Consider the following 129,424-nt stretch of genomic DNA (forward strand, 5'->3'; position numbering starts at 1 on the left):
CATAACTTTTTTTTCTCTAGGCAACCAGCGTCCTCAGACGCACATGCTCATCATCTATGCCGATATTGCATGGACTCTACCGGGCATCAACGTGAACTAAGAGGGAATCTTTTCTTTGGATTTCATGTTTTATTTGAGAACTGTTCAAGCTTTGGTTTAAAACCACCACAAAATGTACCTCATTTATTTAGGAACTGGTTGCAAGGGGATATACCAAATAACATGTTTTCAAGTCTGTGTGCGAGTGTTGTAAATTGGCCTATATGGCTAAGTAGGACCAATGGTATTGTTTTTTATAAGAAAATAATACACTCTTAAATAGCTACATATTGGGCTCTCTTTTGGTCTTAATTATAGAAGGAAAGTGTTTAGTGACAATGGAGTGTGCTTGCGGTTTATTGGAAACACCTGTAATCAAGTTCTTTGGCCAACGTGGGTGAATGTTTTCTTATAGATTTGGTGTTTGAGCCTTGTTTGGTAGGACTCATCCGGAGGGGTCGGAGCCATTTTCAAGGATCCACTCTGTATCCTTATTTTTCACTAAAAACAGTTTTAAATGGCTCCTCCTAGCTACTAAACTGTTTGGTAAGGTTCCTCAGACGGAGCCAGAGGCGGAGCCGAGGAAGAAGCCTATCATGGTGCCTTAGTTTGTCGTTTGAGTTGTCTCTCTTTTGTTTTCAAATTAAAGTTATATATATATTATCTTATGCAACCTGTCTTCATGTGAGCAACCAAACACCAAACTCCTATATGCATTGGGCCTGGCTAGTGGGAGCCAGTCTCCTCCCATACGAGCCAAACTAAATTCATAAGCGAACCAAACAAGCCCTAAATCTCTTCTCCACGTGGTTTTCATGCAATTTCCTCTAGTTTTCGAGTTTTAAGAAGCTATAACGACCGATGGAGAAAGGTAAAAGTATAGCTCTATTTTTATTGTTGCTTATTTATTAGCATAAATCATAGGTTTATCTGCTGATTTTTAAGAAGGTTTTGGATACGCTCTAGCTTGAAGAAGCAAATTAATATCTTCACCCAGAAAATTGAAGTGTATAAGCAAGGATAGACACGGATGGCTTCGTTGGCGGGACACACAGCACCGCCAACTTGCGGCTCCGTCCGGCTCCACGCCAAAAAAAAGCAGGGGCCCATGCAACTTGCATTGGGCCTCGATTTCTCAAGTGGACAAGTTCATTCATATCTACGGCGTCCCGAAGCGTACGCACGCTGGGTCGGTCGGCCGCCGCATTTCTCTGTCCCTTTTTTGTTTCTTCTTTGGCCCGCCTGTGGTCGTTTAACCTTGCTGGCTCTTTCCCTATGCTGTTCGATCGGCCACACATTTTTGTCCTCGGTAGCTTTTCTGATCTCCGTGTGACATGGGCAGCGCATATCTAATCTAATCTAATCTATTCGGGCGAGCGAGGATTTCCGTGGCAGTCGGCTGCGCCACGCACGTGTGGTGGGCGTGCATGGTCGCGCGCCTCGGCGGCTGGATGCGCACTACACCACCACAAGAGGACGTGGCCCGGCCCCGTGGGTGGACAAGTTATATAGCGGCGGTAGGGATATGGGAAATTGGGAAGGGCTCGTGATCAAGATCTGCTCCTTCGAGCGTTAGCGAGACTTCCACACGCAGGCTGCTACACCCTACAGGTCTACAGCATATATCTACTACATCTGGCGGTAGCTATATATGTATGTCCACTACACCTTTTGTTCAACGAAGTCGATCGGAAGTCCGGGTTCAAGGCCAGGGGGTCGCTGCTGTCGTACTGTGCGTGAGATTCAGCTTTGTTTGTCGCGGTGGCTGCTAGCTAGCAAAGCATGCGTGAACGGGAACCCAACCGGGTGGGGCGGCGGCCGACATATGCATGCTCTGGTCCGTCCGCCGACGAGCGCGCGGGCGAATGAATCCGTAGGTGCTTTGCTTGTTCCCGCGGTAGCGCCGCAGTCTCGCACGGTGGTTTTCGCCGACTCGCCGTCAACTGGCAGTTTGATTATATGTCAAAAGAAGAAAAAAAAAAGGCCTTTTGATGGCTAAAAAAGTACTGAGCGATTTTCTTGAAGTGCAATGGAATGAAGTACCGGAACGTCGACTAACCTCAAGTGACTGCTTATCTAGCTGTGATGCTGCTAGCGCTTCATGATGGAAGTACCGTCCCACCATCACATGCACGCAAACTCATTACGCCTGTACCCCTGAGCCACCTGCAACTGCAATCGACTACGTGCGCGCTCATTACTTGCGAAACTAATCATGCATGCGCCACCGTAAGTACTATACTCATCTCCGATCCGTACGTACGTACTACATGAACGATGGGCCCATCCAAGGCTGCGTAACGAGCTGAGCTGGCTCAGCTTTTTATCTTAACGAGCTAAAAACCTAATTCGGCTCGGCTTGGCTCGACTCATTATGAGCTTAAGCTGACTCGTTAAACTCATGAGTCCGGTATAAAAATACACAAAATATATTATTTGTATTTATCTAAAGTTTAAAAACCATAATAACATTTCAGATTCTTCGTCACTTAGGCCTTATTATTTACTTCTCCAAATATTTTGCAAATCCACATGGGCCTTGTTTACTTTCCCAAATATTTTGCAAAATATTTCAGATTCTTCGTCACATTGAATCTTGTGATACATGTATGGAGCATTAAGTATAAATAAAAAAGATAATTAATTACACAGTTTGTATGTAATTTGTGAGATGAATCTTTTGAGCCTAGTTAGTTTATGATTGGACAATATCTGTCAAATACAAACAAAAATGCTATTGTTTACATTTTACAAATTGTTTGCAAGTAAACAAGGCCTTGGATTATCTACGCCATTTGGTGGCTATTCTTGGAGCGGTTTTGTCCATGAGAATTATTACTAGTATTGTTCAATTCAAATTGCATATATTTTGGTGAAACCGGATAAGAATTACATCTCATTCGCACTGTGACATTTAGAAGCTAAAAAAGTCTTATCCCTGCTCCGTTATCTCTGCTCCATGTTAGGATCATTCTAGAATCATTTCTTAACTCGTCCCCCCCCCCTCCCCCAAACTACAGTTACTCTATTAGAAAAGTAGATTCATGGGAAGATTTACCAAACATGCCGTCAAAAAGAAATGGTGCTATACACATACACTGAGGTCTTATTTCACTACATTCTAACTCACCCCAATTCACATGTATTAAAATACAAAACTAGCTATTTTTTATTGCAATATATTTTAATACATGTGGAATGTGATCTATTCGATTCTTATATATTCTTCTATTTTCTTCCGTCACAAACCACATTCATCATCTAATTTGTCCCGATTTTCGTTTTTTTTAATGAAATCATTTACTATATCTAAACTTGTATGTACACCGACACAATTCAAGATTACACTAGTACAGGGAAGGGCTTTAGCCCCGGGCCGTAAGCGCCTTTAGTCCCGGCTACGGAACCGGGGCTAAGGTTTCGGGACTAAATGTCCCACCTTTAGTCCCGGTTCCGTGGACCGGGACTAAAAGTCCACCTTTAGTCCCGGTTGGTAACAGAAACCGGGACTAAAAGGTGCGCCAGGGTGTGCCACCTGGCCTCCACTTTTAGTCCCGGTTGTTGCTACCAACCGGGACTAAAGATTTTTTCTTTTTTCTTTTTTCTTTTTCTTTTCATTTGGTTTTCCATTTAGGGTTTACAATTATGTTATTGTTATTTTCGAATGCGTATTGTTTGCTGGTAGTTTATGGAACGCGCACCTATATAATTTATATAATTTAAAGGATTACATATAAATATACTATAAAACACTATATATATATAAATAATTATATCTATAGGTCCATAATAAAATATTTACACATATGCTTCACGGACAAAGTATTTACAACACAATTTTTCTCCACCACTCAAGCATCGTACAAATGATCATCGTTATTTGGTTTCATCTGCTCCTGAGGGTTGAAATAGCACTCGCCGCCGGAATCCAGGACTTGGTCATTAAGAAATCCTGCGATTGTCTCCTGAATTCCTTTTAGGCGCACTGCATCCAACACCTGCTCCTTCAGCCACATCTCCTTTAATAGACATTAAAGAAAAAAGTTAGAGGTATGAATAGGATTTATTAAATAGCAACAAATAAATGAAATATACGTATTATATATACATGTTACATACTTTTAGGTGCTCAAGATTAGTTCTTTTGGCATACACCGTCATAAACTCGCACACATAGTAGCCACACAAATTGTTGTCCGGTGTCTGCCGTAGAACCCACTGAAGTAAGATGGGCTTTGAAAGTGCTGCATTCAATTCTGGACGGTGTTTCTGCACGAACCCAGCCCAAACCCTAGCAATAAAACGATCATTATTAATTATCCATTACCAAGTTAAAAGAGCAGAATTTAATATATAGAGATCGGAGTTACCCTTGGATAATATCTATCATTTCTTGGTAATCATCCTGTGGTTTTCTCAATGAGTCATAGATTACCAATTGACATTGCGAGAGATCAATGACAATTAGTATCCAATGAAAGCTGCATTTGTGTGCATATATGTAGGCAAAATTAGTATATATCTTCATATTGTTTTGATTAATTAGTTAAATAGAATGTACACACGATAACGACACTTACTTAAAGTTGTAGGGAAAGAGTATATATCTTTTATCTTTTTGGTTGATCAAGAACCTCCGTAGATTTCTCTCTGTTTGAGTTCTCCATAAAACATACGGGGTCTTGTGGTCTTTGAATACAACATTTGGATCCATAAATCCAATCTCCTTGTCATTTCTAACTCTGAGGTCCCTCATCATGTTTCTGCATATGTATAGCGGGTTTCTGTAATTAGTTATATATATACATGATAAGTTACACAGACATTATTGAAAGGAAGAATCACTTACAGACAGAAGCAACTCATTAGAGATTTGTCAAGAGCGTCCATGTGGCATAGTTGGTGTAGCTCATTAAATTGAACATAAACAATATCATCACCACGGAAGTAATGATAGTTTCTAATTCGGACACAAATATAGTCATCTGCTTTTCTGACACACGCTTCCATGTACCATTTGTTTAGCATGTACATTTGCGTTCCAAGCTTGCTGAGGGCCGCAGGGTTGTATAAACTCTTGCCATATGTATATTCCTTCTGCCAATGATCAATTTGTGGAGCACTTTCAATTGGTGCCCCCGCTATCATTTGGGCTAAGCTAAGACCAGTTTCCGCAAAAAAATTTTCAAGCTCTTCAAATTTTAAATCTGCCGGTATCTGCTGGTCTAGCACGTCAATGTTTGAACCATATTCATTTCCAATGACTAGCGGGGGCACTGATTGCTTTGACTGTTCCCCGAGCTGTGCTACACCCTTGCGTGCTCTTTTCTCTTTCTTCTTCTCTTCTTCTATGGATTTTCTTAAAGTGCGATCATAGTCTGATAAAGATGATGATTCTTTCTGAGCTTCATGCCTCTTTTTTTGTTCAGCCTCAACCCTTTGTCGTAGATCTTCTGGCCGTAGTAAGAGGTACGGCTTCTCAGGGTTTCGCTAGGCTTCTCTTTCAGTCTTAAGTTTCTTGAAGAAACTATCCACATCTGATTTAACTGAAGCATTTATTTCTGCATCAGTCATCTGATCATAGGACAACTTCTTAGGAATGATAGCTTGTTTCTTTTCGGAGGCTTTCTTCTTTCGTGCTGGAGCCACGTGTGGAGGCGATGGGGCGGCCGGTGGCGGTGTTGGAGCCCGAGGAGGCGGCGTTGGAGCCCTAGGTGGCGTTGGAGCTCTAGGTGGCGGTGTTGGAGCCTGAGGTGGCGGTGTTGGAGCCCGAGGTGGCGGTGTTGGAGCCCTAGGTGGTGGCGTTGGAGACCGAGGCGATGCAGCCGTGTCTTGCACTCCCTCGTCATCACCCGCAGCACTATGACATGTCGGTGACCACCTGTGAAAATAAAAGGTATATGAGTAAACCGCTAACTAAGAGAATGCAAAATAAATTTAGTGAACAAATGTATAGTCAATTTTCATCCGCACCTAGGATTAGATTCATGACGAGGAGGTGGTGGTAGACTACTAGGTGATGCCCCAGAAATAATGATGTAGCGCTTGCGCCAACAAATAAAAGTCTTCTCCTAGAGTCTTCTCTCCATCACCTCCTTCTATCTCAAGCTGCACATTACTGAAGCCTTTGACAACTCTATCCACCGAGACACTAGCATATCCAGGTGGACTTATCGCCCCATGGATTCTTGGTGTCCTTGTAGGGTCGACAGGAGTTACAAATGCGACAGCAACCATGACTGTGGCAGTCCCCTGTGGAATGTGCAGCTCACATGTTGTCAGAGGCTCAGTGATGTCATCCACCGGAAAGTGCAGCCCCACGTCGTCTTGAATAGTTGGCATCTCTGTGGAAGCGCAACTACTTTTCAACTGACGGGGGGGCTAATGTTGACTCTAGGCTGTGATGCAGTTTGCCCTTGTATAGAACTTACTGCAATCTGCACTTGTCTTTTGATCTCCTCGTTCATTCTCTCTTCAAGCGCTTTCTCTCGCGCTATCGCTTCACGAGCCGCTTCGCGTGACTCAATCACCATTGCCTCCAACCTATGCAACCGCTCTGCTTCCTCTTCCTTCTTTCGTTGGCGGCTTCTATAAGTCGGTCTATCTTTAGGGAAGCCATGCTCCCATGATATCTCCCCATAGCATCTGGTTCGCCCACCGTGTTCAGCAGTCTCCAGGGCGTATGTCAGCTCATCCTTTTCTCTATTTGGCTGCCAGGTGCCGCTTTCAACTAATCCTCTAGCATAGGCCATTCTCTGTCCTACTCTCTCGAGCTTTTCGCCGTACACTATCTTTCCGGTCTCTAGGTCTATGGTTTCCCCATGACCAAAGAACCAATACATGGCGCGCTCGGGCCAGTGCATTGATTCTGGTTCGATCCCTCTCCCAAGAATCTCCTGTTCCAGCTTTTGCCACTTAGGAATAGCAGTCCTGTAGCCACCTGAACCCAAGTGATGGTGGTATTGCTTTTGTTTAGCATTTTCTTGATTCTTGATCATCCGTGCCTGACCCTCTTTTGAGTTCTTAAACTCTACGAACTCATCCCAAAAAGGCCTCAACTTGACGTAGGCCTTGTTGGTGAAATCTGGTGTCCGGCCTTGTGCAACAAAAGTCTTGTATAATGTCTTCTTCCAAGCCTGAAATTGTTTGGCCATCTTCTGCATAGCCCAGATTTTAACCTTCTCCTTCAAAGCTTCATCCTGTGTATCGAGCGTGAAATGTTGAAGGATATCTTGCCAAATCAATTCCTTGTCACGATCTGAAACAAAACTAATATTAGGGTTATCTTTCCGTTGCCTCTATTCACGAGCACTAACCGGGAGCCTGTCCCTTACAAGGTAGCCACAGTGCGCAACAAATTTTTTAGAATTAGCTCCAAGTACTTGTCCTGTACCCTCATCGAATTCCGACAGAATGTACCGACCCTCCAACGGCTTCTTCGGGCCGCGCACTTTTCTACTCTTCTCAGAAGTTGTCGCCGATTTAGAGGGCTACACAAACAAGTATAAATATATTAGTATAAATGTCATTTATTTTAATTTCATATATATACATATATACTAGATAGTAGATAGACCTGATCAGGATTGTCTCCCACAAGTTCTTCATAATCGACAAAGTACTGACTCCCATCATCTTCGCCTTGGGGATCTGGATTGGCACCGCTGTTGATTAGGTCCATCATTGCATCATCCATGTTGTCATTCAAATTGGCCATTTCTACAAATTTAATCAAGTGTTAAAACTTAGACAATATTCGATACAACAACTAAGAAAAATTATATCATATAAATTATATAATACAAAAGATAAATTATAAAATACAAATTATACATCTCATCTCAATATCTATCCCTACTAACTAATTACAACATAGGATAAATTATATCATATAAATTATATAATACAAAAGATAAATTATAAAATACAAATTATACATCTCATCTCAATATCTATCCCTACTAACTAATTACAACACATGATAAATTATATCATATAAATTATATAATACAAAAGATAAACTATAAAATAAAAATTATACATCTCATCTCAATATCTATCCCCACAAACTAATTACAACACATAATAAATTATATCATATAAATTATATAATACAAAAGATAAACTATAAAATAAAAATTATACATCTCATCTCAATATCTATCCCCACAAACTAATTACAACACATGATAAATTATATCATATAAATTATATAATACAAAACATAAATTATAAAATAGAAATTATACATCTCATCTCAATATCTATCCCCACAAACTAATTACAACACATGATAAATTATATCATATAAATTATATAATACAAAAGATAAATTATAAAATAGAAATTATACATCTCATCTCAATATCTATCCCCACAAACTAATTACAACACATGATAAATTATATCATATAAATTATATAATACAAAAGATAAATTATAAAATAGAAATTATACATCTCATCTCAATATCTATCCCCACAAACTAATTACAACACATGATAAATTATATCATATAAATTATATAATACAAAAGATAAATTATAAAATAGAAATTATACATCTCATCTCAATATCTATCCCCACAAACTAATTACAACACATGATAAATTATATCATATAAATTATATAATACAAAAGATAAATTATAAAATAGAAATTATACATCTCATCTCAATATCTATCCCTACTAACTAATTACAACATAGGATAAATTATATCATATAAATTATATAATACAAAAGATAAATTATAAAATAGAAATTATACATCTCATCTCAATATCTATCCCTACTAACTAATTACAACACTGGATATTCAAGTTCAACTATACACAACAAGGTTTTTAATTGTCTCAAGTAAATTTATAGTATAAAAATATATAAATAATTAATCTAATAATATTTATATCTTTTATAGAAATGTCATAAAAATTTTGAATTGTTTGATTTTTAAAAAGTGTACGTTTCGTGAGCGCATGTGTTTCGTCGATCGGCTTACAACAAGTGTAGATGTAGGAGTACGTTTTGGCGAGAGGTACGTATTTCTCGTGGGTCTGCGTTTGGGAACCGATTCATAGTTTTGCACAGTTTAGTCGGAATTGACGAGACGAATCTTTTGAGCCTAGTTAGTCCATGATTGAACAATATTTGTCAAATACAAACGAAATTGCTACAGTGCTCATTTTGCCAAAAATTTTGGAACTAAACAAGGCCTAAAATCATCTCATTCATACAACATATCACATCTCATTCATACAACAAATCAACAATTCATACAACACATCATCAATAATCATTTTTTTCTCTGTGTACGTGCTCACCCTCGACGACGGCGGCGCGAGCGTTCTCTGGCCGGGGAGGAGAGCGACGGCCGGGGGCGCTCTGACGAGGGCGAGGAGGCGGCCGTGGGGGCGCTCTGACGAGGGCGAGGAGGTGGCCGCGGGGGCGATGAGGGCGAGGAGGCGGCGCCGGAGAAGCTCGACGGCCGCACGGCGGCGCGACGACGAGGTACGGCTCGGGGATGACAAGGAGGCGGCGCGACGATGTCCGGAGGCGAGGAAGAGCTCGGCGCGGCGGCGCTCCGTACGGTCCTCGGCGACGATGTCCGGAGGCGAGGACGAGGGCGCGACGGTGGGGAGCGGCGCGCGGCGGCGGAGGAAAATTAGGGCAACGTGAACTGGTGGATCGAGAGGAGGAAGACGACGGTTCGGTTAAATACCCAGAGGGACCTTTAGTCCCTGTTCTAGCCAGGAACCGGGACTGAATGTATTTTTCAGTTTCTTATTTATTTATGCATACAATAATTAGATTAATGTTGTTAACTGCATAGTAAATAGAATAATAGGTATTAATTTGTTAAAAAATAATAGTTCCATTTTTTTGTCTAATTGGTTACATAATAAATTTGGAAACATAAAATCTTTTCATCACTTATATTAACAAACTTAAATATGAAAAATAATTAGTATTTTGTTAATGCGAAAATGTATTATTTAATTTTAATATCTTAAAGCAGATGTTTTTGATAGAAAAATTTGTTTGTGCAATATTTAAACGTAAATTTTGTTTATTTATCATCATTTATCTCCAAAATCATGATATACGTGATATTCACCATTACATCGAATTATTTTTTTAAATTTTTTCTCTATTTCTTATTTATTTATGCTTACAACAATATTCACCATTACATCAGATTATCTCTAACAACTTTGTATTCAAATTTTTTTCATTTCAAGTCATCAAATGGGTCATTTGACCAAGTTTGACCAAAGTCAAAGCATTGGTTTTTAGAAACACACACTTTGACCGAACCCTATATGGTCCCAAATGGAAAAGTAATGAATACAAAGTTTGTTGCACTCATCAAGTTCTACATTTTGTCTAATGGTCAACTTTTCTTTTGGAAAAGTTTGAACCACTCAATTTTGAATTTTGATAGAATTCATAGCCACGCATGGGTTTTCGGAACCCTAGATGGTCTCGAACGGAAAAGTCATGAATACCAATATTGTTCCACTCATCAAAATCTACATTTAATATATAGACCATTTTTGCATTTGACAAAGTGTTGCGAAGGTGTAGTTCAAAATCCACAATTGACACATGTAGTTTCATATAGTTTGTGTGAGATTCAAGAATTGGTGGGTATTGTGAACTTAAACTTTCTCAAATAGAAAAGTTGTCTATATAAAAAGTTTAGATCTTGATGATATCTAACAAATTGGTATTCAAAATGTTTTCATTTTAAGTAATTTAGTTTGTCATTTGACCAAGTTTGACCAATACCCGTCTTGGATTTTGAACAAATGTGCTTAGGATTGGCTCAAATTTATCCAAATGGAAAAATGGACAATATATCAAATGTAGATCTTGATGATCTCTAACAACTTTGTATTCAAATTTTTTTCATTTCAAGTCATCAAATGGGTCATTTGACCAAGTTTGACCAAAGTCAAAGCATTGGTTTTTAGAAACACACACTTTGACCGAACCCTATATGGTCTCAAATGGAAAAGTAATGAATACAAAGTTTGTTGCACTCATCAAGTTATACATTTTGTCTAATGGTCAACTTTTCTTTTGGAAAAGTTTGAACCACTCAATTTTGAATTTTGAATTTCGGAACCCTAGATGGTCTCGAACGGAAAAGTCATGAATATTTTTGACTATTTTTGCATTTGAAAAATAATTGACACATCTCTTATAATAGCAAACTTAAATGTCATTTCATTATTTGAAATGATATAAAATAAGAAAAACTAATATAAACATCTTAAGTTACAATTGTCACATACACATACTATATTGCAATCTATTTATTAGGCGGGCACAATAGTGATCTTCTTTTTGACGTATGTTCCTGGGTCATGATCTTGACGTAACCATGGAGTGTCCTCAGCATTTATCAGTATGCTCGGATCTTTGGTCACATTGAAAGGCGTGATTCGGTCATCCCTTTCATAATCTTCTGAAATATCTGACTTGACCTCAATTCCCACAATGTTTCTTTTCCCTCAGAGAACTATATGGCGTTTTGGCTCGTTTGTTGATTTGTTGTCATTTTTCCCTCTCTTCTATTTTGTAGACATGTCTTTCACATAGAACACCTGATTCACATCAGCAGCAAGGACGAATGGTTCATCTTTGTAACCAACATTGTTGAGGTCCACTGTTGTCATTCCATAGTCTTTGTCAACTGTCACCCCGCCTCCGGTAACCTTCACCCATTGGCACCAGAACAAAGGGATTTTAAAATTAGGTGCGTAGTCTAGTTCCCAAATCTCCTCTATACGACCATAATATGTTTGTCTGTTTCCATTCGGGTCTATGGCGTCTACGCGAACTCCACTATTTTGGTTCGTGCTTCTTTTATCTTGGCCTAGAGTGTAAAATGTATTTCCATTTATCTCGTACCCTTTGTACGTGAGGATGTGCCATGATGGTTGCCTAGCCAACAAATACAGTTGCTCATCAATCTGGTCATTACCCTGACATTCTTTTCGTAACCAATCACTGAAAGTGTCTATGTGCTCACGCATAAGCCAACCTTCATTCTTCTCTGGGAATTGCGATCGTAGGAAGTCCTTGTGTTTCGTGACATACGGCTCCACCACGGATGAGTTTTGAAGAACTGTGTAGTGTGCTTTGTTGAAAGAATCGTCCCCCGTACCGATGTATGTTTTCTTTCCTAGTGTTCCCTTTCCACTCAGTCTGCCCTCGTGGCGCGATTCAGGAACACCAATTGGGTCAAGTTCAGGAATGAATTCAACACAGAACTCAATGACCTCCTCTGTCCCATAGCCCTCGGCGATGCTTCCTTCTGGCCGAGCACGTTGGTGAACATATTTCTTCAGAACTCCCATAAACCTCTCAAAGGGAAACATATTATGTAGGAACACAGGACCCAGAATATTGATCTCCTTGACCAGATGAACTAGGAGGTGTGTCATGATATCAAAGAAGGATGGTGGGAACACTAACTCAAAGCTGACAAGACATTGAACCACATCATTCTATAGAGCAGCTAGTTCTAGTGGATTGATTGCCTTCTGAGAAATTGCATTGAGGAATGCACATAACTTTACGGTGGCCAGACGTACATGTGGAGGTAGAATTCCTCTTAATGCAACTGGAAGCAATTGCGTCATAAGCACATGGCAGTCATGCGACTTTAAGTTTAGAAATTTCTTCTCAGGCACATTAATTATACCTTTTATATTAGAGGAGAATCCAGAAGGGACCTTGATGCTGCTTAAGCATTCAAACATGATTTCTTTCTCTTCATTGCTAAGAGTGTAGCTAGCAGGTCTTAAATATTGGCGTCCATCATCTGTCTTCTCTGGATGCAGGTTGTCTCGTTCTTCCATGCGTTGCAAGTCTTGTCGTGCTTCAAGTGAATCCTTAGGCTTACCATATATACCCATGAATCCTAGAAGGTTCACACAAAGATTCTTTGTTAGGTGCATGACGTCGATCGCATACCGGACCTCTAGGACTTGCCAATAGGGTAGCTCCCAAAATATTGACTTCTTCTTCCACATGGGTGCATGACCCGCTGCATCTTTTGGAACTGGTTGGCTGCCTTGTCCCTTACCAAAAACTACTTTCACATCCTTAACCATCTCAAATACATCTTCTCCAGTTCTATTGCGAGGCTTGCATCGGTGGTTTGCTTTACCTTTAAAATGCTTTCCTTTCTTTCTAACTGGGTGATTCATAGAAAGAAATCGACGATACCCAAGGTACACGACCTTTCTGCATTTTTTCAAATATATACTATCAAGGTCATCAAAACAATGTGTGCATGCATTATATCCCTTGTTTGTCTGCCCTGAAAGATTACTTAGAGCAGGTCAATCATTGATTGTCACAAACAACAGTGCTCGTAGGTCGAAGTGTTCCTGTTTGTACTCATCCCACACACGAACACCTGTTTCACTCCATAAAAGAAGGAGTTCTTCAATTAATGGCCTTAGATAGACATCAATGTCATTGCCCGGTTGCTTCGGGCCTTGGATGAGCACCGGCATCATAATGAACTTTCGCTTCATGCATAACCATGGAGGAAGGTTGTAGATACATAGTGTAACAGGCCTAGTGCTATGACTACTGCTTTGCTCACCAAAAGGATTCATACCGTCCGTACTTAAAGCGAACCTTAAGTTTCTTGCGTCTTTTGCAAACTCTGGAAATTCCCTGTCTATTGCTCTCCACTGGGACCCATCAGCAGGGTGTCTCAACATGTTGTCTACTTTACGGTCTTCTTTGTGCCACCGTAATAATTTTGCATGGTCCTTATTTCTAAAAAGACGTTTTAGACGTGGTATTATAGGAGCATACCACATAACCTTTGCAGGGATTTTTTTTCTGGGACGTTCTTCCCCCTCAACATCGCCAGGGTCATCTCACCTGATCTTATACCGTGATGCTTTACATACGGGGCATTCATCTAAATTCTCGCAGTCCTTGCCACGGTATAGGATGCAGTCGTTAGGACATGCATGTATCTTCTTGATTTCTAATCCCAAAGGACAGACGATCTGTTTTGCTTCGTACGTAGTAGTGGGCGGTTCATTAGGCTTTGGCAGCATTTTTTTTGGATCTTCAGTAATTGCCCAAATGCCTTATCGGATACACCATTCTGTGCCTTCCATTTTAACAGTTCTAGTGTTGTACCCAGTTTTTTTTCCCATCCTGGGCAGATGGGTATAATAATTTCTTGTGATCTTCTAACATGTGGTCAAACTTTGTCTTCTCTTTTTCACTTTCGCAATCTTTTTGTGCCTCACGAATGACATCACCAAGAGCATCATCTTCAACAGGTGCGCCTTCTGCATCTGCCTCATCTTCAGCTTCTCCCATTACTGTATCACCGAAGTCACCGTATTGAGCAATAATGTCGTCAGGCTCCAACTGTTCTTCTTCACCTTCTTCCATCATTATCCCGTTTTCTCCATGCTAGGTCCAACAAATATAGTTTGACATAAAACCCGACTTCAACAAATGTGAGTGAATATTTCTAGAGCTAGAATATTCCTTCAAATTCTGACACAAGGCACATGGGCAACATATGAATCCATCCCGCTTGTTTTCCTCGGCCACTCTTAAGAAATAATGCACACCATCAATGAATTCTTTGGAACGGCGATCGGCATTGTACATCCAATGACGTGTCATTGTCTGCATTGCAATGTAAAATATTATAAGTTTCTAATTTTTTATAAAGAAATTAAAGTAACAAATAACCTAAAATTCTCTATTTCTGGTTTTTCTAAACCAACAAAATTAAAAAGACATAAAAGTTCTCTATTTTCTAACTAATCATGAAATGTGGCATGCATACTAGTTATAATTAACTAATTAACCATGTCATAAAGTGCAAATTAAAGTATTATAAGTTTCTAATTTTTAATAGAGAAATTAAAGTAACAAAAAACCTAAAATTCTCTATTTCTAATTTTTCTAAACAAGCTAAATTAAAAAAGCACAAAAATTCTCTATTTTCCTAAATAATCATGAAATGTGGTATGTATACTAGTTATAATTAAATAACTAAATCGGTCAAAAATTGCAAATTAAAGTACTATATGTTTTTATTTTTAATAGAGAAATTAAAGTAACAAAAAACCTAAAATTCTATATTTCTATTTTTTCTAAACAAGCTAAATTAAAAAAGCACAAAAATTCTCTATTTTCTTAAATAATCATGAAATGTGGTATGTATACTAATTATAATTAACTAACTAAATCGGTCAAAAATTGCAAATTAAAGTATTATATGATTTTATTTTTTCTAAACTAATTAAAATAAAAAACATATTACCACTATTTCTCTAAAAAAAACGCGTCGCTTTTGAAATGGCGATGAAGCTAATAACCTTTTAAAAAACCATAAAATAAAAAATAATATACATAACACTAGGAAATGACATACGCCGCTTCTAAATGTTGAGAAGATGAAGCTAGTGACCTCTTAACAAGTCGATGACGGTGTAGAAACGATGAAATGAATCAATAGCCGGAGATGAGAGCAAGCTAGAACAAGCAACTCCAAATGAAGAACACAGCAAAAGAGTGAAGATCGATGGGCTCGGCCACGGGAAGAAGAGTTCAAATATGGGGACGGACATTTAATCCCGGTTCCTTTTAAAAACCGGGACTAAATTCCAACACTAGTCTCGGCCGGTGGGACGGACCGGGACAAAAGCTTTTAATCCCGGTTGGTAACACCAACCGGGACTAAAGGCTTGGCTTTTGTCCCGGTTGGTGAGACCAACCGGGACTAAAAGTCCCCTCTGCCGATGTCTGACATAATAGCCGTTGGGCAGGGGACTTTTAGTCCCGGTTGTTCTCACCAACCGGGACTAAATATGTTTTTGTCCCGGACTCTATTTTGGCCGAGATTATTGTTCATTTTGGGCAAGTGACCAAAGGCCTGTTCTGTAGTAGTGTTAGTAGTACTAGTTACACAGTTTGCATGTAATTCACGAGATGAATCTTTTAAACCTAGTTAGTTTTATTAAAAAATATTCATCAAATATAAACAAAAAATGATATAATATTTATTTTGTAAAAAATTTTGGAACAAGGCCACACTTCAATCTATCGCAACCAAAAGCGCGTGCACAAGTGCACGCAATATGTACTGTCGGCGCCATTAACATTTATGATTTATACTAGTACTACTATCTGATACTACTACTGTAGTACTCCAGTAGTTTTCTTAAAAAATAAAAAAAATCAAGATTCCTGTTATATATATATGTATGAAGTATTAAATGTAGATAAAATAAAAACTAATTACATAGTTATCTGTAAACAGTGAAACAAATCTTTTAAACCTATTTAGTCAATTGGACATTAATTGCTAAATACACAAAAGTGCTACAGCATCCAACATTTTTTTATCCACCCAACTAAACAAGGCCTAATTAAGGATAAGAAACAATCGTTTGTTATTATCCTTTCTGAACACCGTGTCGAACAAGTATTAAAGCAGATAGATCTAGTAAGCAATTGCTCCTTTCTGAGCCACACCTTTCGAATCGAAGTCAATAAAATGCCAAACTTGTACGTACGCATGTCAATATAGGCATTGGCCAACTATCCGTCCCCATTCAAAATATGTACCGTACCAATTTGGCCTCTGGCCGGCAACTTTGCGTCCTATACTATACCAAAATATATATAGCACGAACTATGCAGGGAGTGTTCCGAGAAATTTAAATATAGACAAGAATATAAAAAGGTGTCGCTGCATGTAGCTAGACTATGTTGCTACTCCCTCTATCTCAAATTATAAACTATTCTAACTTTCTAAGAGAGTTCAAATATCTCAAGTTCGACTAAAATTATAGAAAAAATTATAAAAATTTATGATATCAAATAGTTATAATATGAAAATAGAATTAATTGAATAATCTAATGTCACATTTGGTATCATAAATGTTATTATTTTATTATATAAATTTAATCAAATTAAGATTATTTGACTCTCCAAAAAAATTAAAATGACTTATAATTTGGGACAAAGAGAGTACTATTCGTTTTGAAATTTATTTCGAATCCAAAGAGTTGAGGTTGAGTGCACGATTTTCTTAAATTGTCGAGCAATTTAACTAATGTTGATCGATATAAGTAACTTTCGAATTCGAGGAAATGTTTTGATTGATTTAAGTAGTGTGTTTATGGTCAGAAACTATGATGGGCCATGATGAAGTCTATGGGAAAGGTCAAAATTAATAGTTGTACTGTGTTAATTAAGCACCATTTGATGATATTATTTGGGGCCATGATGATTTGTTTCAGTAAGATCTAACCATCACAAGAGATCTAACCAGTGGAGCTAAGCATACCCTTATTTAACTAGCTCGCGACAATTTCAAAGTGTGAAAATGTTTAATAAATAAACATCGTTATTTACCAAAATTACAGTCGATCCAATAATCACAAGCCGTGGGGATAGCACCTCAGAACAACCATAGGATTATAGGTATCATACAGGTACATATAATAACGCTGTTTTTCTGCATGATTTGTGGAACCTTTTATTTTTCCGACGCAAAACAATAACGTGTTGATCCTGAACCTCTTTCTCAGTGAAGATAAAAAGCACTTGGCAAAGGCCAGCAAGTGATATATAGGATAGGAACTTGCACGCTGCTTTAGGCCTTGTTTATATCCAAAATTTTTTGGATTTTTGACACTGTAGCATTTTGTTTTTATTTGACAAACATTGTCTAATCATGGAGTAACTAGACTTAAAAGATTTGTCTCACAATTTACAGACAAACTGTGCAATTAGTTTTTGTTTTCATCTATATTTAATGCTCTATGCATGTGCCGGAAGATTCGATGTGACGGAGAATCTTAAAAAGTTTTTAGTTTTTGGTGGGAACTAAACAAGGCCTTAATTTGAAAAACGTTGTTTGCTTCCATTCCTAACTGTTCCTTTTTTTTGGAGTAAATAAATGAAAAGCTTCTACCGATGAAAAATTGAATAGCGATAGCAGGTGCCTGTGGCTCGGCATCATTTCATCAACGACAACATGCCGCAACTTGCCTATCACTAGCACAGTGCACAGGGACGGGACGGATGGCTCGGAGAAGAAACAAGAAACACGGCCAGGACAGGAAGGAGAGCCACACACAATTACACATGCATGCACGCACTCCACGGCAAAAGCAGCGCTTTGGTGTGCGCGAGTGCAACTGCAACTTGGGCTGCTGCCGTTTCTATTTTAGCATCACCGTATATTCCAAAGCGTACGTCGCTTCGCTTATAGTACCTTTTCCGCTTTCGTCGTCGTCTTTGTCGCGCCCACGCACCGCCCCCGGTCGCCGTCTCTGATCCCAGTGTTCCGTAGTGTTCTTGCAATGGCAAATGGAGGGCGCGGTTGTTGGTGGCCGATGGGAGCGCCACTGCACCTCACTCCTTTCCGTATCCTCCTCTGTAGTCTATATTAGGGCGTCCCCAACACTAATAAAACAGATAGTCTAGAAGAGGTTAATTTTATTGGTTGATTAGAAGGAAGATCGAGGACAGTGCTAGCGAAGAACAAGAGCTAGAGTTACATGCTTACTGAAAAAATTTCTATTAGTGGCCGCTCAGCTCTGTACTTCCATGGCATTTTTTTAATTTTTTTTTCTAAAGCTTAAGTCGCCAGCGATTTCTTTTCTTTTGTTGAGGACGCCCTTACGTACACTATGTGTGGATTGCGGGTGCAGACGTGCCTCTTCGGTTCAATCACTCGATCCAACCATAACTAACCCACACTAGTGCCGAAGTGTCATTGGGCCTCACGAGTCTATTTCTTTCTACTCGCAATAAAATTGAACGGGAGTATCATTTCAACGTTCCATTTACATTGTTACAAATGCTTTATTCTAGTGTCCTACAGTCCTAGGAGTCGTAATAATCCTAATCTGAGAGAACTTACTTTTATCAAAATCATAAGAGTACTCACAAAGTAACATTCGCACAGTACACATCTCGCTTTTCAGTGAGCCAGTGAATTTTTAGTTTGACTACTAGATTTGTACATCAAATCTGTTTATACTACAAAAACATATTACATGATTGATCTAATAGCCGTCCCGTCTATGACCCACAAACGAGCCCATTAAAGTACTAAGCCCAACCAAAACGCAAGCCTTGCAAAGCCCAGGTAGTACCTCAAGTCCAGAGCGTGAGAAAGATTTCAGCCCACCAAGGCACCAACCACCACAGCCCAGTAACCCGTCTTGCCTGGCCGTTCCAAAACCAGCTAGCCCATTTTTTCTTCACTAAAAAAAAAGGCTACCCCATTTTCTCGGCCTGCCTCGCGCAACCCGTCCCAGCACACCGCCGTCGTCCTCGCTCAGCTCGTCCGTCCTCGTGAGCTCCGCCTGCCCTCCCTACTGGACAGCCACAGCCATCTTCCTCCCCCACCTGCACACAGTTACAAAGCTTGGCACTCGCATGCTCTTCGCCCCCTCGCGCCTACCGCCTCGCAGCCTCCGCCTCGCTCCGGGCTCCCCAATGGCCTCCACGCTCGCCATCCTCAGGCCCTCCGCGCCGGCCCCGCTCGCGGGCCGCCGGGCGCGGGCTGCCGCGCCGGCGACCGCGAGGGTGGCGCTGTCGTCCAGATCTAGGTATTCGTCGGCCAGGGTGTCGCTCGGCTCCGAGGTTGCAGTGGGCGCCGACGCGCTCTTCGCCGACTATAAGCCCACCACCGCTTTCCTCTTCCCCGGCCAGGTACGGTGAGGGTGAGGCCCTCTTTTTTGCAAGTTGCGGGCCGTGTGCACGCGCGTGTGGATTATCCACATGAGTAAATTCTGTGAATGGTCATCACTATACGATGGTTTATGCAAGTAGAATAGAATGTCTTAACTTCGGAATTGAAGCCGGGCAATGAATGGTCACCTTTTTGCTCGTTTCAGTAAACGTACATCAAAATTTGGCCACAGAAGTTTCTGTTGATTTATAATTTCGTGCTTTAGTGCTGGTGTAATTGCATCTACATGCCTATCTCCTATTCTCCTGTCCATTTATTGCAGGATGCTTTGATTTCAGGGTGCCCAAACCGTTGGAATGGGGGCAGAAGCTCAGAGTGTTCCAGCAGCTACCAAATTGTTCAACCAGGCAAATGAAATCCTTGGGTATCTCCAAACCTCTAATAGTGTCTGCGCGTTTTCTCACATATTTATAGTCCACGGATGCTCAGTCGTTCACATTCCAAGGAAAATAATTGTAGTGCACATGCTAACTCTTTCCTTTTTACTGGTTAATATAGATATGACTTGCTGGATCTTTGCACCAATGGGCCAAAAGAAAAGCTGGATTCAACAGTGATCAGTCAGGTATGTGGATTTCAGGGTCCCAAGTAATTTGCACCAGTGCTGCCATGCATGGTTGATTCATTTTCTTTTCCATACAACTTATTTGCTCCTGCTAAATGTGTCCCACCAAAATAAGTTTCCTGACCCATATGGTGTAGTTCGTAGTTTATATGCTTGGCTTGGAAATCCCATATTCTAATGTGCAGTTCTTGAGCTGTGCCCTCCTCTGGTTTGGTTACCAATACAAGTACTTGCATTTTGAAGCTTGCAATTGTGATCAGGATCCCCAGAATTTAATTTGTTAGTTTTGTTCAAAATAAGATATATTGCATATTTGTATGTATCAGAAAGGCTGTAAGGGCATGTACAATGCAAGATGCTTAGACATATGTGCTTAAGGAGAAAGAATGTTGTCATACTCCTGAGCATCTGCTTGTTCCTACAATGCAAATAAATGCTTAGGTAGGTTTAACCTCCTTGTTAACACACATTAAGCATTGGTGCTAACTTAAGCATCTTATCCACACCTTTGAAGCATTGGGTGCTATGATTGCTGAAGAAAAAGTTTTTTTTTTGTTAAGCATCTCCTCTAATCATCTCTTCCATTGTAGCTCTAAGACTGCAAAGGATTATTCCTTTGAATTGCAGTATTTTTGTAGTCTTGTCAATTAAGTGCTATGTTCTGCCTGCTGAATAAGTTCTTTTTGCAGCCGGCTATATATGTTACCAGCCTTGCAGCAGTAGAGGTACTACGTGCACGCGATGGAGGCCAAGATGTGATTAACTCTGTAGATGTTACATGTGGTCTCAGTTTGGGAGAATATACCGCTCTTGCATTTGCTGGTGCTTTTAGGTATTCCTTTCTTCTATCCAGAAGCACCTGTTAGTTCTGTCAAACCATGTCCATCATGGAATGAACAAAGCGTACATGATAGGCTTGCTTTTGCAGCTGCAACTTAGATTTGATAGTTTATCAACTATGCACACTAACACATCCTATATAACCATGCAGCTTTGAGGACGGACTGAAGCTTGTGAAGCTAAGAGGAGAAGCTATGCAGGTTTGTCTACAGAAATACTAAGAGATAATTTGTTTGATTTTGTAGATTGAATTCTACTATTCGTTATCTATGGTGGATGTAGTGATGCTAATAGATTGTTTGATTTTGTTGATTGATTTCGAATGTTCATTATGTGTGTAGGATGCTTCAGATGCTGCCAATAGTGCAATGGTTAGTGTGATTGGTCTGGATTCAGAAAAGGTGCAAGAACTATGTGATGCTGCTAATGAGGAAGTAGATGACAGTGAAAGAGTTCAGATAGCAAACTTTCTGTGCCCTGTAAGTGTTTTATCTGATGCTGTCAGTAACATCGTATGCTGGCTCTTGATTGATATGAAACGAAGTACATAAAAATAATTGCAGGGGAATTATGCAGTTTCTGGTGGTGTAAAAGGTATTGAAGTAGTTGAAGCCAAAGCAAAGTCCTTCAAGGCCAGAATGACGGTTAGTGTTCCAAAAATGTTTTGCTTGAATCATATTTATGGAAATATTATCTATAATTTTATATGGTTAAACATATTACAGTTTTCAGTTATTCTGTCTCCCATTGTACTTTTTGTTTCAATCTTAGTATGTTACCAAAGGAACTTACATGCTTAACCATTCTATTTCCAGGTTCGCCTAGCTGTTGCTGGTGCTTTCCATACTAGCTTCATGCAACCAGCTGTTTCAAGATTGGAATCTGCGTTGGCTGCCACTGAGATAAGAACACCTAGAATCCCAGTCATCTCCAATGTTGATGCGCAGCCCCACTCAGATCCTGACACCATCAAGCAGATTTTAGCGCGGCAGGTGAGTTCTATACCAAACTTAAACTCTTACTGCAGGCTACTAGGCTTGCCACTTTCTAGGGTGAAGTGTTTTTTGACGGTTGCATGGCTCTGACCTACCTGCACAACAGGTAACCTCTCCGGTGCAGTGGGAAACCACTGTTAAGACTCTTATGGGCAAGGGGCTTGAGAAAAGTTATGAACTCGGACCAGGAAAGGTAAGGGATTAGTTTCCTGTGTTGTGATTTATTTATTGTTTAGTAATGTTTCTCGATTTAAGCAGTGAGGTAAATTTCCAAGTTATAGTATAGCAGTTTGAAGGATTCTTAATAACCAAACTCACTAGTTAGTAATGCTCTTGCATTATCCTTTTTTTTTGGCATCCAGGTTATAGCAGGTATTCTCAAGAGAATCAACAAAGGCGCTAGCATTGAGAACATCGGGGCTTGAAGTTCAGGGATCTGAAGAACTCTTGATGGAACTAAGCTACACAACAGAGGATTAGCCCCCCATCAGGGGTGAATATGAACCTACAGCCACTATTGTGGAACGAAGTTTCCACTCATAGAGTTAGCGATTTTTTGTTACTTTTTTTTAACCCTTCGTGGTTGAATTTTGATCTTGATGTAAAATTGACAACTGGTCTGGTCTAATGATTATATGAACAGTGTAGTTTTCATAATATTTGAATAACAAGCACATGCGTTTGGTGAAGTTGTGTCCAGATTCAATGTCGTTGCCATCCCCTAATCCATCACCGCTTCTATTCTCTCTTCTTTCCCAGGGCAGACCGGATTGGCGGGATTGGTGGTTAGCACGAGCATCTCCAAGAGGCTTTTTAAACCTCACCTTCTAAATCATTATTTAGAGTCATTTGCATAAAAATTGTTTCTTGTATCATTTCACTCTCTAACAGTTCTTTTATATCTTATTCGTGCTCTAGAGAGCTATTCTCGTTCTATTTAGAGAAGCTGTTAGAGGATAGTTTTTCACTAAAATCTCTATTCTTAGCATTTAGGAAATTCTAGCAATGGTCTCAGAAATAGCAATTCTAGCGGTGATCTCAAAAATAGCCTCTAAATCAGTGCTCATTCCAGATTCTCTCTTTTCTCATTATCTATGTGCATTCTATCTATTTCATTCGACACAAATTCCCCAATAATGTTACTATTTATTTAAATAACTACTACTCAAATGTACAAATTCAAGTTTCAATTTAAATTTAAAATAGATCACATAGGAATGAATCACTTCCGTTCTCCATTGCTATCACCACTGCTAGCCTCGCTACCTTCACCAATTGCACCACTTTGATCCACCGAAATTGTTGAATGACGCCATCGCGGCTGTGTCGGCATAGATCACAAGCAATAAATCACGGTGGAGCGGGCACAACCGTGCTGGGGGGGGGGGGGCGGAGGTCCGGCTGCGTGGCGGCGATGGTGGTTCAGTCTGGCCAGGGGCTGCACGCGGCGCTGTCACCTAGGCGCGAGGAGGTGTGGGCACCGAGAGGAGCTCACCGGTCCCGTCGCCGGTGAGAGAGAGCACGCGGATGGGAAGACAGGACAGGAGCACGGAGGGGAGGAGTCGTCGGAACCTGTGTTAGAGACACACAAAAAAATCGTGTGTTCACGAGTGCTAAAACACCCGTGTGGTGTTTAGCATTTCCGAAATGTAATTGCAAGTTGAGCCCTTGCATCCATATATGCTTCCATATCCAGTCCCAGGGTGTTGATGTCAGATAATATGATCCTTTGTTGTTGCTCCTACATCAACCCCCGCTCCTCAATGTCTGCCTTGTTTCTGCCTCCATCTTGCGCTCCTCCAGTGAGACCTTGAGCTCTTGTATCATCTTGCTCTCCTCCCATCTCTTCCTTTATTTTCTCTCTCTCTCTCTCTCCAAAAATGAGGGTTTTGATGGGCCTCTTTGTACGGTCCGTCATCCACTCCGCTCTTCATGTTCACCAATAATGAACAAAAGCAAATGATGTCCAGTAGACATTAAGTCTAATTAATATGGCTTCTATGGCTCTAGCAACCACAAAAAAAAGTCAATTCAAAATATCATTAAGCTCTCTACATAGGTGAAATAATTTTTACCCTGCCTTAAAATGATGTCCAGTAGACATCCGAGGGTAGAACCTTCCATTCTTACGCGGCTAGTTGATTGATCGTGAGATCATCCTTCGATGAAAAGAAGGAATCACATCTGAATCCAGTCCATTCCTAATTACCACCAAGGCATGCTCAATGGAGTCTGCACTGGTCACCCTCAAAACGTCCAGTTTCCATGAAAATTGGCATGACTCCATTGCGTTCCTACTTGCGATTGATAGGTTCAATGGTAATGATCTCCCATGGTTCACAGTTGGATGTCTTCTTTCTTAGAAGTAGCTCCCTGATCTTTTCATCCCTTTATAGACCCGTTGCAACATTACTTTGAGTGGCAAAAGTTTCTAGTAAAGTCAATGTCGGTATCCATAGACATCATCCCAGAAAAATCTCCAGTGGCCATTCACAATTTGGTGACAACCAATTAAATAGTAACTCGCAACATGTTAACGGGGCAAAGGTTTAATTTAAATGCTCAAAACTTAACATTGTTCACGTCCACGGCAAATTCCAGAGTACCGAATTCCTAGGCAACTTTGGCATCAAAACTATGGTTTTTGAAGTACATAGGGAGCAAACTAGTTGAGACCCCAACAAAACATCCAGATTCAACGAAATGAAATGGAGATATCCAGGGCATCATCTTTATGCATTTTCGGTCATAGGGTACTCAAAGACCACTTCTTTCCCACACAGCCTGCGGTACACTGCAGTGTAGGTCTCCAGCTTGTATTCGGTGTTGTTCCTTTCCTTTGGGTCCAAGAAGATCTGAATGGCATCACAAGAAAAGGTTCAGTACTTGCTGCAAGATGTTAGCCAAACCAAAACAAATGTATCCAAAACGATTCTTGATAACAAGCCAATGCAATTTTTAAATGTATTTGAACAAGCGAATACGATTGCCCATAGAGATGCCAGTGACACCCTTTAGTTACTCAAATAGGACATGTAGATTATCTGAAGAATGCAAGATGGAAGCATCTACCTTGATGATCTTGGCACCATCCAGACGGTATCTGACACGCTTCCCCACAATCTCAGCTGGGTAGACAACATCCTCCAAGATGCCATCATGAACAGCAGTCAGAGTCCTGGTGCGAGGGCGCTGAACAGCTGAACCCTTCTTGGGTGGCCTCACGATCCTCCTTGTGGCAACAATTACCACATCCTGTGACATGTAAAATACACGATCAAGTATTCTGGCAGAATTGACTGTAATATTGTACTCGAAACAATACTGTTTAGCCAAAAGTTTCTAAACATCTTCTATGGTACAAGAATCACCATAATAAAAAAAAATACTCATAACAAGGTGCATATTATGACAAAAAAATATATCTATATCACACAAAGACCGAGCAAACACTCAAGCACTAACAAAACAAAACATAGAGGCAATATGCGCAGTAGACAAGTCTAACATGTAATAAAACTACAGATTGGCAACGAGGGTCAGAATAATTCTAATTCTAACCTTGTATTGTAATGAGCCAAAGGAATGGACTACATATATAACAACAACAGTATTGATAATCAACAGTGACCACAGCTGAGTTGTTCGTGACAACTAATTTGATGAATTACAATTGGATGGTAACTTTGGTGCTACTACATCCCCTAATCCTGATAATCAACATGAGTTGCACACATGTATGAATCCCACGTCATCTAAATTAATTACCGCATCCATGCTTATGCAGGCTACAATTAGCAAATATACCAAACATAGCAGTAGAAACGAAACAAGAAATTCACCTTGCCGCTGAATTTCTTCTCCAGCTCCCTGACGAGCCTGACATGGATCTTCCTGAAGGCCTTGCGCAGGCGGTATGGGACGTGGATCACAACAGCCTTCCTGCTCCCGGCAACATCCATCTGGCTGTAAAATCAAAACAAGTATCGTCACCAAATGTGACAACTAAGCACAGGCTACTACATCTCAACAGGCAAATACAAGATAGGAAGAAACGGTAAGCTTACATAGCATTGTTGATGTACAGGTCCTTGAGGTCGCTCTTGAGCTCCTGGTTGCCGTTCTCCAGGTCGAAGAACGCCTGCAGGTACAGTAAAAACCAGCAGAAAACACATCACAACCGCGAAACATAGGGCACCCACACACAGAGCACCAGTTCGAAGAAAAGGAAACGCAACAGTGGGAGGAGAGAGGAGGAGGATTGGTGCTCTGCTTACCTGCGCGACGGAGTCCTCGAACTCGGAGGGCTCAAGGCCCTTCTCCTTCTGGATCTTCTTCCTCGCGGTGTACATCTTGCCCTTCCCTTCGCCGCCGCCGGACCCTGCGGCCAAGGAGGAGATTCGAGAAGCAGCAGAGCACGGATCAGCCACCAGCGCAAGGGGAGATGATAATCAGAGAACGCGGCGCCAGATCGATGGCGGACTCGGGAGGCGGCGGAGATGGGATACCTGAGCGGAGATGGGGTGAGGAAGCGAAGTGGAGGCGCCGGCGCTAGGGTTCGGAGGAGTCGCGTGTGGATGCGCGGGTGGGAGCTCTTATAGCCTTCGTTAAAACCCTAGCCCCGTGGAGTGGGCCGACCAGGCTTGGGTGGATGCCAGAGCGTGAGACGGGCCTAGTATTTGCTAAGCCTTTTTTTTTTGTGGCCCGACTTGAGAGCTGTGTTAGATTTGTGCAACTTAGGCCCATATCAGTGCGGCCCAACTGTATCACGGACAGGCCTTTCGTCTGACTGGCATCATGGGCCACTCCGAAGGTTTCTGGAAGTCAAGAGGCGGCGAGACGTGTCGCGTACGTCACTGCCGGATTTTCGATACGCGCCTTGTTCAGTTTTATAACTATAAAAAGTTTATCATCACACTGTAAAAGAGCGAGTTTTTTTAGGAGATCTCCCAACATAACAACCGTTCGATCTGGACTTCGTGCTATACAAGCCCTCCGTCATACGTGATCTTACATCTTACATGTATATAAGATGTAAACGTGTATAACTCAATCTCACATCATATACGTACAGTTCTAAACGGACTCTATGATCTTGCAAAATTTGAATACGTACAGTTCTAAACGGACTCTATGATCTTGCAAAATTTGAATATGAATCCTAATGTGACACAGCTCTTTATAACAAATATAAAACAAAACGAGGAGAGGCAACCAACGAGACAAAACAAAAAAACAAGCACGTATTCGTTTAGGGTCTACATGACCAGGTCGATTCTTCGACTCCAATATAAAATACATCAACAAAAAAACATATCATCAGGGGAAGCATATCTTCTAGGAGGGAACTGCCAAAACAATGGAAGAAAAAGAAACTTCTACGATGCTAAGTGAATTTTGAAAAGATAAACTCTTCAATTTTCAATGTATTGTAATATGCTATACATAAGTTATTACTCATGAAAAATATTATTCTTATTACAGGAATACATATTTTCTTACATGAATACCTATTTTCCTTTCATATTTTATTTTGCTTGGAAGTAAAATCTGACTCTTAGACTTCTTATTGCGTGCAAACAAATAGAGGAAAGAAAAAACAAAATAAAGAGAAAAGAAGAAAAAATATCAGGATGGATATAGTACCATGACTCAATGAACGAAAAACCAAATTGAAAAAATAGAATAGGTATTTTGTGTTCACATCCCTAGAAAATAAAATTGAATTGTCCGACATAAAATAAAGAAAGATGTTAGGCTCACTCTAAGATGAAAAGGTTTTTAAAATGTTAAACTAGAAATATACCTTTATTAAATATTGACAATACAATTAATATTTTCACTGCATTTAAAATAGATTCTAAAGACACGTGCGTGTCGCACGTACATATTTGCTAGTCTTATAAATTACAGATAAATTTTATAATTAATTAATTTTATCTATATTTAATATCTATATATATCGCAAGATTTAATATGATAAAAAAATTTAATTTTTTTTTGGTTTTTAGGAGAAGCTAAACAAGGCCACGATATGTCGTCGAGTTGCACCTTACACGCATGTCCATCGTGTCAGCTGCTGCCGAATTTTCCATACGCGCAACGCAACCGTGCCGTGCCGACGACCAACGAAACCATGCGAGGAGGAAAGAGCCGTCGCTTTCGCTCGGCAGTGGAAGACACTTCTTCCTCGCCGCTTCTGCCTTTTGATCCGGTCGCATCCAACGCGCGCGACCTGGTGAACCAGGACGCACCCTCTCCACCGTCCCACGATTCCTTTCTTCTCCGTCTCCGCGTAGCAATCAGAGAAAGAGATCGATCGGCCGCAGGAGGGAGCAGCGACAGCAGCAGAGAGATCGCCGGCCGAGAGAGGAAGGAAACAAGAGATGGACGAGATCATGAACAAGGTGGGCGCTTACTGGCTGGGGCAGAGGGCCAACAAGGAGATCTCCTCGGCCGGCGACGACCTTGAAGTCCGTGAGACAAAACCATCCCATCCCTGCTCGCTCTGTCTTGCAGCTCATGTTCCCTTAAATTTCTGTTCCGAAAGTTACAACAGTCATGGATGAATCATGCAATTAGTGATTTTTTTTCAATAAAAGTTAGTGATACAGCATCCATGAATGAACAACACAACCATGCTTTCCATTATCCGTTTATTTATATCAGCATAATTGGCATCATGGATTCATGGTTCTCTTAATTCAAGCTGAGTTTTTACTGTCAGAGATTTTCAGAGGGGAAAACAAAAAAGGAAAGGTCTTGTCTCTTGTTCCCTGATTTGCTGATCGCGCCGCTGATGTTCCTGCCTACTGCAGTCGCTGTCGACCAGCGTCGGGGACGGGGCGAAATGGCTGGTGAACAAGCTGAAAGGCAAGATGCAGAAGCCGCTGGCGGAGCTGCTCAAGGAGCACGGCCTCCCCGTGGGCCTGTTCCCGCGGGAGGCGACCAACTACGAGTTGTCGCCGGAGACGCGGCGCCTGACGGTGTACATCCCGTCCCCGTGCGAGGTCGGGTACCGCGACGGCTCCGAGCTGCGGTTCGACGCCACGGTGTCCGGCACGCTGGGCGAGGGCCGCCTCACGGAGGTGGAGGGGATCAAGACCAAGGTGCTCGTCTGGGCCAGGGTCACCGCCGTCAAGGCCGACGCCGCCAAGGTCCACTTCACCGCCGGGATCAAGAGGTCGCGCAGCAGGGAAGCCTACGAGGTCGTCAGGGGCGGCATCACCGTCGACGAGTTCTAGCTTTTATTTTGCCATCGCGGCTCGGATCGGATGGATATGGATGGACGAGCTTCATCTTTGCTTGCTGCACGCTGAGATGGTTGCTTGCAGGAATAAATTCTACATTCATTAGCTAGCTGAGAGATTTGCGTGCCCTGTAATCGTGTGTTTTGTGCTTCGCTGTGAGTATTTAATTTAACACCTGGAAGGATTCAGAACGTGTTCCCATTACATATAGTATCATGCATATGTCTCGTGTCTGTCAGATTTTGAGTACAAAATGGCCCAAGCAGAGCTCAAGACAGGTCAAACGATCTGCCAGATTTTGAACTGACGAGTGTCTAGCTGTTGATCGGAACAATACAACGAGTAACAAGTTCACTAAGATGCTGTTGCTCTAGACGCGGTGGACTGAAGGAGATGCTGACAGTTGTGGCTAAGAGGTAAAAAACACACACACACACACACATTTCTTTTGTAACAAAAGGAAAAATGCACCAGCCGGGAATCGAACCCGGGTCTGTACCGTGGCAGGGTACTATTCTACCACTAGACCACTGGTGCTGCTGTGCTACTTGGTGAAATTAGAAACTAAAATCGATTGCATCTAATATAGCAAACATACCCAAACCCGATCCTGTGGCGCCACAGCAGCGAATTTCTTAGATCCTTAGGGATTCTAAGAATCCGGATAAAAAGTTTTCGATTCTAGTAGATTTTAGCGCAGACACAAAATCCAATAAAAATACATTGGATTTTGTTTTTAATCCAGATTCTTAAAATCCTAAACGATCCAAACGGTACCTTAAGCTCGAGATAAACCATTAGTTATTGTTCATTCCTCCAGCCAATAAACATAAACATTTAACGTATTACCAACCATGTTCAACGAAACCAAAGCCTTTGCATTATAAAAAAATCTGGGCCCATACAACAATGCAGATAAGCTTGCTGACACTGAGCAATTCTGATCAAGACATGGAAAAAGAAGTATTCTCTCCTATTATTTCCTCAACCCGAGGCTGGAAAAAATAGTACACCAAATTATCTGGAAAGAAAACATGGTACTGACAGCTCTTCGTTAGACAGATATTGATGTGCCACGTCTCAATTCCCCGTGATAGCTCTTGGGCACAACATCACAACAAATGCATCCTGGAGCTACGTCTTTCTGTCAGCTGAGCAAGTATGCTTCTTCTTCTGTGTAGAAGTACATTGACTTCAGGAAAAGTACATGGGGCTTAGAGAAATGCCCAGACTATTTCCGCCTTTCTTCATTGAACCTTTCGAAAAATGACTTCGAGGCCTCGTATGTGGACCAACATATCGCAGCTGCAGGTGCATGGAACAGCATTCTTGGCTTCCATCCCCTCATGAGCCCGGAATACCCATCTCGCTTTATGATTGTTCTGAACACATCACCTATTGAGCTGCTTGAAAAGCGCTCACAGCCACACACACCCTGGATCACCAAAATGAGTGTTACTATCTTGATGAAACTGAAAGCAGGTTGATTGAATTCACATTCACAAATATAAAAAAATAAAACCTTATAGAAACCATCCACAGTAAAACAGAATATACTCCCCTCCTTCCCAAAATAATAACTTGTATAGGTTTAAATTTGTCTTAAAAAATAGCATTCTACAAAAGCATGGGACACTACCTCCTAATGTGGAAGCTAATCACGGGTGCATGCAAACTATAACTACCAAATCCAAAGAGATATCCTCCGGGAAAGGAAAGGAAATGAGGGTAAATATGTTTGCCAACATTTTTAATCTGTGAGAAAATTATTTTGGCATGCCAGCTGCGCCTTTCCTATTGATTTGCACCCAACCCAAACCAAGAAAGATTTATGATTCACTTAATGGTGCATTTGCACTTGATAACTTCCGTTAGAATATGAAACACTATAATTTCAGTATACAATTGAAGAATTAAATGAAAAACAGTTAAAACAATATTCAAGCAAGGTCACACTTCTCAGGTTGTTTTCATGTTCCTTTCATGTGTATCCATTTGTTTCTCTTTTCTTATATCATGTTTAAGCTGGCAGAATCAATGTAGATCATGGAAGCTAGCAAAAGATAAAGACAAACAGAAGGAGAACATGTGGTATTTAACAAAAATGTTCAACTTAAACATAGCCAGACAATCATAATCATAACATTTAAAGTTCTTCAAACACACACCGCAAATGATATGACAACCAAACAAAGGAGTAGACTAGACAGAGAACATGCAATCAGTGGAGACTGCAATCTAAAATTCTAATTTGACATCACGTTAAGTATAAACTCTATATGTGATGTTATTCAAACATATTTGAAGGCCCAAAGTTTGAACTACAAAGTTGCTGATGTGTGTGGTTAATGATTTCTAGGAATTTACACTTTGATTTTCAGCACAAATTTGCAGGTCAGCTCTAGGTTAGAAAAGGCGCTAGGCGGTGACCCATCGCCTGCCTAGGCGTTTTTCTAGGCGGTGGCTAATACATGCATAAATACTTAAAAGAAAAGGAAAAAAAAAAGGAGATCAGTGGCCATGGAATAGGGAGAAAGAGGAGAAGCCGAGAAGGCCCATTTAATGGCCCAACTCTCCCACATTACAGCCTCTCCAGCATCTCTCTCGCCTGCATCTGTCTGCGCCAGCCGCCGCCAGTTCCTCTCCCTCTCCTGCATCTCTCTCTCACCTGCATCTCTGTCTGCGCCCGCCGCCGCCAGTTCCTCTCCCTCTCCCGCAACTCTCTCTCAGTCCGTGCCTGTCGCCACAGGTTCGTTGCCCTCTCCCGCATCTCTGTCTGCGCCCACCGCCGCCGGTTCCTCTCCCTCTCCCGCATCTCTCTCTCTCTCTCTCAGTCCGCGCCCGCATACACCCACGCCCACTGTCCGACTCCGCCCGAGGCTGCTCCTCCCCCACCAGCCCGACGTCCCTTCCTCCTCCACCGCCTAGGTACCACCTGCCCCCCTAGGCAAGGAGGTACCCTTCCGCTCAGCGTGGAGGCGTGCCTAGGCGAGCACGGAACAGCGCCTTGTTGAACACTAGGTCAGCTATTGGCATGTGCTATATCATCTCTATAGCGTCAAACAATTATACCTATTGCTTTGACATTGATTTCTCTTAATTCTTATATCCAAAATTGACACAAGATGAATCTAGTCCTTATATGGACATGTGGCTCGGACTCCATTTGGAACACAAGATTTTTCCCGGAATACTACGTTTTTCTTGTGAAATTCCTGGATTCCAAACAGGCCCTCAGAATTACATCTCACTCTTCAGTGGCGGCAACACTAAAAATGTTTTGTTACTATGTCACTAGGCTTCCACAGTGGTGCCACTGGGCATCCTTAGATTGGTGATCACCACTAACAGATCAAAGGAACACAAAAGGCTACTAGCTTCATTGCACAATTGTTTCCAATAATCTTGGAGATGAATAGGATAACTAGATCCTATAAGAGATCCCTCCTTTTTGGTGGGTAAGCCATCAGAAATCAATCAAATCAGCTCTAATATTGTTGCAGAGCATTAAAAATCAGAGCTTTGATCACATTGCAAATCAAGTGCACTAGATCTTCACCTGACACTGTAGCTGCGTCTTGACAACATCGAAGGGCGTGGTGACCGCCGCGGCAAGTGCCCCTGCTGCGGCCCCAGCGGTGGCGTGTACGGCGAGGGACTCCTCATCGGCGGCCATGTCCCCGAGCATCCGCTTGGCCGCCTCGTAGGTTGCAAAGTGGACAGCGGTGTAGGGTGCGTTCATGACCACGGTTGTCCGGTAGGAAACGAAGAAGGCGCCAGGCCCCTCGTCGCGCAGCACGGTGCGGATGCAGTGCCCTACGCCCGTGTAAGGGCTGCTGGTGAGCTGCAGCCGCTGCTTGACGGTGTCCATAGGCGTGAAGACCGCATCGCTGGCCACGGTCGCGACGACCCCGGAGGCGGCGTGCGCGGCAGGGTTGTTGGGGCCGAGGCGGTCGGTGAGGGCCGACTTGGCGAACTCGTAGACGGAGAAGTAGACGGCGTGGGCGGGGCCCGCACCGAGCGCCATGGCGGGGAGTCCCCGGTAGAGGGAGAGGGCGCCGCCCTCGCTGGCCACGGCGTTGCGCAGGACCGCCCTCAGAGACAGCGCCGGTCGGCAGGGCGGCATGCTGGCCTGCATGTGGGTCTTGAGGGTGTCGACGGGGAACATCGCCGTGTGCTCGACGACGCCGGCGACGGAGCCGGCGAGCATGTACTGCCAGAAGCGGAGGCCATCGTGGGTGGCGTCGGGGACGGCGGGGGTGCTAAGCACCGGATTGGGAGGGTGGCCCTGTGGGGTCGTCGGGTCCTCAGCTGCGGCGGGCAGGAGGCGGTCGGGGGTGCGGAAATCCGCAGCCATGGAAGGCGGCTGCGGCAGGGCTAGGGTTTTGAGCGGGGAGCACGGGGCGAGGCGATTTGAGGGGAGCAAGGAGCGCACGAGGAGAAGGAGGAGGAGAAGGAAATAAAGAGGAGAGATTTGAGGGGAAGGAGGATGTCGCCATTCAGGAGGAGGGGACGGCGAGGAAGAGGAGGTGGTGGTCAAATCGATCTCGCTGCATCCTTCCCGTTCCGGCCTCCTTTCGCAGTCTCTTCCCCCGGTTTTTCTCGTTTCGAGCAATCTGGTCATTCCGGCCTCCGAGCAGCTACGTCCCGGCCATAGTCTTCTATATTTTTAATTTGATTTGCTATGTTTTAGGCCGTTCGTTTGTTTTATAAACTGTATTTTTTCGTCTAGCTAATGGTGTTTCTCTCCTATGATAAATCAGCAAGCAGTATTTTCAGTCATAACTTTTTAGACCAACGAACAAGCTTTAAGTTGACTGAGACTCTAAATTATTTGAAAATTTTATTTTACTAATTATTATTATCAAAAACTCTGTTACGCATTTGTCGTGCTACGTCGTCACGTGTGACGCCTCTTCTCGACCGGCTCTCTCATTTTCTCCATCTCCGACAGACTTAGGAAGGGACATGAAGGAGGCAAGCGGGCTTGACGATGGAGATGAGAGGCGGAGCATATGACGAAGGAGACGACCAAACAAGGTTAGGGCAAGGGGACCATTGCTATGTCGACGTTGGGGAGGGGAAGAAGGAATGTGCTGAGGGTGCGCTAGGTTTCACCAGGTAAGACATTACCACGACACGAAGGGATTACATGTTCTCTAAATATACAACTTATAGCGTGATATCGAGCTCCGATAAAACCCTGCTGCATCACAGTAGGGTCACGTCTAAATGCGCAACGTCCTATTATTATTTGGTTTAATAAGCAGGACGAAGTTGGATTTTGTTTCTGTTGCAGAGATCAGGTCGTGGTCTAGTCCTGTTTTTGTAATGGCGACTAATTTGTCCATTTTATATTGGGCGCTTTGACCTGGCTAACCAAGTTTTTTATTTGGAAAGGAGAAGCCCATTTGTGAGTGCCATTCGTACGTGTGTGATGTGGCTTTGCCTTTGGAAGAAAGGGCGAGGAGAAAGGCAAGTCCAACACGAGGATCGCAGGTCAACATACAACAGCACCGAATTTGCAGGGATCCACAGTTCCACACGCCATCGACTTCACGAACGGAGACCATATGATCTGATATACTGTACAGGTTAGTGACGCAGTGGGTTGTTAACATGCTAATGCTGCATTGATATGTGAGACATATCGGATGTTCCTCCAGGAACGAGGGAGGGTAAAAATATGCTACCATACAGCCAACACAACACGGTGGCTATTTGGGAAAAAGGAAGGAAAAAAAAGGAGGGCAGTGGCGGCCTAGTCGGTAGTAGTTGGTAGACGCAACAGCCGCTCTCCAAAAGCGGGCAGAATATTCAACCTGGCAAAGAGATCTTTCCCTTCCCCTTTGCTGTGGAATCTGCGACATGGCATCGTATTATGCCCCGACAGACTCTAGCATATGATGAGTTGCGATTGCAACTCCACATCAACACTCAGAATCAAATTCAATTACATGATGCAAGCCACTGGTCACAGTGTAATTCACAATTGATCTTCCAAGAGTAAAACAAGTGACCATCATAAAGTCACAACCATTTAAAAGGAATCTGTCAATTTCAAGCAAGTTCTCAATTCCACAACACCATCATATTGGAATGGTTCCACCCCAGCATCCAAAGCAGCACGTAGCAAAATTGCGCAACAGCAGCTCTATTTCAGTTAAGTGAAGCTGTCTTCTAATGTGAGATTCACATTCTGAAAATGGCTGATGCACAAAGATCGTAATAGAGAGGAATTGCAGAAAAAGGAGCTCCATGTTTTGAAAAATAGGCAACGGAAACATAAATATAAACACTTTGCAAGATTCCTTCTTTTGCCATAGCTCATGAAAAACAGTTACATTACTTTCCAAGCTAAAAGAATGGCAAGAAATGGAGCAAACTACCAGCATTCCGAATGATAATTTGTTCCTCTATTCACAATAAAGTCACATCACATTGCTTTCATTATGTTCTCACAAGAGTGATTCATCTGCCTTCCATTGAACAGATTTCTAGCCTTCCAATTCCAAAGGACAACAGAGAATCAGCTATTGGAGGTCTAAGTCTTATCTTCTCTTGCCCACACCCAGAGCACAAGCATCAAGTCGCAAAAAAAACTATCAGCATATCGTAGCCCTACAAGTTCATTCGACAGAGAGATTGTATGATTCAGATTGTAAGATCATCTTTGTGCAGAAGAGTTCGCAAGCAGCAAGATAAGTTAAATTCATAACAAAGCATGTGAAACCAGTCTGTTTCATGGTTCCAAATCCAACCAATCATTTGCATAATAACATGTTTATCTAGATAAACATACTATCAACCCTCTAAACAGTGTAGATTTGTGATACAGCATTTGCAAAAATTAGCAGAACGGATGAAGGTGAGGATTTTGAAAGTGAACATCAACCTCATGGCACATTTCATGGTGATTATGGTACATGTTCAAAATTATAAAAATTTCACCAGAACTCTTGTTGCATTGCATGGCATTCAAAAACTCCATCCATAGCACGATATAAGTCCCACTTTCATACCTAGTAAGCAAAATGTTGAGTAATAATGTAATATATTACAGAATTGTAACTATTTACATAGATCAGTAGATTATGGAAAGCAGGATTATATTTATTATTCTGCTTCCGAGGTGGACTAATGTTTTAAAATGTTGGGATTAGTTTTATAAGGAAATGCAGTTCTGAAAAGGAGACAAGAATTAAATAGCTCACCACATTTGATTGACTATTACTCGCATGGTGAGATAATATTATTTATGTACATAAATCATACCTAGGTTTTATTTCAGACTTCAGACTGATGCACACGTTATGTAAGTTTGAGACAAAATGATTCCATACTTGAAAACAATGAATTGTGTCATGACATCTCTATAATAATAGTGCAATGGTGCCATTTGGACTGAAATAATTGTTGACCAGCAACTATTTTGGCTACCCCCAAAAAAAGTAAGAGAAAGAAAAGAAACCTAATTACAGGTAATATATGAACCTGTTGATTGTAACTGCAATCACTTGTCCCAGTGAAAGTTCAACCAGATACAGCCCAAAACTAACACAAAGGATAAGATACATGTCTCATTGGCAGTACCTGTACTTTGGCAAGAACAAAGATTCATCCTGCTGTCAAGTCCATACCATACATGTGCTTAACTGTATGACTGCCAATAAAATTTCTTGAATGCCCACCTTCTCAATGGTATACAGAGGCGTATGTGCCTTGACCATCTCTATTATAACTTACGTGACTTCTTGTTGCAGGAACAAAGATAGTCTGGACAGATGGATGAGCAAGTTATAAGGTTACATTTGATGAATGATGACACTCAGAACATGCTAAGCAAGTAAAGAAACTCTAGAAATTTTCATCAGACACCTGTAAATTGCAAAACTACCTTTTCCATTTCAGAAGGAAAAACAACAGCATGTTTCTTATTACGACTGGCCAACTGCAGGTAACTAAATACTCTGCACTTCTGCAGTACTGAAGACCTTGGTATATTACTGCTAGAATTGAAACTTGTTTACAAGTATAAATTACTACTCATTGCACCCATCATGTAAAGTTTAACACCATATCACTTGGGCTGGTTGTACTAGTAATTGATAAATGCACAGAGCAAATATAACATGTAAATAAAAAGGGACGGATGCAACGAAATCACTCACATACACCAGGTTGCTAGTAGAGAATAGGAATCATTTAAAAGTGAATACATATCTCTTAAAGTTACCTTAATGCGTTGGGGCAAACCAATCCAAAATTCCAGGTTTGGAATGGCCTACAATATAAGAAAAGAGTCAGACAAGTGGTTCAAAAGAATCATGAAGTGTGATGGATGGAGTGGGTTCCTAAGTTAACTGCTCGCAGAAATATGAGCACAATTGAAGGCTGATCTAATCATAATTTCAAGGGAATGTTCATTGTTTACAAGGGGAGCTATGATTCACTTGTAGCTTTTATTAAAAAAAATATTTGATTTATTGATAAATTTACATTCTTTCTTCGTAGTTTGCTTTACCGCGGTTGTTTAATTAAATGCATTTCTTTCACAATCCAATTAGAAATAGGGAAACCCAATCAAACAAACCAATTTCCACCAAATCAAAGTAGAATGGTCAAAACAGTTATTTCATAGCCAGGTGGACCTTGTTGTCCACAAGCAAACAACATTTTCACTGCAGATTGATTTTGGTAAAACTTGAGTACAGTTCAACATTTTGAGGAGCAAGTTGTCTCTAAATACTGGGCTCAGCCACAGTCCAAATTTATTTTGAAATCCTGCCTTGAAGAGTTAGGCCAACTCAAGACTAATACAAATTTTAACAAACTATTAGTATAAGTTTTATTGAGCCCATTCCTCTGGGAACATTAATGAAAAGTTATGTAGCACAAAGTTAGGACCAAATGGTTCAGGAAACAAAAAATATTTAGAATAACCATCAATGCGCACACGCATGCAGATGTATGCGTGAAGTGGTAGTTGGGTTAATGAGATTTTCCATGTAACTCTAGTGATTGAAGCTATGGATCGGAGCTTATTGATGAGAAACCCTGAGAGTACAACTAGCCTTACCAAGCAAATAATATCATACTCCATATAATTTGACATAAAACGAATGAGGCATATAAATGGAGGACTCTTGAGAGACAAGCTCTACCTCTACAGAATGAATGCCAAGGAAATAGTATCTGTAAACTGCTCCAATCAAAATGTACCCTCCAAGAAGGCACAGAATTCTGCAGAAAAATTATATATTAATCAAGCTGAGAACTGCTAAAAAGAAAAAAATGTGAAACTCTGCGATGATGGGAACTCACAAACAAGACTATAGTTTTGTATTAAAAAGAAAATGGGCACCCAAATTCAAGGTGAAATAGACATAAACCAGGGAGGTTAAGGGTGAGCTAGGTTCAATTTCTTCCTACTGCAGATTAATTGGCTAATATAGCAGGTTCTAGGTTCACATAATTATATGCAGCTCAAAAGAACATACGTCATGAACAAAGTGCTTAACCATCTCCAGCCACTTCCAGAATCAGAAACAGACCGTGCACAACCAGAAGGGTGTTTAAGTGTTGTAGCCTGTGAGGTACAATTATGTTAATGTCTTAAGGAAACAAAATTGCTGTAGAAAACTGCACCATTGGAATTTTTTTGGTACCCACATAATCACAAAGACCAGATACGACGAATTTGTCTGGTACCTATGAGTGAGAGGAAATAAAACAGCAAGGTAAAATAAGAGGTGACAGAAACAAATAAAACAATAAACTTCAAGGAGATGTAAATGAAAAAATCTACTCACTTGGGCTGCAGTTGAATCGCAAATAACGGAAACAGAAATAGAACACTTTGATGAGAACATCTTAACAATGATACCCTTTTGAGGATTACTCTCATCTATTCTTTCCCCAATGAAACAATAGTCATGTTAATTTGCGACGTTGATACAGAAAGAATAGTTCTGAAAGAATTTTATGTCATTCTTACCAACTAGAGATATATGGGATTTAGATAAACTCCCAATAGTTGTGCAGACATCATACCCTGCAGACAGAAAAATGCAGGTTAAAGTTACATTTACACACACTAAATTTTTTTACTGATATTTGAAAAATGGAAATGGTGGACACCAATTGTCCCACAGGTACCATTCCTGATACACAATTAAGGAAATAATAGGGAAAGACTGCTGAAAACATATCCAATCAGGACTCAGGAGAGAAAAAAAGCTACCTCGAATATAATTTGACACAAGTGCACTGCACTGAGTTCCACACCTCAGTGGACCACCACAGTCCTATTATGTTACATAAATAGTTTGATTATGGTACATAAATAGTTTGAAAAAAAAACATAAATAAAGTGACAAATAAGAAAAATATAATCTCTAACAGCACCCAATGCAAAGGTACGGAGGAGCCTAAACTATTAAAAAATAACGATGTTTCAATCAGTTGGATCCCATGGTCTAAAGTTTAGTTAGCACTTGAGGCTCCAAATGGGTGGTCTAAACTCTAAAGTGATGTCTAAACTGTAGCCCTTAACTTTAAACTATTAGCTCATTAGACCACACAACTGAGCTAAAGCGTTCTAAAGTGTAGCCCTTAACTTTAGACAACTAAACTTTAGACCATGAGTCCTTGGCATGACAATTTTTCAAAGAGACAAAGATTATTTAATAAAAGACTGTCACCTAGCAAATGAATAAGCTAATTGCAAAGATGAAGTGAAGTATCACTTATAATGCGCCAATCTTCCAGTGATAAAACACATCCTTCATCAAATCTTACTAAATACAGCTAGTGAAGTTACTATTGAAACAGTGTCCATAAAAAAGAATACACACACAAAATAGCAAATGAGAAGTAAATAAATTGTGCAGTATAATATAAATCCTATTTATAATACAATCAGGAAAGGCTGAGATAAACTCAATATAGATCTAGATAAAGCAATGCAACAACGGATGATGCTTTGCTCATTCAGAGCGAGCATGGAAATTAAATGCTGAAGTACAGGCGTGAGTACCAAGTGTGCAAATGACCCGCAATGAAAATCCTAGAGAAAACCTTGAACATCTTGCGTTTAACTGATGAAATAGCTAGACCAAGAAAGTATACCTCACAATTAAGACACATAGGTGGGTCAAAGTTGAATAGCATTTCATCGCAAAGCTGCATGTACGGCACAAACAAAACTATCATTAGTGGAACACCAAACCTTAAAAGTCTCCAGAAAGAGAGTGTGTTTCAGGAAAGTCAAGGGTCTATTTTCAGTTATTAACCAGCTTAAGTATGCCAGTATATGCGATACACAACAAAAACCAACCTGGAACCAGAGTACGGAATCATTCACAGCCACCTTGTAAAACCTGAAAAAATTATTATGGGACACACTCAACATAGGTAAAAATGTGATTCTCCAGAACAAAATATTTCTAACACATGAGAATACAAGTATGCAACACATATCTGTTGACTGTTGAGGCTTGAGACACCCTTCTCTGATACCGAGATTAATTATATACAAAAACAATGCCAGGTGACGCGTCACTAACTTCAGTTCAGCAACAACCAAGCTCAGAACTCAGGAGGAGCATTTCGAGAAACACGGGAAGGGCGTCTCCACGAGAATAAGAGATCACGACCATCCACCACTAGGCAAGAGGAGGACCCGAAGTAACCGCGAGGTGCGAGGAGGCGGGGGCGCGGGGCTCACCCCCTCCAGAAATGAGGTCGCGGCAATCCCCATCCCGGTGGACGCAGGGGAGCACTGCTTGGTACACTGGTCTTATCTTATAATATATAGTAGTTCGTCATGTCTACCTACGTCACGTACCCGTCCTCGCTGAGCACGCCGTGGCGGTGCGCCGGCGTCGGCGCCGCGAGGTCGAAGCTGTAGAGCTCGCCGCCTCGCTCGACGGAGAACTCGCAGGAGCCGCCTTCCCCCGCACCGGTGAGGCCGCAGCTGCAGGCGGCCGCGAGGAGGAGGTGGATAAGGAGAAGCGGCGGCAGGCGGGGCCTCGGAGGCGGCATTCGCAGCGGCGGCGCAACCGAGGATGAGCGGCGGGAGCGTGTGAGCTTTTTCTGCTTGTGGCTGGGCGACGAGTGCAGAGCGCGCTGTGGAAGCGAGGAGGGGCGCCCTTTTGGCGTTTGTTCCGCATCCCTCGTCGTCAGTCACGAGGCTCAACTGCTCAAGCATCGGTACTCCGAGACCCGGACGATTCCTTGGCCGGCCTCGGGGCTCGGCCGACAGCGGCAGCGTCGCCATCCGTCCTGCGGCGCGGCCTCATTCCTTAGCCTCGGGGCTTTCTGTCGCGGCCTGTGTCGTGTAGTGTGTGTGACCGTGTTGTGTGAATTGTCAGAGCACGTTAAAGTTTCTGCAATTTCAGGGAGCAAACGCGCGAGCGCGACCTGATGCTTTCTGTAAAAATGATACACCAATATTAATTATTATCTCTACAAAGCCAGACTTTCTCGAGACGATTTATTATTTGGCATACGAAGCCGCAAGATTGGACGTGGAAACGATCAAACGAACACATCATGATCCGGCCATCTAACGGTGCATCGAGCTCTTCCTTCCCGCGACGGCAGCGACGCTCTCGCGGGCAGCAGCAGCAGCAGCACCGACCGCGTCCGCACCGCGCGGCGGCGGCGACGAGCCGCTCTGCCCGCCGCCGCTGCCGTCGTCGCCGGCGTCGCAGTAGCCCTTGAGCATGTCCCCTTCCTGCGGGGTGAAGCCGATGATGGACAGCATGTTGTCGGCGGCCCAGCAGCTCTGCTCGATGACGCGGATGGCGCGGCAGCACCCGGGCCCCAGGAACGCCTCGCCCTTGATGAAGAGGATGATGATCTCGCCCGTGCACGACTTGATCTCCACCAGCGCCTCCCAGCACTGCTGCGCCTCCGCGCCCTCCAGCCGCTCCGCCAGTGCCGGCAGGCCCCGGACCGAGTGCGACGACGACGACGACGACGGGGCGAAAGCCGTCGGCGGCGTCCGGTGCGCGGCCGTCGACGCGACGAGCAGCGCCAGGCAGGAGAGCACGGCCGTGGACAGGCGGGAGAGTGCCATGTGCTCCAGTAAGAGTAAAACTTAGGACGATGAACGAAGGTTAAGATATTTCGATAGTTATAATATGTAGCCTGAGACTGTACTTATAGAAGGTGGCAGTAACTGCAGGCAAGCCAAGAGTCACAATTAGTTTCAGAATGTGTAAAGCCACGCTTTTTAATCTCTCTTTAATGGAAAAGAAGTGGGCTGTAATTAAATAAATTATACTCTAATATAATGGAGTATTGTCTCTGGCAGTAATGTAAAATTCTATCGTGCCATGGAGGCATGCATGGAGCCACGGCACGCACACAGAACTTCAGCGGACACAGTCATATGCTCATGCCGGGTTATTTTCCAATTTTATGTGTTTTGATTAAAACCGCCAATTTGATTTTCAAGTTTGAACTATAAAAATCGGATACAGAACGTGTCCTCCTTACTGATTTCAAAGGTCGTTTTTTATTTTGTAAACACTTTATATCTATCTTTTAAAATAAAAATATGAAACCAAATTTACTTCTAAAAACGTTATATATATGTTTGTGATTTATCTAGAATTTTTTTTCTATTGTTCGTAGCCATACTTAAAGTGAATAAGATCCAGAATAAACAACAGATAGATAAATAACATTTTGAGGAAAACAACTGGTATTAGTTTCATATTTTCCTATGATTAAAAATAAATTTGTTATGGATGTTTAGAGATCAAACTATATTTTTATTATGTCTGAAAATAGAAAAACGCGTTAGAGGACCTTCAATATCCAATTCCGTAATTTAAGGTTGAAAACGAACTTATACCTAATGGTTATGATTGGCATTAGCCTAATTATATCAAAAGTTTGTATTACAAAAGTAATTACATTAAATTTGTATTTGGAAATACTTTCTAATGATCAAACTTTTGTTCCTATAAATCTTATATTGTCTTAATATAAAACCCCCACTAGAGAGTTTTTCTTATCTCACTTCGTGCCACGTCATCAGCACACATCACCTTAGAAGCCACTAAGCGCTTCTCCTCCATTGTTATTCTATACAACGTTTCCATTTTGCATCTTCGTGGAAGAGAGAAATCCAATCGTGCTTACCTTACTGTTTCTTTAACTAAGCACTTAAATTCCACTCCCTCAACTGTTCTCTACGTAACTCATTCAATTAATCATGGCAAGATAACTAGCAGCCAAGCATCTATGATGGCAATATTGTGGAGGATTGCACTGAAACGGTGATAGAAATGGCTGCTCATATTACTGTGCAGCCTCAATACCACTATATATATATATTTCTCACGCTTCTTCCTTTCCCAGCATTTTGCTACGCCTGCTCCTCTCTCTCTAAAAAAAGATGGCCCATATCAAAGCCTTGTTTAGTTCCAAATTTTTTTTTGGTTCGGGACACCGTAACACTTTCGTTTTTATTTAGCAATTATAGTTCAATCATGGACTAACTAGACTCAAAAGATTCATCTCGTGATTTATAGGCAAACTGTGCAATTAGTTTTTATTTTCGTCTATATTTAATACTTAATGCATATGCCGAAAGATTCGATGAGACGAGAAATTTTAAAAAGTTTTTTATTTTTGAGATGAACTGAACAAGACCCAAAGTTAAAAGCTCATGCTGCTCGTGCTCGCTGCACTGAAGGTGATCGGCCCATATCTGAAAGAACATATGCTGCTCACTGCATGCAGCAGGCAGCGATGCCCACTTCTTCTCCTAAGCAAGTTCTTTTCTCTCCCTCCCCATCCTACCAAATACTGGATGTTGTGACTCATCTGTAAATGGTTCCCTCAACTTGATATTTGCTTCCTTTTTCAAAGTTCACTACACTGTGTCTATGCAAGTTTGTGTACGCACTAAAAAATTTCAGACACTTCCATGATCGTTTGCTCACTATTTCCTTTGGACATATTCTTTAGGTGGTTTTATTTAAGCGTGATAAACAGTACCATGTTCTTTGAGGAACATCTAATAGGCTGTTTTCCATTGATGTTTTCAGCCTTTAATACCATAGTTCTGGCAATTCTTTTTCAGGATTTGTGCTATTCATATTTAGAATAACACAGGAGTATCAATCAATGTTTTTTAACATACTTCACACCTCTGCATATATACAATTATTTTTTGTTAGTAACAATTTAGGAAAAGTAGGTGAACCGCACCCTGTGTACATATGGACAGGTAGTGTCTGATATATCTTGAGTGTGTGTAATAGCTGAACATCTTATATCCTTCTACCCATCTATTTTAGAAACATTAGCTATTTGCATGGCCGCTAACTATTTTCTATTATTCGAAGACATAGCATCTCAATATCACAAACCTAAATGTTCTGACAATGCTACAAAATTGCTTGCTCCTTTTGTTCCAAGCTAATACAAAACTATTTTGCAAATTCCCGAAACAACACGCTAGTTATATATTATAAGAGAAATCATAGGCCCAAATATGTTTTTGAAGACCACACTAAGTTAAATCGTGCTTTATATTCAGGGACGGAGGGACTATCTCCGAACCAAAACATCTCGTACAGTGAAGAGTGCACCCCCTGATTTATGCATGCAAAATCAAACAGATTTTCTTTGTGCGATAAATTTTGAATACTAAAGGTCTTTGTTTATGGGACCGAGGGACCAAGGCCTCTCAGCAAGTCAGCATCCGTTTCCCGGAATCTGTACCAAGTTCTTCCACATCAAGTCAGTGTTCATTGGCTGAAAGATGAATAATTAACTGTGTATAACTGTATAACACATTTCCTTAGGCACTGACAATTGCACAAACAAAAAGACATGCTCCCCTCTGTGGCAGGTCCAACCCCAGTTCACAGAGTCACAGCTGTGGATTAGACTTTGTACACTGCTGCCTGCTAGCTCTCCAGCTAAACTGCACGGTTCACTTGTAGTAAAAATGAACGTGGAGCACCCTCTGTTAACTGGACTTTCTAAGATGTAGTGAAACCAAGAATGTATCTATCATGAAATGGCGACATTACCAGGTTCAAATTTTGAACAAGAGAGGTGTGCTGTTTGACTCAGCCCGACTATCTTAATGCACATCATTACATTTGGACTAAACCTACCAATTCTAATATGTTACTCTAAGAGACATCAGAAATTGTGCCATTCCAGGAATAATATCGTCTGATGGGGTGCACCGGAACTTTGGAGTACATTCAACAAGAGGCCCAAAGAAACACTTTTGAAGACTCAATCTAGCCTCACCAGACTATATACAGACAATGCAAAAACCACAAAACTAATAATAGCAACACGGGCAATGTTAGGTGCAAAGAAGTGGCGGCAGAAGTGCGAATTGCGAGAGGAAACAAACAATTGTCGACAGATGGATCAACAGTAGTTATCAAACCTAGGCCATTGAAGTAGCAACTATCCTCACTCTGATCATGCTGCTGGTAGTAGTTGTTGAACGCGTACGACACATTCCCAGGCCAGGCAAGACCTGAGCAGGAGCCACCAGGTAACAGAGAAGTGCAGTCACCTTTGGAGCAAGCTGACGAGAAACTAGAAGAAACATTGGACAAATCCTTATTGTTGTCTAGCACACACCATTTTGATGGAAGGTAATTGACAGCAGGGGCATTCTTGAGTGATTTAGGACCTTGACCTATGTTGGCATAGTACTTTGCCTGGCCATCAAAGGTAAAAATGCCATGATGCCTTTCATAACCTCCACTAGCTATACTCCGTTGATCTTCATCTAAAAGGCTGAAGAGATACATCTCAATTGGAGGGACTTTTGGGCGAAGTGGAGTCCCAGACTTTTTACCCAGGTGGTTGACTAGGCCAGTCATGAACGATTGAGCAATAGCAGGAGTTGCGTTCACAGCTCCATCTGTTGGCCATCCTGCTCTCCCGACAATGATGTCCATGTCACTGAAGCCAGCTTTGGTTAGAGAAGTAACCAGAGCATCTATGCTTGCATCAACGTAATTGTCATACTTGTTTTGACCATCTTTTACAGGATGAGACATTAGTTGGAACAGGTAATAGTCCAATGACATATTTTTGTTGTGTTGAAAGCTCAAAAATGGATCCAGCTCCACCATAAATGGAGAACTGCTGTTAGCAAGAAATGAGAGGAGATCTGCCATGGTCTTGTTAACATCAGATCTGAAGCTAGCTTTCGAGGGCAGGATAGATGCATTCTGGAATGTGTCAGCAGTACAAGGTACTAGCACCTTCATCTTGCCAGACAATTTTGCATGGACTAATGCTTGTTGAACATTTTCTGCTGCACGAACTACAAAAGGATGAAAATTCTGTCCATGACGTAGAAGAAAGGGCTCATCCCCGACAACAATATACCTGTAAAGTCAATTTGTTTGTCAATTTTAAAATACTATTAAAGATACAATTAAAAAACAGAGTTGCAACATAGATGCACATACAGATTGGACACAAGTAATGGCATTATTTAATGCATGATTCACTTCATCTATGCAGTGGGATATACAATGTCCTCATGATACTTGCTCTATAACACACTGCACTAAATAATCATCTGTTATTGCTCAGTTAATAAAGTCAATCTGTTATTTTTTTGCAGAAATGAAACATAATCATCTGTCACAAAAGGTACACAGCACTAAATACCCAACTATGTACTCTTTTCAGCTATTAAGGGTCTAGGCTTTGACATAGCAGTGGACGTAAAATACATACTCTATTATTCTGCTACTTTTGAATCTGATATACGAAATGAAGAATATCAAAAGATAATCTAAATGTCCTCCCAGGTTCAAAGTTGTAACCTAGGAGGATTATATTCACATTCTGCCCATTGAAGTTCTCTGAAATGGTAAATTCCACCTCCAATTGTTTACTTGGTATAGATAAAAGTCATTGTAGCATCCCTCAATCACATTCACCAATCAGGAACCTGTCACTACCAGCATATCAGTAGTGACATTTTGTGGACTTTTCATAGTTTAATTTCACAGAAGAGGTTCTCCAGGTACTACAACCTAGTTATAAGAAAATTCCAGTGAACTATTGCAAGGGAGAAGCACCAAGTTATCTACTGAAGCCAACTAATACATTCAGTAAAGAAATGGTTCCCTTCTTCGATTCAAATTGATCAGCCACACAGCTGACATTATCCAATCTGATTATAGAAATAAGGTAACAAATGCACCGTAGGATCCAGACACCGACAGTAGAACTGCAGTGACTACTGTAACGGGTTGCGAGTACGAAGACTGCAGTCATATTGATTAATCGAGTCAATTGAAAGTCAACTGTGCCCAATTGGTCGTTTTCTGTCGACATGAGAATTAGGTGAACTAAAACCAACATCCGTGCTTCGTTTTCTCTGGGAACATTCGACTAGCAAAAGACCCGTCGACATGAGAATTAGGTGAACTAAAACCAACATCCGTGCTTCGTTTTCTCTGGGAACATTCGACTAGCAAAAGACCCCATAATCCCATTTTAGTAATCTGATGAAGAGGCGCCTACAAATCGTGCATTGGAAGGGAGCTCTTACTCGAACCGCACGCTGGAGGAGTAACGGGTGACATTGTCGTGGACCCACGCGGCGGCGGCCTTGGTGGAGGACGCGAGGGGCCGGAGCAGCGCGTCAGGGATCCCGACGCTGACGGCGATGCCGGTGCCCGCGAGCGCCGCGAGCGCGTCGGAGGAGGCGGCGGCGAGGCGGACGCGGGGAACGGAGTTGGGGAGGAGGAGGCCCCGTACGACCTGCGCCGCCGGGAGCGAGAGGGAGGACGCGAAGCCCCAGTTCACGCCCACCGCGGAAGCCGGCGGTGGCGGCGCCATGGCGAGGAGGAGGAGGAGGAGGCCAGGAACGAACGGCGGCGGCGGGCGGAGGCGAGTGGACGGCATTGCCTCGTGTTCCGTGCGCGCTGTAGGCCTGCCACTACTTCACACTAGTGCGCCGTGTGCGGTGTCGCCGGCCTGTCAGCCCTCTTTCTCCCCGTTCTGCCGTGCGGAGACGGCTAGCCGTAGGCTACGGAGTAGTGCTATTGTTTTCCCCTAGCCAAATGTCAATACTTTTATGAATTTTTCATGAAATACAAGTAATTTCATATTTGACACGAGTATTTTTAGGAGGCAGATTTTTTTGAACGGAGTTTACACTTTATTACTTCGATAGAGATCGAGCCTTTAAAAATTCCAAGAAAAAAATCAATCCAAACAAAATCCATATACATAAGCTTAAAAATCATAAAAATATGACTTTAGAGCCTCTAGTAAGATTTTTGAATCTAAGACATATCGTCATAGGACCTTGGATGCTGCAGTCAAATGCCTCTCAACTCTCAAGCAACAGATCCTAAGAGCATCTCCAACAGTTTGCTAAAAAAACGTTTGCCAAATCTTGTGTGTTGGCAAGTTGCTAAAAGATTTGGCAAGTGAAATAATTTGTCATCTCCAACAGTTTGCCAATTAGATTTGCCAAATTATGAAAAAACAGACCCACCACTATAAACTACCAACTACCAGATCGATGGATCCATCGTACCCGCTACAACCGTCGCGAGGGCACACTGTTGTCTGTGGCGCCGTCTCCTGTTACCATTTAGTTCAACCTGAAAACTAAAAAATTTTCAAGATTCTTCGTCACATCGAATCTTTCGGCACATGCATGAAGTATTAAGTATAAACAAAAATAAAAACTAATTGCACAATTTACTTGTAAATCGCGAGATGATTTTTTGATTCTAGTTAGTCCATAATTGAACAATATTTGCCACAAACAAACGAAAATGCTATAGTAGCGAAATCTAAAATTTTTTCGCATAAAAACGGGCGGCTTCTAGTCTGACCTCTGACGAATTCTCAGTTGCTTTACCTTTCGTCATTTAATTAAATCATTGGCTGTACAAAGTGTCTCATCCATCACTATCAGTAGCAACATGTCATCACGAGCAGCTCTGCAGCATCTCTGCAGCAACAAGCAGGACGGCAAGAACAGGCCAGAACTTTCACATGTCTGGCGGGAATGGCACCGAATAGGCTGAATCGCGCGATGGCAAGTTTTTTTGTCTCTTTTGTTAAATTTTTTAGGATGGCAAGTGCTTTAGCAAATTGTTGGAGATGCTCTAACCACCAGGCACTCAAAATCCATGACCTGGATTGTTGTCTAGCCAAGCAAGCTTGTCTAGATAAGTGATCGAATAGGCTTTGGTATTTGCACTTAACGTATTATACACCATATTGACTCTTATTGTGTTGGGTATCACTATTTCTCCTTTATAATCCATCGCAATAAAACTTCATGCATCTTTTTTCTCTTTTTGAATGTAAACTTCATCAAATTAATCTTTAGGACATCGGCTATAGGTTAGATCAAAATGCTAATTTGTTTATTATTTGCCTTCTCATGTATATGAACTACAAAGACTATCTTTGTATTTGGACTTTGTAAATTATATCCCTAGTGAAAATAAATTTATTCCCATGTTCTATTTTATACATCCAATCATACCCAAAGAAACCCAATAACTAATAGTTTTTTATTTATCCTCAGCTTTTGCACTATTTTGTACATCCACCCACACCCAAAGAAAACTCAACCACTAATAATTTTTTGAATTCTTCTAGAGAGAATTTTGATGGCAACTTCTTTTGCAGAGTTAAGTTCGATCAATGACAGTCGAAGCTCCTCTAAGTTCAAAGATCTCCATTATTTCTTGACAAATTATATTTAAGAAAACATGTGTCATCCTTATTTACTATCAACATACAAGACATCATGTATCACTATCCGTTCCCTGATATTTGATATTCATACATAGAGACAGACTAAACTCTAGAAAAAAAATGTTTCACCTTTGGTGTTGGAGCTGAAAATTAGCAAGTTTGGAGTTGTGCAGCATAAACCTGCAAATACAAGATGCATGCATGGATACCGCGTTTTTGACAGGGTGTGTTGTAATTCTATATTCTTGTGTGTAATCATTTTGCTTTGCACTGAAATAGTCTATAAGGCCCCACACCTCTCTTTTTATATATTGTGTGGATGTTTCATAGGGTATTTGTACTTTGATTTGAGTTTCTTGAAAATCGTGGATGCTTCAGTATTCATATGGATGCCTAACATCTCCGTTGTTTAGTTTGAATGTCAAGAAATGCCTGTTTACCCCTTCTCTTGACGACATTTCAAAAACTAGTTGTTAGCCCATGGAATCTAAACACCTTTTCAAATGGTTAAATCAATTTTAGAAAATTGACAAAAGAGTAAGCCACTTACTTTGGCACAGACTTTTAAGCTGCCCTGCTCTGTCCACTATCCATTGACAACACCGTGTGACAAGCATTACATCTCTATGATTTCACCTTGTCACTTGCTTTAAGATGGTTGCACAAGCAAATAATGGGGAGAGCATTAACCCCCTCATGTGCATCCTCATATAATGTGTTAAGATATAAGCGTATCTCTATAACTTCACCTTCTCACCTACATTGAAATGGTTGCATAAAAAACAGTAGTGAGAGAACATTAACCCCTCGTATAATGGGGGAGAGGACATTAACCTCTCGTGTACATCCTCCTAAAATGTGTCAAGATACAATCGATTGCAGAGGATTCACATCTACATCTTTCTAGGGTTTTCTCTACAATGTATCACGTTAACTACAGAGGATGTACATCCTTACGTGTGCTAAGTAGAGAATTTATGTATGATATGTGGGGGACCAGAGACATTCGCATGTTACTTCTTCATTTCGTCACATAAGGATTAGGCCTTGTTTAGATGTGAAAATTTTTTGAATTTCGCTACTGTAGCACTTTCGTTTGTTTGTGACAAATATTATCCAATCATGGACTAACTAGGATCAAAAGATTCGTCCCGTGATTTACAGCTAAACTGTGTAATTAGTTTTTGTTTTCGTCTATATTTAATGCTTTATGCATATGCATTCGATGTGACAAAGAATCTTGAAAACTTTTTAGTTTTCGAGGTGAACTAAACAAGGCCTTATTAAATTATTGTAAAAGAACAGTAGGATTATTAAACAAGCATTCTACATTCACATAACTCCAACTCCAACCAAACGGTGCACAAAGGACCATTCACGACCAAACAGTGCACCAAGAACTCTAGATAGGCCAAAGTTGTAGCGCGGGGTCACGGATTAGAGTATTCACTCTAGATAAGCTTCCTTCCTCTGTCCAATTCTTGCATCCGAGAAGTCAAATACTTTTAAATTTAATCAAATATATACAAGAAAATTTAAAGATCACTAAATCTATTTTCATAATAAACTTATTTAAAAATATAAATATTACTAATATTTTCTATAAAGCTAGTTAAATTAAAAAAAACGACACGAATGCCATAACAACATTTATTCCATCCCATTAACTTTTTTTTGGGACTGACGAAGGATCTAAGCAGGTCAATTCGAACCGGCAGCCAAAGCCAACCAAGACTGCGTATATGAAGTGAATAAACACTGTATAGCAACGACCTCTGTTCTCACTCCCAAGAAAAATTTGATGCTTCTCGACAGAAGTAAAAGCTACCCCAACACCGGCTGAACCCAAAACATTAACACCGCAAGTAACAAGTTTCAGTGAATTCACGGGCATTTCAGCCACCAAAACCTAACAAAAAAGGAACTGCTTCCAAACAGAACGGCTTAGATCTTAGCTGGTGCTATACAGCAAATCTCATCCAAATCAACCAGTGTAGCCTTAGTAAGCAGTGACGCCAGAATTTGTAATATCAACATCGCCCATTCCTGTATCTTCCTCCTCTTCACTGTCAGCGTCACCATCGACCTCTGCATTTTGCTCCATAAGAGAATCAATCTGGTCGAGGAATAGCTTGTCTTCCCGCTCGCTAACCTGTTTTTCCAGAGAGTATCCACAGCTTTAGGTTTTAGAACATGCACATGAAGACTAGCATGCTTGGAATGGGAATATAAAAGAATTAACAGATATTGAAAAGAACTTACAGCTCTTGGTGGTTCCTTCACTAGTAACTTTCCTTTGTATTTTTCAATCTCTGCTGTACAAGCCTTGATTGCATCAGTGAGAACTGAAATGCCTTGTTCCTGTTCAAAGGCAACACAGAAAAGAAGCAATGATAATTGTTTTATGGGTAGGAAGGATAAGAGGCGGCCTTAACCATAATGCTAGGTTTCAAACTAAAAGAACATTGCAATACATGGGGTCAAATATGACCCATGCTCACATGCATGTACAAGTATCACACTACAACATATAGTAATGGCAAAACAAGGTGTTTCATTCGATAAGCACGCAAATAATGGCTAGCTAATATATTTTCGGACTGCCTAATATACAATCTGTTAACAACAAGTAATAAGAAATAGCATTCCACAGTGATCCAAGCTAGCCGAATAATTCCCTAATTTCTATGAAGGCAAAAATTGTGAACCACATTGATTAAGAACCATGAAAGTCTAGAATCAGAAAAATACTGCACTATAAATTTGGCAGATGCATTTGGTGTAGTTCATAATTGTAAATTACATTGATAAGAACCATTTTGATAGATTACTACATTATAAATAGTGCAGACAATACCACACTATAAAAGCCTGGTCATTGCATTTTGTGCAATGTGACTCCAAGCACAATGCTAACCAGTAAACAGTAAAAGGCAAAAGATCAAAAGTATTGGCAAACAGAACAAGCGCCACAATAACGGTTGGCAGGCCACAACTATTCTTAGCAACATATAAGTGCAGCCTGGAAGGTTTGGTCACATCACAGAGACACAGACGAAACTTTATCAAATAACTCAGCTATAACAAGTTGCCCACATATATTAAGTACTAAGGTAATGCCAACCTTGTCAAGAGTCTGTGTGGTCAGAACATAAAGTGGAGGAGCAACTAGCTTAATCTTCACAGGACAGTTATCATTGCCCGCAGCTTCAGCTTTCTTCATAGCTTGCTGTGAATACAGATATAATTAGTTTTTGCATATACCATTGTCAAATCACAAGGGCCCCAATAGAGGCATTTAGAACCTTAATATGGAGCACTCCATCAAACTGGAAGCATTTCATCTCTATATCAGCACGGATCTTGAGTGGCTGTGGTGTCATCCTCCTCCTTATGTTCTTCACCAGGGAATCCTTAACCTCAGGGGTGACAGCAGGCACCACCTTAGTCACCTATCAGTAATTTTAAGCACATTCTTGTCTCAAAAAGTTCTGTATAAATGCATCTAGAGAAAATCCATAATTCTTTTCAACAACAAAGTATCAACATACGCAGGAACACCACTCCAATAACAAAAACATAACTCTGAAATCAATGGCCATTATTTTGGCAACTGTTTGCCTATACAATATAAACTGCATACGAAGTTAAGCACCTAAACCAAGCTTTACTACTGTCTATCTACTGCATGGAAATTCCAACTTGATACATTCAATGATTCTTGATCAGTTACTAATAATTTGAAAGGCATGCGTTTAACATTAGTTCAAAATGAGTCAACAGGCCAGGATTTACCATTCCAAGGACAAGTATCCATTGACAGACAAACAAACTAAACTATATACAAATTGGTACTGATAAAAAAAGTTCAACAAACTACTGCTATAGTTTTTACATAAATTCCTACTGGTTCCTAAAGTCGACATAGTTTGTACATGTAAACACGTAAAAATGCCTAGTGTTATATAAGGACATGGAACAAGTCTGCAACATCCAAACCTACTTAATCTGTCCACTAAATTTAATCGTGTTCAAACAACATAAGTAGCCACAGGAATGATTATCCAGGTTGCAATTGTGAATGTTAGATTGATTAGGATTGTTTCAAATAACAGATGTCAAGCATAAAAATACCAAACCAATTAATAATCTCAGTGTTATCTACTTAACAAAACCCACAAAGTTGGAAATAACCATTCAACAGACAATCTTGGGGCAAAAACTCAACAACAGGGCCACAAAGTAGTATATGGCTCTAAAAGACTAGAGAGGTTTAATAATAGAATACTTAAAGTTCCAAAAAGAAACTACAATGTACTGTAGCTCTAAGTTTCTTAATATAAGTATTTGATTAAAGGAAGAGGCCTGATAAGAAAAATTAACTTGCACAAACAATAACAATATTAATCTGCTAGTCCTGTTCTGATCAGAGTATAGCATAAAGCACACAGGTAACTTGGAGAGTTAGCGATTTGCAATTCTGCAAGGAAACAGAATTAACCTCCTGGCCGTCTGGGCCGACCTCCTTCTCCTCATAGGTGAGTGCGTCGAGGATGGCGTCAGGGTCGGCAACGATGAGCTTGAAGGCCTCGAAGGCGTGGCCGTACTTGCGGTAGAGCGGCCAGCCAATCCGCTGGTAGAGCGGCTCAAGGTCGACCTCGAGCGTCTCGGCGACGTGGCGCATGATGGAGTGCACGAGCTTGGACTTGTTGTACCTGTCCTCGCACGCGTGCGCCTCCTCCTCGGAGACGCGGCGCTTGGAAAGGTCGATGTAGCCCTTGTCGCGGTCGACACGGAGCACGATGGCGGGCTCCTGGCGGCCAACCTTGATGAGGGAGGAGATGGAGCGGATACGGCGGCGGGAGAGCTCGGAGAAGAGGATCATGCCCTCGATGTTGTTGTACTCGAGCAGGGAGACGTACGCGCCCATGTCAGCGATGTGCTTCACCTGGATCATCACCGCGGCGTCCACCTCCGGGAACCGCTGCTCATACATCCGGCACTCGAGGTTCGGCATCTTCGCTGGGGAGGAGCGTCTCACCGGAGCTGAGGGCGGCGGATCTAGGGTTTGGTTGGGTTTTGGAGAGACGGCGGCGGCTGGGTGCGGGCGGGCAGACGATGCTCTGTGTTGTGCTTGGGGAAGGGAACTTGAGAACGAATCGAACGGCCACGCTATGGGTCGGCGGATGATATCTCGAAAGGGTTTGCGGGTCTCCCCGTTTCCGTTTCCGTTTCCCTTCAACGTTAGCGTAATTTTTAGAACTACTAGTACGAGAGGTTTCCGTTTCCCGTCATCACGTGTGGCTCACGTGAGGGTCCGGAATACCCTCCTCTGCTTCCCTCTGATTCCCTGCGCGGCGCCGACCCTCTCTCTTCTTGGAGGAGGGTGTAAGAAAACCAAGCCGCCGCCGGGGATACACACCACCCAGCTCCTCCCCAGTCTCCACCCAACCCGCCTCTCGAGCTTTCAGAACCGTCCTCTCGCCAGCTGCGGTGCGGCTTCTGCTGTCTCTGTCGCCTAGAGGAGAGTGTAAGGAGAGTAGATAGCGAGGGATGGCTTCCCCTGATCCATCGGCGGCAGGCGCCGGCGCCGGGGGCGAGTCGACGAGCCAGGCGGCGGCCGTGGAGCCGATCCGGATGCCCACGGTGGAGGAGATCAAGGGGCAGGACATCTGGAACAACTGCGCCGTCCGCAGCGTCGTCAGTGGCGTCATGGGTGAGCTCTCTCTCTCTCATTATTACTCGGGCACGAACACGAAGTATGGCATTTCTTTGTGATGAGCTATATTTATCGGGAGCTAAATGTTCGGTCGGTGGCTTGGAGGTTGGATAGTGATAGGGAAATTGAGAGGTCTGGTAGGAGGCAGTTGTTCATTGCTTACATGATTATTTACTTAGGGTGTGTTTGGTTTGAGGAACGAGATGGTCCATCGTCTTCTCACTCCTCACTTTTTTGTTTGGTTTGTTGAATGGAATCGGTTCATCCATCACCATCTCATTCTCATAAGCTAATAATTCATATGCATGTGGAATGGGTTGATTCCACCAAAATTCATGGGAAGAACTCATAATGCACCACCCTTAGCTTTTCCTTTGTTTGTCCAAAGAGTTTGAAACATATAAAGGTACTTTGTAAGTGAGAAGAGATTTGTGTGCTGTGCATCAATTCAGAGTTGGTTTTATTATAATATTTTTGTCTATCTTGTCTTGCCTGTTTAGTGATCCCATAAGAAATTATTGGACAAGATCAAAGAAAAATCATATTATCCTTTGAAACGAAATTTAATGTAAAATGTTATATGGTAATGGTATTTGTTGTGTACTTGCCTCAGGTAATTGCAGAACAAATATTTTGTATTTAGTTTTGTCATGGTAATTGATGGCCATGGAATATACTCCATGAATTGGTTCAACAAAATTTCAAGTAGGTTGCAAAGAATTTGCCCAGAGGTGGAAAGGCTGTATTTAACTCTCTGCACCCTACGATGTTTTTCTCTTTTACCTTCAGTGTTGCTAGAAGCATGTAGCAATAAACATAGTGTTGTTTTTCTCATTTTCTGTGCCAGTAGAAAGAAAGCTATGTTTTTACTATTTGATAATTGATATGATTCATGTCACATTATCATGTTCACTCACTACAATGAATTACAAGGGAATCTGATGCTTAGTTTATTGAAGGAAGCTTGATTTCGAATACTTCATTCTATTTCTATCTACAAAGGCCTGTGCCTGTAACACAAATTTGTCCTGGTGTAACCCTTTAACAGTGTGATTTTTTAGGCACAACATCTGTGTTTCTAAAAATGTGTTATAATACAGAACTAGTAGTATTCATAATGTTTGCTGTATCTATGATCTACATGACCAAATCTTCAGTAGCTGCTTTGTATTTTGGTGTTTAGTACCATAGACTAAAAATCATGTCTTGTCTTACCTTAAGCTAAATAGCCCACAACATCAGTTGCTTGGCCATACCACCAATTATACTCAATAGAGTCTAGTACTCTTGTTAGAAGTATAGCAGTGTGCATTTTTTTTTTCTATGGGTAACTTTTATTAACTCTCTTATCCTTCCTATTCATTAGGAGGCGGTCTTGGTGTACTTATGGGACTATTCTTTGGAGCTTTGGACAACCCAATAATGGCAGAGGAGATGACAGCAAGGCAGCAAATAGTATACACAGCAAAGCAGATGGGTAGGAGAAGTATAAGTAATGCCAAAACCTTTGCAGTCATGGGTCTGATTTTCTCAGCAGCTGAATGTACCATAGAGAAGGTAGATAATTGTAACTGTTTTTTTTTTCATTCATAGATGTTTTGGCATGTTCTCTTCCTATTTATATTTGCATTCTTTGGCAGGTTCGGGCAAAGCATGACACTACCAATACAGCAGTAGCTGGCTGTGTCACTGGAGGAGCTTTAGCTGTAAAAGGTATTTTGTTTGTCTTGCCATCTATGAATCCCTGAGACAATTTGCCAAACTTTTAATTATCAAAATTTCCTTAAGTAAAACGGTAAAATCTCACGGTGCAATCATTGGCGTTGTCTATTGTATGGATTGTGGGGATCGGTATATTTGGCCTCTTAAGCAGCTTTATTCCAGCTACTTGTGCCTCTGGTCTCCTGCCTATATCTCAAAAATTATATAGGTGATATTAATAAGCTGTTATGTATTAACTGTAAATCTGCATTTCTGATCATAGTCTGAAGTTGAAAGGTGTTTCTGCTCCTTTTGTATGTATGACATACACGTTTTCTATCCCTTCCTGCTTAGGTAACTAGCTAAGAATGAGGAGAGGTCTCCTATATTGCCGTTCTGGTGTATCTATATTTGAAAATGTACCTAAGGGAATTTTATATTTTTACAGGTGGCCCAAAAGCTACATGCATTGGATGTGCAGGGTTTGCTGCGTTCTCAGTGGCAATTGAGAAGTTCTTTGACCGGCATACTTGAAATGGGTGTTGTCAATTTGAAGCCTTTTAGCTGAGTATGAGTAGCGTTGGCAGAAGAACCTGGTATTTTGCAACATCCAGTCATCTACATATCATGAAAGATCATGTAACTTTTTTTTTACTATTCCCAATTCCTTGGCTGGCTTCATAGTTATAACTGGACTACTGGAGCGCATAAGAGATCCACCCTGATCAATATGATGCACGATGACATTGACTGAGTTGTTTACTTGTTCTCAAATGTTTCTTTATGTTACTCTCGACATCTGCAGCCAACGGGTGTATATTGTTGCAACCTGTTGGCGTTACTGACTGGAGTCTGAAGTCACTGAACGTTTGTTGCTCTTTCCTTCGCTGCTCCATCACTGCTGATGCAATCAAGTGATCCACGCAGAACTCCTTTTTTTCAGCCTTCTGCATTTTATTCTCGACATCTGCAGCGCTGTATAAGATTTCTCATGTAGTGCTATATTGCCATATAAGATATCTTTACATGTATAAAGGAGAAAGAGAGAAGTGATTAATAATGTGTTGCAAGCTTGCAGCATGTACATGCTTAGCATGTGCTATCTGTATCATCCAAATGTGCTGTTGAGATTTGTGATGTTGCACACTTTCCAATGTTTCACACACTCTCCTCGTTTTACACTACTGATTTTGAATTGTACATATCTCAATGTGTTGTTGGACGGTGTCGATAGTGGCCGCCTAACACCAAAAAGCTGCATTCGAAGTGGTAGTAGTTGTTTTGTGGAACAATTGCCTCGTAATCTAAAATTTAGAACTACGAGAACCGTGCCGTTATATTAGTTGCCAACTCACAACATTTTTGCAAATCATAGTAGCATAGTGTAGACACAGATGCTCATATATGCACACATGGTCATCATTTTTTACGAGCACCTTCAAAAGACTTTTGAGTTATATAAAATTTCAGAAATGACGAGGTTACAGTAGACGTTTCATTGTCGACCAGCACCCACTACTGTTAAATTCTAAAATAAATTCAGCCCATGTCGAGAATATAGAACCAGATAGATAAATTATATCACAACAAACCCAATCAGCTCAGCCTCGTTACATGATGTTTACTAACTCAAAACTACTAGACACTCTTGCATGCATCCACGGTTCCTAAGGTGTCCCCATTCCCCAACAGTGGTGAAATCACGAGCTGAGGTGAATTTTATTGGTGACAAAGGAGAGGAAATAACGTGCTTTGCGGGGGGACATAATAACATGCTAGCCCTATCCGCTTTTGCTCAGCCATGACCTGCCTTCGGAACATGGAGCTAATCTTCGATAATGGCAATGAGCAAGGAAGCTTCATCGGCATCTGGCGCCTGATCATCTGCAGTAAACAGAGGAGAGATTGTCAGTTCAAACTTCAGTACAACTTGATGGCACAAAGGGTCTACATTTTTCCTCAGAAAATGTAGCTTCCGTAATAATTCGAATCATATACCTGAGGGCAGGTTGGCAATGATCTGCTCAACTATTCTACCACCATTCACATCACGCCCCTTCTCCTCGTCCTTGGTACCATGATCAGCGTCGCCGGTGCTCGTCTTGGCATCATCCTCAGCGCTGCTGTGGTTCATGTTGCCATTGGCGCTGTGGTTCCCGTTGCCATTGGCGCCTGACACGGCCGCACCGATCTTGGAAGCCACCGCGCTAAGAATGCCACCACCATTGGCTTCCTCCCCCTTCTTCTCATCACCATTATTGCCACGAACCGCTTCACCATTGCTCGTCTTGGCGTCGTCCCCCCTGCCGCCATGGCTGTCATCGCCATTCGTACCAGACATGGCCATGCCGATCTTGGTGGCCATGGCGCTCAGAATCCCGGCTTGCTCACCTTCCTTCACCTCCTCTGTTTCCATTGCTCCTACACAAATCAATCGGTCAATTGCAAACATTTCATTTCCTGATCCAACTGGCCGCGGAGACCGGAGCACAGACGGGTCTTACCTGACGCGTGCGGTGGCGCAGGGGGCGAGCTGTGCAGCAGCTTCCGCAAGATCCCGCCGCCGCCGCCGCCATCACCGTCCGCCTCCTTGTCCTCGGCACCAGACGCCACGGCCGCATTGGAACCGCCGCCGTCGTCCCCGCTGCCACCGTTAGCACCCGACATCGCCGCGCCGATCCTGGACGCCATGGCGCTCAGGAATCCACCCTCCTCGCCTGGGCCTGGCTCGCCGTTGCCGTTACCGTCCGTCTTCCCCTCCTCGCCGTCGGACGCCATGGTCGCACTGACGACCTCGCCGCCGCTCCCGCCATTGGTCCCGGACATCGTAGCGCCGATCTTGGACGCCATGGCGCTCAGGAATCCGCCGTCCTCACCTGGCTTGCCGCCGCCGCCGCCGCCAACACCGCCGGCCTCCACTACTTCTTGACGCGCTTTCTTGTGCGGCGTCGTCTCGCTCTGCTCCCTCCTCTCCTCCACGCCCACCGAATCCTCCATCTTCCGCAAACGAAACCGCTAGAACTAAGCTCTCGACCAGCACAGCGCAGTATCGAGTGTGGACTCTAGTTAGTGAAGGCACCTACGAAAACGAAGCAGATCAGCCGGAGAGCAGAGGAGGAGCCGTGCCGCAGGTGGCTATTTTTATAGCCGGTCGGCGCGGGTGCTACACGCGTCCGGCGAGGACGGCTGCCCTTCTTGGAGCGCGTAGCCTGGCGCGCGCTGATTGGCTCCTCCTGTGGCGATTTTTCATTTTGTTTTGTGCTTTGGGCTTTGGTTTTTACTACTCCTCTTTCTGCGGGCAGGCGGTGAGATGTCGGGTGGACGGTGGATCGGGAAACTCAGGGCTGTCGGTACAGAGGCTGTGGGAACCTACAAGGACTCTACAAAGTATGAAATACTGTAATAGGACAAGACCAACAACAACATCAAAGTGGCGCAGCGGAAGCGTGGTGGGCCCATAACCCACAGGTCCCAGAATCTGAACCTGGCTTTGATATATTTTTTGTTTGCCCAATTTAGATTTTCTCTTCACCCTTTTCAAATTATTTTTGCCCAATTTAGATTTTTATTTTCACCCTTTTCAAATTATTTTTCCAACCGACCCAATTTCGATTTTCTTTTCACCCTTTCAATTTTTTTTGCCCAATTTAGATTCTCTTTTCAGCCTTTTCCAACCGGGTTGCCTTTGATATATATTTTTTTTTCAATGGTTTTTTTTTGCCCAATTTAGACTCTCTTTTCACCCTTTTCAAGTTTTTTTTTTGCCCAGTTTAGATTCTCTTTTCATTTTGCTACCGGGTGTTTGCCATTCGCATGCCAGAGTGTGCACATTTGGACGCACCCAACCTCTCTAGCATTTCTCCATCTCATTTTATACACAGCTGAACTGATCACATCTTTCGCAAGTTCCAGGCGCGTAGTAGTAGTACACGTCCAGCACAGAAGCGATGCGCAGTGCTGAGGACCTGATCTGCTCCGGGGCCAAGGCCAATGCAAAACCGATTTGGCGGCGTTGATGTCGTGAAAATCATCATGTCCAACTCGTGAAAATTTTAAACCTCACCATGACCCCCCCAACGATAAGATTATTACCCGCACCAACCCGGCCGCAGCTAAACCCGTCGCGCTAATAGGCTGTTGATTTGCCGGAGGGAAGCAGTTGCACACGCGCCCTATTATACTGCGGCCACCGCCATAAACAAGGACGAAACCAGCGTCTCTTCCCTAATCTAACCATTTCTCCTGCGTGATTGACACTAACCATGCCATGCCTAGTTAAATCTTAAATGAGGAGGGGAGGGGGTCACGCCATCGTCGCCCCCAACATGTTGTTACCGTGGCTGTGGCAGCAGCAGCCGGCCTCCTTCTCCTCCATCCATATGTACTAGCAGTATCACCTTTCTGCAGCGGTGATCTCATCTCGTCTCTCTGGCCAGTGGCCGGCATCGTCGTCAGAGCTCTCTCGAGCTCGTGCCAGCGCGCGCGCGGTGGTTGGTCGTCGTCGTCGTCGTCGAGGCCGGCAGATCGATGGGGAGGCCGCCGTGCTGCGACAAGGCGAACGTGAAGAAGGGGCCGTGGACGCCGGAGGAGGACGCCAAGCTGCTGGCCTACACCTCCACCCATGGCACCGGAAACTGGACCAACGTGCCCCAGAGAGCAGGTGATCGTGCCGTGCACCAGGCCACCAGGGCCAGATGAGGACCTGTCACCTGTGTGATGGATATCTCTGCGCGTGCGTGTCATTTTTGTTTTGTTTTGGCTGATGAGTGATGACAAAGCGTTGTTGGATGGATGGTGCGGCATGATGTGATGATGCAGGGCTGAAGAGGTGCGGCAAGAGCTGCAGGCTGAGGTACACCAACTACCTGCGTCCCAACCTGAAGCACGAGAACTTCACCCAGGAGGAGGAAGACCTCATCGTCACCCTCCACGCCATGCTTGGAAGCAGGTATGTACACAGTACAGTGCTGCAAATCATGTATAGTGATTTGTTTCCACAGCTACTACTTCTATAACATGCATTCGCATCATCTTTCAGATGACTTCTCACTTAGAAACAGAATATTGTTTAGATCCTTTGTAGTACTGCTTTTTTTTTTTAAAAAAAAAAGATCCCTTGTAGCACTACAGATCAAGGCGATTATTACCTACTACCTCAATGCAGTTTAGAAACTAATTATCTCATAGAGAGTGTTGCTGCACACTGAAGATGTGAATAATTATGAAAAACACGTCATATAGTTCTTATAAGGGTAAAAGATTTCAAAAAACAATTCCGACTCTATCTACTGTACATGATTCATGGATATTGTTGTTCGGCAAATTAGTAAGCATATATTTCACATGAAAATTACTAGTAATCGGGTGTTTGGAGAGATGGAGTATTCAGGATCTGATTCTGAATCTTAAGGATCTGTTAGCTTAAATTCAAAACCAATGGTAGCAATGCAATTTTCTAGTGCAGTTGCCCTCTTCATTCCAAATTAAACATGCCCTAGAATTCTAGAAACGGACAGCTAGTTCAGTAGTTCTCGTATCAGCGCCGTTGCACTCACAATACAGACTCTATCATGGAGTCTAAAGTTATTTATTACCTCGAACAATGTGGATTTGGAGTCTAAATAAGACTTGGAGTCTTATTTTTTCTACCTCTTTCTTCAATAAATATGGTGCCACATCAGCAAAATATCATAAATAATATGTAATTAATTGTCTTAGACTCCATGATTGAGTCTTGCATTGGGAGTGCCGCGATGGATCGAACCCATGATGCGAATGAAAACGACATGACACCGTCCGGGAGACCGTTGGAGTTCTGAGCGATAACGAACTGTACGACCGACATACACAATTAATGCGTGCGCGCATGCAAAGTTGATCGGAATCGATGGTTCCAGATCACCCGTAGCCATAGCAGTGTATTACACTACAATCATATATAGTAGTTGCTAGGGTATAGCTGATCTTGATCAGATGCATCTTAATTTCTCGCTAGTTAGTACTCCTACTATTTGTTTCAGTTAACCTGCAATGGAAATTGTTGTGCGATCGAGCATGCATTGCCTGCATCGTAGATGTCTGGCACGTCGTCATGGATCGTGCGCTGATCTGGGCGACGAACTGCATGCGTTTAATTTGCAGGTGGTCTCTGATCGCGAACCAGCTGCCGGGGCGGACGGACAACGACGTGAAGAACTACTGGAACACGAAGCTGAGCAAGAAGCTGCGGCAGCGCGGGATCGACCCCATCACCCACCGCCCCATCGCCGACCTCATGCACAGCATCGGCGCGCTCGCCATCCGCCCGCCGCAGCCGGCGTCCTCCTCTCCCAACGGCGGCTACCTTCCCGCGCCGGCGCTCCCGCTCGTCCACGACGTCGCGTACCACGCCGCCGGCATGCTGCCACCGAAGACGGAGCAGCAGCAGGTCGTCATCGCGCGCGTGGACGCGGACGCGCCCGCGTCGCCAACGACGACGGAGCACGGCCAGGGCCAGCAGCTCAAGTGGAGCGACTTCCTCGCCGACGACGCCGCCGCCGCGGCGGCCGCGGCCGAGGCGCAGCAGCAGCAGGTCGTTCTTGGGCAGTACCACCACGAGGCTTCCGCCGTCGGCGCAGGCAGCGGCGTCGCCGTGTACGGCGCTGGGAGCAGCAGCAGCGCTGCGGCGGCCGGCGGTGACGTCGGTGGCGGAGGCGGCGGCGACGACGGCGCGGCGGCGTTCATCGACGCCATCCTGGACTGCGACAAGGAGACGGGGGTGGACCAGCTCATCGCCGAGCTGCTGGCCGACCCGGCCTACTACGCGGGCTCCTCCTCCTCGTCGTCGGAGATGGGCTGGGGCATGGGCCTGCTGAATGCTGACTAATTAGCGGTTATACAAAACTCAGACTGCTTATATGCTGCTTTGATTCAGTTACTATGAACTTCGTTATCAGGTAGTCAGGTCAGCTGGCCAAACCTGCCGAGCTGATCCATTCATATGCTTGCACTGTCTGTCTGTGGGTGTTTTCGGATTATTATTCTTACTTGTACGGATAATTAACGTCATTTGTGTGTGTGTTTTATTCCTAGAGGAAACTGTGTTTGTGTGCTGCATTTACAACTTTTAATCAAGCTGCCGCTGGTAACTTGGCACGTCTCCCGGCAGCTGAAAAATCACGGAGCCCTGTAACTATCAGGCTTTGCGTTGCATCGGCCGTCACCCGGCAGCTGAAAAATCACGGGGCCCTGTAACCATCACACACCACGAAATTCCAGGTCCCGGCCGGCCCGTCCACATCACGACGGAACGGAACGGATCGATGGTTGCCAATGGCCACTCACCACGGATCAGTCAGTGTAAGAAAAAGAAAGCAAGGGGGAGGGGGAAAACCTCGTTTTAGCACGCAAACACACAGCACGAGCAATCGATCACCATGGCCGCTGGTCCCCGGAGTCCCCTCCTCCTTGTGCCGCCGCTCGTGCTCCTGCTCGTCGCCGCCGCCGGCGTGCTCCTCCTGCCGCAGCGCGGGTCCGCGGAGGAGGAGGGGAAGGTCTCGCTGGAGCTCTACTACGAGTCGCTGTGCCCGTACTGCTCGCGGTTCATCGTGAACCACCTCGCGGGGATCTTCGAGGACGGGCTCATCGACGCCGTCCACCTCCGCCTCATCCCCTACGGCAACGCCCGCGTCGGGTCCAACAGCGAGATCTCGTGCCAGGTACTGTACGTACTAAAATTTATATCATGACAGCGATTCTCTAATCATCTTAAAACTGCTAATGAAATCGCTCAATTACTGATCTAGCCTTTCACCCGTTTACTTAATTTGCTTATGCTAGAAGGTTGTACAACCATACTGTGCGCACAGCGCACGGTAGCGGTCGTGCGAGCGTGGCATATAGCGCCCACACCATCATGCTCACCAATCACAGTCGCGTACGGGAAGCGCGGTAATGTACACTAAAGTCAGCCATACCTATCCGTCCGATCAGTATCAACAGACACTCTAAACGTAACTACTGCAGTATTTTCACTGCAGAAGATCAGTACCTAAACTTGCCACTATCTTTTTTTACTACATTTTGCCATCCAAACACGGATAATTAAGGTAGGATAAGACCTGTTTTCGGTCACTTAGATGGGCCTATTTAGGTCATAGCTACTAATCTTAGCAGCTAGCTATAAGAGCTGATAGATCAAAACATTTTTTAAGTCACAAAACACTTTTTTTTCTTTTTTTAAGTAGACAACATGCTTTCAAGATTGTAACTTATTTTGGCTTTTTAGGATATTCTGGCTTTTTCTAGAAACATAGATGTTGCTACTATGTCTATGGTGTGGAACCGGATGAGGCAGAGGTGGGTGAAGCTAAGATGGAACGAGGGCAAGGACCACGGTACGGAGCTGACAAGGGCAATGGCCATGGTGCGGAGCCCGGCGTGGGCGAAAAAACCAAGCTGGGGCGGGGGCACGGGGTGGAGCCAAGAGAGGATGGCGGCCATGGCGTGGAAGTGTGAGGGTCTGTGCAACTATAGCGCGCGACCATGGTGGGCGAGGACAGCTGTGATCAGAGAGAAGAGGAACGAACCATTGCTAACAAAAATCAACACATCAATCCATTCCCACTCTTTCTTTCCTCCAACCAAACATAAACAGAGATAACTCTATCCACTTATTAAACACAGAGATAGAATAATACAATCCAAAAAAAATTGAAACAACACTAGTTGACCATAGAGATATTATTTCTCTCAACCGGTTTTTAACAATTAAACCACTGAACCAGTGAACCGAGAGATTCACTGGTCGATGTCCGATCCGGTCCTCATAATGGGGTTTGCACAAGCGAGGTCATTCGCCCAATCTCGTCCAGGATCCCGTCCACATTCACGAGCCCCCCGAGCCCCTGACCCAGCCAGCCGGGCCCCACGGTCGCTGCTCGTGGGACACAAAACTACGCCCACGTGGCCGATGTGGGCCCAACGTGGCCACGCTGCTCCACGCTAATTCCCCTCTCCCTGTCTCCCATAGTCCCGTCACAGCCATCATCACCCCACCGCGGCGACCTTGGCACTCCGACCGATCCACCGTCCCCACCCAATGGCCACCCGCCTCGCCATCGCCGCGCTCCTCCTGCTCGCCTCCGCTTCCTCCGCCGCGGCCGGCGAGGAGGGGACCGAGAAGGTGGCCGTGGCGCTGTACTACGAGTCGCTGTGCCCCTACTCGGCGCGCTTCGTGGTGAAGCACCTCGCCAAGGTCTTCGTGGACGGCCTCCTCGAGGTCGTGGACCTCACGCTCGTCCCCTACGGAAACGCTCGGATCCACGCCGGCGGAGTGATCTCCTGCCAGGTAGAGCACCGCCCGATCCGCTCCCTCCTCGCGTTTCCTTGTGCAACTTCGTCCGGAATTGTGGTCCTTGACCTCGCATCCTGGGTGTCGGTGTCACTGCTTGCTTGCTGGAGTAGAGTACTACTCCTAGTTAATCTGAGACAGAATTGGGGATTTCGTTAATTACTCTTACTAGTAGTCTTGCAGTAGCAGTAACTGCTGAGCTGATGGCTTCTTGTTGCAGCATGGTCCGTACGAGTGCCTTCTCAACACCGTGGAAGCCTGCGCCATCGACGCCTGGCCGGATTTGGTAATTCCTCTCTCCTCTTAAACTCTGCTCGTAGTAGGGCTTTGACCTGCAAGATGAAGAATGACTCCACGAAACTCCGGACAAAACGGCAAACCTTGCAACAAGCCGACAATCGGCTGACCAAAATGATGAATCTGACATGGACAAATTAGTTGTTGCACTCTGTGATCAAAGCTTCAGGGTCTGCAGTTTTCTCAAGCAAATCTTGGGATTCTTGTACAGTACTATAGTATTTCTCAAGTCTTCCGCGTATGACTGTGTCATCGTCGTCGTTGGGCACAGGATGTGCATTTCAGTTTCATCTACTGCGTGGAGGACCTGGTGGTGAAGGGAAAGGGCCAGTACAAGGACTGGAAGTCCTGCTTCCAGAAGCTGGGCCTCGACCCCAAACCTGTAACACAATGCTACAACAGCGAACTTGGCCACAAGGTCCGTCCGTCCTCAATTCTTCTTCAATCGGCTAGCTTTTTCTAGTACTACTTCGTTGTGCTGCTATACCACTTCTATCCCATCTCGCATGTCGCATTCTCTTGTAACTGTAATTCAATGCATGTCCTAATTAAACGCAGTATTAATTTGCATCTTGTTCACTGATTTGTTCCAGCTTGAGCTCAAGTACGCGAACCAGACTAACGCTCTCGAGCCCCCGCACCGGTACGTCCCCTGGGTGGTCGTCGACGGGCAGCCCCTGCTAGAGGCAAGTTCCCTGAACTTCAGCTGCATCCATGGCTCACCCTTCGCCTTGCCCAACTGCTTAGTTTGATCAAGCTCGTTCCATTGGTGGTGACGAACATGTTTATGTTTTCGTCGTTTCAGGATTACGAGAATTTCGAGGCTTACATCTGCAAGGCCTACAAGGGCACTCCACCGAAGGCCTGCGAGGGGCTGGGACGTCTGCAGATGGTGCTCGAGACAGCGGAGGCGCGCAACGGCGTCAGCTACAACTCCGGCATCAGCAAGCCTGCAACTGCTGAAGATGGGGGTAGGGAGCGTAAGGTGTGGCGGGGAGAATTCTAATTGATTGGCGATGTGTTCTTTTGGATCATGTGATTATGTGAACATATAAGAACGTTACATAGAGCCGTTCCATCTTGCTGTGCAGGATATACAATTTGTGGGGACTGTACATCGTATTAGCTAGTATTACTGTACGATGTAATAATATACTGTAACAGATAAGTAGTTTAATGCAAAATCACTGACCCCAAAGAGAAACATATGATCCCCAAGTACGAGCCTATTCGCTTGAGCTTATTTGTACTGTTTTTCTTGAGCTGCTGAAGTGAATAGTACTCCCTCCATCTTAAATTATAAATCATTCAAGAATCTTTTGAGAGTTAAAGTATCTCAAGTTTGATTAAATTTATATGATAGGATAATAATATTTATGATATCAACTAAGTATCATTAGATTCTTTATTAATTATATTTTCATGGCTTGTAATTTTTTCTATAAATTTGATTAAATTTGACATGCTTTGACAAGATTCTTAGAATGATTTATAATTTCGAAAGGAGGGAGTATTTTTCTTTCACAATAAACTTTTAGCATTTTCTGTCAAGCGTACAGGCTCATAAACATATTAGATATTTATGTCAGGTATCTTATTCTTCGTGTGACTGAGTTCTACTATGTCTACGAAGCAGTATGACCATAAAGCAAAGCGATGGAAGGAACCGAGAATGGGATGAACCCATCTACAAAATGCGAGCAGATATAAAAAAATTCAAAGTTCATGGATGGAGTGCTGAACGAAACCTAGCTCATTGCACAAGGCCACAAGTCATACAAGACAATTATGTGTAAACGTACATCAATCCTCCGCGTGTGTGGCAACTCGCCAGTTCACCTTACACCAAAGCCGTCAGCTAAAATAGAGCTTGTCTATAGCCAGTTCTCTAGAGGAAGCCAAAACAAAGAATATATACTAGCATAGAAGCACAACCCCCCGGATAACTTCTGAGTTCTGACTGCTACACGACGTAAATAATCAATACTTCGATCTGATGTCAAAAATGGATGCTTTCCCTCAAAGGTGCTACCAGACATGTCCTGGTACTCCCTTCTGGGCTTCTGGTACACCCAACAAAAAATTACAATGATAGTTGATCTGCACCACCGGAATTCTAAGCATCCATTGCTCCTCTCATACATCGTGCAGCTCAATCCCAGGATGTTACAGACAATGCAACCCAAAGATCATTAGATGTCCCAGATATATACATCCTATGTGTCTGGATCTGCTCATCGTTGGTACATAATGGGGTTGGGCTCGAATAATGACCATTGCTTATTCTCTCCTGGACTGAGAATATGATTTCCCTTTGCATCGGTTCATGGCCGTTCAGAAGATTTCCCATGCTCAAAACTTTCCTCCAAGACTGATTAGCAGTAGGGGGAGGAAACAGGTTCGATACAGCATCTCTCTCATACATCCCGACCTTTTCCTTAGTTGTGAACTCCTAATATAGAATATTAAAAGAATATCAGGAACATAGCCTCAGAAAATTTATCAGCAAAAGAAAATAACAGCTTGACTAGGCACAGCAAGAAACTTAAGGGTGATATTGGTCTTAGAAAAAAGAAGAAGATTTGGAGTAAACTAAAAACAGAATGAAAAGCACACCGTGAGGAATAAAAAAATAACTAGTCTAACCCCACATGGCCACATGGTGTGGCTGAAAAATGATAAGAAAAACAGTGTGACAGAGAAGAAGCTTGCAGCTTACTATTATACAAATCAAAAGTTCTGACATGGCTATAATATGTAATGACTACACCAACTTGTAGAGATAAATGTAGGTGGTAGAACAATATCTTCATATTATGGAAACCCTTGAGTTTCCAGTGTCTAATAACTGTCGGATAAATTTCAAGAACTGCACTATCCATGATTTTAGGCATAAGCAATGCACGAGCAAATTAAATCAGATATGAACATTTTAGTTCCATTAACTTTGTTCCTGTAAAAGATTACTTGTGTAACAACTGAGGGTAAAGAACATACGATTTACCTTTTCATAGCAAATGCTTTCCAGGCTAGTTCCCATTTTTGGAAGATAGTAGTTGAAGTAGTCGTAAAAAATTGCTTCAGCTAGTCGTGGAGCATCAATAAGCTTCCGATGGATGGAAGCAGCAAGAATCACTAACTTCTCGATGTGCTCAAAAACTTGACAAAGCCGTTTCAGGTCTCCAGCCAAATCATTGACATCAGAATTCCCTGTTAAAACAATGGCCTAGGTATTCATGCCAGTGACCGGTGCTCAACATCCTCAAATTTCTCTCTAGTTATTATGTGGAGCAAGCACCACTCCCGTGGTGGCAAGAATCCAGTGACAGGTTAGGCAGCATCATCTTCAGTAAGTTTCATCAGAGTTCACCGTTCGTTTAGAATTTATTAGCAGGATTGATTAGTTGATTGGTTTGTTAGCTTGTGAGAAATGATAGAAGATTGGTTGGCTTGTTGCCTATGTAAACCCATCTGATGTATCCTCGAAATCTAAGCAATGAGATAATCTCCACCTACCTCTCTACCCAAAATAGGGCACCGATGCGAAAAACCTCACCTCATTGCCAATCATGACTACACCTATGTAGTCCGGGTCCAGTTCCCCCACACCACAACACTAGTCCCTAAAGGATGGCTGGCTTACAGCTAATAATCCAGGTTGTGTTTTAAAGCTGTACCCTCCATGAATAATATTCTTAACGGCATTACACATTTCAAGCTGGATATTGGTTGCCTTGTTAAACAAATAGAAGGATAAGCAAACATATAAGGTTATCTTTAGAAAAGAAGATCTCATGTGAATATCAATCCATAAATACTTCTTTCAAAATGTAAGTCTACAGTTCACACAGCTGTATGGAAAGTATAGTAGTACCTTGAAGAGATTTCAGTGTTGACACCATGGTGGCATATAGCTGATCCATTTTTGTCTTCATTTCCTTGAAGCCACCATACATGGTCTTATTCAGGATATCAGCTGACGATTTGAAAGCAGTGCGCACCATTTGCTCAAGGAGCTGCTGTGGCCTCAAAGTTTCAAGGTAATGAAGCACCTGCGTATCACATATATAAAATGCTCAATAAGTAGCATGCTAGTATTTTATCAATAGTAAGAACTAAGATGCTATCTAATATTCATGAAGAACTGAAGGTCATGGTCCTACTTTTAAAGTGATCATCCAGCCCCATACAGTTCAAAACCCTCATCTTCCAGCAAAATAAAATGTGTGCTGCTTAACTCGTAGTTTGTTTATACGAAAAATCGTATGGCACCCAATGGTTCACGCGTACTGGACATCAATCCATGAAATCTCAAGATTTGTTTTCATGGCAAACGAGTTGACGCCACTATCGATGACCTTTATCTTATTCTTATGGTATAGACAACACAGCCGAGCAAATGGTTAGTTGATAGCGGTGGTGGAGAAACAGGGGTGGGAGATGGGGGAGCGGTTGCCAATGGCGGCGACGGGGGTGAAGGTTGGTGGCTGCGGAACAGTGGGATTGGGTTAGGGTTTCAAGGATGGCTCAAATAATCACCAGACTTAGATGTGTCTTGGGAGGTAGGACAAACCTGCGGGGTGGCGGGCGGCTTGGCCGGATGGTAAGGGCGCCGCAGGCGGGCGGGGGTGCTGGTGCTGGGGAGGGATGGGTCAGGGGCTGCCAGAGTGTTCTGCGGAGGGCGGGGTGGAGGAGGCAGGGGCAATAGGTGAGTGGCAAAGTCGTCGCTAACCATGGGCTGCTGTGGAGATCGCGGTGGGGCACCTGGGATGCAGCGGAAGAAGGCGGGAGGAGACAGAAGGATCAGTTTCCACCAGAGTTGGAGATGACAGCAGGTGCCCAGATGTCATTGTTTGCACTTTGCACTTTATCAAGATCGCGTCCATGGATTGTCCAGATGTAGAAAGATGGCTGGGATGCAGAGCTAGAGGATCTGTTTCCACCAGATCTGTTTGTCATCGTTTGCACTTCAAGTTAGCATCCATGGAGGGTCCAGATGTCCAGGACACGGGAACACCTGGGCACAGAATCTGCTTTCTTTGTATATTTTAATGATTGAAACTTTCAATTTACACTTCGTTAAATTGCATTGGTCATTTGTAGTACTCCATCCGTTCCAAATCATAAGTCATTTTGGCTTTTCTACACTATGTCGAGATACATAGTAAAAACTATGTATTTAGAAAAGCCAAAACGACTTACAACTTGGAGTGGAGGGAGTAGCTTTCTAGCACAAAATGCTGCCAGCCATCCTATAAGTAATAAGATGATGAAATTATTATCAGAACATGGGTAGTACCTTTTCTCCTTCCCGAACAGGGTCAAGCAAAGATTTCTGTTCGGAAACAGGCAATGGCGGAGCATCGTTCCAGATTTTGCGCCACACATTCCCATGTTCGGACATACGCTGAGAAAGCTTTCCTTTGGGAGGCCAGCCTGCATTACCATCTGTTTTGTCCTCACTCACCCAGTCGCCAGGTGAATGCCACCGAATAAAGTCTTCAAAGACAGCATCTGGGTTTGCAGCTTTAAAAGCAGACATATCTAAGCAAGGAGCACAGCTTCCTAATTAGTAGCAAGTCAACAAGTTCCACAACAGAAGCAACAAAGAGGAAAAGTAGAATAACTTCTTCAAAAGCTCTAGTCATTGCTCATAAATTAGAGAAAGTAAAAGAAAATTCCTGAAGATAGACTCTAGAAACATTAACACATTATGTAACAAGTGAAATTTCTTGCTGTTCCCACAAAATCTTACCGGAACATAGTATATCCCTTTCCAGTTGTCCAGATAGACCCTGCAGGAACAGGGGAATGCTATGTAATTTCTTGTAAACTTGATCTTATTTAGGTAGGCTGTCTGATAGGTCCAGCATGCAATAGAGTCAGCAGTACATATAATCCAATATACAGGCATACTGTAGTTCTTTGGGTAAACCTATGAATCAGAAAGGGATTTGCCCTTCATGCATACAACAGCAAGTTTAAAAACTTACAATGGCATTGCCAAAAGCTTCGGCTGCATGGAGCCTTTCTTCATGCATATCTTCGGTCATCAAAGGTGCATCCTAAGGCACTGATGGAAACATAAGGGGGTGCATGTGGATCACAATATTAAATCTGAAGAAGAGGGCAAACAGAACCTGAGTATATGGAGCATGCATTTCCTGAAACGTATTCAGGAGCATCATTTTAGGCACAACACCAGCTGATCCTTTCCTAGATTTGTCCACTGCCTGCTCTTAATTATGAGTTAGCAACTTAACATTAAATTGTTTTTAGTTCCAAATAGACATATTGAATGAGAGTATTATTACCGTACTATTTGAAGTCTCATCTTTGTAGCCAGCACCTTTCTCATGGTTCAGTGATTTCTTTCTCTCAATGCATATCGTGAGCTTCAAAGATGAAAAAAACAAAAGACAGTTTATTCAATACGCTGGCAAAACAAGTAATGCCCTACAAGCTTAAGGACCGAGTGAATTAATTTTTAGAATCTTTGCCAAAACCTAATACTTGGTTCATAAGTTAACTAACAAATAGCTTCTAGTGCCAATTTATGAGATGCAAAATAAATGGTGAAAAAATAGTTGAATCATTCTAGAAACAGCAGCTTGCAGAAGCAAATGAGAATCCATGAGAACTACGTATCATTGATTAAGAAGGAATGGGGTAAGAACACTTAAAAAAGGCATATACCCACACCAATCAGAAATACAAAGAACCAATGTACGCCCTTTACAAAGAAAAATCAACCATGACCTAAACTTAACTCTCACTTGGCACAAGGGCCAGGAGGTAATTAATGCCTCGTGCCCTAGCCAGCCCCAAGTAATGCAGACTATATACATTGCTCAAATAACAGAATCAATAATGTGTGGATCTTTACTCCAGGACTGATTGTATATCAACCACTCATACCACCCCCCTCCCACCCCTCTCCTCTATCACTTCATAAAGGAAAAAAAATAATTTCAATTATTTTTGTTGTCTTAACAATTCCCTGTAAAATTTCTTTTCCCAACACTCCCATAGTTTCCATCAGGCTTGCCCTTCACTATCAGATGAAGTTACCTATCCACAGCCAGAGCAGGACCAAGTTTTTGGCCATGATCAGTACACTCAAGGAGGTGCTGGCAGTAACACAGGCTGTGTTGATAAAAGTGGCAAGACATGATGACATGGGCCATATTAGAGCTTGCTGTTCAGGCATGGAAGTGGTGCAGAGCTATGTCGACGCACGGCGTTAAACTCATATACCATGACATTTAAATATTTAATTATGGTACACCAAGCAACAATATAACTAAATAAATAACACTCTCTGACTGTTATAATCTTGTACAAGGAAATGTGGCTCTAGGGACAAAAAAAAGTATTGATGTACCATTTGTAACTTTTGGTGGATAAGACAAGAAGAGAGATCAATGCTTGAAGTGCTTTTCATCCTAGGCAATCTTTCTGATTCCTCCCAACACCAACGAATTTCCCGCACAAAATCAATCCACAGTACAGCAATTGCTGGCAAAAATGAGTCTTTTATCAATGAAGGTCTCCAAAAATCACAAATTAAAAGAGAAGTCAGCACATGATACAGACCACGTATATTGCAGTTGCCAAACCACAGTGCATGCAAACAGAACTGGCCAAAAAGTGAATCTGCAGGTGCACCTCTCATAGCACGACTATACTTGTTTTCTGCTTCCATATAGTTACCAGTCTCTGATAAAAAGAAGCATGTGAGTTTTTTAGATCTAAAAATGAATTTTAAGTGAAGGGTGCAGAAATGAAATTGAAATGAAATGTGACACCATGATACATCTATCTGTTTCTCACTAAGTAATGTCATACAATTATTGTTAGTTGAGTTTGAGTTTACAAACTCAGCAAAGCTTATCACTATCTACAACCTCAAAATCTAGCATTGATATCATTTTTATGCTCAGCAGCTCATGAAGCCTGCACACAAGTTGAGGGCATAAAAAGGGAAACTGGGATGTAAGTCACAGGACTAGAACTAGGTAACTATCAGATCAGGCAAGACAGAACCAGGCATATTGAATGCTGAAGTAAGCCTCTCGATGCTGCCAATCTATGAAAGTACCAAAGAGAGCAGCATGACACTAAAATTCCTTTTCTGCAAAGGCTAGCAGATCATTCTAAGGCTCAGATTAACTGATGTCAAAGTGCTATATTTAAATAGCATGCAAGAAGTACCATATGAACCGGCCTAATTACTTATATAGTTGTATGCTCTTAGTCTAACGCAAGCGCAAAATTTTGGATTCTTCAGACTGTCAGCAATGAACTTCATAAGAGATTGGCTATAGTTATATACTTATATACTCTCAATCTAACGCAAGCGCAACATTTTGGATTATTCAGACTGTCAGCAATGAACTTCATAAGAGATTGGCTCCATTATTCTCAGTAATGTTTTGATTCAGTAACTAAGTTCCTTCAAGGAAAAAAGGAGGATAAATAAATACCATCACTGAAAAGATCTTTCATAACACGATCAATAACTGATGGCGGAGGCACATTAGCAGTAGATTTCAAATTATCCTGGCCTGAAGTATCTGCTACCTAGCATCGAAAATTAAAATTAGAAACAAATTGCTAGAAGATAATTGGGATCACTTGGAAGGTACTGTGATTTGTATCAAGTTCTTAACCTGCAACAAAGTCTTCTAAAAATTGTGCCTCCACTGATGATTCATATGCATTTACTAGAAGATGTAGCTGTGATGCAAACCCAACAAATTTTCCAATAGAATCATCTACCCTACAATGTAAAGTTTAACATTAATTAAAAAATTCCAGCATATGGAAAAACAATATATTATTTATGTATGAGACACCTTCTAATGGTTAGTGTTGATGCAAAGGATAGATATAATGCATATAATTTATGAAATAGAAATTACTTGGAGAAGGTTAGATTTACAAATAAAAAAGGTTAGTACATGTATTGAGATACAACTGGATGAAGGAACCAGCTATCAGCATCAAAGGACGAAGCATTTTCCACTTCAGCCATCTCAAGGGTCTCTTCAAATGTCCTCTCTCCCCAGATGGCAGTCAGCTCAAAACCTAGGATAATCAAGTGAATCGTGTTCCTAAATATACATCAATTTGAAATATCATATGGGGGAAAAAATGGAAACATGAGGTGCAGCGAATCAAATATACAACAGGCAAATATCACTGTAGATTGGGACAACACTTTATCCCCCAAAAACTCATCAGAAAAAGACTTAGTTATAATAGCTAATTTTCTACATGGTAATCTACCTTGTATCATGCATGTACATCATCTCCTTGAATCCTTGTCCATGTTAGGGTTGTTCTTATATTATGAAGACTGAAGTCACAGAACAAGAAATGTTCACCTCAGTATTTCCTTTTTATAATGGAAGGGGAGACTTTATTCTATATGGAGAACAGTTTTAGTGTCAAAAGGGTAAAATTCTATCTCAGTGACTATGATATGTATTTCCCTGATACAACAACAATCTAATACGTAAAATATGGGATAAACTCAAACTGAAAAGTACAACTACCACTAAAATAAGATAACAGAAATTGTAAGTTCTGATGATAGATCAACATTGGATGGTATATATCAAAGCAGATTGATCCTATGTTACACGATGGTGAAAGGACATAGTTGCAAAGTGGAATGGTTCAGGAGAAAGATTCTTAAAGTGTTGGTAACTTTTTTTTTTAGGAAAATACAGCAGATAAAACTCCTACTGTAGCAGTGTTGGTAGCTTATTGACGTTGATCTGTGCCTCTTAGATTCAATCCGATGGTTAGCATTGGTTCTTCCCATTATAGTCTTTTATCCATATTTTCCTTGTAAAAGTCATAAAACTTTAGTTACCTTTAACAGGATCCTCAGCAGAGTACCACTCTGCCCAAGAGCAATCATCGTCCCATAGTTTTCTAGGGTGGTTTGCAACTTCATTTTCAGTCAATGGCTCAGTAGCTTCGGAATCTAAAGTTTCATTATCATGATCATATTCTGGAGTCCTGTAGCTAAGCTTCATTGAAAAGTGAACCTTTACCCTAGCTGGAAAATCTGTCGTGGATAGGACCTTCAAAGTCAAAAACAGAAAGACAAAGGTTAAAACATGTACAAATTCAGAACAGTTATGACATGCTGAATAGGGACGAGTCAATGAGGAACAGAATCACCGAACAGAAGTATGTGGTATATTCCAAAGCTCAAATGCTATACGTTATGTTGCATAATGGTAGGCCAGTGCTATCTTTTCCTCCTATATATAAAGAAAAGGTAATCTTGGCCTTTTTTGCAACTGTTTAATTTTGTAAAATACTATAAGATTTTATCGAAGAACAAAGACATCAGCAAACGGTAAAAGCTTTCAGAGATACTCACAAATTTTGACAGAAATAGCTCATGTAACCCCTCCAGATGCATGAGTCTTATTGGCACCTGACTACCAATTCGATCAGCTTCAAATCTTCGAGTAAATACAGTTCCTAAATTTTGAATCCCTATATAGGCTTTCCGTGAAGGGTCATGAACTGGTACAAACGCTGGCCAATTACTAAATGCAAAATAATTAGGTCAAATGACAGTGATAATGCTCGTCAGGGAATCGGTACTATTTAAAACTTACTAACCTGCCACAATTAGAAAGAGCAATTGCTACAGAACTTAAAAGCTTTGTCGACTCCGGATCATCGAGAATCACACCACTGGCACTCAGCGGAGCAATTATCTGTGAGCACATAAAAACGCTATGAGTAGTGAGTTTAATGATGCAAACTAGCTTATGCACAATTATTAGGTTTTAGTGCTGAATGCTCCACTACATATTAGAGCTTGGCAAAAATTTTGGAAAGGTATATAAAAAATTGTTGCGCTGTAATTCAGGTTGGCACACATGCAATTGCTTTATACTGAAATAAAATTCTGTACAAGCAAAAAAGAAACAAAAAATATTTGAAGTGATAAATGCACCCAGCAGAAAAACCAAAGAACAGGTCCTTGTATAACTGGACTAAATGCAACAAAGAAAATCATACCAAAAACTCATCGACTCCAAATGAGAGCTGCATGCTATGTGTATCATCGTCCCAATATGAGTTTTGGCCTACAGATAGATATTAGTGACTATGAGAATTGAGAAAAAAAATATTAAGCAAAGCTATTTGGAGAAGAATAACATGACGTACCCAAATTGTTGAAAGTGTTATAGTTTAACCAAATAAACTAACCTTTTGCAGATTTCATGAAATGATATTCCATAGAATAGACTCTTTTCCCATGCTTCAGTTCACGCTTGATCATATATAAGTTTTCAAAGGGAGGAACACCCTCTGCACCTTTTTGCTACAAAAATATATGTTAGCTAACAGATCAATAAATTATCACATAAGGATGAATATCAGGTCCCCCATACAGAGCTCTACCATTAAGATCTTCACGCCATCTGCAAGCCATTGACGGCAAATAGCCTCTATCTCAGATATAAACCTGGATGTTCAAGAAACTGTTAATAATCCTTTGCACATAAGTAAATAAACTTGACTGAACATTAGAATAAGAAACTTGGATAGCATCATTGTAAGCATTATTGCAGATTTGCAGTACCTTTCCCATGATGAAGCAATGGTGAAATCATCGAACCGCTCAAGCTGTGGACAGAAATGAAATATGATAAATCAATAGACAATTTTCAGCTCAACAGAATTTTGACTTGTTAAATGCATAGAGCTGCACCCAGTCAGCCTTAAATAAAGCAACATTGTAGAAAGACGTCAAGTTACATGTTCCCAATTTAAACAGTGCGGCAAATGGTACCCAAAAGGCACAGAAGCTGCAGTTACCGAGCAAGTAGCATGATGGACAGGCACACATTATGCAATTGAGCATCAGTCATCATAAAGTATTGTTACATATGATCCCAAAAGAAAAACCGCCAGGTTTTTCTGCCTCTTATAGGAAATCGCAGCAGAGAATGTGCAAATGCACGTTCCTTAAGCAAAACACTCTAAATAGCACAACACAGGCTACATCAACTAACCAACACACTCGTGAATCGTAAACTGCAGACCAATGCACTGCTCTTTCGCGAGCAAAACACCGTTCGAATTCTCCAGAAGTAGCCTAAAAACTTCAGCAATTGAAACTGTGAACCTAGCAACTACAGCGTACTACCCCCAATATCAATCCCCATCACGCAAAGACAGTACCAAACCAAACGCGGTTGGTCCAAATATCGAACCCGAACTGCGAGCACGGGCGTGAGCGTGAAGGAAGCAAAAGCGCGAGTACCTCCTCTTCGGCCTCCTCCTCCTCCTCCTCGGCCTCCTCCAACTCTTCGTCCTCTCCGATCCGACGGTGCTTCGCGTACCTGGAAGAGGATGTGGAAGCCATGGCGGCGCGCTCCGCTGGCTCAGCAGGGGCGAGCCTCGAGTGGCGCGGTGCTGTCGCGTGAAGCTGTTAGACGCGTTCCCGTTAGATCGGCAAGGGGGGAGAAGCCGGGGGGACGGATGGGAAGGGAAGCGGAGAAGCGTGATGCGTCGATGGCCGATGGCCGATGCCTCGTCGACCGACGGAGACGGACCGAGTTGGCAGTTCGTGCTTCTGGTGATTGTACCGTACGCTGGTCGCACGACGGTTTCTACAGCCGCGGGCCCACGAATGGGTAAGTCTCCATGGCGTTGGTGGATTTGGTCTAGGTAAATTGCAAGACGAGATGCTGTCGATATCGGCCCAGATCCAGTGCAGGGACAGGGAGAAGCATGCGTGGTCACGGTGTTGGGCCTCGTTGGGCACGACTTGGGAGAACCCGGGGATGTGGATGTAGCCCACGGGGAAAGACAGATGAGGTTCAGGCCTGTTGAACTAGAAATTGCTTCCCCTTTTCTATTTTTGGTACCGTCATGAGATTCTAAAATCCGGATTCTGGATAAAAATTAATGTACAATAGTTCTTGGATTCTGTACATGTGTGTTATGTATGATGTTTCTTAGATAATCCTATAGAATCCTAACCTGTTTGGATGATATTTTAGGATTCAGAGATTTTTTTTTATCCAGATTCTTAGAATTGATCCAAGGGAAGAACCAAACGGCACCCTTGTTTCTATTAAAAAAAACTTGCAGGTTGGCAACGAGCTCTAGCATTTTTTAAAGATTGAGCTCTAGCATTAAAATCAGAATTTATAAATGTAACTCGGGTAGCTGTAGGAAATAGCGAAATTAGTTGATTGTGCAGTTGTGCGTCTCAAATCACAATAGACGATGCAATTAATTCTACATTTTTATCTCAAGTCAAACAATTTTATTGACTAAATTTGTATACAAATATTTACGTATATTGTAACACCACATAGTAAAAAAAGTTCAGATCCACTCTGCGAGCAAAGCGAACCAGGCACTATCATTAACTCACTTACACTTTCCATCTCGTTTCACATAAAATGAGAGTAACCCTTAAGTAGTGGTATCCTTGTTATGTTCGCCTAGGCACCTTAACCACAAAGGTGTCACTAAATTCCCACAAACATTACATCAGTACACGAGTCGCCGTGAGCTAAATCAAAATTGGATTGGATGTAATATGCAACACCCCCACAGAAAGGATTAGACAACAGGCAATTGTGTATGAGGTTCTCACAGTGCTCCTGTTTTTTCAGCTCTACTTTAAGTTTTTTTAGCTAGACAGGTCCAGCTCTACAAAATCTACTTTAGGAAAAAGGTAGAGTTGAGAGAGCACCTAAAGAAATGCTTCATAAATTTAAGATTTTTGTGGAGTTGCTCAACGATGGGATTTGTGAAGTAATCAAATTCATTAGATGTTGAGTGGACCACATATATCACCACTAACCCACTTATTTTTTTCATCCCGCTTGACATAAAAAATTTTTATTCAAGAATGATGGTATTAATTCTATAGGCTTATAAAAAGGACAGAGAACGGAAAAACCGAGGCAAGTGAAAGCCCAAGTTTGGTTTTGGTAATTAATGACACCAAGTTGCTAATGTCTTGTGTTCAAGTGATTTGAGTTAGGCATAGCAACACATGTGATGAAGGTGCATGGTGGCATGGAAAGGTGGCCACATGATCACAAAGGGATGAAGCATGAAGTGAAGATCATGATGATAGACGAGGAGCAAAAGTTATCAAGGCAAAGGTATAAACATAGGGTTTTACTTTTGCCGGTCTAAGATGAGTAGAGAAGTGATTGACCGGGTTTAGGATAGATAGCCGACTATCAAGAGGGAAAATCACGGTCATCTCTCGAATCAAGTGCTACTAGGTCCATATCTTGAGCATATGCATTAGGATCTAGTAAAGTGCTAACTTAACTCCTTTGGATAAAAATGTTTGTGAAAAGCTAACACACATGCACTTTGGTGGTGGACACTTGTTGGTGTTATCACATTTGCAAAGGAGGTGGAGTTCCTAGGGTTGAGAGGGGTTTGGGTTCCTCTCTCCCTCCCGCCGAGCTTGCGAGGCGGGATTCGGCGCTTTTGAGAAAAATAAGTGTATATCTTCTATTGCGCCGGCGGGAAATTTAGAGAAGTCGTGGGAGTGTTTTCTCACTGAGAAACACTCACCGGACGCTGAGTGCGAAGGCACCGGACGCTGGCCTCAGAGTCCGGTGTGCTTGACCCTGCTAGGGTTGAGCACCAGACGCACTCTGACAGCGTCCGGTGGTTAGCGTCCGGTGTGAGGGGTTTTTGCAATCCTCTCTGCGCACGAGTCCGGTGAGCACCGGACCGTCCGGTGCCCAGCGTCCGGTGAGGTCGCGAGTTTGACAAACTCTCTGCGCATGAGTCCGGTGTGCACCGGACACGTCCGGTGTGGACTTGCAGAGCGTCCGGTGTGTTGCAGGTAGCCGTTAGAAACTGACGCGCGAGATTCAAGATCGACACGTGGCCAACTCCAGTGCACCGAACGCAGGGGGTCGAGCGTCCGGTGCTCACTTAGTAGCGTCCGGTGCCCCCGTTTTCAGCCCAGTGAAAACAGCCAACGGCTAGTTTCTTTGAGGGGCTTATAAATAGTTGGTGGCCGGCTTTGGGAGGAAGACTCTTGCACATTTGATTACTTGAGACATACTTTGAGCTAGAGAACACTCCCTCCACTCATCTCCTTGCTTGATTGCTAATCCTAGTGAGATTGAGTGAGATTCAAGTGCATTGCTTTGAGAGTTGCATTTAGTGGCACTTGATTCTTGAGTTTGCTGCGGATTTCTTGTTACTCTTAGGTGTTTCCCGACGCCCTAGACGGCTTGGAGCAGCGGCGGTGTTGAGCTCGTGATTGGAGATTGTTTCGAGCCTCACCAAGTGACTTGTGAGGGGTTCTTGAGCCTTTCCCGCGGGAGATCGCAATTGGCTACTCTAGTGGATTGCTCGTGGCTTGGAGGAACCCCATCTTGTGAGTGGATGTGCGGCACCTGCTGAGGGTTTGGCTTTGGATTGCCAATTAGCTCGTGATCCATCAAGTGGGTGTATCGCCACAACGAGGACTAGCTTGCTGGGAAGCAAGTGAATCTCAGTAAAAAATCTTGTGTCATCTCTTACCGAGGATTCTCTTGTAATTATGAGTGATTGGTTGGATATATCTCTACTCTACAACGTTGGTATAACAATCACTCTTCACTCCTTTACTTACTTGTTTACCTTGCTAGTTGTTTAGCTTGTTTAGTTTAGTCTTCTTGTCTAGGAGTGTAGCAAGCTTCTAGTTGTGTTTTCTTGTTGTAACTAGTGTTTAGCTTTTTTGCTAGACTTGTGTAGGTGGCTTGCATAGCTTAGTTGTGCTAGTGCTAGAATAGCTTCGCCTTTTATTTTACTAATCAACTTGTATAGTTGAAGTTTGTAGAAATTTTAAATAGGCTATTCACCCCCCCTCTAGCCTTTTGGACCTTTCAGCAAGCCTTCTCCTTGCAAAATCTGCGGAGAGGCTGCTTTAAAACCACAACTTGGTGACTTAGTGTGACAGCTCTCACCATTGCACCAGGCCCGCCCTTCTCTTTAAGCCTTATATGTTGATAGAATAAACTCTTAACAATCGAGGTGTGCGCTAAACCCTCACGTTCTTGTATCAGCACACACATGAGAGCCACCATGAGTTAATTCAAACTAGATTGCATGTGACAAATACCAACAAAAAATTATATAGATTTGATATGGAATAATATTTTATACCATATATTTGTTGTATTAAAAGTTGTTATAAACCTTGTTAGACTCGAGGTAGCTTGACTTAAGTTAAAAACTATAAATTTTAATTGTTTTTGGATGAGGTAGTGGTATGTGTTTCTTCTAAAGGAACTATAAGGTTCTGTTTGGCAGGGCTTTTCTCCGGCTCTGGCTTTGGCTTCTCCAGAGAAGCCCTCCCAAATATTTTTCTAAAGAAGCCGTTTTTTAGTAAAAAGCATAGGAGCCGGAGCCTTCGCCAAAACGGCTCTGACTCCTTTAGAGGAGGCTCTCATAAAAATTCGTGCCAAACACACCCAAAATGGTTTCTTCGGTTAAAGATTTAAGGGCTTCTTTGGTTCTCACCGTGAGAACCACATCTAAGGCCGGCATCAACGTCAGGTGTTCGATGTTGAGGCCAGGGTGCCATCCAAAAACCCTTTTAAGATGCAAAGAGTTGGCACTTGGAATGTTTGTATTTATTTTATGGTTGTATTTTCTTTAGAACCTCTTAACAGATTATACATTATGAACATAGTTCATAAGCACACACGCATACTTTCTACTACAAAGACATGCAAACAAACCTTATCTTTATGAGTATATCTAAAAGATTGAGCCTACAGAACTCAAAGTTAGTGAAGTCAACATGTAGACATCTATATGTCGACGAGCATATCATTTACCCCCTATGTTCCAAAATACAAGAGGTTTTGATTTTTGTAGACATATTTTTTTTATTATATATCTAGACGTAGTGCAAATTTAAGTGTATAGCAAAACCAATATATCCTAAAAAGATAAAACGTCTTATGATTAGAATAGAGAGGGTACTATTTAACAAATACTCCCTCCGTTCCAAATTATAAGTCATTCCAAGAATTTTGGAGAGTCAAAGCATTTTCAAGTTTGACCAAAAATATAGAGAGAAATATAAAGATTTATGTCATAAAATAGGTACACTATGAAAATATAACTTACAAAGATTCTAATGATACTTGGTTGATACAAAAAATGTTATTATTTTACTATATAAATTTAGTCAAACTTGAAAAACTTTGACTCTCCAAGATTCTTGGAATGACTTATAATTTAGGACGGAGGGAGTAGCGCCGTTATTGAAGTCAATCATTTGAAGTCAGATGGACTTGTTCTACGACTTATTAATCTCACGTATTCTAAGCCTAATGGTTTATCGTTTTGAAAAAAATATTCTACTAAAGTTTTTCTTTTCAAAGATTATAGATTTTTCTGTAGCAAGGGGCAACATCGGAACAACCCCATTGTCGACTTCTTTCTACGACAAATGTATCAATGTATGCTTTTTAGGTCTCGATCTTGTGTAGCAGATGTGCACGGTAGGCGGTGAATGTAACCTCGAGACGTTACAGTACAAATCCTAGTCTCCGACTCCGAGGTTACCGACCTGCAGTATCATTCACGCAGGTCACAGTTCACACCTTGCTGCGCACGCCGGCCGGCCGGTTCGGCAGGACCAGCAATGTGGCGCCGCGCGCCCCGCACCGCACCGCACCGGCAGTCCGGCCGGCGTCGATGGATCGGCACGACGGCACATGGCATGAGATCTTTGCCAACCACCGCGTCCGTAAGCACGTGGCCCTCGCAGCGCAGGACCCGTACGGACGCGGGCCCATTGGTCCGCAGAAAAAAGAGCGGAAAGCCAGGGGTGCCGCTGCCGCCGGCCGTTGGCAGGCAGGACAGGCGCCGTGGCGGGCAAAGGCCACGGCAGACCGAATCCATGCATACTCATATCTAGCTAATGCAGCTTGGTTAAGCTAAAGCCGCCGCCATTAGATTAGGGCCTTGTTTAGTTCCAAAATATTTTACAAAATCGACACGGTAGCTTTTTTGTTTGTATTTGACAAATATTGTCCAATCATGAACTAACTAGGCTCAAAAGATTCGTCTCGTCAATTTCGACTAAACTGTGTAATTAGTTTTTATTTTTGTATATATTTAATACTTCATGCATGTGTCTAAAGATTCGATGTGACGGGAAATCTGAAAAATTTTACAAAATTATTTAGGAACTAAACAAGGCCTAGGGCGCGGGGCCGTTACGCGCGGGCCAGCCCCCGACGCGAATCGAATCGATTGCCATTTTGCTTGCTTTTGCCCGTGACGGGACGGGGGGACAACGCAACGGGACAGCCACGCGTCGCGAGAACCGCGGGGCCCATTCGCGGGAGAGGCACGTCGAGCTCGTCAGCTGCGTCGGACTCGGACGGGACGGGCGGCGCCCCGTGCCCGGCGCGCCGCCACCACCAACCTCGTGCCGCTCCCGGGCGGGCCAGAGCAGTCTGAACAGCCCTGCTCGCGCTCTCCTCACATGGGGGTGGGGCGTCTGCGTCTCCCGCAGGCCACATGCACGGGCACGGAGCACCGGCCTCGCGTGGGCTACGGTCGTGCCGGCCCTCCTCGCTAAACAACTGGACGCGGCGAGGGAAGTCGTCGTCGCGAGCAGTTATGGAATGGACGTCACGCACGACGGAGCCGGCGCGCCGCTCCACCCATCGAGAACCGTATTCTATTCGCAGTCGCAGCACAAAGAGCGTGTCAGACCGACGCGATCAGAGACTCAGAGTCAGAGTAGACTGCCTTAAACTAATTACTCTATTTTCATCTCTGCTGATTGCCTCCTCGGACTCGATCGGAGTAATGCGAGTCACACTGATCGTATATAGAATCACACTGCTAAGGCATCACTAGCTAGGACACACAGTACGTTCTGCAACCGGTGTAAGTGTAAGGTACCCCGGGGATGTGATCATCTATGGCACGATCCGGCCAACCAGGACGGCTCTTACGGCGTGTACTGTTGCGGCATAAAGAACCACCGCCCTCCAGCATCCATCCGGAATCTAGGTTTAATTACGCCAATGAATTCGGCATTCCGTTCCGGTACGGGCTACTACGGGCGTCCGGCTCCGGCCAGGCGAGTGGCGATAAGGCGAGTCTACGACTCTGCTTACGTAAGAAATGACAGGCCCAGCCGAACGCCGCGGCGGGGGCCGGGGGGTGGCACCAGGCCAGTCCGGAAGCGCACAAAAAGGACCCGGCGATCGGTGGTCATCGGATGAGCTTAGCATCATGGTCATGGGTTGGCGTTAAACAACTGGTTTTCCGTGCTAACCTGATCGTCTTCGTCTCGGCGGGCATGATTAGCTCGCCAACTCCTCGAGTGCACGGCGGAATGGCCGACACGGCGGCCGAATTCCAGGTGCCTCTCAGTCGGAGTGGAGGACACATGTTTCTTCGAATTTCTGGCGAGACGTACGGCGAGAGAGAGACCGGCGCTCCTCTCCATCACACCACCGGCACCGGCAGAGGCGACGACGCAAGTGCAGTGCATACACACTGTAGCGCGCACTGCAGCTTCATTGATCCAACTATCCAAGTCCAAGCCTGATGTCTCTAGTGAGTAGCGACTGGTATCCCATCAGAGTTAGAATTGTATCTAAAGTCGATTCCTTAATGCTTTGATGCCAGGGTTGTTGCGTTTGGCGTTTCTGCCGGTGCTGGTGAACGGAATCTTGCCACTGTTCCCATGGCTGCCGGCCGGGGATGCTGACCCGAACAGTAGTTTTGCGGCTTTCCTGCAACATTTTCTGGAGCAGTAGAGGCTCCGGCCATAGCTTTCCATAAGCAGCACCCGTCCGCGTCGGCGTTACTGTGCGTGACATGATTTTATTCCGTCCGTCTCGCAGCACTGGCACGCGAGTCATCACCCGGCGTGTCGTGTGCGTGTGTGTGTGTGACAGCCTTGTCATTCTGCAGACAAGCGATCCTCAAGGATCGTGTCACGTCATGCTGGTGATTCGCAGGTGACTGGCCGCGTGAAAATGTGACGGAGAGTGATGGTCCGGTGTCCGAGTCGACATAACGGCAGTGGCAGCAGCGCCAGAAAAAGGGTCAAACGGCAACAGGCACTGTATCAGAGAGGCTTTTCCTTTCTCGTGATAACCATAAAGGCCGAAGAAGCGAGACAAATCTCATTTTACGTCTTGTTTAGTTCACCCTGAAAACTAAAAAGTTTTCAAGATTCTCCGTCACATCAAATCTTATAGCACATATATGAAACATTAAATATAGATGAAAACAAAAACTAATTACACAGTTTAGCTGTAAATCACGAAACGAATCTTTTAATTCTAGTTAGTCTATGATTAGATAATATTTATCACAAACAAACGAAAATGCTACAATATCGAAAACTTTTCACTTTTCGAAACTAAACGAGGCCTTACAATGCCACTATGCCAGTGACCAAAATAGGAGTAGGAGTGTCCAAGTTCACCGCACATATTAATCTGCTAATCTGCTGCTGTCAATTTTCTCCCCGGTAAAGATAATAGCTAAAGGATATCTCTGCAGATTACCATCTCTCTCTGAAGACTGAAAAATCATACTTCCATAATCATAACTGAAAAAGAAGTAGACAGGAGACAGTAGAAGCAACCTATTCCGCTGGCTGAAAAAAGAGTTTTTGCTCATGTTAATTTGTTACGAGAGAAAATTACCATTATATAGCTAAAAAGTAGTGCAGAAGCAAATGTGAGGATGGGCATTCTATGCTTTTCTCATCTGACATTTGGACCAGAAATATCCCGCTTACAGAGTGTATTCGGGGTGCACGGTCCACGACGCAAAGGGAGGTTGCCATTTGCAAGCGCAAAGCATCCTTTAATACTACAATTCATTTTTGTTCCTGTGCTCTGCAGCTTAACCAAGGCCTTGTTTAGTTCACCCCGAAATCCAAAAAGTTTTCAAGATTTTCTGTCACATCGAATCTTGCGGCACATGCATGAAGCATTAAATATAGACGAAAACAAAAACTAATCACACAGTTTGACTGTAAATCACGATACGAATCTTTTGACTCTAGTTAGTCTATGATTGGACAATATTTACCACAAACAAACGAAAATGCTACAGTTCCAAAAACTTTTCAGTTTTCGGAACTACAAGGCCCAATTTTTTGGCCTTGTTTAGTTCGTAAAAATTTTCAAGATTCCCCGTCACATCGAATCTTTAGTCGCATGCATGGAGCATTAAATATAGACGAAAATAAAAACTAATTGCACAGTTTACCTGTAATTTGTGAGATGAATCTTTTAAGCCTAGTTACTCCGTGATTGGACAATGTTTGTAAAATAAAAACGAAAGTGCTACAGTAGCTAAAAACTACAAATTTTGCGAACTAAACAAGGCAGTCTGTGCATGGCAGTATGGCAGCAAAATCACATGAACGCACCAAACACCCCTCATAAATTATTCGTAGGACGTTAGCCCCACCACCCTCCATGATGCATGGTCTCTCTCTCTTCCCCTTCCATCGTCCATGGACATGGACCAGAGGCCCTCACGCCTCACTCATAGGCACAGGCGCACAGCAGCACGCTGGCAGCTGGTACTACAAAAACAGGCGTCATTTTTCTTTGCCTCCCTCTCCACTTGTTTGGCTCCCTTCTTCACCCTCCCTCGTATGAGCCGAGCAAGGTTGGGCAGCAACATGACTAGTTTTATGTAGAGCAAACTTCACAGCGAGAGAAAAAAATATCTTCCCTGGCTCAGAGATCCCCCACAAGACCAGCAGAAGAAAAAAAACCCAACATTTTTCAGTTATATCTTTTGCTACCGAGCAAACATCACAGCTTTTCTTCTTGCTATTTTTCTTCACATTTTGTAGACACCCTACCTTCAGTGTTCTACAAACATAGTAGATTCAGCCAGCAGAAAAACAAAATTCTCGTTTTGTTCTGGTCACTAGGTCCAATCTTCCTCCAGTAGATTCATCCAGCAAGATCTTGGTTCTGTTATTTCTGCCCGTGTACTCGAGAAACAATCCCGCCTTCAATAGCAGCAGGCTTCCCATCTCTAGAATCCATTCTGCTGCCGCCAACTCTTCAAGCAAGTGAAGATTCAGCAGCGGGAGAAAGGCCAAGTCTCCAGCGATGGCAGCGGCGCTGGAGTGCTGGTCGGGTCGGCCGAGCACCGACGAGGAGATGGTAGAGCAGGTTCTCATGAAGCCCCACGGGCGTTCGGACGACTCCCTCCCGACCTGCGCCGACTCTGCCTACGCCGGCGAGCCGACGTCGGCGCCCGCGCCCCCCAAGAAGTGGCAGCGGCTGGGCCGCAACTTTGCCGGCGCCATCGCCGCGTTCAAGAACACGCTGAGCCTGGATGGCGGCGGCCTCCCCCGCGACCCCTCACCGCGAGCCGAGAAGCCGCCACCGCTCCTCCTCCGTGGCCTCACGCAGCTCTACTCCCGCGGCGCCGCCAATCAGCAGCTGCCGGAGAAGCTCGTCGCTGACCTCCGCCGCCACTTCGACGCTCTCCCCAACAGGTCAGTGTCCCAAAGTCGCTACCTTTTTCGCGTTGTTTTTTTTTTCCTTCTTTAGTACCACCCAATTCTGCAGCAAAGCAAGGTGCAGCGAACTTTTCCCTCTTTCAGTGAAATCTTGCAACTCTATAGAGAGGTAAAACTTGCCACTGCCTCTATCAATGGCACAAAATTTGCTGCAATCTGAGATTAGTTTCGTAAGCAAGTAATATACAGATCTCTTGTCTACCACCTTTGTTTTTAACTTCCAGAGATCGCAAATGTTTTCAGTGAATTTTTGTTACTGTGTTTATGATTAAATCAAGCACATAATTTGATATCAAAGCTAAGGTGACAATGCATTTCTCTCTGGATCTGCTGAATGGTTGCTGACAAGCACAAATTTCGATTTTGCAGCTACGGACAGGCAGGATTTGACATGAAAGATGTCCTCTTGCATGCCCGCCTTGTAGAGCAGGCAACCGGTGAGGATCAGCCTGCAGTGAACATTGAGGAAGTTCATGGCAGAGGAAGTGGTGAAGAAGGCACTGTTTTCCAGCTAACATTTGCTTGCACAGCCCCGCTCTCATGGCAGTCAATGTCAGGATCACTAGACAGCCCTTCGTTCTGTTGCAAGAAGATCCAGATCTTTGAGAAGAGAGGGTTGACACTTGGTGTTGTCATGATACTTGTGCAAACAGGGAATGAGGCGCTCTTCAAGAACCGGGTTGAGTCTGCACTGAAATCAGTAGTAAAGAAGCAAAGGAAGAACAGTGGTGGTGTGAAGCTGCCATTTGGGCTCTGTGGTTGTCAAGAAGAAGGATCGAGAAACTTTGATGAGGAATCAATGTTTGATCCAGATGATGGTCAGGTACTTGACAATGAGCCGACGCGCAGACCACAGCTTCCCACTCCCTTGCCACAGTCATCAGTCTTCGTCTCAGTAGATGAATGGCAAACCATTCGCTCTGGTGGTGAGGAGCTCGGTCGCTGGATGCTGCATTCTGAGGAGATTGAGTTCATTGATTGGGTTGGTGCGAATTCATTCAGGGGTGTCTATAGAGGAAAGAAGGTTTGGGTTAACAAATTGAGGGGCTGTGACATGGGAAGTGCTTATGACGTCGAGATTCGCCAGGACTTGCTGCAGTTGATGAGCTGTGGCCAGAGGAACATCCTCCAATTCCATGGCATTTGTTTCAATGAAAACCATGGGCTGTGCATAGTAACGAGGATGATGGAAGGGGGATCAGTTCATGATATTCTTATACAGAGAAACAAGAGGCTGTCCCTCCGAGACACGGTTAGGATCGCTCTTGATGTCGCTGATGCTCTGGCTTTCATGAACAACTATGGCATTGCATACCGTGATCTCAATGCTCGGAAGATCCTGCTAGATAGGCAAGGGAATGCTTGCCTTGGGGACATGGGCATTGTTACCCCTTGTAGTAATGTTGGTGAGGTCACTGAGTATGAGACATCTGGGTACCGATGGCTGGCTCCAGAGGTTAGTTTTCTTGACTTGATTTACTGAAAATTCATATTATTGTCTATAAGTAGTCTTTCTGAAAGTAAATGTTCAGTTGTAGCTGCTAGAGGTTCTTGCTGAATGAAGTTGCTCTATTTTAAATTGCTAGTTTTCATCTGCTATTATGGAATGACCTATACAATATTCAATGCTATTATGAAGAGGTGTTGCCTTTCTTCTACAAGTTCATGTTTTCTTGTAGTAGATCAGCCAGTCCTGACAATTTTTTCTTCCTTCTTGGGCAGTCACTAACACAATCATCTAAGTCGACAATTATGCAAATAAGTCTTCTACTATCTCATTTTATACTGATCTGTCCTTGCTGAAAAGTTTAGTACCATGGTGTCTACAGATCATTGCTGGAGATCCTGAAACCGTCACCGAGACCTGGATGAGCAACGTCTACAGCTACGGAATGGTGCTCTGGGAGATGATCACCGGAGAGGAGGCCTACTCCACCTACTCGCCCGTGCAAGCAGCAGTCGGAATCGCCGCCTGCGGGCTGAGGCCGGAGATCCCCAGAGATTGTCCTCCTTTCCTGAGGTCACTGATGAACAGGTGCTGGGACAATTCCCCTCTGAAGCGCCCTCAGTTCTCTGAGATCATATCCATCCTACAAAAGCAGAATGTTAGATAATTTTCCCTTTTTTCCTTCTATATTATATTCTATATATCAGTTTGGCTTGGCTGTTTGCCTAATCATGCAGGAAACTGCATCTGAGAAAATATAATATAATATATATGTGCAGGCTTGTTATATGATGGCTCACATCTCTTATCCCCTAAAATGCCAGTCCATCTTGGAATCTTGAATTAGCCCACAGAAGGTGACGTGAAAATGAAAGGGCGTGAGAATTTTAATTGCAGGATATAGGGGGGATGAAGGGCAGTGTCTTGCCACATCCTCTACAACAACCTGCATAGTGCTTATTATTAAGAGCTAGTACCATTCACAGCAATGTTTGGATGCACATTGTTGAGTACTAGCATATAGCAATGTTGGATCTACTGGGGGGCTGGGGGCGGGTCTTTGGGACAGGTCAAGATCTGCTAAGATTCCCCCGGCTGACCTGCTCAAGATTGCGATGTGGCGTGGCGAAATATGGGTCAAAATTGAGGAGCCGCTCACCTCTCATGTCCACATCTGCTTCTACTCCATGTGTCTGCCTGCCTGTGATCACGCCATGTGCTTCCATGGCCATGGCGGCCTCCCTATCCCTATAATTGGTGTCTCGTTTTCTTGGAGCAGTGTCCACCTACGACTTTGTCAAGACTTTGATGCTGCATCCTGGTAGCTTCTCTCTTTATTCCATTTGCGCCATGCCCCTCCATTTGGGAGATACCCAATCCTTGAACAACGTGTGCCGGTTGCCAGAAAATAGTGGTGAATGATTGTGTCACCCCTACTTATTTCGTTTACCCGGCCAAGCAGCTGGCCTTGTTTACTTCCAAATTTTTTTGCAAAATAGAAATAGTAGCACTTTCGTTTGTATTTGATAAATATTGTCTAATTATGAACTAACTAGGCTCAAAAGATTCGTCTCGTCAATTCCGACCAAATTATGCAATTAGTTTTTATTTTCATCTATATTTAATATTCCGTACATACGTCTAAAGATTTGATGTGACGGAGAATCTGAAATTTTTGCAAACTTTTTGAGGAACTAAACGAGGCGTAAAGCAGGCACAGTAACTGATGAGGCGAAAGCCTTCCGCCATCCACCGGGCGAAGGCTCACAAATCACACTGTGCGAACAGGAAGAGCACAGCAATGTCAAGACATGGTCCATCTTGAGCTGGGGAGCGGCCTCTGTTTTCGTGGTGCACCATGCCATGCACGACTTTACAGTATGATGAGGGTTCACTTCCATGAGAAACTCTTACGAAGTTACCGCATCCAAAACTCCAGCAGATCCCAATGTTGAACCAACATGATTCGCAGTTTGGCAAAATAAGCGGGCAGGTTTCAGCTATCACGGACACAGATGCTAGAGCTGTACTAGAACCTATACAGGGATGCCTAACAGGTGATAAAAGACGACATCGTGAAGGACCATGGCAAAGCACCAGCCATACCTTCGAATCATAAATTTTCTGCAGCTCTGCCTCTGCATCATACCGTCACGCAGCTCTCGGCTCTCGCTGAAACGCATTGACGCTCATGCCTGCGACCGTCAGCTAAGGCCGATTGGAAATGAAAATTTTTTTTGATTCATTCACATCGAATATGTCGAAAGTATATCAGAAGGGGTTTTTAGAAACTAATAAAAAAAATAAATTACATATCTCGTCAGGAAACTGCAAGACAAATCTATTAAGCATAATTAATTTGTCATTAACACATGTGGGTTACTGTAACACTTAAGGCTAATCATGGAGTAACTAGGTTTAAAAGATTCATACCAAACTGTGTAATTAGTTTATTTTTTTATGTACATTTATTGTTCCATGCATGTGTCTAAAGATTCGATAGGATGGATGAAAAAATTTTAGATAGGCAAGCCTGCAACTACTCGTACGGAGTACTACAAAACGCCAGGCCGCTGCTGCGTCTTACATTGGGATCTGAGACTCTATACGGTTTCAGATCTGGGACGATGTGATCACCGGCGGAGGGTGGATCAAAAGCAGGGAGGGGCTGATTGTTACCTAATTGCAGAAACTACAAATGTTTTATAGGCTATCAAAGCTGTCACGCGGGGGGGAGGCCCAGATTCGCCTCCCTGAACCTCCGCCCCTGGATGTGATGTATTACTCCCAGTCCCTCTGTCCAAAAACAGCGCAATTCTGGCTTCCGAGCCAGATTTACCTATATATACAAATCTTAATAGCATTTATGATACCAAAAAAACATTATTAGATTACCTATATTTTCATAGTTAATCTAATTGGAGACATAAGTTTTCATATCCTGTCTAAACTTGATCAAACTTAGAAACTGACTTGTTCAAAACCTAGAATTGCATTACTTTTGGGACGGAGGACATTGTAGTGGTATAGCCTTGTGACAGCAACAACGTCCATAGATGGAGATCAGATTAGCAGGTTAACACACTCGGGGCAGAAAGAACGGCAAATCCGCCAAATGTAATTTGTGAACAAAAAAGTCAAAACATAATCGTCACCATTTTAGAGCATATGGCTGCGTCAATTCAAGTTTGAAAAATATTCAGGGGGACAAATGGGGTGAATAGCTCCAGGGACAGCAACAATGTCCATAGCTGGAGATCAGATTAGCAGGTTAACACACTCGGGGCAGAAAGAACGGCAAATCCACCAAATGTAATTTGTGAACAAAAAGGTCAAAACATCATCGTCACCATTTTAGAGCATATGGCTGCGTCAATTCAAGTTTGAAAAATATTCAGGGGGGAAATGGGGTGAATAGCTCCAGGGTGTGCTATTCATTCACCAGTAAAATTTCCATGAGGACAACAAACATGGGACATCATGAAGTCGTTTTTTAGGCCTTTTTTTCCTTATTTGCGAAGACCACTGGAAGTAAAACTCTCAAGATCTACTCGGAAATGGGGCAGGCTTCCTCAAAAGCTTGCTGTTCCTTACGGCAGAAGTCGAATTCGTTGGTGTAGTAATACATGCAACCAGCATACTCATCCATTTCCTTAGGACACTTTTGGTGAAGTTCTTTCAACCTGGGAGTGCAAACATTACTTGTCAAAGATGGCATAGGAAGGACAGAAGTGTTATAGGCATAATGGAAACAACACTGCTGAGGCAAACAATGTTGAACAAGAAAAACAGGGTCCTACCTACAAAATACATGTAGCGTTAAAAAAAACAATGCTAAGAAAGAAGCATACAGTCAAACATGTTATTCAACTAAAAAATAGCTATAGCATTGGGTTGTAGTCTGCACTTCATTTCAGAATTAGAAGGGATAATAGGACGCACAGCCCCTGAATGGATTCCCCTCCCAGAAAATAACCAAAAGAAAATGAAATTCCTGGTTGGTTTTGGGATATAAAGATAAGTCTGTATGTCATTAATTACTCCCTATCTTCTAAAATGTATGTTGGTGTGGTTTGTTCTAAGTAAAACTTCTTTAACTCTGACCAGGTTTATAGAAAAAATATATTACACATCTATAAGACCAAATAAATACATTATCAAGACACATTTCAAGGTGGGATTAATGAAACTAATTTTATGTTGTAGATATTGGTGCATTTTTCTACAAACTTAGTCAAAGTTAGAGAAGTTAGACTTAGGACAAAACTAAAACAACCTACATTTTGTAACGCATCGAGTACCAACAAGAAATAATAAGAACACATACTGACATGTGGCCCAGGATCCACATGTCAGCCTCAATAGAAATCATATTGTAGAACATGCACTTTTTTGGTGCATATTATCCATCTTTTAAGAATGAAAGATGCTCTATGCAACTCAATGCTCCAGAATTGCGGACCTGATAGATCTCAATAACATGTTAACACTGATAATGTATGAGGCTTTTTCTTACTTTATGTCCTGTATAACCTATATACATTAACTCCTCGGCCTCAATGCTCAAGGAGAAGGAAAAAATGGCACAAAGAAGTATGACATCACCAATTCAACCACTTCAGGCTTCTAGTCGACAAATTGCTGAACTATAAGGGTTTCATTTTGACAGGAGCCAAACAGAGTAAGATATCAAGCCAGGTTGACATCACCAGTTCTTTTTGATAAAAAAAATCACATGAATATGCGCTGATGCTGAATGAATTCACCAAAACCTTTTCTCATTTCATTTCTTCTCACTAAAATGTAGTAATGTACTGTATAAAAGAAATTACAAATTATGAAGTTGGGTAAGACACCAACAGTTCCTCCATCGCAATTCATGCTACCCTACTGGATAACAGTGAGAAACATGTCCTAACATCCCAGGAGATACAATGCAAGTTAGAACTGGTGTTAAAGCAGTGTTTTCACCATCTTATCAATTTAAACTCAGTGCCATAAACTAGTACATCCCTGAAGGTGGATACTTCACTTTTGTGCATATTTGCTTCCCTGAATCACTTGTTGACATTATATTTAAATTCACTTGATTAATTTGTGGATTTTCCACATTGTACTCATGGTGACTTCAGATTCTCTGGCCATGGAAGAACATTCTAATCACAGAATAAGTATCTATGGTGGATAAAAATTTAACAAATGCAGCTCAGATCAAGTAGGCAGAAATATGATCTTAGCTGCAAACAGCAAGTGCTATCACGCTAAATAGTTAGTTCAATTTAACTTACTCAAGAGCAATGTGGAAAGCAATTACATGGAAGATCTACAAAGTAGGGAAGTCCTTAGCCTTCTACTCGAAGATATGGTGCTGTGACACAACTAGGGCTTCCGGCAAAGTGGTTCTAGCTAGCCAAGCTTCCAGTTTGGGACAGTCGCACCAAATCAACCACTGTAAGATGATATGCTAGGTAGCAGTTATATGTATTTTAGCTGTAACGACCAAGTACTAAGTTAAGCATTGTACAGTCACTTATTGGCAATGATTATGGTTAATAAATTGATGGCTGGAAAAATGAGATGAAGGAAAAAACTACAAACAATATGGTTCACGCAAACTTACTGTCGAAAATGAACATCCCAGAAGAAAAAGATCTACCTATGAGAGAACAATCAGATATATATAACAATACAAAATTCAAGTAACAGAGATGCTACTGAGTTAAAAACTAAAAATACCAGGTTTTGTGTGACTGTAGCCTTCCTATCGTAGAACAAAGAACTTAAGGGGAACTAACTAAGGATATCACAGTATTTATTTGCTGCAACTGCAAAGGAGGGTTGTTGCTTTGATGAAACCATGTAACCAACCTAATCAACCAAGGCACAAAACCCTTTGCTCATTTTGATGGCCCTTTGCTCATTTTGATGGATGACCCTAAAGCCAAATGAGCTGTATAACAATGAACGTCTCTAAGAATGAACATCACCAGTTTAAAGTGCGCTACAACCATGTACTAGAACCTGCCCTCATGGGCATGCTTGAGTCTTTTTAGATTCCTTCTCTTCTTAATATAATGACCCTCAGCTCTCGTGCGTGTTGAAGAAAAAAACTGGTGCGGCCTTGCAATGCAATCAGAAATCTCTAATACTGTAGTATATATATGAACATAATTCATAATTATCTATCTTCGTTGAAGTTATCAAAACATGTCTCTGGTAGCATTAGCATAACCACTCAGTTGCTGATTAACCTGATAAGGGATGACACTCTACTGATAAGGGATGGCCAAAGAGTACACTCTAGTTATCACGTAACCAATGCCAGGTAGATGTTCAACTGCAACATCAGAAAACTCACAAATCGCTTCACTACCGTATCGAACCCTAAAGAACAGAATGACGGAAGGTCCAATCGAGACGGCGCAGGCAGGGAGGATAGGGGTAGAACGTGGCAGACGAACTCACAGGCTAAGGACGCAACGTGTGACCTGACGTCCCTTCTCGAGGCACTTCTCGGGGTTAGGGTCCTTCTTCTTGCAGTTGAGGAAGGCGACGTTCTCCGGGCGGCACCGGACTGCGATGTGCTTCGACGCCGCCATCAGCACCGACGACGTCGGGATCGGCTCCCCCGAGGCGTCTACGGGCGCGCTGCTCGCCGACATCGCTGCGGGCGCGGTGGTTTCCCCGGGCTCCTGGTCTTGGAGATCTGGGGGAGGGAGTGGGCGAAGCGAGACGGCCACACCCAGACGGGAACAGAAGGGAGGAGGAGACGGAGGGAGGGAGGAAGGTGGGGACAGGTGGCCAGTGGCCTGGTCGGGGGCCGGAGGAGAGGCTTTGCCACTCCCTGTGGTTCCTGCCTTCGTGGGCTTTACCTGGGCCCATTTTTAAGGTTTTATTAGAGCAACCCTAGCAGGCCTCTAAAACTGAAATTTAAAAGCTCAGACTCCCAAGAAGTCCTTGCTCAAACGATGAGAAGCTCCACGTAAAAAACTAAGGGCTTGTTTGGATAATGTAGTATTAAAAAACTATAGTATTTTCTTGCTAGACAAAAAGAAACTATAGTATTAAAGAATCTGTAGTTTTAAAATCATTGATGTATAGAACTACAGTTTAGAAAAATGAGGTTTAGAGTGTAGTTTTTTAAAACTCTAAAAAAAACTACAGTTCAGCAATACCATGGTATTCAAAACGATAAAATTTGTTGCACTCAAACACTCCATGACACTCCAAAACCAACGTATTTCACAAAACCATGGTATTTTTCTAAGACTTCAAAAATACTTTCTATCTAAACAGGGGTGAATAGTTAAAATGGCACATCTATAAAATGTTTATCCTAAAAAGTCTGGGATTCAATTATTCAAAAAAAGTCCAAGATTCCAAAGAGTTAAGAGTTTCAAAACTGATCTCAAAATAAAGAGGTCCTGAAATCACCCCCTTCATCCTCAAATCTCAAGGGCCTTCCTCTGATCTATTAAGGATCTGTTTGGATTATCTCCTTTAAACTTTAGACCTATAAACTTAAGAGCTAAAGCTATAATCAGGTGGTCTAAAGTTAGTTCTAAACTTTAGCCCACTCACAATAGAGTTTTAGACCTCAAAAGTGATCTAAAGTTTTTAGGGCTCTAAACTTTAGAGGTGAGGATCCAAATAGCCCCTAGGCCATTTCCACCCACTCCCACTCGATTTGTTCTCCTCGTCAAGCTTCTTCTCCTTTTCAATGAGCATCTCCCATATGACAATGGAAGACGAGAGAAAAGGAAAAGAGGAAACACATGCCACTAATATAAGGCCCCGACTGTTTCATAAGAAAGATGGAATTTGTTGGCATTGGAACAAAAATTAAGCATGGGAAAAAATATTTAGAGGTCATTAAAATAGCTTTTAGAATTTAGATTTAACTAAAAAATCTATTTTAAAAGAAAACATTCTAATCAATGTATAAACGTATTTTAAAACTTTCCACAATAAAATATAAGATGCAACACACTATGGCTTATCTCTATTTAGAAGAACACTATGCAAATAGAATAACATGATGGCTTGGATTTGTATTTAGAAATTCCCGATCTATTTTAGTTAGACTATTTTTCTCTCCATCTTTAATGATCAACACAGTATGTCAATAGAAAAACATGATTATGCTAAATAAGAGGGTCATCCTATGAATACTAATCATTATAATGTAGACCTAGCAGGTATATATAATTTAGACAAGGTCTAAGAGTCCGATAAGATTCGATAAGCACACACTTAGAATACTAAGATTAGAATTCATCGTCCTCTTTTACTTCTTGGTTAGAGCCTAGTATATATTTTATCTATAACTATACTTAACATCTATCTATAACGTCAAAATAGTTTTATTAGTTTTTTCATAGTATATACATCGATGATGTTTATTTGAACACGTATATGTTAATATATATAATTTTTAAGATCTTAGTTAAAGTAAAGAGATTTGACTTAAGGCGAAATTTGAAACGGAGGAGCACAAATTATAATGTTCTCCTAAGCTCGCGCACCAAACAACGATCATCATCGCGCGAATTAGCGTGAGAAACACGAACTTGGTAAATTTCACCGGTCCAGGTCAGCCTCCGACTCCAATTGACCAGTTGCATCTTTGCTCAGACATGGATCGTGTCCACCCGACATGCTCTCCACAGAATCACAACCGTCGTTGTCAGCAAGACAAAACGAACGGCTCTGATCACTCGAGGCCCTCCACCTCCGGCAGCTCAACGCCTCAGCCACGCCACCTGTACCGTATCGGCGTATCCACCGTCACCACCTTGCCGCAAAACCCCTCTCTCCTCTGCCCGCCCGGCCGCCACTGTTGTATATGTACCTCCAATCCTCCATCTCATCAGGCATCAGCTTGGCCTCCAAGCCGGGAGGAAGGGGCGACCCGCGGCCGCGACCGCTGCGCGAACCCTAGCCGCCACTCCGATCGCCACCGCTGGTAAGCCGTACTGCCCCTCGTCGAGTCGACCCGTTTCGATTATTCGATTCGTGTTCCCGGCCGCCATTCCTGGGGTTTTGGGTGCTTTTGGTTTTTGATTCGTTTTGATGTTATTGTTGTGCGGTGCAGGGGTTTTCGATATATATATGCCTACGAGTTAGGACGAAGAGAGCGGAGGTCTGCGGTGACGCTGTCGTGAAGAAGGCTCGGGGTGGGGGAATCGGCGTCGGAGGCGGAAGAGATGGTGGCCGGGGCGGATGTGGGCGGCGGCGGGAGCAGCAATGGGAGCGGGGTGGTGGAGATCGACGAGGACCTGCACAGCAGGCAGCTCGCTGTGTACGGAAGGGAGACGATGCGGCAGCTCTTTGCCTCCAACGTCCTCATCTCCGGCCTTAACGGGCTAGGGGCCGAGATCGGTGCGTGCCCCCCGCCGCCCCCGCCACCCCCCCCCCCCCCCCCCTGTTTTTTGTCGTACGTTTAATGTTTTCCTGTGTATCCTTATGGGTTTGGCAATGCAATATGCAATAGTATATATACAGGCTGAATGATGAATTGCAAAATACTTCTGGGATTACATGTATTGGATATATGGGCAGCAACTGGGCAAGCAAAAAGGCTTACGGCCTTAGAGGCTTAGACATTTATGGCTAAATGTTTAATCTGTTAAAGTTTCTGGTGAACTTAGAAATGCATATGGTGCGGCCATTTTTCTGATTTTTATGTACATATTTTGTTTACTATTCTGTTCAATGGCCATCCTCATTATAAGACATATGGTGGAGTAGTATAACTGCGCAAGTCACTGCCTCTCACTTGTTTACCTGTATAGTCATTATAATTCGGATCAACACTCAACATGATGAGCTAATTGTATCCTGCCCCCAAAACAAGGAACCTTGTTGTCAGCACAGGAACATAATTTTTTTCTTTTCTCTTGAGCCAGCCAGTAATTAATCATATTGTTAGGTAACTATCATTTTATTTTCAACGTGCATTTGTTCATATTCTAATGCTATAATGTCTTATAAGCATTACCTTGGCGAGGTCTTTGGAACTAATATTTCCTTTCAACAGCAAAGAATCTTGCTCTGGCTGGTGTTAAATCTGTCACCCTACATGATATCGGAAATGTGGAAATGTGTGACCTATCAGGCAATTTCTTTCTATCTGAGGATGACATCGGGGAGAACAGGGCTGTTGCTTGTGTTGCAAAGCTTCAAGAACTTAACAATGCTGTTCTCATACATACTCTAACAGAAGAATTGACTACTGAGCACCTTTCAAAGTTCCAGGTCTGTTGGTTCTCTGCGTCCACTGTGCTAATTTTTTTTACTTCTCATTGTTGTTTGCATTCAGGATCTGTTTTCATGTGTATGAGATGATGTGTTCTATAGTATGTTCAGTTTAATTCTTTGTTTTGATAGTAGCAAGAAAATCCATCTTGCCCTTCTATATGATCTTGTATTTTTTTTCTCCTGCTCTCCTTTTTTTTGGCTGAGCATATGATTGTGAGTAACATGTTCTCTCATATGAGCACTTGTGCCAAATATTTTTCTTTTGTAGGGCCTAGTTGAATTTGTTTTCTTGAATTAAAAAAATGAAATATGGAATTAAATTGAATGTAGTGCGAATCTGTGTGTGTCACTGTATCTCTTTGCCAATTGCAGTGTAGGGTTTGCATATGCCTCAGATAATATCTCATAGTATCATGTACATCCATGATCTATTTCCAACCTACTTATGGGAAAAGGGCTGGTTGTTCCTTCTACTGCAGAACCCCTTAACTTTCTACACTGGTATCTTGCTCTGTGAGCCTGTGTCTGGTCATTATATGCAGAATAGCTGATAGTATTGATAACATTCCATATTCAGCCAACTTAGAGCTCTTTAAGTTACCATGGTTAAACTGCTGATTAGTAACATCATATGATTGAAGCCTTTGGCTTTCATATGATTGAAGCCTATTGGCTTAGTTAAGTGTAAAGAAAATGATAATGTTATGCTTGATAGCATCACTGAATATACTGCTGCAGTGTTCTTTTTTTTCTTTTCTTTTTTTTTAAAAAAAAATGGCACGAATTGTCAACTTGGTAAACTCACCAGCTATTATATAGTGATCATACTTATAGTTGTTTCATTTTTCAGGTGGTTGTTTTCACTGACATTAGTTTGGACAAGGCATTTGAGTTTGATGATTATTGTCGTAACCACCAGCCTCCAATTTCCTTTATCAAGACAGAAGTCTGTGGTCTTTTTGGTAGTGTGTTTTGCGACTTTGGACCTGAATTCACTGTTCTTGATGTTGATGGTGAAGATCCACGTACTGGCATAATTGCATCCATCACCATCAGCAGTGACAGTGACAATCATACAATAGTGTCCTGTGTTGATGATGAGCGCCTTGATTTTCAGGATGGTGATCTTGTTGTTTTCTCAGAGGTTCAGGGTATGACAGAACTGAATGATGGCAAGCCAAGGACAGTAATGTGCACAGGACCATTTTCCTTTTGCATCGAGGATACAAGTAACTTTGGCACTTATACAAAAGGTGGAATTGTTACACAAGTGAAAGAACGGAAGATCTTAAAGTTTAAGAGTTTGAGAGATTCGATTAGAGAACCTGGGGATTTCCCTCTGTGTGATTTTTCAAAGTTTACCCGCCCTCCTCTGCTTCATTTTGCATTTATAGCCTTGGATAAATTTAGGAAAGAGTTTGGACGCTTCCCTGGTGTTGCTTGTGGTCTGGATGCCCAAAGGTTTGTGGAGTTCACTGCTTCTATCAATGAAGCCACAATTGACTACAAGATAGAAGGCGAGCTTGATGAGAATTTGTTGCGGCTTTTTGCGAGTGGTTCTAAAGCTGTCCTGAACCCAATGGCTACTATGTTTGGTGGAATTGTCGGTCAAGAAGTTGTGAAGGCATGTTCTGGGAAGTTTCATCCACTGTACCAGGTAATTGTCATTACTTGCATGATATTTTAGGGTTGTCTAGTATGTTGTTACTATCTGATAGTTTGTCTTTATCAGTTCTTCTACTTCGATTCGGTCGAATCTCTGCCTACTCACCAACTGGACCCTAAAGACTTGAAGCCATTGAATAGTCGCTATGATGCTCAGATTTCTGTTTTTGGCTCTAAGCTTCAAAAAAAACTGCGGGATGCCAATGTCTTTGTTGTGGGATCTGGTGCTCTTGGATGTGAATTCTTAAAGAACCTAGCTTTAATGGGAGTGTCTTGCAGCCGTAGAGGGAAAATTACTATAACAGATGATGATGTCATTGAGAAAAGTAACTTGAGCCGCCAGTTTCTGTTCCGTGATTGGAATATTGGACAGCCTAAATCTACAGTAGCTGCCACAGCTGCTAGTGCTATCAATTCCTGCCTGCACATTGATGCTCTCCAGAACCGTGCCTGTCTAGAGACCGAGCATGTCTTCCATGATGCATTCTGGGAGGGCCTTGATGTTGTCATTAATGCACTTGATAATGTTAATGCTAGGATGTACATGGACATGAGATGTTTGTACTTCCAGAAACCACTCCTGGAATCTGGAACACTGGGTACAAAATGTAACACGCAAGTGGTAATTCCTCACCTTACTGAAAATTATGGGGCTTCACGAGACCCTCCTGAGAAGCAGGTACCCATGTGCACAGTCCATTCATTTCCACACAATATCGACCATTGTGTAACATGGGCTCGCTCAGAGTTTGAGGGTTTGCTCGAGAAAACTCCAAAGGAAGTCAACTCTTTTCTGTCTAATCCTTCTCAATATGCTGCTGCCATGAAAATGGCAGGTGATGCTCAGGCCAGGGAGTTGCTTGATCGTGTATGTGAATGCCTTGAGAAGGAGTGTTGTGAGACATTTGACGATTGCATAACTTGGGCAAGACTGAAGTATGATTTATCTCCCCATTTTGTTCATTCTTTATCAACATTATAATTTTGGGAATAAATCCTTTCTATCTTAGAGCTTGACTGATTTTACTGAGTATCATTGAAGAAAATAGGACTAGGGATGGTACTCATTTTAGATGCTGTCTAATTCCCCCCTCCTCCTTTTGTCCCCAGATTTGAAGATTACTTCTCCAATCGTGTGAAGCAGCTAACATTCACGTTTCCTGAAGATGCTGCCACTAGCATGGGAACTCCTTTCTGGTCTGCCCCAAAGCGTTTCCCTCACCCACTGGAATTTTCAGCTGCTGATTCATCACACATTCATTTCATAATGTCTGCTTCCATATTGAGGGCAGTGTCTTTTGGAATCTCTATACCTGATTGGGCAAAGGACACTGATAATCTGGCTGATGCAGTGAGTAAAGTTGCAGTACCTGAATTTAAGCCAAAGAGCGGGGTGAAGATTGAGACAGATGAGAAGACCAAAAACATCTCCACTAGTGCCTCAGTTGACGATGCTGCCATTATCGAAGATCTTTTAACCAAGCTGGAAGCTTGTGCCAAGAAACTACCTCCGAGATTCCAAATGAAACCTATTCAGTTTGACAAGGTTAGCCTTATTTAAATATTCTCTCTGTTATTTTAAGGCTAAGACATTATGTTTTAAATTTTTTCCTGCTGTTGTTTTTACTCTCTTGAAAATATTTTGAATCTTGGAGAACTTCACATTCTTTTAAACACAAATCAATGGATATGTCCTGGCCTGATAAGCATAAAGATTAACATAGGTCATGTTCCTTCATGCTTTAGACTGGATTACAGGAGTTAGTTGCCTCTGACTCCTTGCTAGTAGTAATCCATTATTTACATTACACGGCTCCAGCGAGATAAAAGTCAGTTAGCTCTTTTCACTTGAACTCTCATGTTTGTTTCCTGTCTAATTTGTGCAATGCTTCTGGTTCATTATCCAGCTGAGAAAAAACAAAATTACGTATTGCGGTTTCTGTTAAAACATGAAATATTGAAGAGGAGTGCTATAGTAGTATATGAGCATTTTTTGTTTAAATTTGAACTGTTGAACATTCTGTATAAAAATAAAAGTGATAGAAACTTTAACAGTCGATCCTTTTTGTTATCTTAATTAACAGCATTTTTCATTCCGTTGCAGGATGATGATACAAACTTCCACATGGACTTAATTGCTGGTCTTGCAAATATGCGTGCCAGGAACTATGGCATCCCAGAGGTTGACAAGCTGAAGGCAAAATTTATTGCAGGAAGGATCATCCCAGCCATTGCAACTTCAACTGCCATGGCCACAGGACTTGTGTGCCTTGAGCTTTACAAGGTTCTGGCCAGAGGGCACCCAATTGAAGACTACCACAATACATTTGCTAACCTGGCCCTACCGATGCTCACCATATCTGAACCTCTTCCCCCCACTGTGATCAAGCATCAAGATATGAGGTGGACCGTATGGGATCGGTGGTCGATCAAGGGAGACATCACAGTCGCAGAGCTCCTGAATTGGTTAAGCGACAAGGGCCTGAGTGCATACAGTGTCTCCTGCGGCACATCGTTGCTCTACAACACAATGTTCCCAAGGCACAAGGATCGACTGAGCAAGAAGATCGCAGATGTTACCAAGGAAGTGACAAAGGTGGACATTCCAGAATACAGGAAGCATCTGGATGTCGTCGTTGCTTGTGAGGATGACAACGGGAATGATGTCGACATCCCTCTTATCTCCATTTACTTCCGCTAGGTTGCACTGCGAAAAGAGATGATGAATGGGAGAAAAAAAAGGTCCCCGTGAAAAAGAGATTTGAGTAGATTGATAAGTTCTGTTAATATTTTCACTCTTGTTAGTTGTTAATATGCCGTCGGTAGCAGAAATGACCACAGCTGAAGTTGCTTGTAGTGCATCTTCTTACGGTTCTGTACGGGTGCTTGGGCCCTGCTGTTGCATGCCAAATATTTGCAGGTGTGCAATGTGATCTGGATATTTTGATAAATGAATGCTTCATAGCTACAGAGTTCTATTCACGTTGCACCTCACTGCAATATTTATTTTTTTTGAACAGCTGTCTTTCAGTTAAGTAAAAAGAGTCGATCCAATTTATAAGATAAACCAGGCCTGAAAACATTACACTTGCATGGTTAGTTAAAGGAAAACCAGCAGAAAAACACTAACATCGACAGCATAGCCAAAATGAAACCCAAAACGACACAGCATGTCGCAAGTCATCGTTGCACCTCACAGCAATCGTCAATCTCAGAGAGTAATTTCAGCCTTCGTCAATCATTAACGTGCCATATATATATATGACACTGATACACGTCAATGCCAATCCTTTCCTTTTCAGCGTGCCTTGCTGCTGGCAACAGAGTTAATTCTCTGAATGAGTAGGGAAGCCAGGGCGCTTTTGATACAACGCTGTCACCGTTGAGACTCTCGAGTGTCACCTTTGGGGCCTTGGCCAGTGCAGGCCAGCAGGTGCGTCGGTGCGCAGCGGTGAAGTGTAAACTGTAAGCTGCACGGTGCGGTGGTGCCCGTGTTCACTGGGGGCGTTTCAGCCCATCCCACGCGTTTCCCGCACAGGAGGGCTGAGGCAGCGGCGGCGGAGTTGTCCCGTGGCCGGCGCGCGGGCGCCGGCAGGGTCACCCCAGCGTCATCTGATTGCCTCCGCCCTCCGGCACATGCCTCTGTCTGCCTCTGTGGGGATGCCAGGACCAGGACCAGGACCAGGAGCGAGCGCACGCGCAACCGACGCCTGTCTCTGGCTTGAGCCTCACTCCACCACTCGAAGAAGCACCACGGCCCATCCCTCCCCTCCATTCCATACACTACGAATTCGCGACGGCACATGGAGGGATCATGGTCATGGATCAGGATGCCCCGTGTTTTACACTCCAAGTCACCGGCTGCGATGGCGATGATGCATGCCAATTCCCCGTCTCCGCCGCTGCGTTCCGCTCCACTAGCCAAAGCAGCAACTCGACGCGGTAGCGCTCAACCAACCACCAGACGCCGCCCCCTCCCGACCTCCCCCGTCACCGGGCACCGGCGGGCGGCGGCACGGCAATATCCTAAGGCCTAAGCTCCGGAAAGTCGTCGCCTCACGTATCCGATACATAGGTGTGGTGGACAATAAACAAATCGGGCGGCGATGTCTTGCGGACTCAGCGAGCCTGCGAGCGTTCGTCACCGCCAAAGGCAGGCAGCAACATGCACCTCACGACTTCCTGCGCGCCGCAGCTGCAGGGTCTCAGATTCGCCTGGGCGTTTGCTCACTCGTCATAGGCCGTGCCGTACACCGGGTTATTCGTGATGGAATGAGACAGCCGGCAGGGGCAATCAGGCTGGCTTTAGCTGTGCAACCTAACCTGACAAGAATATCTATGATCAGTTCTCCTACTACTTGACAATAATGGAATGAAACACAGCCCCGAGTGTGCAGCTGGCAGGCGCTAATCATCCGAGACAACTGAACTCCCAGGAAGATGCAGCAGCACTGCTAGCTACTGCTCGTCATGATCAAGGGGCAGAACTGCAGAAGCCACCGACCGGGCGAGGCCAAGCCAACCAGATGAGATGAGGCATGCAGGCCTGTCCCAGTGTCCCTGTCGCGCGGCACGGTTGCGCGTCCCCGTCGCCACACCCTCCACCGTCACTTGCTGTCGCCGCACGGCCGCCCGCCACCCCCACCTGGCTGTTCTCGATCTGCTCTCTGGTGAAATGAAAGGCGACGCCCAGCGGCGGAACCGAACGGAACGACCCGGCACCTCGCCACCTGCACGGCTGCACTGGAATCAAATCAGGCCGCCGTTGGGCGCAACGGTTCTTGTAAATCCTGCTGCATGATGCGCTGCGTCCAAGTAGACGTTTGTATTGTATTGTATCCTAGATAGATAGATCGCTTGGATCGCCCAAGGCAGGCAGGCGTTCGTGATCGATCGGCGGCAACGGTCGAGAAGAACGTGAGCCTCCGATTCACTTGGGGATCACGAACGTGATGATGATGCCCCTTTTAATTTGTTTGGTTCAACTTCAACTAGTAGCTAATCAATCCCCTATCCCTCTGCCCGTCCGTCTGGAGATTGCCGTTGACTGCAAATTGATGAGCGCCCAAGCCTACCGATACTGGCTGCCTTACCGTGTCACGTACTCTCACGTGGATCCTCGGTTGATCGTGGCATGTTCCCGTCGAATTTTGGCGCTGCTGCTGGCCGGGGCGGGTTCCCGGTCGCGGTCAACTGGGTGAGGCGTCACCCTCGTCTGCGATCAGGGGTGGGCCGGGGGACTAGGGGTTATGGCGATTGCGGCATCCGGCATCCCGACCCGTGCGTTGCTTGCTTCATTCACGTGATGCCACCACGTCGACATCCACGCAGATGCGTCTGGTAGACCTCGGAACTCGTCAGGAAGGGTGCACGGCCGACCCAAAATTCAAAAAAAAATTCAAGATTTTTCATTATATATTGATCTTACGGTAGATAAAAAAACTAATTATACAGTTTAATTATAATTTGTGAGACGAATCTTTCAAATCTAGTTAGTCTATTATTAGATAATAATTATTAAATATAAACAAAAGTGTTAGAATACCAAAAGCTTTTCGAAGAAACTAAACAATGCCATAAAGCCTTGTCATGTTATCGCAGCTTATTACATACACCAAAATCTTGTATTTAACGTCATAACATACTATATATATATATATATATATATATATATATATATAATATGGTCGTCATTTTAATTGAACCAATTTGACTCATTTATAGTGGCAAACTTATTTTTGTAGACTCAGTTACAGATGTACACTCATAAATATGAGCGCACTCACCTTATGAATGTACATGTATACTCTACCTCTAAGAACTGAATAAGACCGACAAATCTCGAAATTAACGAAATCATCATAGACGTCACATTGTTGATGGACATGTCGACTACCACTAAAAGAAAAACATTGTTACCTATGTCAAGTCGGAGACTTAAATCTGGATGGACAGATTCTACCATAAAAAACCTAACCAACTGAGCTACACTACCAAATAAAACACAACACAAAAGCACTTGCTGCAGTGTCTCAATATGACTACCAAATATAAAAGAAGGTATCATGAAACTAGGAACATCCAGAGGCTACTAGGATGTAATGAGATGTAAGAGCATCTTCAAGAGTTTCTGAAACTCATTCTCAATCTTGTTTTTTGGTCGTAATAACTCTGGCCACCTCTTGCCACCAGGCCCACCACTGCCCCGGCTGCAGCCACTCCTTGCCATGGCTAGCTGGGATTGACGTGTTTAGTTCCTCTTCTAATAATTTTGAGTTTTTCATTATTTTACATAATGGAACTAAATGTCATATAAGTTTTTTAGGAAAAAAATAGTTATTCTCTATTTTAGATTTTAGCCTCAAGAGCCAAAAATACCCAAAAGAGCCTCAAGAGGCCCTCATAAGAGCAACTCCAAGAGCTTAGCTAAAATTAGTAGTTAAATTCTATTGTTTAGCCATTTTGTAAAATAGAAAACTTCTTAAAAAAGAAAAAGTCCACAACAGTCTTACTATTTTACAAAATCAGATAGCTAGCGTCAGTGGTTGGCTATATATGGTCACCGAAAATCAAGAAATAGCCAAATTTCTATTTTATAAAATCAGATAGCACATCTGTTGAAGTCTACCTTTTACTATGCAAATTCTAAAATATCTTCACAAATAAGAATAGTCAAACTCTTGAGCCGAGGGCAATAAATTCTGTATTTTAGATAAAACTAAATATAATCTTAAATTTTTTAGTATTTTATATTCTATCATTCGTTAGCGTTTTGCATTTTGGCCTATGAGAAACTAAACATCCCCTGAGTGGAGAGGGGGCGTGCTTTGGGTGTGGTCATGGTGAGGCCACGGACGAAAGTCGTGATCTACACACGAGAAGACTAAGTTGCCGTCAAACAAACCTTCATGTTAGACCGATTTGGTAAGAATAAAATTTTGGAAACGGTTAAGAAAACCTAATAATCCTGCTCCTATTTTTTTTTTGTGACTTGAAAAACTCTTTGATTTTGAAACTATTTTTTAGGAAAATACTCTAACCAACCGATGTGACTGTGGATTCAAAGACCGCTATCCTTTTGAAACCAAATGAAATTTATAATGTTGTCGTCAAGGAGGGTATATTTGTGTCAAAGATCGAGCAACTGTTCCATTAATCTACAGCGTGGCAAGTCTTCAGAACCTAATGCAGAGACATGTCGTTACGGAATGATTGGGTAGCTAGATTAACCTGGGATTATTCATATCTGCGAAATGATTACAACAACAACCAAAACATTTTTCTTAATTAAAAAATAAAAAAGATTTCTGAAAGTCCTTTAGTTGTGTGGTCGCCTTCGTGCCGCCTCCTTTCCTTCTCCACCTCTTCCGCCCCACCAGACCATCACCACCACCCTCCGGCTGCTACTTTTGCCGTCTCCACCGCCCTTCTCCAAAGCCCCAACCGACTGCCGCGTTCCCTCCCAAACGCATCCCCTCCTCTCCTCCAGTGACAGCCTCCTTCCTAAGCCTGCGCCTCCTCGGGCTCCCCCCCTCCAGCCCGTGCCACTGCACTTGCTGTGCCGACCCGAGCTGCGGTCGAGTGAGTGAGTAATGGAGCCGCGGCGGCGGCGGCCACCGAGGCTGCCGCTCCATGTGCTCTTCTTGGTTGCCGCTGCTTGGCCGCTCGGGAGCTCAGGTTCGTTTCTTTTCCTTGAGCTTTGGATTCCCTCGGAGTAATTGGGTGTGCATTTGAGCTTATGGTGTTCTGCTGCCTCCCTGCTTTGCAGCAGGGACTGGAAGCTTTGGAGTTGGTGCTGAGAGCAATGGAGCTTCGTCTAGTTTTAGGTTAGTTGCTCAGATTCTTAGAATCTCATTTTGTTACTAGTTAATTGTTGTACTCTCACAAGTATGTTTATTACTTGCTAGAAATGGGTACAATTCTTTTTTGATATTCAGTGAATGTTATTATTGGGACTGGAATTGGAGGCTTGAATACTTTTGGTTTTGGCCTCTTGTCACACATGGGTTGGCAAATGGCAAAAAGTTGTGAGTTTGGTTTCTTGAACTTGTAAAGAGTTGCCTACCAAGCTCTGGGTTGAACTGGTATCAGAATCAGCCACCGGGTATTTGAACCTTTTTAACTGTTGTCAACTTGTCATGCTTCTCTTTGTACTGGATCCAGCAGCAAAGCTTTGGAGTAAAAGCCATATAGTGAAGGATGGCTAGGTCAAAAAGAGAGAAAAAACCGTTTTAACTTCAATTCTGAAACATAATTATCTGTTCAGAAAATAAAAATAATTAAGTGCGAATAAAAAATAATCAAGAGAATTATTTTTCATACTGGCATCTATAGAAAATGTGTCTTCTTAGCTTGCCAATATGACTAATCATTCTGTAGGAATTCAAGGAGACTGCAGCAGATTGGAGACAGAAACGAAGATGGCCTATTTCATCTCCCACATCCACGGACTCTCACGCACAAGAGCAGATCTCATAGAAGAGTTCCAGCACCAGCACCAGCACCAGCATCTGCTCCAGCACCATCACCATCCATGTCGTCACCAGAAGGCTCACCGTCTCCATCACCACATGGTTCACAATCAATGCCACGTCAATCAACTTCGCATCGTCATCCATCCGTGGCCCCTCCACATTTGGTCAGGCCTGAGCCTAGGCAAGATGAAAATGATCCAATAGTTGATACTCCACCTCATTCTCGTCATAAGAATTCCTGGACAACCTATGGTTTAGTTGCAGCGGGGATTGCTGTTTTCCTTTTGGTATCAGCAGCTAGTATTCTCTGCTTCCGAGCTAAGAAAATGGGAACTGTGAGGCCATGGGCGACAGGTCTAAGTGGACAATTGCAGAAAGCTTTTGTAACTGGTATGACCTTTTCTTAGCTATGCATATACCATATATGTGGTACTGTTCCAGTTTTATATCACATTGTTGTAATCATATTTCTAGGTGTACCTTCGCTGAAACGATCAGAGTTGGAAACGGCATGCGAGGATTTCAGCAATATAATTGGCTCTACCTCTACCTGCATGCTGTACAAGGGAACTTTATCTAGTGGAGTTGAAATTGCAGTGGCTTCAAGCTTGGTAACATCTGCAAAGGATTGGTCGAAAGAAAATGAATCACAGTACAGGAAAAAGGTATTGTACAGTTACCTTCAGTCTCCTTAGATACAACTTGTGTAATTCTAATTGTTGAAAATAATAATGGTTTCAGATCACGAGCTTGTCCAAAGTAAGTCACAAAAATTTTATGAACTTGCTTGGCTACTGTGAGGAAGAGCATCCCTTTACCAGGGTGATGGTATTTGAATATGCTCCAAATGGGACACTTTTTGAGCATCTCCATGGTAAGCGCATTGCTTTCATGAGTTTCTCAGTTTCATCTGTCACAGAACTATTCTCTTCACTGTTTACAATTTCTCACTATGACTTCTGTATTGTTGTTTAAAGTTTGACAATGCCTTCCTGATTTCACCGCAGTCAGGGAAGCAGAGAAGCTTGACTGGATGGCACGGCTCAGGATATCCATGGGCATTGCTTACTGTCTTGAGCACATGCATCAGCTGAAAACACCACTTGTGCTGAGGAACTTTGACTCAACTACAGTATACCTTACTGATGACTTCGCTGCAAAAGTCTCAGATCTTGAATTTTGGAATGATGCAAAGGGATATAATTCAACCAACAATGAACTGGCTTTCTCCCTGGACCTGGAGAACATTGTGCACAAGTACGGCATGGTGTTGCTGGAGATATTGACAGGAAAAGTTCCTTGTTCTGAGGATGATGGGCCACTGGAAAACTGGGCGTCTCGCTATTTTGAAGGTGAGATGCGTCTTGAGGAGTTGATTGACTCTAGCATCGGTTTCTTCCCCGAAGACACTGCACGTGCCCTTTGTGAGGTTGTAAGATCCTGCATTGATCGGGATCCAAAGAAGAGACCGCAGATGCAAGAGGTTGCAGCTCGGATGAGAGAGATCACCGCGTTGGGGCCTGATGGGGCGACTCCGAAGGTGTCACCGCTCTGGTGGGCTGAGCTTGAGATCATGTCTTCTGAGAGCTGAGTTTGGACGCATGCCAGATGATATTGTTTCTCCTAGTGTGACTGAGAATTCTTTGAGCTATTGGTTGCTGCTAATCTTGTTTGTGGAATTGGTGATTAGGTAGAAGAAGTTGAGAATTTGTTATGTGTGCAAAATTGCATATAGGGAGTGGTATTGTACTTGTACATGTCAGGAAGGTTAACATTACAACATACTGATATGCAGGCATTCTAGCCGAGTGAGCAATAGAAAGCATGTGTGGCTTGTTTTTGCTGCAATAGCTCTTTTGTCAAGCAATTGGTACTGGTATCGCCTTAATCTATTGAGGTTGAAATAGCAAATCCTTATGGCTCAATCTTTCAAAAATTATGGCAAATGTTAGTCCAAAAATGAAAAGTAAACAGCAATGTTTACTGATGTTGAATGGCAAATCCTTATTGTCCAATCTTCAAAAAATTATGGCAAATGTTAGCCCAAAAACGAAAATAATGTTTTTCACTTTGATTTGTGGGGCCCAAATAATGTTTTTCACTTTGATTTGTGGGGCCCTCTCACACAGAGAAGGGATCCCTCCAAAAATTGGTGTATGCTGCTTTGTGTGGCGAGCACACGGTATTCTTTAGTAAAAGGCGAAAGAATAGTTCGCTTTGTGCTCACCACGCAGCTGCATGCCTTGCAAACGCTGGCTCGGGTGCTATTTCAAAGAGCCTCAGGTGGGGATGACTGCTGGCTCAGCAGTACGGGACTAAACTCATGGTAGCACATCGCGTTTCCTGTGGGCCAGATTATAGATGACTGTTGGTATCGTGGGCCTGATTAGAAACTAACTGTCGGTCTCATTGGGCCTAATAACAAACAACTACTACTAGGTAAATCAGCTCCGATTGGCGCTTCGGCCATCGATAGAAGAGAATCAGAGAAGGCATGTGCGCACATTTCGAACCAAAGAACAAAGCGTAGTTGTGAACACGAACAAACGTGTAGAGCTGACTACAGAGAGAAAAAATGCAACCAAGAAATGCAATGCAGCAGATGTCATGGCCTCGTTAGCTGGAGGCACGACGGAACCACAACTCATAATACAGAGTACACCCACTACAGAGAGAATCTTCGCTTTCGCTGCATTACTTTAAAAACTCGAATTCTTTGTAATCAGTCGTGCCTCCGAATGCACTTCACAAGGCATACACATATACAAAAGAAGAAAAAGAGGAAGATTCGTAGATACCGCCGGCGGTTTGAACACCTTGCTGACCTGGCTCTCCCTCTCTCTCTCTTCAGCCTTTTCCTCCTCTCTTTCTTCTGGAGGTGCTGGCCGTCTGCAACTGCAACCCTTTGATGCATGCTCTTTGTCACCTGCTGCGCAGTCTACCTTAAACAACACGTGGTCAATCTCCTGCGGTGCCTCCCAAGTCCAACTATGAGTAACAGAGAACTAAGGCTCTTGTATATACTCCTTAGAGATATGTGCATGTTCTGGTGCTCCTGCCTCTCACTGATCTGCAGTGCTCCGTCTGCTTCCACCCCCGTGAGAGTAGACAAGAGATCGTCTCATCATTCTGCCTCGCAAAAATCGCAGCTGAATCAACGACGAGGACGGCGGCGGCCGGCCGGCTAGCTCTGGGGTTCGTCGGCCTTGGTGGAGGAGGCTTTGCTGTACAGCTCCAGCGTGTCGCCGTGGGTCGGGTCTAGGCAGAGCGCGGCCTCGCAGTCCCGCAGGGCGCTCTCGGTGTCGCCCATGGAGTCGAAGAAGGCCGCGCGGAGGTGGAGCAGCTGGACGTCCGGCTTGAAAGCTATGGCTCCTGACAGCTCCGCGATCGCCTCCTCTTCCTTGCCCTCGTCCATCAAAACTGGGGGACGAAACAGAAATACAAACATTATATTACTGTGCTCGTCAAAGGCATCCTTGTCGAATTGGAAATTCTTAATTAATGCGCACAACTCGAGGGAGCACAAGAACTGCAAAAACAAATCTTATACTCTCTCCATTTCAAAAATGCAGTGTTTATAATCTGAAAAAAATAAAAAAGTATTGAACATTAATTATTTAAAATATTAGTACGTTTAATACAAAAGATGCATCATTAGATTCATACTAACTTCACGGATTTTAGTAAGATGTTGCTTTAGTAACAATTGATGCTATATTTATCATATAAACTAATGGTCAAAGTATATACCTTGAAATATTTTCTCAAATCTTTATACGTCTTATAAAAAAATGGAGAGAATATTGGAGTATTGGAGAAGGTGTAGCTTGCATTACTTAAGAGTTATTAAGACATGTTTCTAGGAATCTAAAGTTGGAAACAATGCAAGATGCCCATGTTGATATGTTAGGTAGTAAGAAGTAGACTCACCAGCTGCTCTGTATCTGTAAGGATATGTCCTTGTAGGATCAAGAAGCGTCGCTGTGTTCAGGTCGTTCCTTGCAGCGTCGCGCTCACCATATTCTGACCGTTTTTCATACGCCGATGCGCTGTTGCTAGCTATCTGCACGAGCTTCGTCATCTCCTCATATGCAACCTTTTTCCTATTTTTCAAGTAATGGACTCGAGCTAGACCCTGATGCGCCCGTGTGTGCTTTATGTTCAGTGCTATGCCGTAGCACTCGGCAGCCTCATCCAGCATGTCACAGTCCACGTAGATGCTCCCCATGTTGTTGTATGCCTAAAAGATATGATGTCGTTAGTTGTGAGCACAAACAATTAGCACAAGTCTCGAGTCTTGAACGATTGATTCCCTTACTTGCCCCTTCCGAAGGTTGTCAGAAGCACAACTGTTAGCATGTTCCAGAAGCTGTACAACGGAGAGCGAAGATTCTGTGTCGAGGCTAGAATCTCCTAAAGCATACGCCTTCAGGAAGAAGGCTTCGAATGATCTTTGAAGTCCAATCGACTGCTCAGCCTTGGCTAATGCTTCGTCCCGATGTCCACTGTCATACAGAATCCACCCTTCATAGACAAGCCTCTCATGCTCATGGAGTGAACTGTTCCGAGCATATCGCAAACTACGCATGGCAGCTTTCTGACAATTTAGCCTACAATATACAAGGACACAACAAAAATGTTAGATCTCTTAATAATCCAAAATATCAACAAATAAACCTCCTCCTTGTTCTCTTCTTTTTCTCCACACTTTGGGATTTTTTTTGAAAGATCAGGAGCAAGGAGCCCCTACTGTAGTGACATAATAAATAAATAAGAAAACAACAAGGTTCGGATACAAGTGAAAGAAAGTAAAAAAAACATAGCAAGAGAAACTATAGTTAGTTCAAAGGCCCTAGTTAGTTTAGGCCATCCACTCAACTATAGTTAGTTGCTAAAGATTAGCCGGAGTGGATCCAAATGAACCCAGCTAATAGGTCAACTAATTAATTGTGAGCTGGACATTCAACTAACAGCTATTTCGCTAGATATTCCAACCTACTTCTTTATGTTCGCTTGAGCTTATTTGCCGAATTTGCTAGATATTCAGCAGTGTTTTTCTCTCACAATAAATCAGCGAACAAGATTTTTAGTCATGACTTTTCAGACAAGCAAACAGGTTTAATTCATAACAAAAACGACTCTCTTTTTTAAACGGAGAGAGAGTAGCTGATAGGAGCTAAAAGGTTGTACAAGAACAGTTTTGGCCTCCCACCACCTCTATTCCACGTGTATTCATGATAGGTAATAATAGAAAGGGCATTAAAGATAAAGCAATAATGCATTTACCATTTAGCTGCAGCATCCAAACAAACACCTAGCTAAGATTAGCTACTGATGGATCAAACATGTCCTTAGAGGGTGTTTAGTTCCTCTTTTATCTCAAAATGTTTCGGGCTTTGATCCATTATTTTGCATAATGAAACTAAATACTATACAAAATTTTTAACAAAAAAGTGACTATTCTCCATTTTAGATTTTGGCCTCTAGAGACTAAAAAAAGCCCAAAAAAAACCTCAAGAGGCCATAATAAGGGCAATAAATTCTGCACTTTGGATAGAACTAAACATAACCCTGAAAATTTTAGCATTTTGTATTTCATCGTTTCAAAATAGTTGACATTTTGCATTCCATGGGGAACTAAACACCCCCTTAGTATAAAATACCACTAATATTAGCCATGTATGAAATTATCCCCTGGACAAGGCTAATCAGGGATGAAAAATAGTGCAAGGAGATCTGTCCAACCAATTCGAGCTTCTGTGAAGCAAGCTAACGAACAATGTAAAATAGGCTAACATGAATGCCGCAAAACTTGATGTACATCCCTTAATATTTGTTTTCTAGAATTCTAAATATTGGGCCTATCCAGTTTTGGATTTAGCAAACATGTCATATGGGCCAGAAGTTGGAAAAAGTATTTGTTTCAGATCTCAGCACATGAACGGAGCGAGAGTGATAGATGCAGATGTACCTTAGCAGGAGAAGTGACTGTCGAAACCGCAAGCTGCTGTTTCCCGGTTCCCTAGCGAGCATCTGCTGGACAACCGCCAGAGAGCCGATGTCATCCACCGCCGACCACCGATCGTACAGCTCCATCCAGCAATCTGCCATATCCCACTGCCGCACCTGTCCTCGGAGGAGCTCAATCAGCTGTTCCCCATGCATTCTCCCATGGAACATCATGTAAGTTGGATCCAACGTCAGTATCGCCCTGACATCCTGCACAGCCAGCTCGCATTGCTCAAGCGCAAGGTAGAACCACGCCCGGAGCTCCAGGCAATCGGTCGCCATCTTGAAACCGACGACCTTGCTGATCTCTGCGACCGCGGACTCGGCATTGTCCTCCTCCAACAACGCGCAAGCACGATACTTGTACGGGAATGTCATCGTCGGGTCCAGCTCCGTCGCCGCCTGCAGATCAGCCAGCTTCTCCTTGCCGACACAGTACAGGGAGCGCTCTTGGTACATCCACCCGGCGGGTTCGTCGTAGTCGCCGACGACACTGTTCATCAGCTTGTACGCAGCGTACTTGTGCCCGCGCTTGTACTTGGCGCGCGCCTCTCCGGCGAGCGAGTAGACATGGCCCTCGGCAACGGCGGCCTCAAACCACTCCTGCGCCTCCTCAAACTCGCCGCGCTGCAGCATCACGCACCCGAGCTGGTGCAGCGCCAGCTGCTTCTGCCATGGCTGCTCCGCGAATTCATTCAGCCTCTCCAACAGCATCACCGTGGTGTTGGACCTCATGTCCTGCTCCATGGCGACGTAAGAGAGGAAGTAGTAGAGCGCGAAGGACGCGTTACCGGAAATGTCAAGGCGCTCTCGCCCCTCCGGGCTGCAGAGCAGGCGCGCGATGTCCGGGTAGGTGAGCGACTTGGGGAGCTCCCGCAGGAACGCCTGGAGGCAGGAGGCCACGAGGAGGTGGGAGGCCTCCTCGAGGCCGATGTCGATGAGGGATCGGGCGTTGTCGAGGCCCCGCACCATGGCTGCGAGCTGGTTGTCGCAGGCCGCCTTCAGGCCCTCGCAGCAGAACTTGTTGGCGAACGCGAGGAGCTGGGAGATGATGTCGGGCGGGAAGTCGTCCACGCGGCCGTGGCGGCTGTAGGCGGAGACCGCGCGCATGCCGCGCGGCGTGATGCCGTCGCGGGAGAAGTCGATCCGGTCGCGGTGCGCCTCGGCGAACCCGCCGTAGAGGAGTGTGTTGAGCGGCTTAGAGAGCGCCGCAATGCACGAGCGGTCGCACGCCACCTCCTCCTCGCCGATGATGAACCACAGGTCATTGGTCTCCGGCTCCTCCTCCTCGCTCATCTCGGAGGCGGCGGCCGACGTGCTGCGCCTGAGGCGGTGCGGTGGAGGGGTGACGGGAGGAGGCGGCGGGCGGCGGCACGGGCAGACCGGGTCCACGCTGTGGGACACGCTGGCGAAGACCGCGGCGCGGGGGCACTCGAGCAGCGGTGTCGTCGCGGTGCAGGGCGCGAGCGGCGGCGGCGCCGGGTCGAGCTCGTCCTCGCGGCGCTGGTACCGGAGCCACGCGGCGAGCACGGCGCGCCGGTGCGGGTTGTCCGCGTGGACGCGCGCAGCACGCAGCGCCCGCCGGATCAGCCGCGCGTCGCCGATCGACTGGAACAGCGCGTGCTGCTCCAGGTACGCGTCGCAGAGGTCGTCGTCGGCCCCGGACGTGGCGGCCGAGACCCGCCGGTACGACGCGGCGAGCGCGCCGACGTGGTCGACGGGTCGCAGGCACGCGTCCAGGGCCGGCTCGAGCGCGTCGGCCACCGGGAGGCCGCACGGCAGGTGCGGCTCTGGTACGAAGGCCCCCGACGTGGACGGCGCCGCGTGCGGGTAGTAGAGCGATCCGGACCGCATCGAGATGGCCTTTGGAGGAGGCGGGGGATGGGGCTTGCCGATGCTGCTCACGCCGGAATCCGCCGAGCCGGACGTGGAGGCTCCGACGGAGCTTAAGGCGTATAATTGAGCGGCCTTGCAACCCTCGATCAGCTTCAGGCTCTTTATCGTCGTGAGGAAGTTATTGGTCATGGTGAATCCCGCAGCCGGCTTGCCCCTTCCTCGTCCTCCTCCTCCTCCTTCCCTCGGCTATCGCGCGCGCGTTTGGCCAGCGGCCTGTCGCACGGCGACGATCGTGCCAGAGCGGGAGTTCCCGGCGGAACGGCTGATGCGCGCGCGCGTCGCCCCCGCCCTCCCGCGCGGCCGCGCGTCCCCGCCGTGCGCCCAGGCGTGACCTGTGTAATGCCGTTGGTTGCGCGGGCGGCGGGAGTGGGCCGGGGGCGCGGGGAGACGAGGCGCTTCGTTGAGGACGGAGGGGGAGGACACCGAGGAAGGCGGGGGGCCGTAGCTGCTGCCGCCCTCTTCTGCAGGAGTTCTTCTTTTGGAATTTTTATGCCTGCTGAAATCGTGGGTTTTCGCTTGAAAATGAGCTCCTCCCTGGGGAGGGAAAAAACAGGAAACATGTTCAAATTTCACAGAAACATCGACATGGACATGATGTATAGCCATATATTACTTGTATCATCTTATCATCTAGCCGTGAGCTCAGCCAGATTCAGTTGAGCCAGACCGAACACGTACAAAGTCGCTTTGTTTGGTTACTCATATTTAGGCATCCTCGCTTAGGCCTCAGTTCCCAAAAATTTTGCAAAAACTTTTTAAAATCTCCATCACATCGAATCTTTAGACATATGCATGAAGTATTAAATATAGATGAAAATAAAAACTAATTGCACAGTTTGGTCGGAATTGATGAGACGAATCTTTTGAGTCTAATATTTGTCAAATACAAACAAAAGTGCTACTATTCCTATTTTGCAAAATTTTTTGGAAGTAAACAAAGCCTTAGAAGCTAAACAAAAAGTAAGATTTTCAACACTCAACTACGAAATCGAGTATAGGATGTCTTCCAACTGTCAAAAACCGTATGATTTTGGTCATCTAGCTGGTTATGAAGGTGGTCTTCTGCTTTTTAAAATTAATAAAGAATGGTGCTTAATTTCTAAAATTTCATAGCTAATTTGTTTTAGAGATTGGAAAAAATACAAAAGTATCACCATTTTTTGGTAAATTTGTCATGTATCTTTTGGTGGTGTATTTGGAGTCATCTGGATCTTACTTGTTCACGTTCATAGTGTTTCATGCTTGTAGTCATGTGATTAGAAATAGCAGTAGAAATAAAATAGTTGGGACAATTGTGCAGCTGTCCCTATTCTGAAGCTCAATTCTTTGTTTGCCCCTATTTTTTAAACTTTACTCGTTTGCTCCTATTTTTACAAGACGAATCCACCATTTGCCCATCTTTTCTCCATCTGTTAGTTGGTGAAACATTTAGGCCCAAAAAAAGATTGACAAAAAAGAAAAAGGGAAAGAAGACCAGAATGCCCCTTATCCTTTCGTTCCTGTCCCTTCGCTCGCGAACGAGTCGCGACGCTCGCTGGACGGCGACTGCTAGGGCGCTGGGGATTTGCAGGCGCAGGAGGCAGGCAGGCGACCCGCAGGAGGCAGGCAGCGACCCGCGAGAGGTAGGCTCGCGCGGCGACCCGACGCGGCGAGCCGTCGCGGCCTCGCGCGGGCGCACGACGCGGCCTCGCGTGGGCACGCGCGGCAACCCGACGCGGCCTCGCGCGGGCGCACGGCGCGGCCTCGCGTGGGCAGGCGCGGGCGGCCTCACGCGGGCGCACGACGCGGCCTCGGGTGGGCAGGCGCGGCGACCCGGCGCGGCGAGCCGTCGTGGCCTCACGCGGGCGCACGGCACGGCCTCGCGTGGGCAGCCGTCGCGGCCTCGCGCGGGCGCACGACGCGGCCTCGCATGGGCGGTCCTGCGGCCGTGTCTCGTCCTCACGCAGGAGGAGGCCTCGTCCTCGCAGGAATAGGCGCGCTGCAGCTGTGACATGGAGCCGATTGGGTAAATTTCTTGGCCTCCATTGTTTCTGCGTTCATGGTTGCTCGGTCAGGGTGTAGGATGAACATTGAGTTTCCTTGCTATGGTTTGTAGGTCAAATATTGGTCTTATATATATATATGCAAATATTATGCTTATATATTATGTAAATATTATGCTTATAAATAGTGGAAATATATATTGTCAATTGTTGAATAAGTGCACAGTAAAAAAATGGGTGGTGTGCTTCTCTGGAGTGCAAGCGTTCATGTGTTCTAAAATTGGGGCAAATGAGCAATTTTCAGCCAAGGGTGTTTTGGTCTTTTCAGCCTAAACTTAACACTGTTAAGTGGACTTAACTAGATGGGGGCAACTGCTGGCTTCGTTTTTAAAAAATAGGGGCAAATGAGCAAAGTTAAAAAAATAGAGGTAAACGAGAAATTAAGCTCCAAAATAGAGGTAGTCGCACAACAATAAAATAAGTTTGGAATTTACTCTGAGTAGATCACCAACAGGCATAACATTTCCAAAAAAAAAAACAAGTATTAATTTTTTACTTTCCTAATTTAAAATAAATCAGGCACGATTTTTTAGAGATTGAACAAAATTAGTATTATTATTTGGAAATGAAAAAAGAACCCTTTAAAACCTGCTAGAGGACCAAATTTACACGGTTCCTACATTTTGAAGACGTGGCTTCATGGTTCAGAGTTGAAATTTGAACTTGCGTGCAAGATTAACGTTGAAAAATGAACTTTACCTTTTCATAAATCATGCTTCTGGAATTGACCCATAAATTGCGCTTCTGGACTTGACCAACCTGTGAACATGTACTATGTCGTTAATGTAGGTGAAAGGACCACTGCGGGTTGCATACTTTAATTTTATAATCTTGCATTTTAAATCAAATGATTAGTCCACTTAACATTTATCATGCAACCATCCAAGGCTTTTACCGCGCATACAACATTTCGTTTTTTCGGCGCGGGGTATCGGCCGTCCGATGTCCAATCCAATGGCTGAGATTGCTTCTGCCATCTCTCTTCATCCGACGTGCTTCACCTCCCGCAGCATCATACCTCCTCTGCTCCCATCCGCTGCCGACCGCCGCCACTGCCTCTGGACTCCGGCGTCGCTCCCGGCAAGGTTGCGCTGCCGAGTTTATTGTATTTTTCGACCTCCAACTTTTTAATACCGCACATATATAAAACTTCAAAAGACTAGATGGAATGTTGTTGTAGGTTGGGACTTGGGAATGACACTGTTTTGGCTTCCTGATAATGCGCGGGATCATGACATGGAACGACGAGGGGCGTGGGGCCCATCGGTGCGGGGCAAAGGTTGGACGTACTCCGGTACGTGAGGAGCAGCAATCATGGGGTGCTGCTGATGAAGTGATAGGCTGAGGAGGATACAGCAGCGATAGAGATAGCAGCCGGGGATTAGCGTGGATCCCTCCCGTCGTCACCCAGGGCCTTGTGCCCTTGTCTAGCTTTTGCAAAAAAAAATTAGATTTCTTGTTATATCTAATCTTATGTCATATGTATGGAGCATTAAATATAAATAAAAATAATAACTAATTACACAGTTTATCTATAATTTATAAAAACGATTTTTTTTTAAATCTGGTTAGTCTATAATTAGATAATATTTGTTAAATACAAACGAAAGTGGTATAGTGTTTATTTTGTCAAAAATTTTAGAACTAAACAAGACCCAGGTGGCTGGTGGGGGCATTACACACTGTTTACGCTTAATCTAGCTCGCCACCCATCACGGTCATGGGCTGAGCTGTGCAAGATTATGGATGGGGGAGGCGGACGACCCCATGTGCATTGTGCTCATCATATCCAAGCTCCCCCCGACTCCCAGGTCCCAGCGATCTGCTAGCGGCGCGTCGCGACAAGCTCGTGCGGCGCGGTGCAAGTGCAAGGTGCGGGCACGCACGCACGCGTCCAAATCGACCTCGGACTTTTCAGAAACAGCAAGAGCTTATCTGACGCTACAGGTAGGTTAACGTCACGCGTTTTTTTTTTTTTGCTCTCTCGTTTTCCTTTTCCTTGATGATGAAAAGAAGATGGAGATACAGATACTTGGTGTATCGTGAGTTCCCCCAGTAATGGGCCGCACGCTCGCACCCATTTGTCCGTGGCCAACAAATGGCTGCGAGAACTAGTAGTTGGCGCGTTGTGTCATCAACCAAGCGGACGGAGGACGTGGTGCGTGTCGCCCCTGTTATGTTCGGTGCACTGCTCCATGCGTGCGCGTGATCACGAGTCATGGGTGCCAATGCCGTACGGGTTCGTGTGGCAGAAGCCACAAATGGTTCCAAACTCGAGCTCAAAGTAGTACTGTGTCGTTCTTTTTAAAACTTAAAAGCATACTCCTTGTGTAGTTCTGGGTCTCACTCCCCACAATGAAAGGAATTTCGGACGGACCGACGGATGTCATTTCTGCGCGTGGTCCGCTGTATATGTGGTCCTTATGCGGGAACATAACGTTGCTCGGCCCACGTATAAAATGTCCCAGTAAAGTGGCCTGGGCCAAATTAGTAACAGGCCGGCCCATTGATGTGCCATGCGTCTCGTCCTCTGCGGCTCGGCGTACTAATTGCCCGAGCATATGGCATTGTCGCCCTGTATTAATTTTGGATTTGCTAGATATATTGATGGTTTTATCTATAAATTATCTTTATTTTTTATTTGTTATTATTTGTAAGATATGTCCATAGGGAAAGGTGGAAGGACACATATACCTATTTTTTAAACTATTATTAGCTGGATTGGAATAGTTAGTACTAATATACTCCATCCGTCGAAAAAGAATGTGTCATTTTTTATGATTCAAATAATTTTAAGCTTAATAAAATATATAATAAATACCAAATGTTATAACATCTAATAAGTATTATTAAGTTAATTATAAAATACATTTTATGGTAAACCTATTTGGAGACACATATATTGTTACTACTTTCAATAAACTCAGCAAACTTATTTTTTTACTTGGTTATTTTGGTAGTTGGGTGCCTAGCTGATTATTAGTCGGATCTGTTTGGATCCACATACACCTCAGCTAATATTGGATTACAGTTCCTTTATTCATAGAAGAATATAATTCTAATATTTTAAGAGCCAAACAATTTAAATTTTAACTAAAGTTATATATGAAAATACTACTCCCTCTACCCCAAATTATAAGTCATCCCAAGAATCTTGAAGAGTCAAAATATCTTAAGTTTGACCAAAATTATAGAGAGAATTATAAAGGTTTATGACATCAAATGAAAATATAAGTATTGAAGAATCCAATAATACTTAGTTGGTAACATAAATGTTATGATCTTATCATATAGATTTATTCAAAGTTGAGATGCTTTGACTCCTAAGAAAGTTGAAATGACTTATAATTTAGGATGGAGTGAGTAATATTACACCATTCGTTTTAACTTATAGGTCTTTTTGGCTTTTCTACGTATATAACTTTTGCTATATACCTAGATATACGATATGTCTAGATATATAGTAAAAGTTGAGTAAAAAGTTAAGACGACCTATAAATTGAAATGGAGGAATATAATACAAAAATAAATATCATTAAATTAGTCATTAAATATACTTCTATAATAAACTTAGTTGCAGATATAAATGATAACATAATTTACTATCAACTTGATTAAAATTATATCAATTTGATTTGTATAAACTCCATAGTTCATTCTTTTGGGTGTAAGTATTATCAGTAGATCCAAACATGGCCTTTGCACGTGGCACCTGCATGTTGCATGTGTGATGCAATGAGAGCGAACCAGATACAAATATTAAGAGAATCTCCAAGAATCTTTCTAAAACCCACTCTCTAAATCATTATTTGTAGAACCATCTGTATAAAAATTATTTTCTATGTGTTTCACCCCAAACAACTTTTTTGTATCTTGTACACACTCTAGAGAACTATTTTTGTTATCTATCTTTCTCTAGCGAGAAAATCAGAATAAATGATGGCAATATTTGGAGAACTACTTAAAAGAAGTTGTTGGAGGGTATCTTTCTATTAAAACATATATGCCTAACAATTAGGAAGGATACATAGAGTCTATTGAAGTTGCTCTAATGCCACACTACAAGTTAGCCTTCCATGACCATTTCGGAAAAAAATCCATAGGTAGAAGTGGCCGCAGATGTGTCAATTCTCTGTTTATGTATTTTATTATACATGATATGTACTCTCTCTGTCCTTGAAAGCTGCAACTTCTAGAGTTGTTCTAAGTCAATTTTTTACAACTTTGACTAAATTTATAGAAAAAAAAACGCTAAGATTTATAGTACCAAATTAATACCATTAGATTCATTATAGAATATATTTTCGTGAGATACTTATTTTATGTGATAAATATTAATGCTCTTTTCTATAAAGTTGGTCAAAGTTAGAAAAGTTTGACTGACACGAATTCTAAGAGTTGAAGCTTTCAGGGAGAGAGGGAGTATGCACCTATACTTTATGCAAGTGATAATAGGAGATAACAATATGAAAAGATTTTTTATTTTTCTTGAGTTTCTCAAGATTTTAATCCTCACCATAAATAAACTTCGATATCTCGATCTTGATATATAGGAAAGAAAATCTCTACATATCTTTATATATACATCTCAAAGCTTCCATGTTGTGTTGTGACCACTGAATGCAGGGGCAGTTCAGTGATCCATAAAACAATGGTGCTGAGATGAATTGTAAAAAGATTATATGGAATCTATAAGATCTCACTCAGTTACATTGAAAAACAGGCTTTTAATTATATTGGAACAATATATGCTATGAACTCTGAATCACCCTGAAAATTCTGAAACGTCTATCTGTTTCTGATCGATAGCTGCTCTGCTGGGAAACCGTTATCGCCTGTCAGCCTTTCCCAATCATTAGAATGATGAATGGATGAATGAATAATGATGGCAGGGAAAGTACATGTGCACCACTGCGCTAGAAAGCACGCAATCATTAGCAGAGTGATGATCATAGGCAGAGCAACATATATAGCATCAGACAAAGCATCCAAGATATCATATGTACTGGATGATCAGAACGTCTCGCAACTGAGCAGCCGAACAGCTGTAAACCAAGAGGGATTACAGCGCTAGTTACCAAAGTGAAGCCTGAATAGCTAAAATTAACAGAGACACTTTTCAGGCTATTAAGCCTCTCCCCTTTTCAGTTGCTGCAGACCCGCAATTAGTGAACTTAAAAAATCTCACCATGTGCTATCCTATATCTGGCTAAGCTTTTCCTGTAACCTAAACCGATTGAACTTTTCAGAAGAACATCACATCAAGTGGCTTGTATCTCCATGATGCGATCGGCGTCTCTTTGAGAAAAAAAAATAGGCTGGAATTGGCTACCTTGGCCAGCCTGTGATCCAAGTCCCTCTGCAAAAGAGAACGAAGACAACAAAAGTGTTAGGGAGTTGTATCTTCTGAAAGATTGAATGGCAGACGTGATTAACTCTCATGCATTCATTCACACAAATAAACAGATTATTATCACTCCATTTCTGAACAACAACAAGCGCTTATGGAAGTACGAATCCTGTAATCTATTGGCAAGAGGTGCGAAGGACATTTCAGCAGGAGCAAAGCTTGCATAATAAGTAGTTTGATCAGAAAGACCAGCATTGCTTGTTTAATATCCTGTAGTACTACAGACCAAACGATCTGAGCAACCAATTCAATGTCCATTGTAGAAATTAAGAATGTCTAACCAAATTGAATGATCATACATGCGTTAGTTGGTGTTGTCATAGTGAAGTGGAAATTTCTAGCCGCGCTGCCTCACGATTCCAACATGAACCAACGATTATCGAACATGAATTCCGTAATAATCATCCACACGTGACCTGCTCCGCTAGCGCGAGCACGAGTTGAACCGGAACAAAAGTCAAAAACCATAACTCACCAACTAGAAGTCGCCGCCGGCGGTTGTGGCAGCGGCGGCGGCGGCGGCGCCATCGACACCGACGGAGGCGGTGACGGCGACGTCGACGAGGAGCCGCATACGCTCGATCTCGAGATCACGCATCGCCTCGAGGCGCCGCTCCTCCAGCCGCGTCGCCTCCCTCTGCTTCGCCGCCTCCACCCGCTCGTACGTCCCGGCAAGCCTATCCAGAGCCGCCGCCACTCCCGTGCAGCTCTTCCCGCCGCCTCCAGGGTGGTCCCCGGACGCGGCGCTCAACGGCGACAGCGCCACCGCCGTCCTCGGCCGCTTCGGCACCGGCGGCCAGCAGCGGGGCAGAGGAGCCCCGCCGCTCGCCTTCTCGTCGTCATCCTCCTTCACCTGAACCTTCGTCGTTTTGGCGCGGAGACGGTGCGCGAACCCTGGAGGCGCGGAGGGGGCGAGGTGCAGCAGCGCGCGGAGGCGGTCGAGCCAGCCCGAGACCGGCGGGGGCGTCGGCGGGGCCCCCTTGGGCCTGGAGCGCTCGGCCCTGAGGCGCTTCTTGAGGTAATCCAGGCGGTTCTTGCACTGGTCGACGGTGCGCGGGGCCCGGCCGGCCGCGGCGCGGCGGGAGGTGACGGCGTCGGCGCAGGCCCGCCAGTCGGCGGGACGGAGCGCGCCGCCGCGCGCGCGGAGGTGGCGCGGGCCCCACGCGTCGAGCAGCGCGGACGTCTCCCCGTCGCTCCACGGCTCGGGCGTCCACGCCGGCGGCGGCGGCGGCGGGCGGCGGCGCGACGACGACGACGACATCCGCGCTGGCGGACGACGGGCGGAGGGAGAGGCTCGTTCGAGAGGGAGGTCCGGTTTGGTGCGGCCGTGAGGAGCGTGTGATGTTTGTGCCCGCTGCTCGGTCGATCGGCGGGTCGGTCGCGTCGCGTCCACCCATAACAACTGCGTGGTTCCGTCGTACGCGTGTATATGTGTGTGTGTGTGTGGGTGGATGATGCGTGCATCGTGGCGGCACGGTGCAGGGTGAGTGGACTCGGGTGCGGTCACGCTCACGTTCACGCTGAGGTTTTTGCTCGATCACGCTGGGTGGCTAGCTGGGTGCTGTGCGCCGGCCACTGAAACGCTTTTGTCCCGTGGGAGCCACGGGCTTGTTTCGCCGCGGCATCTTCTGGCGCAACGGGCGGGCGGCCCGGCGGAGCGGGGGTGGCGGCCGGCGCGCGTCTGCGGGAGTCGACGCCGACGGTGCGGCGAGATCGAACTGATGTTGAGTTAGGTAGCCCAAGGCGCGGTGGTGCTTCGGCTGCAAAACGCCGCGTTGTACGCGCCATGGAAAATGGAAGACGGACTAGCTGAGGACTACGGCTGAACCGCTGAGGGCGTAACGCTCTTCCTTTCCTCCGTGCCTTCACGCATGGAGGTGGTCACATTTATGTATGTTCGATTTCGGCTGCCAGTGCAATAGAAATAGAACTGACGGGAGTATACTTATGGCCGGATCAATCATCTAGGAAACCAACCCTCCTCCCAGTCCCAGAAGAATTGTGCTATGCCCAAAGGTAACTGCAAACAAGTAGGAGTAGTAAAAAAAAAAAGGAAAAAAAAAGCTAAAAATGTAATGATAAAATGAACGATCCGACCATTTAATTTTCAACCTGTTATTCATAATTTTACTACTACATACGTTGTTGTCGACTACACTAAAGTCAAGCACTAGCAGAAGTTCTAAAAACATGTACTACAGCAGTAAAGTAAGGTCTACTCTGCTATCTTCGGCAGGGCACACATTATGTACTCCATACCCAGAAATAGAAGTACCAAGCATCCATGTTTCATCTTCAGTGGCAGGGGAGGGGAACTTTGGTAGCATGGTTTCGCGGTTTTCACCTTCTACTGCTCCATCTTCACGGCGTCGATCATGGCCTT

At 43.5% G+C, this 129,424-nt stretch overlaps 20 protein-coding genes, 1 long non-coding RNA gene and 1 other non-coding gene across 30 annotated transcripts in view; 9 read left to right on the forward strand and 13 right to left on the reverse strand.

Moving 5' to 3' along the window:
- LOC8081118 (malonyl CoA-acyl carrier protein transacylase) lies at positions 19,334-22,908 on the forward strand. The gene is made up of 10 exons (XM_002465363.2): positions 19,334-19,779; positions 20,098-20,183; positions 20,318-20,384; positions 21,074-21,216; positions 21,376-21,424; positions 21,566-21,703; positions 21,788-21,868; positions 22,040-22,216; positions 22,326-22,412; positions 22,582-22,908. Exons 1-10 carry the CDS (start codon positions 19,504-19,506, stop codon positions 22,642-22,644), a joined length of 1,167 nt encoding a protein of 388 aa, XP_002465408.1. The 5' UTR covers positions 19,334-19,503; the 3' UTR covers positions 22,645-22,908.
- LOC110437563 (40S ribosomal protein S7) lies at positions 24,731-26,855 on the reverse strand. Its single transcript, XM_021466037.1, has 6 exons — positions 26,728-26,855; positions 26,497-26,600; positions 26,287-26,360; positions 26,062-26,185; positions 25,292-25,474; positions 24,731-25,074 (listed from the first exon to the last, which is right to left on the reverse strand). Exons 2-6 carry the CDS (start codon positions 26,569-26,571, stop codon positions 24,952-24,954), a joined length of 579 nt encoding a protein of 192 aa, XP_021321712.1. The 5' UTR covers positions 26,572-26,600; positions 26,728-26,855; the 3' UTR covers positions 24,731-24,951.
- LOC8084024 (uncharacterized protein At5g01610) lies at positions 28,370-29,707 on the forward strand. The gene is made up of 2 exons (XM_002465364.2): positions 28,370-28,692; positions 29,038-29,707. The coding sequence occupies exons 1-2, from the start codon at positions 28,606-28,608 to the stop codon at positions 29,461-29,463; spliced, it is 513 nt and encodes a 170-aa protein (XP_002465409.1). The 5' UTR covers positions 28,370-28,605; the 3' UTR covers positions 29,464-29,707.
- On the reverse strand, positions 29,936-30,006 carry TRNAG-GCC. Its single transcript has one exon. It is a non-coding gene; the product is annotated as a tRNA-Gly (tRNA).
- On the reverse strand, positions 30,325-34,262 carry LOC8084025 (uncharacterized mitochondrial carrier C8C9.12c). Its single transcript, XM_002467974.2, has 2 exons — positions 33,029-34,262; positions 30,325-30,904 (listed from the first exon to the last, which is right to left on the reverse strand). The coding sequence occupies exons 1-2, from the start codon at positions 34,091-34,093 to the stop codon at positions 30,701-30,703; spliced, it is 1,269 nt and encodes a 422-aa protein (XP_002468019.2). The 5' UTR covers positions 34,094-34,262; the 3' UTR covers positions 30,325-30,700.
- LOC110430225 lies at positions 30,912-36,071 on the forward strand. Of its 2 annotated transcripts, none has more exons than XR_002447552.1 (4): positions 30,912-32,490; positions 34,424-34,590; positions 34,870-35,063; positions 35,136-36,071. It is a non-coding gene; the product is annotated as an uncharacterized LOC110430225 (long non-coding RNA). The 2 variants fall into 2 exon arrangements; XR_002447551.1 differs by having other exon boundaries at positions 30,912-32,218.
- On the reverse strand, positions 35,764-41,727 carry LOC8081119. Of its 5 annotated transcripts, none has more exons than XR_002447548.1 (13): positions 41,318-41,727; positions 40,808-40,850; positions 40,600-40,653; positions 39,713-39,776; positions 39,467-39,523; positions 39,282-39,376; positions 39,142-39,180; positions 38,970-39,058; positions 38,634-38,712; positions 37,706-37,753; positions 37,063-37,245; positions 36,421-36,491; positions 35,764-36,090 (listed from the first exon to the last, which is right to left on the reverse strand). XR_002447548.1 is itself a non-coding variant. In XM_002467975.2 (11 exons), exons 1-11 carry the CDS (start codon positions 41,512-41,514, stop codon positions 37,165-37,167), a joined length of 846 nt encoding a protein of 281 aa, XP_002468020.2. In that variant the 5' UTR covers positions 41,515-41,727; the 3' UTR covers positions 36,827-37,164. The 5 variants fall into 5 exon arrangements, 1 of the variants encoding a protein (XP_002468020.2); XR_002447547.1 differs by having other exon boundaries at positions 36,365-36,491; XR_002447550.1 differs by lacking the exon at positions 36,421-36,491.
- Positions 41,865-42,553, reverse strand: LOC8081120 (egg cell-secreted protein 1.2). Its single transcript, XM_002467976.2, has one exon. The coding sequence runs from the start codon at positions 42,551-42,553 to the stop codon at positions 42,038-42,040; it is 516 nt and encodes a 171-aa protein (XP_002468021.1). The 3' UTR covers positions 41,865-42,037.
- On the reverse strand, positions 45,496-48,585 carry LOC8081121 (glucan endo-1,3-beta-glucosidase 9). Its single transcript, XM_002467977.2, has 2 exons — positions 48,044-48,585; positions 45,496-46,863 (listed from the first exon to the last, which is right to left on the reverse strand). The coding sequence occupies exons 1-2, from the start codon at positions 48,397-48,399 to the stop codon at positions 45,756-45,758; spliced, it is 1,464 nt and encodes a 487-aa protein (XP_002468022.1). The 5' UTR covers positions 48,400-48,585; the 3' UTR covers positions 45,496-45,755.
- Positions 51,857-55,393, reverse strand: LOC8081122 (eukaryotic translation initiation factor 2 subunit alpha homolog). Its single transcript, XM_002467978.2, has 5 exons — positions 54,722-55,393; positions 53,526-53,672; positions 53,345-53,449; positions 52,483-52,581; positions 51,857-52,372 (listed from the first exon to the last, which is right to left on the reverse strand). The coding sequence occupies exons 1-5, from the start codon at positions 55,235-55,237 to the stop codon at positions 52,220-52,222; spliced, it is 1,020 nt and encodes a 339-aa protein (XP_002468023.1). The 5' UTR covers positions 55,238-55,393; the 3' UTR covers positions 51,857-52,219.
- Positions 55,512-58,700, forward strand: LOC8081123 (mitochondrial import inner membrane translocase subunit TIM22-4). The gene is made up of 4 exons (XM_002465365.2): positions 55,512-55,936; positions 57,306-57,496; positions 57,580-57,652; positions 58,089-58,700. Exons 1-4 carry the CDS (start codon positions 55,774-55,776, stop codon positions 58,172-58,174), a joined length of 513 nt encoding a protein of 170 aa, XP_002465410.1. The 5' UTR covers positions 55,512-55,773; the 3' UTR covers positions 58,175-58,700.
- Positions 59,078-60,829, reverse strand: LOC8084026 (uncharacterized PE-PGRS family protein PE_PGRS54). The gene is made up of 3 exons (XM_002467979.2): positions 60,145-60,829; positions 59,639-60,061; positions 59,078-59,524 (listed from the first exon to the last, which is right to left on the reverse strand). Exons 1-3 carry the CDS (start codon positions 60,635-60,637, stop codon positions 59,466-59,468), a joined length of 975 nt encoding a protein of 324 aa, XP_002468024.2. The 5' UTR covers positions 60,638-60,829; the 3' UTR covers positions 59,078-59,465.
- On the forward strand, positions 61,753-64,735 carry LOC8081124 (myb-related protein Zm38). Its single transcript, XM_002465366.2, has 3 exons — positions 61,753-62,300; positions 62,459-62,588; positions 63,782-64,735. Exons 1-3 carry the CDS (start codon positions 62,168-62,170, stop codon positions 64,503-64,505), a joined length of 987 nt encoding a protein of 328 aa, XP_002465411.1. The 5' UTR covers positions 61,753-62,167; the 3' UTR covers positions 64,506-64,735.
- On the forward strand, positions 64,945-68,511 carry LOC110431302 (gamma-interferon-inducible lysosomal thiol reductase-like). Of its 2 annotated transcripts, none has more exons than XM_021450298.1 (5): positions 64,945-65,337; positions 67,192-67,257; positions 67,540-67,686; positions 67,862-67,954; positions 68,074-68,511. In XM_021450298.1, the coding sequence occupies exons 1-5, from the start codon at positions 65,056-65,058 to the stop codon at positions 68,272-68,274; spliced, it is 789 nt and encodes a 262-aa protein (XP_021305973.1). In that variant the 5' UTR covers positions 64,945-65,055; the 3' UTR covers positions 68,275-68,511. The 2 variants fall into 2 exon arrangements, with proteins under 2 accessions (XP_021305973.1, XP_021306003.1); XM_021450328.1 differs by lacking the exon at positions 64,945-65,337 and adding an exon at positions 66,482-66,968.
- On the reverse strand, positions 68,999-79,896 carry LOC8084027 (rab3 GTPase-activating protein catalytic subunit). Its single transcript, XM_021450263.1, has 21 exons — positions 79,576-79,896; positions 78,892-78,935; positions 78,711-78,774; positions 78,516-78,630; positions 78,324-78,391; positions 77,919-78,016; positions 77,671-77,842; positions 77,152-77,365; positions 76,232-76,358; positions 75,941-76,050; positions 75,755-75,844; positions 74,865-74,987; positions 74,653-74,786; positions 73,583-73,663; positions 73,409-73,501; positions 73,262-73,333; positions 73,024-73,063; positions 72,568-72,812; positions 71,143-71,320; positions 70,273-70,478; positions 68,999-69,720 (listed from the first exon to the last, which is right to left on the reverse strand). Exons 1-21 carry the CDS (start codon positions 79,675-79,677, stop codon positions 69,421-69,423), a joined length of 2,676 nt encoding a protein of 891 aa, XP_021305938.1. The 5' UTR covers positions 79,678-79,896; the 3' UTR covers positions 68,999-69,420.
- On the forward strand, positions 88,822-92,759 carry LOC8081125 (serine/threonine-protein kinase STY46). The gene is made up of 4 exons (XM_002465367.2): positions 88,822-89,814; positions 90,208-91,294; positions 91,668-91,943; positions 92,065-92,759. Exons 1-4 carry the CDS (start codon positions 89,423-89,425, stop codon positions 92,125-92,127), a joined length of 1,818 nt encoding a protein of 605 aa, XP_002465412.2. The 5' UTR covers positions 88,822-89,422; the 3' UTR covers positions 92,128-92,759.
- LOC8084028 (NADH dehydrogenase [ubiquinone] 1 alpha subcomplex subunit 8-B) lies at positions 94,503-98,096 on the reverse strand. Its single transcript, XM_002467981.2, has 2 exons — positions 97,751-98,096; positions 94,503-94,968 (listed from the first exon to the last, which is right to left on the reverse strand). Exons 1-2 carry the CDS (start codon positions 97,945-97,947, stop codon positions 94,833-94,835), a joined length of 333 nt encoding a protein of 110 aa, XP_002468026.1. The 5' UTR covers positions 97,948-98,096; the 3' UTR covers positions 94,503-94,832.
- Positions 100,074-106,192, forward strand: LOC8081126 (ubiquitin-activating enzyme E1 3). The gene is made up of 7 exons (XM_021451252.1): positions 100,074-100,250; positions 100,380-100,666; positions 101,325-101,542; positions 102,396-103,202; positions 103,278-104,146; positions 104,321-104,756; positions 105,315-106,192. Exons 2-7 carry the CDS (start codon positions 100,492-100,494, stop codon positions 105,909-105,911), a joined length of 3,102 nt encoding a protein of 1,033 aa, XP_021306927.1. The 5' UTR covers positions 100,074-100,250; positions 100,380-100,491; the 3' UTR covers positions 105,912-106,192.
- LOC110432484 (protein MALE DISCOVERER 2-like) lies at positions 110,576-113,595 on the forward strand. 3 transcript variants are annotated; one of them, XM_021452997.1, is made up of 6 exons: positions 110,576-110,887; positions 110,979-111,036; positions 111,590-112,074; positions 112,159-112,349; positions 112,426-112,558; positions 112,692-113,595. In XM_021452997.1, exons 1-6 carry the CDS (start codon positions 110,803-110,805, stop codon positions 113,273-113,275), a joined length of 1,536 nt encoding a protein of 511 aa, XP_021308672.1. In that variant the 5' UTR covers positions 110,576-110,802; the 3' UTR covers positions 113,276-113,595. The 3 variants fall into 3 exon arrangements, with proteins under 3 accessions (XP_021308672.1, XP_021308747.1, XP_021308708.1); XM_021453033.1 differs by having other exon boundaries at positions 110,608-110,887; positions 110,982-111,036; XM_021453072.1 differs by lacking the exon at positions 110,979-111,036 and having other exon boundaries at positions 110,578-110,887.
- LOC8084029 (ethylene-overproduction protein 1) lies at positions 114,261-120,211 on the reverse strand. Its single transcript, XM_002467982.2, has 4 exons — positions 117,656-120,211; positions 116,003-116,294; positions 115,615-115,924; positions 114,261-115,104 (listed from the first exon to the last, which is right to left on the reverse strand). Exons 1-4 carry the CDS (start codon positions 119,716-119,718, stop codon positions 114,869-114,871), a joined length of 2,901 nt encoding a protein of 966 aa, XP_002468027.1. The 5' UTR covers positions 119,719-120,211; the 3' UTR covers positions 114,261-114,868.
- On the reverse strand, positions 126,549-128,426 carry LOC8155294 (trihelix transcription factor ASIL2). The gene is made up of 2 exons (XM_002488934.2): positions 127,517-128,426; positions 126,549-126,990 (listed from the first exon to the last, which is right to left on the reverse strand). Exon 1 carries the CDS (start codon positions 128,300-128,302, stop codon positions 127,520-127,522), a length of 783 nt encoding a protein of 260 aa, XP_002488979.2. The 5' UTR covers positions 128,303-128,426; the 3' UTR covers positions 126,549-126,990; positions 127,517-127,519.
- The window catches only part of LOC8084713 (trihelix transcription factor ASIL1), a 609-nt gene continuing 573 nt past the window's right edge, over positions 129,389-129,424 (reverse strand). Inside the window, exon 1 of the mRNA XM_002467983.1 lies at positions 129,389-129,424. This exon is cut by the window's right edge and continues 573 nt beyond it. Coding sequence (XP_002468028.1) covers positions 129,389-129,424 — 36 coding nt within the window.

This window comes from Sorghum bicolor, chromosome 1, assembly GCF_000003195.3.
Source record: "Sorghum bicolor cultivar BTx623 chromosome 1, Sorghum_bicolor_NCBIv3, whole genome shotgun sequence".
NCBI classification, from domain to species: Eukaryota; Viridiplantae; Streptophyta; class Magnoliopsida; order Poales; family Poaceae; genus Sorghum; species Sorghum bicolor.

Coding starts and splice junctions, on each gene's coding strand:
- LOC8081120 (XM_002467976.2), bottom strand. CDS start 42,553: ATGGCACTCTCCCGCCTGTCCACGGCCGTGCTCTCCTGCCTGGCGCTG.
- LOC110437563 (XM_021466037.1), bottom strand. CDS start 26,571: ATGTACACCGCGAGGAAGAAGATCCAGAAGGAGAAGGGCCTTGAGCCC. Junction 25,475..26,061: donor AGAAGAAATTCAGCGGCAAG/GTGAATTTCTTG, acceptor TACATGTCACAG/GATGTGGTAATTGTTGCCAC. Junction 25,075..25,291: donor ATGGTGCCAAGATCATCAAG/GTAGATGCTTCC, acceptor GATGCCATTCAG/ATCTTCTTGGACCCAAAGGA.
- LOC8081125 (XM_002465367.2), top strand. CDS start 89,423: ATGGCAGCGGCGCTGGAGTGCTGGTCGGGTCGGCCGAGCACCGACGAG. Junction 89,815..90,207: donor TTCGACGCTCTCCCCAACAG/GTCAGTGTCCCA, acceptor TCGATTTTGCAG/CTACGGACAGGCAGGATTTG. Junction 91,295..91,667: donor ACCGATGGCTGGCTCCAGAG/GTTAGTTTTCTT, acceptor TGGTGTCTACAG/ATCATTGCTGGAGATCCTGA.
- LOC8081123 (XM_002465365.2), top strand. CDS start 55,774: ATGGCTTCCCCTGATCCATCGGCGGCAGGCGCCGGCGCCGGGGGCGAG. Junction 57,497..57,579: donor CTGAATGTACCATAGAGAAG/GTAGATAATTGT, acceptor ATTCTTTGGCAG/GTTCGGGCAAAGCATGACAC. Junction 57,653..58,088: donor AGGAGCTTTAGCTGTAAAAG/GTATTTTGTTTG, acceptor ATATTTTTACAG/GTGGCCCAAAAGCTACATGC.
- LOC8084029 (XM_002467982.2), bottom strand. CDS start 119,718: ATGACCAATAACTTCCTCACGACGATAAAGAGCCTGAAGCTGATCGAG. Junction 116,295..117,655: donor CAGTCACTTCTCCTGCTAAG/GTACATCTGCAT, acceptor TGTATATTGTAG/GCTAAATTGTCAGAAAGCTG. Junction 115,925..116,002: donor ACAACCTTCGGAAGGGGCAA/GTAAGGGAATCA, acceptor CATATCTTTTAG/GCATACAACAACATGGGGAG.
- LOC8155294 (XM_002488934.2), bottom strand. CDS start 128,302: ATGTCGTCGTCGTCGTCGCGCCGCCGCCCGCCGCCGCCGCCGCCGGCG.
- LOC8084024 (XM_002465364.2), top strand. CDS start 28,606: ATGGACGAGATCATGAACAAGGTGGGCGCTTACTGGCTGGGGCAGAGG. Junction 28,693..29,037: donor CGGCCGGCGACGACCTTGAA/GTCCGTGAGACA, acceptor TGCCTACTGCAG/TCGCTGTCGACCAGCGTCGG.
- LOC8081124 (XM_002465366.2), top strand. CDS start 62,168: ATGGGGAGGCCGCCGTGCTGCGACAAGGCGAACGTGAAGAAGGGGCCG. Junction 62,301..62,458: donor CAACGTGCCCCAGAGAGCAG/GTGATCGTGCCG, acceptor GTGATGATGCAG/GGCTGAAGAGGTGCGGCAAG. Junction 62,589..63,781: donor CACGCCATGCTTGGAAGCAG/GTATGTACACAG, acceptor TTTAATTTGCAG/GTGGTCTCTGATCGCGAACC.
- LOC8081118 (XM_002465363.2), top strand. CDS start 19,504: ATGCTCTTCGCCCCCTCGCGCCTACCGCCTCGCAGCCTCCGCCTCGCT. Junction 21,217..21,375: donor GCATTTGCTGGTGCTTTTAG/GTATTCCTTTCT, acceptor ATAACCATGCAG/CTTTGAGGACGGACTGAAGC. Junction 21,869..22,039: donor CCTTCAAGGCCAGAATGACG/GTTAGTGTTCCA, acceptor TTCTATTTCCAG/GTTCGCCTAGCTGTTGCTGG.
- LOC8081121 (XM_002467977.2), bottom strand. CDS start 48,399: ATGCCGTCCACTCGCCTCCGCCCGCCGCCGCCGTTCGTTCCTGGCCTC. Junction 46,864..48,043: donor TCCTCCAGCGTGCGGTTCGA/GTAAGAGCTCCC, acceptor TTGACTTTACAG/GTATATTGTTGTCGGGGATG.
- LOC8081119 (XM_002467975.2), bottom strand. CDS start 41,514: ATGCCGCCTCCGAGGCCCCGCCTGCCGCCGCTTCTCCTTATCCACCTC. Junction 40,851..41,317: donor GGCGTGCTCAGCGAGGACGG/GTACGTGACGTA, acceptor TAATTTTTTCAG/GTTTTACAAGGTGGCTGTGA. Junction 37,754..38,633: donor TTGGCATTCATTCTGTAGAG/GTAGAGCTTGTC, acceptor CTTATATTGTAG/GCCATTCCAAACCTGGAATT.
- LOC8084025 (XM_002467974.2), bottom strand. CDS start 34,093: ATGACCAGATTGCTCGAAACGAGAAAAACCGGGGGAAGAGACTGCGAA. Junction 30,905..33,028: donor AGACGCAGCTACAGTGTCAG/GTGAAGATCTAG, acceptor TTGGTGATCCAG/GGTGTGTGTGGCTGTGAGCG.
- LOC8084027 (XM_021450263.1), bottom strand. CDS start 79,677: ATGGCTTCCACATCCTCTTCCAGGTACGCGAAGCACCGTCGGATCGGA. Junction 78,392..78,515: donor TTTCATGAAATCTGCAAAAG/GTTAGTTTATTT, acceptor ATCTATCTGTAG/GCCAAAACTCATATTGGGAC. Junction 73,664..74,652: donor TCCACCAAAAGTTACAAATG/GTACATCAATAC, acceptor TCATCTTTGAAG/CTCACGATATGCATTGAGAG.
- LOC8084028 (XM_002467981.2), bottom strand. CDS start 97,947: ATGTCGGCGAGCAGCGCGCCCGTAGACGCCTCGGGGGAGCCGATCCCG. Junction 94,969..97,750: donor ACACGTTGCGTCCTTAGCCT/GTGAGTTCGTCT, acceptor TTGCACTCCCAG/GTTGAAAGAACTTCACCAAA.
- LOC8081126 (XM_021451252.1), top strand. CDS start 100,492: ATGGTGGCCGGGGCGGATGTGGGCGGCGGCGGGAGCAGCAATGGGAGC. Junction 103,203..103,277: donor AGTTTCATCCACTGTACCAG/GTAATTGTCATT, acceptor TGTCTTTATCAG/TTCTTCTACTTCGATTCGGT. Junction 104,147..104,320: donor ATAACTTGGGCAAGACTGAA/GTATGATTTATC, acceptor TTTTGTCCCCAG/ATTTGAAGATTACTTCTCCA.
- LOC110431302 (XM_021450298.1), top strand. CDS start 65,056: ATGGCCGCTGGTCCCCGGAGTCCCCTCCTCCTTGTGCCGCCGCTCGTG. Junction 67,687..67,861: donor ACAGCGAACTTGGCCACAAG/GTCCGTCCGTCC, acceptor GATTTGTTCCAG/CTTGAGCTCAAGTACGCGAA. Junction 67,955..68,073: donor ACGGGCAGCCCCTGCTAGAG/GCAAGTTCCCTG, acceptor TCGTCGTTTCAG/GATTACGAGAATTTCGAGGC.
- LOC8081122 (XM_002467978.2), bottom strand. CDS start 55,237: ATGCCGAACCTCGAGTGCCGGATGTATGAGCAGCGGTTCCCGGAGGTG. Junction 53,673..54,721: donor TCGGCCCAGACGGCCAGGAG/GTTAATTCTGTT, acceptor AATTACTGATAG/GTGACTAAGGTGGTGCCTGC. Junction 52,373..52,482: donor TGAAGGAACCACCAAGAGCT/GTAAGTTCTTTT, acceptor CTGGAAAAACAG/GTTAGCGAGCGGGAAGACAA.
- LOC8084026 (XM_002467979.2), bottom strand. CDS start 60,637: ATGGAGGATTCGGTGGGCGTGGAGGAGAGGAGGGAGCAGAGCGAGACG. Junction 60,062..60,144: donor TGCGCCACCGCACGCGTCAG/GTAAGACCCGTC, acceptor TGATTTGTGTAG/GAGCAATGGAAACAGAGGAG. Junction 59,525..59,638: donor CATTGCCAACCTGCCCTCAG/GTATATGATTCG, acceptor TGTTTACTGCAG/ATGATCAGGCGCCAGATGCC.
- LOC110432484 (XM_021452997.1), top strand. CDS start 110,803: ATGGAGCCGCGGCGGCGGCGGCCACCGAGGCTGCCGCTCCATGTGCTC. Junction 110,888..110,978: donor TTGGCCGCTCGGGAGCTCAG/GTTCGTTTCTTT, acceptor CCTGCTTTGCAG/CAGGGACTGGAAGCTTTGGA. Junction 112,075..112,158: donor GCAGAAAGCTTTTGTAACTG/GTATGACCTTTT, acceptor TCATATTTCTAG/GTGTACCTTCGCTGAAACGA.